The 139831-nt window shown below is 39.5% G+C and overlaps 7 protein-coding genes across 15 annotated transcripts; 4 read left to right on the forward strand and 3 right to left on the reverse strand.

Moving 5' to 3' along the window:
* The first annotated feature begins 7971 nt into the window (after positions 1-7971).
* Positions 7972-9171, forward strand: LOC128744634 (actin-42A-like). The gene is made up of 2 exons (XM_053841792.1): positions 7972-8425; positions 8492-9171. Exons 1-2 carry the CDS (start codon positions 7975-7977, stop codon positions 9169-9171), a joined length of 1131 nt encoding a protein of 376 aa, XP_053697767.1. The 5' UTR covers positions 7972-7974.
* A 421-nt stretch (positions 9172-9592) lies between these two features.
* On the forward strand, positions 9593-11886 carry LOC128733108 (actin-87E). The gene is made up of 2 exons (XM_053826724.1): positions 9593-9687; positions 10434-11886. The coding sequence occupies exon 2, from the start codon at positions 10453-10455 to the stop codon at positions 11581-11583; it is 1131 nt and encodes a 376-aa protein (XP_053682699.1). The 5' UTR covers positions 9593-9687; positions 10434-10452; the 3' UTR covers positions 11584-11886.
* A 3609-nt stretch (positions 11887-15495) lies between these two features.
* LOC128746166 (band 4.1-like protein 5) lies at positions 15496-58116 on the reverse strand. Of its 3 annotated transcripts, none has more exons than XM_053843376.1 (9): positions 57083-58116; positions 21170-21317; positions 20937-21113; positions 20658-20866; positions 19868-20592; positions 19428-19801; positions 19264-19361; positions 18054-18896; positions 15496-17065 (listed from the first exon to the last, which is right to left on the reverse strand). In XM_053843376.1, the coding sequence occupies exons 1-9, from the start codon at positions 57236-57238 to the stop codon at positions 16928-16930; spliced, it is 2868 nt and encodes a 955-aa protein (XP_053699351.1). In that variant the 5' UTR covers positions 57239-58116; the 3' UTR covers positions 15496-16927. The 3 variants fall into 3 exon arrangements, with proteins under 3 accessions (XP_053699351.1, XP_053699287.1, XP_053699217.1); XM_053843312.1 differs by having other exon boundaries at positions 19264-19364; XM_053843242.1 differs by having other exon boundaries at positions 19264-19376.
* Positions 58117-58730: 614 nt separating this feature from the next.
* On the forward strand, positions 58731-59908 carry LOC128741589 (tRNA-uridine aminocarboxypropyltransferase 1). The gene is made up of 2 exons (XM_053837526.1): positions 58731-58991; positions 59049-59908. Exons 1-2 carry the CDS (start codon positions 58812-58814, stop codon positions 59841-59843), a joined length of 975 nt encoding a protein of 324 aa, XP_053693501.1. The 5' UTR covers positions 58731-58811; the 3' UTR covers positions 59844-59908.
* Positions 59835-60420, reverse strand: LOC128741601 (signal peptidase complex subunit 1). Its single transcript, XM_053837539.1, has 3 exons — positions 60287-60420; positions 60090-60236; positions 59835-60033 (listed from the first exon to the last, which is right to left on the reverse strand). The coding sequence occupies exons 1-3, from the start codon at positions 60308-60310 to the stop codon at positions 59911-59913; spliced, it is 294 nt and encodes a 97-aa protein (XP_053693514.1). The 5' UTR covers positions 60311-60420; the 3' UTR covers positions 59835-59910.
* Positions 60421-70940: 10520 nt separating this feature from the next.
* LOC128732492 (ankyrin repeat and KH domain-containing protein mask) lies at positions 70941-120523 on the reverse strand. 7 transcript variants are annotated; one of them, XM_053825755.1, is made up of 19 exons: positions 119820-120523; positions 96687-96725; positions 91165-91300; positions 90895-91080; positions 89272-89338; positions 88926-89082; positions 88560-88859; positions 87860-88274; positions 86358-87805; positions 86169-86271; positions 82969-83360; positions 82041-82905; positions 81850-81986; positions 81504-81791; positions 81142-81438; positions 75951-81080; positions 73997-75277; positions 73756-73932; positions 70941-73356 (listed from the first exon to the last, which is right to left on the reverse strand). In XM_053825755.1, exons 1-19 carry the CDS (start codon positions 120381-120383, stop codon positions 73327-73329), a joined length of 12012 nt encoding a protein of 4003 aa, XP_053681730.1. In that variant the 5' UTR covers positions 120384-120523; the 3' UTR covers positions 70941-73326. The 7 variants fall into 7 exon arrangements, with proteins under 7 accessions (XP_053681730.1, XP_053681725.1, XP_053681727.1 ...); XM_053825750.1 differs by having other exon boundaries at positions 73756-73935; positions 88926-89103; XM_053825752.1 differs by having other exon boundaries at positions 73756-73935; positions 91159-91300.
* Positions 120524-128390: 7867 nt separating this feature from the next.
* On the forward strand, positions 128391-134442 carry LOC128745617 (nuclear receptor binding SET domain protein). The gene is made up of 5 exons (XM_053842693.1): positions 128391-128550; positions 128607-130868; positions 131697-132709; positions 132767-133240; positions 134068-134442. The coding sequence occupies exons 1-5, from the start codon at positions 128391-128393 to the stop codon at positions 134440-134442; spliced, it is 4284 nt and encodes a 1427-aa protein (XP_053698668.1).
* Positions 134443-139831: the final 5389 nt, after the last annotated feature.

Here is a 139831-nt window from a genome sequence, read left to right on the forward strand (position 1 = left end):
AAGTGCAAATAAAAGTAAGTTGTAAGAGGAAATCTTATCCTTTAGCGTACGAATTGTCTAGTAAAGGTCTAATTTATAGGTTTTTGAACTATGCATAGTTTCCTGTAATGCCATTCTATTTGAATCACATCAATAGAGTTTTCTTGAATAATTTTCATCAATTTTGATTAACTTTCGGTTACTCACGCTGTTGTATTTTATACAACACGTGTAGGTTTTTCAACGCCATATTGTTATAAAGTTACAAATCGTTGTTTAACTAACGTATATTCTTCAACAAACTTATTGTGAGCAAAATATCATAATTATTCAATGCATTAATAATTTAAATTGTTGGGAAAATGTATGCAGCAAAACTATCAACAAATGTAAAATGTTTAAAATGTATCTGTCTGCTGGTAGTCAAGTAATTCGGAGTCAAAATTAGGGTATTCTTTATAATCAAAGTTCTACAGTTCCTAAACAAGCAAACATACAGGTATTTCAGCAAAGTTGTGTATTTTTACTACTTGTACATTGTACATGTACTACAACATGAAAAATTACAAAAAGAGCAAAAATAGAAAAACTGATTTTACAAATTCATATACAATAAATAAGATATTTTTATCTTCGCTGCAGAGATAGAAGGTTCCTGTCTTTAGCAAAATTTCTTGTAATAATAGGCTCTATAACTTTGCAAAACACATCACAATGACAACGAAGAAAAATATTTTTTTATTTTACTTTTAGGGGGATTAATCAAAATTTAAATTCCACCAGACGATAGAGCTTTCAATTTCAAGAAACTCTTCCAAAGGTTTGATAAACCTAAAACCAAGTTTTCCCAGTCAAAACCCCAGTGCACACGTTTTCTTTGGTTTGGGGCTATTTTGCGCGCGAGTAACCGTGTTATAAAAGTTGGCGCGAGTGTTCGAGGATTAATATCTTTTGACCGGTAAAACCAATTCTTATGAAATTTTGCATATATATTCGTAGCGTCAAAACCTCTCGTATGATATTAAAATAATTGAGATTAGGTAATTTATCTTGGTTAAAATCATTATATATTATTGTTAATTTTGGTGTGGTGTATACGGTTGCTCATAACTTTCAAATTAAACGTCCAATCAAAAAATCATTCAATAGTGATCTATTAGGATATATTATCTTTCAAATGAGACTAATAGCGCATAAATCGGTTTGGCCATTTCTAAGAAACAGGCGATAATTATTACCTTGTCAAAGCAGGTTTTTTAAGCATAACTTTTAAACTACTTGTTTGTTTTCAATTAAAAATTCCTGAACAATTTAACTTTAATAAGGGCTTTCATTTGATACTAAGATCGTTGAAATCGGTCATGTAGTTTCGGAGAAACCCGTGTCACGTATTTTTCACATTTTTGCTTATAACTTTTAAACGAAACATCGTGTCACGAAACAACTCAATAGTGATCTACTAGACTATAACACCTTTCAAACAAAAGTAATAGCGAACGATTCGGCTCAGCCATCTCTGAGAAACAGGCGATAGAAAAAATCATTACATACACACACACACACACACACACACACACACACACACACACACACACACACACACACACACACACACACACACACACACACACACACACACACACACACCCACACACACACCCACACACACACACACACACACACACACACACACACACACACACACACACACACACACACACACACACCACACACACACACACACACACACACCACACACACACACACACACACACACACACACACACACACACACACACACACACACACACACACACACACACACACACACACACACACACACACACACACACACACACACACACACACACACACACACACACACACACACACACACACACACACACACACACACACACACACACACACACACACACACACACACACACACACACACACACACACACACACACACACACACACACACACACACACACACACACACACACACACACACACACACACACACACACACACACACACACACACACACACACACACACACACACACACACACACACACACACACACACACACACACACACACACACACACACACACACACACACACACACACACACACACACACACACACACACACACACACACACACACACACACACACACACACACACACACACACACACACACACACACACACACACACACACACACACACACACACACACACACACACACACACACACACACACACACACACACACACACACACACACACACACACACACACACACACACACACACACACACACACACACACACACACACACACACACACACACACACACACACACACACACACACACACACACACACACACACACACACACACACACACACACACACACACACACACACACACACACACACACACACACAGACATTGCTCAAATCGTCGAACCCTATCGATTGGTATATGTGACTTGGCCCTCCGGGCCTCGGATCAATTTCGTGTTTTTCGACCAATTTTTAAACCTTTGTTATAGTATAACAAAGGTAAAACATCATTTTTAAGCTGCTGAGGAAAACCCCCTAAGCTTAAGGTAGTTATAATTTGGGAGTTAATAAAGTTTGCAATGCATCAGTAAAATTCAGGACTGCTTAAAAGAGCACTTTGGTGATTAAAATACGCTCCGACTGATTGAAATTAGTTCCAGAGCCTCAATGTTTAATGGAAAAAATCAGAAGTTTAACTTAAAATTAGTGGGTAATGTATATTATCCATGATAAAAGGACAACCCAAAACAGCTTGAAGAACTAAAGTTAACAAGAAGATTGGTATGCTGATATTCCCCACTTAGTCAATCCATCGCTTATAATAAGGTAAAACAATCAATGATCTACTTAGATTGCTTAAAATAGGTTCCCTACCCTCGAGTCGCAAATTATATAAATCCAAAACATGAAATCCAGTTACGAGAAACGCATGTATAGGTCAGTCCATCTCAAATGAGTGAGAAATACTTTTTGTTTCTTTGGTCAGTTATAGAATAATGTCTAAGTTTGTCAATAATTGAATTTGAATTTAAAATAAGAATCCAAAATGTGTAGCTCGTTAGTGTAAAAACTGCAAAACATTGTATTAGGTGTGCAACGCAAAACTTCAAAGGGATGGTTCCCGAGACTCTCCGGTCAGCTAGCTTTCATAGTAATGATACACATATGTACAATTAAAATTAAAATTCTGTTAACTATAATCAATAGTTTACCGAGACTTTACAATAATTTCTTTTTTTCTGTTGCGCTGTTGGTCTCGAAAATGGACAATATTACATGCAAAAAAACTTGGTCCATTGATAGGTACAAGACGTACAAGCCATAACATTGAGAAATGGATAATCTAATCAGTCGGTGATAGACATTGATACACAACAAAAAAATGCTATCATTGACCACTCATTATCTTCAGAAACAAAACATCATCCTGTATAATTCTTCCACATTTAAAACCGAGCAGTGTCCACTCCATATTTGGTCAACAGCCAAAAGTTTGTTGTGAATCACACGAAATAAATTGTGCTACTACTAATCGATGGGAGTAGAGCTTGCTTTCATGCAGCAAGCATTTCGCGTCAGTTATACGGCGCTCCGGCAACATAGGGTCACGCACCACGTGAAGCGCGACTTCGCCACGAGGCAAAATTTCCCTATTTTTAACCTCCCATTGGAAGGAACGCTGATTTATAGTGAATTCTCATGTCCCGAGCAATTTCAAAGCAAAGAGAAATGCGGCGAAATTCCACCCACAAGAGCAACTTTATGATCTGAACGAGTCGGATCCCATGGCGAGCAAAGAAAGGGGCGAACATATGCTGTGATTTTCGATTGGCACATGTTTACGTCACCATTACTCTTGTTTCGTGCGATGCTTCCGACGATCATATTTGGCGATTGATCCGTTTCAGCTGCACCTGTTTCATAGCAAGCAATCATTGCGTACGCAAGCAACCACGAGGGGATTTGACGCCACTCATGCTATACTCATCTATGGCGGCATAAAACAGAAAAAGTCTTGTGAAGGGTTGACTCCGCACAATCCATATTTTTACTCAATACAGTGCACTACTACGTAAAAATGTTTGTACTATATGTTAATTCTAATGCAATGCATTTCATAAAATACCGCGTCCGTCTACTAAATTTGAATGCCGAGAGCAAACAAAAATCAAATTCAAATTATACCAAGAATCAACTAAAGTCTCCCGCTTCAAATGGGAAATTGAATTACAATAAACAACCGCTGCATGGAACCGATATGTCCAACAATTTTGTAGCTTTGCGTTTACATATAACATTTATTTCGTCGTTTTCTCAAAATAATATAGCAAAGGAAAACCAATATTGATGTTTAACCACCGATAAAGTTAAAGTACACTACACAGTTTTGAGCTCTAACTAGCGGAAACATACTGCAAACTGGTATGAGCATATTTTGTTGTGACAAAAATATTTAACTGTGAATCTATTGCGCGGTAAAAGGCGCAATAGCAAAGCCCTAATTGAGCTTGCTGACATTTACCGTACGCACACATCGACGCGCGATTTGTTGTTGCTGTTATTAGATTTTACATTGATTTTACCCGTTTGTTTTTGTTTTCCCCCAGTTATACCCCGGTAAAAAAACATACGTTTGAGTGAAAAACGATAAGTTTTTGTAGCCTTTTGCACTGGGCTTAGCAAGCTGTATTCGGTACATTCTGTTAAGTTAAGGCCAGACAAATAGATATAACACTGACTGTCCCTGTAAGCCATTTCAAGTTTAGTTTTGGTCGGAAATGTCCCCGTATTTCTCAAAGTGGCGCTTTTTAACGAAAGGTGTGCGTGGCGTGTTTTGAGGATTTTCTTCAAAGATGTCTGTTTGTCTGCGATTTGAGCGTTTCAGTGTTCATGGCATTTGAAAGTTTGGAAACGTACCTATCTTTTGCTGAAGACAGCATTTTTTTATTTCAAACAAAATAGTTATAGCAAAAAAAAGTATTCTCGGTTTCGAAACACTTCGAAAAATCTATAAATATGAAAAGAAAATAACGAATTACCTGATACGAAAATAAAATATCATTTATTTCGATCATTTATTAACGGAAAACACCTTAAATATAAAGCGATAAATATCAGCTACATAATTTAATCATCCATACCTGAATGCACATAAAAACAGGAAGTTCGAGATATTCTGCTACTGAAAACCTTCACAATATTCATCCAACAAATAATTACAAAATATCACTGTACCCTAACTATAACATAGCTATTCAAATTATTCACTAACACAAATACTCCGCAGATACGTATTCCAACTGGTACTTATAGCCTTCTTCAGTACTTTGGTGATTTGAGTGAAGCAGCATCGGTGTCTTATATAACTAACTTTTGATTAGTTGTTTAAAATATGTTTATGATTGTTGAAGTATTAAATAATTGATTTTCTGGGAGGTTCAGATCCGGAGAACTTTGCTGTTGACGCCATTTTTAAAAAAATTAATACAATATTTTTTGAGTCAATTATTTTACTTTTTTGGGTAATTTTTTTTTAAACATTTTTTTAAAACTATTCTATAAGCTATATTTTGATCGTTGTTCAATAAAAAGCTATAATAAAATGAGACGAAATGTTGGCAGTAACTTGGCAGTAAATGTTAAAAATGGCGGGTGTTTCACAACCATGGACAATCCCGTGTAGTTCCTTCCACCTGGTCAGCCACCTTGCTTGCTGTGCCCATCTTGGTCGTATTCCATCCGGATTCGATGCGAAAACCATTTTTGCAGGATAGATAGCCACTTTCTTAATACTGGATTCAACGTAGAGACGCGCGAGTTCGTGGTTCATTCTTCGCTTCCATACATCGTTAGCGTGCACGCTGCCAAAGATGATTCTAAGCACCTGCCGTTCGAAAACTCCGAGTGCTCGCAGTGTCCACGTTTCATGCCCGTAGAGGATAATCGGTCTAACTGGCGTTTTATATAATGTGCACTTTATAGGGAGGCTCAGATTGTTATACAAGGTATACAAACTGGTCGACTACCTTAAACTCATCTCCGCCGATTACCACGGTACTGCCTAAGTGTACCCTGCCGCGCGTGGTCCCGCCCGCCAGCAAATACTTCGTTTTACACGTATTTATCTTCAGCCTAACTTTCTCTGTTTCACGTTGTAGTCTGGTATACTGATCTTTCACCGCCTCAAATGTTCTACCGACAGCATCCACGTAGTCGGCAAATTGACTGGATTTATTGAAAATCGTGTCCCGCATTTCGATCGCCGTTCGTCTTATAACACCTTCAAGCACAATGTTGAATATCAGGCAGGAAGAACATCGTCTTGTTGAAGTCTCCTACGAGATTCGACTGGGTCCGACAATCCAGCTAAGATTTCCTCACAGTTCACAGCTCACAGGGTTCTATCCATCGTAGCTATGATAAGTCTAGTAAGCTTACCCGGAAAGCCGTTTCAGTCCAGAACTTTCCATAGCACTTGTTGGTTTACACTATCATATGCGGCTTTGAAATCAATGAACAGGTGATGCGTGGGGACTCGGAATTTGCGGCGCTTCTGAAGGATCTGCCGCAGGGTGAAGATTTGGTCCGGTATAACCTCCATGAAGCCGGTCATGAACGAATGTATTCCTCTATATCCTACAACTGTTCCCAAAATATTTCTAATTCGACATTTCTTCACAATTCCGACGTCAATATTCCTCACTGTACAACAAATAACGATCATCATTGCACAGTGAAGTGATTCCTTTAAAGTCGATGGGCCAACCAACGCATAACTTAAAAATAGAGCACCGTTCCATTGCGTGTTTGCAGATACATCAAATTGTACCTCTTACTAAAAATTACGATGCAAAATTTTCACGAGATCAGATAGTGTGCAATTTGTTTCTTTTTTTTTGGCACTGAAGCTGATCGAAAAGTTGCGATTAATTTCTGCCTCTCAAGCTGCGCTTTTTCATTCTTCCTGGCATGCCTCAATCGGAAGTTAGTAATTGATTTGTTGACAGATGATGATTAATATTTCGAAAGAATATTTTTTACTCATCTGGAATAAATCCAAAAACCGTATTAAAATGTCCATTATTGCGTTCGCCTGAAAACCAATACGAACGAACAATGCAGCTATAATTTCCACCCACAAACGTATAACGTACATGTCGTCGGTTTTCCAAGCCTTATATGGAAACATGAGCGGTTTTGACCCGCGGCTTTGGAGACGCTCTCTGGTTGAACCGTTACGCTCACAAAATACCGATTTCTCTGTTTACAAATTTCCTTTCACGTAGCCTTTCTTTCACAGAGGGTGTTGAAGTGAGGGGAATTTATAGTTAAGTAACAAATTTCAACCGACATCAGCCGTCTGCAAAACAGTATGTTTGTGTTTATACAAACAAAAAAATAAACATGTATATATCTCTACCGGCCTTGAATGGAGATTTTGAATGAGCTGCCCAAAACTAGAAAATTGAAAAATTAGCTATCCTTTAAATATCTCTTCACGAAGCGCTGAGAGAATCGCACCAATTTGCAATTTCAAATGACGAATCTCCTCTAAGCGCGCGGGGTAAAGATGCGTAACCTCCCACCCTGTGAAATTCCGATATACGTGTCACACATGCACCGACTGTTTTCTTCACCACAGCGAAACGCCAACAAGTTGCATCAATTGAATCTGTGAAAGATTTTCCTACTAAAATTTCTACATGCAGTATTGTAATTCCTAGGTAATCAGGTGACGTATGTGACTCGTCCACCATTATATCCCATATCAGATGTTATATCTTTGTATAGCTTATTTCACACAATAACTGGAGACCCTGATAAGGTTCTTATCAATGAGCTATAAATGCGCAATCGACAATTGAAGTTCGTTTTAGTCGCCGTTGTACAGAGAACCTCAGTTGGAAAACAGACAAAATGTGTGACGAAGAGATCGCCGCGTTGGTTATCGATAATGGTTCAGGGATGTGCAAGGCCGGTTTCGCAGGTGATGACGCACCACGTGCTGTATTCCCGTCGATCGTTGGACGTGCCCGCCATCAGGGAGTGATGGTTGGTATGGGCCAAAAGGACTCGTACGTCGGCGACGAAGCCCAGAGCAAGCGAGGTATTCTTACGCTAAAGTACCCAATAGAGCATGGAATCGTATCTAATTGGGATGATATGGAGAAAATTTGGCACCATACCTTCTACAATGAGCTCAGAGTGGCTCCCGAAGAGCACCCAGTTCTGCTGACCGAAGCTCCACTAAACCCGAAAGCCAATAGAGAGAAGATGACGCAAATTATGTTCGAAACTTTTAACTGCCCAGCTATGTACGTCGCGATTCAGGCTGTGCTCAGTCTGTACGCGTCAGGACGCACCACAGGTAATAAGTGAAAAAACCCCATACTCAAGCACTCTAACTAAATGGAAAAAATCTCTTTTTTCGCAGGAATTGTGCTTGACTCGGGAGATGGCGTTTCCCACACCGTTCCGATCTATGAGGGATATGCTCTGCCACATGCTATACTGCGACTTGACCTTGCAGGACGTGATCTGACCGATTACCTAATGACTATTTTGACCGAAAGAGGATACACTTTCACTACTACCGCTGAACGAGAAATCGTACGTGATATCAAGGAAAAGCTGTGCTATGTTGCTTTAGATTTTGAACAGGAAATGGCTACAGCATCCACTTCGTCGGCACTGGAAAAATCTTACGAACTTCCTGATGGACAAGTTATTACCATCGGAAACGAACGGTTCCGCTGTCCAGAAACACTATTTCAGCCATCTTTCATCGGAATGGAAACCGTTGGAGTCCACGAAACTGTGTTCAACTCAATTAAGAAATGTGACGTTGATATTCGTAAGGATCTGTTTGCTAATACTGTACTGTCGGGAGGTTCTACAATGTTTGCTGGAATCGCCGACCGAATGCAGCGCGAGCTAACATCTCTAGCTCCATCCTCCATCAAAGTCAAAATCATTGCCCCACCGGAACGCAAGTACTCTGTCTGGATCGGTGGTTCCATTCTGGCCTCCCTAAGTACGTTTCAACAGATGTGGATTTCCAAACAGGAATACGACGAAGCTGGCCCTGGAATCGTTCATCGCAAGTGCTTTTAAGCTGGTTTTATCTCTATGTAGTTGCGCAATAATGGCCAGTCTATTGGCTCTGATTAGTTCCTTCATGTGATGACAATTGATAAGCAATAAAAGATAATGGTTTTTTATTTATAAGACTGTTGAATTATGCAACATCTATCAGTCATGTTATATTATCACTGAATTCAGATGGCTTCGTTTAAGTCACGTTAGCTCTCGATCGTCATCGACTTTGATTTCGAATGTTCTGCTGTTCGTAGGGAAATGGATAAATTTTCCACACCCACTCATGCACGTAGAAGCACATGCGCCCCGGGAAAAATGAGACGCCTGCTCATCCAGCCATGTGGAAGTAGTAGCAGTTGGTCCGATAGAATATTGCCACCGACCGCGCGAGGGTATAAATATTGGATTATTCTAAATCCAATTAGCCAGTTGTGTACCGGAGAGCCGTGAGCTGCGTCCTCTAGATTCCAAGGAGTCCCGCCGTGTTCGTGGAAAGTGTCGAAATTTAGTAGTGTAACAGAAGTTAACCAGGTGAGCAACGGAGTGTTATGGAAGAAAAACACGTGATACGCAAGAATAGTAGAATTGCTAGTGTATTTAAACTGTACTAAGATATTTGTTCTGTGACAAAGCAACAATGACGAACGGTTTACGTTTCGTAGTGAAACTAGAAGAGTGCTTTGCTATGTCTATGTTATGAAATTAATTTAAATTATACTTAATGGAATTAATTCTATGGATCCTTAGAAAGATAGTTCACTTTGTTTTTCAGATCTAAGCTGTTGTTGAATTTGATGTTTTAAACTATATAGGACTAAATTTAAAGAAAATCAATAAACACTAATTCAATGGACTTTTATAGAACGGGTTATAAAATATGTATAATGCATTGAAGTTTATCGCAAATAAAAATATACGGGAAAATTAGCAATTTTGATGGAATATGCCAAAATTTATAAATATTGAGAGTATTTATTTGAGAATGATAGCTATAAAGTCGAGAACGAGAGTGTAACATCATAATTATTTTAGGCTGGTTAACGACAGTCATGTAAAGATAGATCAATATAACGAGTAATTTATGAAATAAGCATGCGAATAGCTTTCTACAATTTTAATTGATATTTTTGGTAATAGTAAAGTTTTCATGTCGGTCAAACTCTCGCCGGTTTTAAATCAAGTTGGCTTACTCGTGACGTACGACTCTTTAATAACATTGATATAAGTAAATTTAAGAACCTTAAGTACATTGAAAAAACATTTTGTACTCTTTCCAGATAGCCTCAATACGCCAAAATGTGTGACGACGATGTTGCTGCCCTGGTCGTTGACAATGGTTCCGGTATGTGCAAAGCCGGTTTCGCTGGAGACGATGCACCACGTGCTGTGTTCCCATCGATCGTTGGTCGGCCACGCCATCAGGGTGTGATGGTCGGCATGGGCCAGAAAGATTCGTATGTTGGTGATGAGGCTCAAAGCAAGCGAGGTATTCTAACGCTAAAGTACCCGATCGAGCACGGAATCATTACCAATTGGGATGATATGGAGAAGATTTGGCATCATACCTTCTACAATGAACTGCGCGTGGCTCCCGAAGAACACCCAGTTCTACTGACCGAAGCTCCCCTGAACCCGAAAGCTAACCGCGAAAAGATGACTCAGATTATGTTTGAAACGTTCAACTCCCCAGCTATGTACGTGGCTATCCAGGCCGTGCTATCGTTGTACGCTTCTGGTCGTACCACCGGTATCGTACTGGATTCCGGTGATGGCGTTTCTCACACTGTCCCAATTTACGAAGGTTATGCTTTACCACATGCTATCCTCCGTCTAGATCTGGCCGGTCGTGATTTAACTGATTATTTGATGAAGATCCTGACTGAACGTGGCTACTCGTTCACTACCACGGCTGAGCGTGAAATCGTTCGCGATATTAAGGAAAAACTTTGCTATGTTGCCTTGGATTTTGAACAAGAAATGGCGACTGCTGCCGCATCCACTGCTCTTGAGAAGTCCTACGAACTTCCTGATGGTCAGGTTATTACTATTGGTAACGAACGTTTCCGCTGCCCAGAGTCGCTCTTCCAGCCATCATTCCTCGGAATGGAATCATGCGGTATTCATGAAACTGTCTACAACTCGATTATGAAATGTGACGTCGACATCCGTAAGGATCTGTACGCCAACATTGTAATGTCCGGTGGTACCACTATGTATCCAGGTATTGCCGATCGCATGCAAAAGGAAATTACTGCTCTTGCTCCGTCCACCATCAAAATCAAAATCATTGCACCACCAGAACGCAAATATTCAGTATGGATCGGTGGTTCTATCTTGGCTTCACTGTCGACCTTCCAGCAGATGTGGATTTCCAAACAAGAATATGACGAATCTGGTCCCGGAATCGTTCACCGCAAGTGTTTCTAAATAGCACGGAATATGGACACCGAGACTCAGACACATCAATACTACTAGCTTTAAAAGTGCAAATTATTTGCGAAAAAAAATCAATCAATCTTCTGTTCGAATTTATCGAATCGTCTCAAGACTGTCATGCTCATTGCGCTTTAGTACTTACGTTCTACCCTTACTTTAAGGATTTAGATTTTTTCAGTCGTTTAATTTGCGCGCCACTTCCTTTGAATGGACTCGAATCGAATTTTGTTCCAGTGATTGTTTTACAATTATTCTATTTATTGACATAACAAAAAATAATTATACGAAAAAATACAAAACGAAAAGAATAAAATTGTTGAATTTATAATTTTTTAAACTCGCTTTTTTTGGCACCTGTCTTAAACAGTGAAAACACAGCCCAAAGTACAAGAATGTACGTGTCAACTAAAATCTTTTATCTGTAATTTCAATTTTTGGTACAGGTTGAGGGTTAAGTTGAGGTTAAAGGAAGGCTAGTCAATTTTTTAACTAAAAACCTGATGTTTATGTTAACGTCCACCATTTTGTTTTACTTCTGAATTTTTAAAATAAGGATCTGTCAAACTCATGTTGAGTAACACGTCTCGACTTAGTCGAATATCAAAATAGACAATTAATGTAAATGTCTTTAAAGACTACAATAATATATGGTAATAAAATACTGTAAGCAGTAGTCAATGACCATTTAGCAGTTAAAGTTCTACTTAGAGTGACTATATACAGAGTGGCGACAATGTCAAAATTGGAATGATAATTATCTGTCAGTGTCATTCCAATCGAGCAGACAACCTATCCAGCGCGTATGCAGGAAAGAGAAAGAAAAACCTAGGATAAACCGCATTGCATACATTTGGGATGACTTGGCGCCACTCTGTATATAGTCACTCTAGTTCTACTAAAGAAAAGTTGACGATTAGTAGGGCGCCTTCGTTTCGTCTTGGGATGGCTTCATCTACGGCGGGTCTTCGTCTACTTTCCCGATATCGTAACGGAAAAACAACATTAGAACGAAGACTACAGAACTCAAGATTGGGCATAGTAGAAGGTTCGCATATATAATGCAAAGGAGATACTACTAACGCCACCTTTTATCTCAAGGGAGTTACTATTGCTTATAAGTATTAGTAGTCGCAACCATCATACCATGATGTCATGCAATGATGTCAGTGTGGTTGTAATGCTAGAATGATGGCACATATACAACCCAAAGTTATCATCGTCATAAGTAAGTAAGGGAAACCCGAGGATACATCAGGTAGATGTTGCGGGTTCGAATTGGTTTTCATTAATTTTTTTGATATTTTCTGAATACTAATAGAATTAAAGTTTAAAACATAGATTGTTTAATAATTTTGATCTAAAGATTTGAACACTTTTATTAAAGATTTATTTATAATGCACTTATAATTCAATTAAAGTATTAAAGGTTGAAAGTATTGTTTATTTGGGATTTAATAACCAATTCAAATTATGATTTATCATTTTGTTTGTACAGTAATACCTTGATATAAAGTAACTTTATTTTTATTTTCGTTACGCTATATCGAAGCAAAAATGAAATTTATTCTTATTCGAATGAAATTGATTGCAAGTGAAGGGGAAACCTTTCAAACCGTTAACTTTCAAATTTTACGATGATTGGTCTTGTGGTTTGAAAGATTCATTAAGAAATGCGAAGAAGCAAAGATTGTGTTAATTGAAATTTGAAAAACTAAATAACGAAATTGTAAAATAACTTAAAACATTTAAGAAATAGCAATAATTTTCGCACAGTGGCAGTACGAGATCATACTACAATGACAGTTAATACAACATTAATGTTGAAAAATTACGTTATGTCGAGGTAAAAGTTATCTTATATCGAGGTATTACTGTAGTAGCAAATAGACCCCAGGCGTCCGACGAGCGGAGTGTTGTTACTTGGACTATAATATAACCTTTTAGGATTAAGTAAATGAGACGACAAGCATCCGTGCCAAACAGCGTCAAAAAAATTTTAACTGTAAATTTCTTGTTGAATGACACATATATTTGTTGACTTCGTAAAATCGCCGTTTCATTCTTATAGTAAAGTGACTAGATTTTTTTTGGGTGAATGCGGGACATTTTGAATGGCTTATTTGCTAAATCGGTTCGGTAGTAAACATGGGATCATTTTTTTCGCAGTTTAAAGGTAACGTGGTTTCGAGATATTCAGCATGCAGGAGGAGAAATGAAAGTAATTGTGTGCGATCACCTGCAGAATCCATCAGCGTCGGCTCGGGAGCTGGCGGGACTCAAGAGGGAGGGACGGATTATCCTAAAGGAGCTGTAGTATGAGTAATTGAGGGGTGCAAGAAAACTCACAGGGCTGTCCGCAAGGCGGTTGAGGGTCATACGGAAAGTCAAGGCTGATCTCAGCATCACGTGTTGTGCTTTGGTGAAAAAACTGAATACTGACCGCTGTACTGTATGGTGAATCCGTCTCACAATGGCTACAAGTGTTACCGAGCAAGTGGGGAGCCCAACAGAAGCCTCAAACAATAAACAAATGCTAGAATCCGGCCTCGTGGGCTGTGCGGCCGGGTGGTAACGAAACACGATGCATGTGTCTGACTCGATGATGAATAAGCTTCAGAGATGGTTGATTTCAGCCAAACCAAGGGGTTAAATTCGGGGTCATGCTCTGGCTCGCGGTAAAGTTTATAGCAGATTCGAGATTGGTTTTGGGGATAGGTTCGTGATAAAAGGTCATGAGTTGGCAAGGGATCTGTTTCATTGCCGTTCGTGTGAAAACCAGTGTTTTGTGATGGATAAGAATTCGGAGATACACAGGGTTAGGTGCCTCACCAGGCATTTGCCAGGATTTTGCCCTTCATTAAGTCCCATGATAGCCTATCTCAGTTTCAGCATGCATGCTACAATGGACAATGGACTTCAGTTCAACTCAAAAGAGCTGAGTGCACCAAATGGTCTCCGGGTTAAAATACTGGGGGATAATGAAGCGAAAGTTGAAGATGAAGAGAACAATCATAATCAAAATCAACAGCGACATTGGTCAGATGAGGAGTATGAGGTACCAGCTGGCCGGGATCGTGACTGGGGAGCGTGTGCACTAGCTGACGAGCGAGTAAGTAAGCAGTAAGTTTTTTCATGCAATGTGACATAATTTTCTATGTTTCATCCTCTAAAGATGTTTCGTTTTTAATCGATTTAATCGATCTTAATCAATGCGGGACACTTTCCGGGACGCTTAGTAATCCGGGACAAGCCATCCAAATCCGGGACAGTCCCGCATAATCCGAGGCGTCTAGTCAGTATATCTTATAGCTATCTAGAGGAAGGGAGCCCTCGTCAAGGCCAATCCACCAAGCCCACGAGGAACATTACTAGAATGAAATATTTATAATATAGCATAAAAATTAACATGAATTTTACCATCCCCAAACATTTGTATTTATTGACTTAATTGTAAGATTTTATTTCGATATCCAACCAGATTTGGTGATTTTGCTCATTTTTCTTGATAATGTCAAATTCTTAGCCGCCCCAATCCATACAAACTTTTTAAGGAGTTTAATGTACGAATTGAGGAGGTTCAATTACAATTACATATTAGTTATTAGAGATCCCCGTACCACGAAACAATCACATTTGGTAATTTTTAACCCGAATCCCACTTGGATTCACAAAAGTACTTTAATATATATATTTAATATATTTAGAATTTAAACGTGACCGCTGTTTATTCACTGATTAATTAAAAAAACCTATACCACGTCATGATTTAGTTTTATCGTAGGGAAATTTAAGTTTGTATACAGTTTAAAACAATTATAACAAGATTAGTTTAAAAATCAGGGATTTATAAGGATTATAAATTATGTTGCCTTTCGGATAAACGAAACATTAATCTCTATTGCATACATCGTTTTATTACACAATCAATCACTGAGCTGCACTATTTGCATAAAATGTCGTTTAAAGAAACGTTTCCTCCCAACAGTCAACAGGGGTTTATTGTTTCGTTAAGTACAATTTGTTCTCTCTCATTCTTTGAACCAAAAAACAAATCACTACGTTCTTCTAGGAGACGTATTCGCATTCATCTTTTGCTATATAAGTTGTAGATACATAAAAATACTTTTCTATTATATGTTTTTAAAATTCTCTGGTATATGAAATAGATAAAAATTTTGATTTGAATTCTAACTTTGTTTCACTTAACTGTTTCACTTATTTTTTATCAGTTTTATTGTTCACACGGTTGTTGAATACATCGTCAGTTATATAATTCTTAGTTTATTTCGATGTTTTTCGAATTCATAAACATTTCTTTTGTTTTTATTACAGCTCATTAAAATAAAAAGTCACGTTCCCTTCTAATCCTGTCTGGATAGAACGGACGGAGATTAACAAAGTTCTAAATAAATACTTAGCATACTGAAGTTATTCTCGTTCATTTCTCGCGTTCTCGCGAACATTGGCCGTTTTCTTTTCATTCTGCAATAACTGCGGAAAAAATGATTTACCATATCTTCACACCAAAATGTCACACGAACTATTCTGATTCTAACAAAATGGCACCAGATTCCTATGAGTGCTCTCTCGGTTGTGTATTTTATCGGTTACAAATGTGGATATTTAAGGCACAGCAGGAAGGTGCGTAAAGCGCAAATTCTCGGTAGTTTAGCATATTCGATGTATGCGCTATATCACTTTAGAGCATGCGTATGTTCTAAGTATCTATGCTTGTGGATAAGTAAAAAGGAAAGTACGTTGATTGTTGATCGAAAGCACCAATTATGCGGTGATCCGATTAGACACGCTAACACATTATTCGTCGACTTAAACTTGTGACAGCTGGTTGTGGAATGTGTTGAGATCATTTAATACTATATCGGCTACAATAATCATGCGGAAGCTGCATTTTTATCAAAATGTACGGATATCTTAGTCAATACTATGATAAATAACTATGGGGTGGTCACCGAATGTTGAAATAAGTAACCATATAAGTTTTGATTCTGTTAGCACTCTATTACAAACATAAAACGTTTCTGTAAATTTGATTTATGAGATAGGCTACGTTGTACGCAAATTTAAAATGGAGCATATTCCAATAAAAAGACATATTTATATCTCGTTAAGTATTCACCAGTGTTACCAGTGTTCACCAGTTAAGTATTCATTCAGTGCAAAACGAGAATTCGTCAAATCGATATACAATAAAAACAAGCACGGTATGCTAAGAGCTACTAGTTACTAGTATCATTGATAGCAACTCTAATTTACACTGTACAACTAAATCACTCATGAAAAGAAGCAAAAGCTGATCAGTACTATATATATCCCTTTATAGTTGCGTAGTGATGACAGACTTGCGAATTATAGTAGCTTCCTTAGTCTTGGTAGAACCGGTTACCACATCAGACGATACCAACCAGGGTGAAATGTCCATCGAATGAGGTTTGATGTTCTCCTTGAGGGCTTCCTAGAGGATTCATGTTAAAGCATAAAAAATAGTTTGGATCCAGTTATTACTGCGATAATAAGCGCCTGATAATAAGTTATACGAATCATTTTATGCAAAACACGCAATCAAGTTTTTTGACAAAAATTTTGGTAGAATAAAAGTAAGCAACTCACATTTTTTTATTTCTTTACACTATTTCGCATAAAATGACCCATATGTTATGAATAATATACCATAACCAAAACGATACTCTTGTGTCTAGAAGCATAGGCTGGTTTATAGCAGACGCAGTGCATTCTAACAAATAGTTGCAACATTACATAATTCATGTTAATAAAAGTCGAATACTTACTTTCATTTTAAGAAGTGATGATTAGTTTTTCCAACAGACCTTACCACCTTGACTATCATATGTATCCTACTCTGAAGGTTTTTAAAATGTATGACGTACGCTGGATCTTGCAATATAATTCGATCAACATGATACGGTTCTTTACGAAAACAAACGTTTTATAGGAATCACATAGAGTACAAAAGGTACATTTTAAGAGGTAATTGTAGAAACCTAGCAAAAATTTTGAAATCAGGTCAGATAAAATTTATTTGAAGAAAAGTTTTATTTATGAGTGAACAAATTCGTATTTCAAACGTTTCGGTGCGAAGGGTGTTGATAAAATATTCAAGTCCCTGATATTTTAGTTATCTGTATTAACTCAAAGGGTGCTGTGGTGCTTTCCAGCAACAAAAGGACTATACATTTCTGTTCACATTTAAACTTGAAAAATATTAGTGTTATGCGTAATTATTAGTGAAATTATATCCATCGTTTCAATGTACCCTATGACCGTTACATCAATCACTACCAGCAGACGATGCAACCTCTTGTCTGTTACGCAAATCATTTCCCAATATATGTACAGCCAAACCAGGAAAGTCCGAATATCCAAAATTACTACCTTATCCTAACGATATCATGCATGCATCTCGATTGCCGTATTTCACATACCTTGAGCAGATTTTTCTCCTCCACAACCGCAGCACTGCCATCGTGATTATTTCCGGTTGTCAAAGTTTCCGTGACATCTTTAACGGCAACCACCATTGGTATCTCTACTTTTCGTGCCTTGTTGAAACTTGGAGCCCTCTTGAGTTCTTTCAAATCAACCATAATAGGCGTATTTGAGGCGCGCTTTTCGCTCGGCGACGTACCCCTGCTCTCGCCAGAAGGCTTCGTCAAAACGGGTGATTTGCTACGAGCCCTAGTGCTACTGTCTTTGAACGGATTACTGCTTTTGAACTCAGTTGGTTGTGGCAACTGGGGTGAGCTTGGACTGCTGATGGTATCGATCGTGTTCAAAGCGGTCTCGGAATTTCCCAAACTACTAGAGGAGGAGGTGGAAATATTGTGGAAAGGATTGGTTGATGTCTTGCTGGTTGCTACTGGGACTGTCGGAGATGATGGGTTAGATATGCTGAGGAATGGATTGTTGTTCGATAGTTTTTCCGAAGGTACAGATGTATCCAGTAAATTAGGAGTAGCAGATGGGACGCTAATTCTCTCAACGACGCCGCCCTTTTGTTCCGAGAAGTGGGTTACAGTTACATTATCATTCGCGCCTGAGCTGCTCGGGAGGGAACTTTGATCGGGCAGATTATTTTGTGCTGTTACAGTGTTCGTAGTCGATACCAGTGACGGTGGCGGGGTGATTGGCAGGAAGGTTTTCATTGGCTGAACTGGAGACGTCGGTGTTATGGACGTCGGACTTGCTATCATGGTGGTGATCGTGGTATAGCCGCTGACAGTTGGAGTGGTGGTCCCCGTTAGATTCAAGGTTAGTTTATCACCGCCCTGTGTTTTAAATTCGACGGTTCGATCGGTTTGTAGGTTTTATGATACAGTTTGTTTTAAACGATCAAATCAAACATAATACACACAAGATACATTTTGTTCATGTATGGGAAATACGATATGTAATTAGAAAAAAAAAACAAAATACATAAAGCTTGCATGAGTTTTGAGATGATTTCGTCTAGCTTAAGTAACTAGCAAAGTTGCCATATGTTGGTTGAACACACTATGGACAGGAGATGTTAAGTCCCTTAATATGGTTGACAGAATACTTAAAACCGTGATTTTAAAATGAATGCGATCATTGTGCAGACAACCAAAAAACAGTGAAACGGTGCCAATGCAAGATAATATTTTCAGAACTTACCACCGATACGAATGTCGCTGCATTCAATGAATCCGGACCGTCACTTAATAGTTGACTCGGTACGTACAGTTGATGGTTTGTTAGTTTGGGATGAAGCTCTTCTTCAACGCGTGCTGAAATATTGCATTTATGAACCAGATAGGACATTGCACAAAATAATTTACCTTTAAGAATATTGCACTTAATCTGGCCCGGTGGTAGGGGAGTCACTACTGCGTTCGAAAGCTTTATCTGATTGTTAGGCTTTTCAGTTGGACTGACTGCCAGCTTTTTTAACGTATCGTTGTTTGTTTCTAATTCGGAAGTTTTATTGATGGTAATTTTGAAACTACTAGCATCATTCAGCAAGGACGAAGCAGGATCTTTTGCAATCGACTTCATCAGAGTGTCCAACTGGCTATCTCTATCAGATGAGTTCGTTTTGATACTGAACCCAGAGCAAATGGATGCTTTCCCAAAAGATCCTCCGTGATGATGACCGGGTGGTCGAATGCAAGGAACGTCATGATCGATAAGCTTTCCAACAGATTCTTCAGGTCTAAGAATTAAAAATTACAATAATGGCGATTATTTTTAAATACATTATTATTAGGGGTTGACTTACTTATAGGAAATTCCAGCTTTGCCAAACGAGCCCAACTTGGCGTAAGTAACATCTTCACTAGAAGAAATAGATTTATTCGAGCAAAGTGACGGAAGATTTCCATTAACCACATGCACTCCAATGTCGGAAGTACTGCTTGCTGATGCTGAAATATGATTGTGTATCACCGTGCTCGCTGAAGGAGTAGATGTTCCCGATGTGGAGTTCTGAGTGTCGTCAACGGAAGGGGATTGCTGTCTCCCGGGTTGTGAAGACAGCTGCTCAGGACAAACCTGTTTTTGCCTTTCTCGAAGAACGTGCGATTGCCGGCGAGCAAAACGCTGTGATGGTCTTCGCTCGAATTGTACCGTCCGCCGAGCCCTGTTCTGCTGCGTTGTCTGGAACTCTGTTTTTCCAGAGTATCGGAAGCGAGAGCCCATCCGAAAAAAGTTCTGTCTCGCTGAAGGTCCTTTTACCGGAGCGCGCAATCGAAAGAAGGCATGATGCTCGACTGCACATTTCCACAGATGCTTGCAGGCCTTCTCATTATGCAGTCGGAAAACAAATGTGTGCTCTTGCTCCCGGCCATGATCGTCATCCTCCACAACCACTAAAGTTAATTTTTTCTTCTTGAAATCAAGCTTCCCAATCTTCGGCCAGAAGAAAAGACCAATCTTTTGGATGCCCTCGAATACGAGTATTCCGGTTGGTGTGAGACCCAGATGATACTCACAACCATCTTTGCCCTAAAACAGAGTACAAGCATTCTTTCACTATACAAATAAAAATATATTTTGCAATTTAAACTTACCAAAACGGTATGCATATCCACTCCATACATGTCCAACCATTTAACTTTATTCAAAAAGCTGGTTTCGGCTTGAGCCGGTGTTAGACCAACACATTTCTTGAATTCATCCAAAATCATGATTTCTAACTCCTCAGTCTGATTGGGTACAAACCGGAACTCAGAGACAGTTGCTGCGCTGTGTATCGTTTCATCATAGTCACCCAGTTCAGCTGTGAAAACAGCGGCATCAAGAGTAGAACAATAAATATATGAACAGATGTTATTTCAGGCTATACTAACATTGTAAGGCTAAAGCGGCCAGTTCTGCTGCTTGTTGGTCCGGACATTCCAGTCTACCTTCTAGCAGGTCTTGTTTAAGCTGGAGAAAGAACTGATACCTTGTGAGCTCCTCTCGTAGAATGTTTGGCTCTGACGAGTAAAACTTGACCTTCAACCGAAGGGTATATGGTGGGCCGACTGCAAAAAACAAGTATTGAACTAGCTGATCGCCAGCTGCAAACAATCGTACTTACTTTTAACCTGCTTTTTGATGGCTTTCGTTGGATCTAACCAATGTTTGACATTATTTGCATCGGTAAACTGGAGACCGAAGTAGTCCTTTTCGATTAGGTCCAGCGAATAGAAGACTTGCTCGTACAAATCATTCGCTAACGCTTTTTTCTGTAAAAAAAATACACAAGAAATACTCCAAAGTCAGTCGACTGTAGTTTTACGCTAGTAGGATCAACGAATCATCAGTTATTCGACTAAGCTATTATAGATAGAGATGAGTAGAGGCACAATAATGAACACAATTAATACATAAAAAGAATGCATTTAATCTGTTTGAATATTTTATTAATATGTTTAAACTATATGCTTGTATAAAGTATTCACGTAACATCCACGATTAATATATTTTTTCAAACATTGTTATGCATTAACCACATATGTAATTTCATCAAAAATTAATTGGCCGATTAATAGGCGGTAAAACCAATTGTTATAGTAAGGTTATTTTTTAAATTGCATTATCATTTTAAACATCATTAGAATGAAATATATATAATATAGGACAAAAATTAACGTGAATTTCACCATTCCCTAACATTTGCATTGTATGCATTGATTCAATTAATTGTAAGATTTTCCTTCGGTGTCCAACCGGGTGCAATTAGTTCATTTTCAGCCCAATCCTGTTGGGCTCCGCTTTCAGGCTTGGATAGATGCGGAGGCCGTCTCAAAGTTGCTGGCTATGATGTCAAAGTCATCTGCGAAGCCTAAGAGTTGGTTACTAATGATGAAAATGGTGCCCCTCCTTTCGATGCCCGTTCGTCAGATCACCCCTTCCAGAGCGATGTTGAACAGCATACACGATAAGTCGTCGCCTTAACTGAAACCTCGCCACATCTTGAAACATAATCACTTGATCCAATAATAGCTTTGAGCAGTTACATCAGTTTTCCGGAAAACCATGATCGTGCATTATCTGCCATAGTTTGTTTGGATCTTTACTGTATCGTATGCTACTTTGCGGTAAATAAAAATATGATGCGTGGGCACGTTGTACTCTCAACATTTTTGCAACAGTCGAGTCCTTTTTGTAGATGGAACAACCACCCCTTCCATCCGTTTTTTTTTTTTTCTTTGGGTACATCCTTCCATCCGTTACTCCGGCAGCTTTTCCTTCTCCCAAATCTTAAAAATAACACAGTGTAGAGCTGTTGCCAGTGTCTCCCGGTCATGTTTGTAAAGCTCTGCTGGTAGGCGGTCCTTACCGACGGTTTTGTTGGTCTTCAGTCATCTGCACCCCGTAAGGAAGTATGTTCATAATGTTTGAGGAGAACCAGCCATCTATGAGAACGTGGTCAATCTGATTCATTGTACGTTGGTCAGATAATCTCCAGGTGGATTTGTGAATATCTTTGCAAGGGATAGAGGGGCTTCGCATCACCAGACCAGGAAGCTGCGAAGTTAATACATCGTTGGCCGTTATCATTCGTGTCGGTATGCAGGCTATAGAGTACTATCACCGGTCTATAAATTTCTACCTTCACGACGTTCATATCACCGATGACGATCTTGATGCCCCGTAGCGAGCAAATGTCGTACGCTGTCTTCAACCGCGCTTAGAACGCTTTCTTCTCATCGCCAAATCTGCCTTCGTGCACGCACGTTGATGATGCTGTTGTAATTGAAAAAACGACCCTCCCAAACAAACACTTCCTCGTGTTGTTTACGTTTGAGTTTACACGCGATCCTGCATTCTTCCCAACACTATAAAATCTGCCCACGGTTCATTAGTAGTGCCATCGCATTGGTAAAACTGGGCTTTACCGCCACGGATCTTCCAAACCTTTTCTCCTTTGCAACAGAACAACGATACTGAGTTTGTGGGAATCAAGCTGTTCAAAGCAGCACCCGGCCAGCTACAAAATTCAGCAATCTGTAGTTCCAAGTACCTTAGGTCGATGACGAATATTCCGTTCCATATTTACTTGAATTTCCGTAGTAATGCTGGTACCAAGACCGATACACTCCCTGAAGTAATACCGATAAGGTGGTGCCAGGGGGGATTGAGGCTGGAGACTCGAGTAGAGTTTTAGTGGGTCGGGATCCTCACGCCCCATTAGGGGGGTCGGGATACCTAAACCCCACTCCCTGAGGTATCTTCTCAGGTGTCTGATAGTACCGTATCTTCTAAGGCGCTCAGCAGATTTCCCAACTCGTTAAAAAAAAAAAAAGACCGATACAAACATACAGATACAGAACAGGAAGACATTACCTTCCACTACGAGACGTGGTGCGTATCGGCGGATACAACGCCGAAACTGCAAGTGTTCGACAACCGTAGCCTGCGATTCATCATTCGGAATTGGTAACAACTGGTTCCCAAGTAATTTGGCACGTCGGTGTAACCTGTGCCTGATAAAAACAAAGATTTGAGAACATGATTGTAAAGGTGGATCGGACATATCTTGAAGGGAGAAGCGAACGAAATCTGCAGAGAGGCACTCGACTCGATTTGAAACTGCAGGGGCACCCGATCAGACAACCACAAATAAGTTATAACAAATCATGATATTATAGTCTGCAGAAGAGCCAGACTCAGAGGCTCATGATGATGTAGCATAGAGCTTTGCAAGACACCTAACCTCACTTCTGGTTTGAATTTTTTGTGTGGTTTGTTTGGTTCACCATCTTCTTTATTACTCCCTTTATAACCTAAATTTATTGCTAATGAATTTATGACTATAGTAATTCATACCATTTGTTTGTGGAAACCAGAAATGTCCAACTTTTCCGAAACAAAAAAAAGTGATAGTAGTTTTTCACATTACATATTTTTGTCATTTCGCAGTTTGTATGTTCCTAATTCTTGCTAATAGGTGATCAAAACAAACCACACAAGACTGTCAAATCTGGGACGTAAAGAACACACTGACGTCAGCGTGCCAACTGATGATACTGAGGATACAGTCAAAAAATTTTCCTGGGGGTGTTCCACAAACAAAAACTGACATAACCTAGTCTTAAATAGTTTCTTCGGAAACGGGAAATTATTTTCAGAGAAAAGACATTTCGGTTTGAATCGAGAGTTCCTCATTCTATATATATAAGTGAGTGTGAGTGTGTTTGTATGTTCCATCATAACTTCATTGACCGTTCTCCACCAAACTTGACACGCATGTTTCTTAACATAAGGGAATCAGCATTGAGTGGTTGACAAAAAAGGGGGTGGCCCTTATCAAGGTTCGAAAAAGTAAAAGGTGTTGCGTTTCTCTTGCATTTAGACAGATTGCAGTGGCAAAAGCAGGTGGGGTTATGGGGGGTCCACAGAGGAGGGATATCTGAAAAAAGCTGTGTTTCGTTTTCGTGATAGGGATTTTCAGAGAGCAAACAGATGCATTGGTGGCTACGTGACAGAACAGGGAGCTGACACAGAAGAAGACAACAGAAAAGGGGGGGAAGGGGGCGTGAGTAAGAATTTGAGAAGCGAGTGGCCGTAGGTTCGAATCTTAGTAGAATCAGGTCATTCGATGTTAAAGTGACTTTAGCATGGGTTTATTCTCAGGCCCCTCCACATCATTTCTACTGAATTCTATATTTACTAACATTGAAGCCTCTTGCCAGGGCAAGTTATAAGAGTAGTACTTGCTTGAGCCTCTCTTGTTCAAGGGTAAATTATAACTTGTTCCACTACCTGGTTTTAGGAATGAGGTTCGTAATGCAAAAGTAGTAAGGAACACTTATCACACATACACACCCTCACTTTGTGCTGAACTCCGCTTTACCGACCATGGTGCCTCTAGCCATGGCTGGTTATAAGAATGATACTTGCTCGAGGTGCGAATGAAGTCTCTTGTCCAAGGGCAAATTATAACTCGTCTCCGCACTCGTTATAGATTGGTTGAAGAGTAGTAAGAAGCGTAGAAGGAAAAAAAGGGTGAAAACGCCAACACTTAAGCACGGATAACAAAGTGCGCGACAATACCTGGATGATATCACAATAGATCAAAATGCTGGTCGCAGTGATAATATCCATACAAAAAAATGACTTTAAGTTCTGCCATAACTCCGGAGCACCTGAATGGTACTTCATCAAACTTGGCACACATTTTTGGCATAAAAGAGCGTAATAATCATCGGTATAATCAGCGTTGGGCGGTGATAGAAGGGTGAGCCGGCCTCTTACAAGGAGATAAGAAGGTTCAAATGGACAAATGGGTGCGTTTCTCCTGCATTTGGAACGATAGCAGTTGTACAAATGGCTTCACGACAAGAGAGGATTTCTTAAAGGAGAGAATAGGTTGACCATTGACAAGAGGGAAGTTCAAAAACGTAAAAAAAGCTTTGTCTTGCTTTATACCTTATACGGGTTACCGAAAACAGATTTACAAATGTCTGGGGGGGAGCTGACAAAGGGCAGACACATTAAAATGAACAAAAGTGTTTTATTTCCTGCATTATGAAAATTTTCGTTACAATAACAGATGTACAACTGGCTGAAAAACATAGCTGCCGAGTAAGATCGGGTACTCAGCTAGTTAACAAATAAATTTTGAATTGAAATAAAAGAAGGCAGATGTTACAGTTTTGCCTCCCAGTTTTGTTCGAGGTACGTTGTATATTCCAATCTCAGCTGCGAGAGATTGTTAAAATCAATATGATCGAGTCTCTTAGAGACGTGGCGAAGATCGAGACAAGCTGAGGGCTTATCCTGCTTACTTTTTAGCATTGCTCTTGAAGCGATTTGGGTCAAACGAGTGGCTATCGAAACGAAAGGCTCGATTTTTAGCACTTCTTGGCTAGTAGGCCCTATCTACCAGCCTCTCCTAACTGAGATTCGAACATACGACGACTGGCTTGTTAGACCAGTGTCGTACCTCGAAGTCACCTGGTAGACTATGAGATGGTATTTTAATATTTTCAATAACTTTAGAATATTCAATGGTGACTAATTATTTCACTGTGCTTTTAATCACACACATAGATACGAAATTGCACTAAACGTTAAATTACGTTGATTAACATATGCATAATAACATAACTTCACGTTTTTAATTAATGGTTATATTCAAGTTGTTGTACAGCATAGCTAGAAGTGGTATAGAGTAGACAACATGTCAATAAAACTGTCCACGTCAATTGCAAAAGGTTGAGATAACCCGTCGAATTTGAAATAAAAAATCATGGTTGTGTTATGATTAAATGTAAAGCTATTTAAAACACAATCACAATATACCTGGAAGCTTGGTAAAACATTTAATTTAGCTTGGATTTAGTTTGGGTTAGATCGAGGTCATGACATAGTTTTCTTTCACCAGAAATTCTAGTAGTAATTTGCATCAATAGTATTTTTTACAAAACTAAATTTGCAAAATATGTGTTTCAACCGTACCGGTGACTTAGGAAAGCTTAAGCAAGTGATTATCATTCGCACACTGCATAACAAATTGTTTGATATCCTTCGAAATTTATCTCAGTTTCCACAAGCCATGGCCAACGAGGTAAACCTTTCAAGTCATCTAAACGGAGGGCTGTTTACCTATTGTACCCCTCCTACATCTTCTCGTTTAACATGCCCCGCTTGATCTTATACATTACCTCACCTCAGTTACTGTATATTGCTCGAGTTTGCTCGAGTTTTTTCTTATGCAATTTGTGGTTGCACTCGCTACCACAGCACCATTGCAATGCCAGTAAGACGCTGGACAAAGTGCGCTGTTTTTGTTGCCAAAATATCACAGTTGTAATCACGGAATCACGGTTCGAAACAGTTTCTCAGGACCGGTTTGTTTGCCTGTTTAAGACACAAGGCTGAGGAGATTTGTAAACGCGCCAGCTGTATCAATCATGCGAGATCATGTGCGTTGCTCTGTGTAATTTGAAATACATACAAACCGTGAAAAAAAGAGTAAAACGATCAAAACGCTATTAAAATTAGACAAATATTTCTTTCCTGTTCTGATCTGGATACAATTAACCGTATCGATATTCTGTAATTCAACCAAGATATAGGTCCGGATAGTTATGCTATGTTTTAGAAGATAGCGCAAGAGAGGTGCGAATGGTGTGAAATAATAATAATATTGGTGCCCAATATATTCGAAAAAAAAAAAAAAATTTCAGGCGTTTTTTCAATATTATTATGTTCTTTCCGGAAGCGAGCACTGTTAAGTAGCTCAGATCGGTTTGTTGCATTCTTTTTTATTTGTTTGTTATTTCTGTTTTTACGTTTAGATGAATTCAGTTCATTGGCCAGTTTTTAATTTCACCAAAAAATCTGACCGGCTTGCAAAGCCTGCTTGCTTGGAAAGCTCTACAGTCATGAGAATATTATTTTTCTTATTTAATTTATAGTGACGAAAAACTCTATTTATTTATGCTTGTTAATTTAAATTAAACTGGATTGACTCGCAGATAGAATCCATATTCAACAACGAATTTACACAGTTTCTCTGCTAACGGCTAAAAACAAAACGAATGAGTAAATCAACAGTCACACTCAGGAGATTTAAAGTTCAGACAGCATGATTTTCTGCAGCCGGTACAATTTTTGTGGGAAAATCTATACCGCTGTTCATAAAGATGTTGGTTTCATATTTTCCCACAAGTGTTTATAGATCAGAAAAAATCATTTGGTGCGGATTTACAATCCACATCCTTTATGGTAGGAGAAACGTCATTTCCAAATTCACCACAGAATTGAAATCTGTCTACATTGAAGAATTTCCAAAGCAGCGAGTCTTAAAGACAATTAAGTTTATTCGTTACTTGTTTCCTTGACCACAAAAGCACAAGATTGCGATAACTGTCAGAGTGACGAAATATGACTATCCGTCCGACCAGGTGAAACTGCTTCCGTTTTCATTCATAACTTCAATCTGTTGTCTAGCGCACCAGCGGAGCGTCAAATGTAGGAACCCCGAAAGTAATTTTTTATCAGCTCGACAGCATCTGACAGTTGCTGAAGCACGAGTGCGATTTCTTGGTCTTACCGTCAGGTCGGGCTTATGACCATTCGATACGATCGTCATGTGATAAATAAGAGACGGCATAGCAAAAAAAAAAACAACCGCACATTTAATTTGATACGCTTCTGCTGCTGCGAGAGTGAATTTAATTTAAAGTTTTTGGAATGAAAAGTAAAGTGAAAATCGCGCGTTTCCCGCTTTGAAGTTAGTGTTCCACAAAACATCAATTTTTGCTTACAACCAGTGAGAGTATGATTACGATGCGATGATGGTGATGATGGTGATGAGATCCGAATTAAGAAAGCCTGTAGTAGCAATGTTGCATGAGAAAAGAAAATGCTTTCCTCGGCGGACACGTGAATTAATTATATTTTACCAGAGGTCAATCGCCATGTCGCCCGTTAGCTTGCCTGTTCAAAACCCAGCCACGGCTATTGAATTTGTTTATCTGAAAGTGCAGTTATGTCAAAAGTGAGCTATTGAATATGTTCTAAATGCGTACTCAATTTCGAACATATTTGTACACTAGAGTCTACTATAAGAAATACAGTTTCATTTCATATATTTATAAATTTTATCGTTGTTATATTAAAAAGTACAAACCAGCACCAGTACTAATGCACAAAATCGAATTATACTATGGTGTTGTTATCTTAGAGAGAATTGCATAAAAAATCATCAACGCTTGTTATATTTTTCGGCTATAAAAATGTCCTTGAAACAAAGTAACTACCCGGGTAGAAATGCATAACGAATATTAATGTAAAAACATTACGGTTACTATGAATTTTACTGTTTACAACACATTATGCTGTAACTTCACTGTACCGTTCTTAGAAAATTTTTCATATTAATGTAAAAACTTTACGATTACAATGAATTTTACTGTTTACAACACTTTATGCTGTAACTTCACTGTACCGTTCTTGGAAATTTTTTCATATAATTCGGCAACAATGCAAATTGTTTCGAAGCAGGAAATAATCTATCTAAGGTCCAATCCTTGGCAGGTTGAGTTATTTGTAGACACAAATTGTGTCTCTTCCTCCGTCTACTGTAGAAACCGACGAGCCAGAAGTTTAATCTAATTCGTTTTACTGACGGGACGACGACACTATGCAGGCGCTTGCGACTTACTTGTTCGTCTGTCAACATATTAGCCGCGATTCTTAACGCGGGTGTTCGGGGAAAGAATCCGTTCCTATGGAATAGACCAACCTCGTTGTGTACGTCTTGACATCGAATGAGGTGTCAGGCTTATAATTAAGTTTTTATAACGGTAGATGTTCACCTTTATTCTTGTTTACAGCCGGATCCTGCATTCGTACGAATAGTTTGCTTCGAACGAATCGGGAAGCACTATTCTCATATTCGTATGAGCAAAAGGAAGGGGGCGTTCGAACGTTCGAATTGATTCGAACGAAAACAAGAATACGAATCGGTTTAACTTTCGAATGAATGTTTGAACGAAAAAAAGAATAAGGGTGTTTACAATTGACAGAGGGAACGATAGAAGACAGTAATGAAATAAAGAGTCGATAGGATCTAACAGATAGAGATAAGGCGTAAATGGGAAAAAGCGGAATTTGTTTATGTAGGTGTACTGACCTCTAATACTTTCCTAATATGAGCGATGAATGCGGCTCGAAAATCATAATAGTTCGAAGCCTATCAAATTCATTGTCATCATACCTTTTCAAAAACATGAAATACCGTAATTAATCAGCCGGTTTTATTTTGTCCTAATAATCCGAAAGCCTACATTTTTTTTTGCAGAACTTATCTTAAATTTCATTGTAACTTCGTTGTAAAATAGTGTAAAACTTATAGTGAATGTACCGCAAATTTTACTGTTTTTGGTTTTTATTTGTATGGGAAAAAGCCGAAAAATTTAGTGTTACATCACTTAATCACCCCCTTATTCGCTGTAAAATTGGCGGTTTCCATTAAAATTTACTGTGAAAACAGTGATATTCATGGTAACTTCAGTGTAATTTTTACAAAGATTTTCACTGTTTCAATGTGGTTTTTCGAAGTTTTTCAATGTTTGTAACAGTGAAATTTAATGTTTTTTTGCTATACATTTTTATTCGGGTATGCTCAGTGAGACAGATTTCTAACGGTTACCATTATTGTTATATAATCCGATGGTGTTTGGATGATCATGGTTCCGAACATAAATAATCTTTCAATTCACTCATAAACAGTGTTTATATAAAGACGGGCATACAACTCAATTGAAACTCAACTTTCTTATGGGCTCTTTAATGAATTTAAACAGAATGCAAATGAAGGAGAATGTGTTTCCAGCAATGTATCCAAACTAAACAAACGGCAGCGATCGTGATACCGTGGTAACGCCATGGTAAATTACGCAGGGACAGTCACGTAAACCATCTATGGATCCGCTCAATTCCAATACTTCAATACAGTTGGTGGAGAGTCCAAATTAGGCACATTTTTCGAGAAGAGAATGGACTAAAGGGTGTCCACGATAAAACTGCAACACACTCAAATTGTACTAACTTTTGTACCGTTGGGTAAAATAATTGAAATTTTGCATAGAGAAAGCTCAAAGTGCATTATTTATACTTCGTGAGTCTCTCAGGTGCGCAAAGATCTGAAAAATGGCATCGATAGAACAGCTCGTTCACGAAAAAAATCTGCACAAGTACATCGAAAATAAGAATCTATCACATTGTGCCATCGGTAAAAAGTTGGAAATCCCAAATTCTACGGTTTCTTGTGTCAACGGTTCGAAGGACATCTAATTGTCGATTATAAGTAAAGACGCGGAGAAAACAGGCGACCGTTTATATGGATTTGGGGGCGAAGTTGGGGAGAAGATGTCGAACTTTGCCAAGAAATTCTTGATTTGGCAAGCAATTTGTTCATGTGGACAGCGGAGTACACCTTTCGTGACCACAGATACCATGAATGGACCGGTGTATTTGAAAGAGTGTCTCCAAAAGCGACTTCTACCTCTTCTGAAGTCTCACAACTGTCCTACGATCTCCTGGTAGAATTTGGTTTCATGCCATTACGCAAAGGCCGTGCTGGAGTGGCATAAAGCAAGTAATGTCGATTTCGTGCCAAAAGATCATAACCCCTCAAATACACCGGTGCTGCGGCCAATCGAGACATATTATGAAGCAGATTCTTCTGAAACATCCTAAAGTAGTCAAAACAGTTGATGAAATGAAGAAAGCATGGCTTAATATGCAAAACATGTCGATTTTGAGGTTGTGCAAAATTTTATTGGTGGAGTTAAAGCCAAAGTGCGGGCCTTCGGATACGAATTTTGATAAAATAAAGCCGCTACAACTAAGCTTAATTCTTTCATGTGATTCCCTGAAAGTTTGATGGCAATCGGATAAAACTCGAATTGTGGGAATTAATTTTGTGTGATGCAATTTTTCCAGGACCCCCATCAGGGTATAGTAGAGCTTTTGGATAATGAGAACCTCCGAAATTTCATCTAATTTTCACAATAAAACCAAGTTGGCGAGTCGCTTTCGAAATAATCATTGGGCGTTGACAATCAAAACATCGAATTGAGAATATCATCAAGATCATTCAACACCAAATAACAACGACCATAACAACGACGCTGCTTGATTATACGTGGTGTTTGTTACTTTTCTCCGATTATAATCGTAGTAGCCTACAATAAATGGTAGGAAAAGTAAAATAACGGTTTTTTGCTTTTTTCCAACTTTTCGCGTGGATTTTCATAATTTTTTTACGTATAAACCTGACGCAGACAAAAGCACAACAACTGAAAAAAGAATCATGCAATTCCGTCCAGCCGTTTGCGAGTTTATCCAACGCACCAACTTGGTTTTATTATATAGAAGAAGATACTACTCCACAGTCCGTCAGACGCACATAGACAGACGTCAGACAGCAGACGCAAGGTAAATAAAATAAACAAACGCAGTCCCAAATTACTCCCTTGCGATACACTAGATTTATTTATGAACATGACGATACATTTCGGACTGACTTTACTTGCAAAACTCAATGGATCGCACAACTACGAGCATATCTACCGTGAACGTACCATATTCTGCGCAGTTAAGACATTTTTATGATTCCTCCGCTATTATAAGTATTCTAGAGTTAAATTGATAACGTTGATAGCAGCAACATGTAGTGCTACGGTCTATAATATATGGTAAAAAACATGGGAATTAAAAGTCTACCAACAATTGAGTATATCTTTCGTTTTGTAAACTTATCCACGGTGCCTAATTCTGCGCACTCTCTTGCCCATGTTCCTAATTCTGCGCACCTAAAAAGTAACAATAAACATTCATACCATGTAGTTTATGTCTTTATACGCTGAAAGCACATCAAAAATCCGACATTAGCCATTACCATGATTAAATCCATGATCTGGCCTTCTTGTGCTGTCCAGGTGCCACAGGAACATTATCATTTGGATTGGCTTATTTTAAATATTTTATTGTCGATAACGTCAAGGGCGAGTTCATTCGGGTTTTCTCTATACTGAACATTATACTTTAGACTAATATTAACAATTGTGTTTTCATATAGAAACCACTTCCCCACTCCCTGACAGCACAATGAAGTTCGACTGTCAAAAAAAATCAGAAGACATGGTTCCATGAATTGGCGTTCGTAGGTTCAGACCCCGAGCCGTAACACAGGATTCCAATCAATGCAAGTTAAAGGTTCTACTTGAATTTCTATGCCTCTATACCTCAGCCATTTGGGAGAAGTTGCGTATTTTTTCGCGATTTCTTCATAGGATACATTACTGCGCAGAATTTGGAACATGAATAAAAAATCTGTGCCTAAATCTGCGCACTACTGCATCGCATTTTTCCAACGAAAACAAGGCATGCAATCACTCTTTTTGCCTAAAACATGACTAAAACTAATTATTCTTTCTAATTATGCTGGGTAATTTGATCATTGCAAAGAATTTCGATCATTATTTTGTTAATTTTCTAGAAGGACAGTTTTAGCGTTGGCGCTAACGACGTTGTTTTCTGACATATAAAATACTTTCAGTTTCACTTTAATTTATTTCGCTGTCAAATATTATGGCCCTTTTGTGAATAATGGCGTAATATTCAACAGAGATTTATAAAAAAATAACACAATGGCCATAGTTAAAAGCACAATGTTGAAAAATACATATATAAAGAAAAATGCGCAGAATTAGGAGCTGCGCAGAATATGGTACGTTCACGGTATATGACAGTATGTTACGAAACACAGTTGTAAGATTTTGTCTAGCAGCTTAAGAGCTGTCTTCATTCTATGTACACTATTACTTAGGTACGGCTAACGCGGCTTGTTTGTGTTCGTAATATGCTAAAAAGTATAGGTGTGTTAGTGTCATCGTTGTACGGCACAATGTTTGTGCTTTTTTGATGCCCGTAGAATAGGGCGAGATTGACGTCACCCTTGCTGTTTACATTATTTGCGCTGCTAACACAAACAAACGGTACGTTATTCCACACCTCTACGAAAGATTTATTAAAATATCCACTCCGGTATCTACAACGCCGACGATTCTGAGCGACAAGAAGCTCCAAAGGAGCTCCGAGGTGAAGTTCGTTTCACACGCCAAGTTCCCCAAGAAGGTGCTGCTGTGGCTGACAATCAGCGAAAAAGGGATGTCATAGCCGCTCTTCTTTCACTCAGGAATGACCGTGAGCAGGGAAATTTATAATACGAAGTGCCTGCCGGAAGTTGTGTCGTTCATCAAGAAATACCATAAGGGCGAAGACGCGGTGTTCTCAGATTCGGTCGGATCTGACGGCGGCCCACTACTCGAAGCGATTGTTGGAGGAGATGGAGCGGCTGAATACGGAGACGGCGAACCCGCCCAGCGTCCCTCAGCTGCGTCCCATCGAGAATTTCTGGCAAAAGCTGAAGCGCAACGAAGAAAGAACTAAAAAACATGGCTACTCGCATATTTTCGTCCGCCATGGCGAATGCTCTAGTTAACTACCGGAAGATCGCTCGCAAGGGCGTAGAATTTTTTCGCAAGTAAGCTAATACAATTACCTTCCATGGGAACTCAAACTCAATTAGCTTGGTTTTTTGTTTATCACCAACCGAAAAAAGTCCATTTTTCAATGCATACGTCATCGGCAAAGCTTTTATTTGGGAAAGCGCAGCAAAATAAAAGGATTGTATGCTGAATGCTGCTGCTGAAAATACCCTCCGGTACCCTAGTTTGTGTTTTGAAAATGATGAATTTCTATCGGTCGATGTTGAAGTGAAATGGATTGACTGAAACACATCATCCTGGTTCAAGGAAGAACATCCGAAACGTACTAAAACGTGATGTCAAAATGTAGAACTTTTCAGTCAGTACTTCAACAACTCTGTTACGCATAATGCATTATTTTCTTCAAACACAATTTATTTACCTTATTATCATCTTATATGTCATATCTTACATGATAAAAAATAATAAAATGATAACCGTTGAGAATTTTTAAGAGGATTAATATTAAAATGCCAAGAAGTCTGTTCTGAGACATTTTTCATATTGCGAATTCAAAACAAATTTCGTATGTTATGTAGCTCTGAAATTAACTAGTTAGAAGGTAAATAATTCACCCAACAAGATCGTTTTCTCGAATAATCTAGTCACAACTCTCAACAATATCATTCAACTGCTCAAGTAGGTATTATTTATAAAATTTCATGTTACTTCTACTGCTTTCGCGTACTTGAACTACAGTAGAAGACAATGATCTATTACTTTTGCCGGCAAGTTGTGATGATATAATGAAAACAACCATCACTTCACACCAAGCAGTAATGATGATACGCCCAGGTTTGATTGCGCTACGCTGCCGGTAAAACGCTTGCTGTCCTCAAGAGGAGTGCGATGTGATGAAGTTTCACATACTGGGGCGCAAAGAACGCATCATACATATGAGTTGAATGGGGTAAGAGTGGCTAGATTGTGCTCGATTCCAACTACCCCCTTAGATGTTGATGTTTAATAAAGTGATAAATCGATAATTTCCACCAAAATCGAAGATGAAAACCGAATTAAGGATTGCATAGAGTAGGTTTGATCTTGCCCCACTTGTCCGTCTACGATACGCAGAGGGCGACGGTAGCCGAGAACAATGGCCATAATTGTCGTTATCTATATACTATTTTGTTTGTATCTGTTATTAAAACATCATTGGGTGTGGACTCAACACGTTTCACAGTTCCACCGAATAGACATGTAGCGATGATTCCGCTGATGATACGCTACTGATGATGCCATCAGACTAATAAGTGAGTCATGTTGTTAGATGTAAATAGTTATCATGCTTTCATGTACTCTCTACAGATAACTGGCAGTAAGGACAGAAAATTTTGGTTAAGCTCTCGGTAACCATCACCATCGCTGCCATGTAAATGGTGTTGTTCTAGAGAGACATAGAATTTTAAATTAAAAAAAGTACAGATAAATCGTGGTAATTGCCACGAATTTAGATTTATTCAAAAGGTAATTCTTTGCCATTGCTATTTAAATGTGATTTTCAGCATATGGCTACCTCGGCTACCTCGGAGGAAGTCTAATTTTTGATCACTTTTTACCTCCGTCAACCGTCTGTGGCTTATCGGCGTAGAATAGAGACATCACATAGCCCCACAAAATATATTTCAATGGTGCTAAACCGCATGATCTTGGAAGTCAATTTAGCTCATTACGTAAAATTATTCGTACGCCGAACATTTTATTCAACACATCATGTGTGACATGTGTCACCATCTTGTTGAAACCACAGCTCATCCAGCTCATCCGGCTCATCCGGCTCATCTGTATTAAGGTACAAAAAAGTCATGGTGATCATGATTCATGCAGCGGTCACCATTACCTGTTACGTTCGGGCCGGTATCATTTTTGAAGAAAAAAGGACCAATGATTCCACCGACACAAAGCAAAGCCTTGGGCTTAAACGTCTTTCTAAGACTTGACCCTTCTTTATCGATAGACTTCACAGCCGGATATTAGATTAGGTATACGACAGTTACGGGGCTAGTGCAACAATCCTACTGACTCTATCTAGCAGCACCGGCTACCCGAATCTCGAACATACGACGACTGGCTTGTTAGACCAGCATCGTACCTCGAAACCAATTAAGCGGTGATTCCACTGACACATAAACCGCATCAAACAATGACCTTCACAGGATACTACGGTATTTCGACAGCGGCACGAGGATTCCCTTTACTCCGAATGCGACAGGTTTATTTACTGACGTGTTCATTTAAACAAAACAAACTTCATCGTTGAACAACATTTTCCTGTGAAGATCAGCAGTTTTGTTTTTATAAAAAATCTGCACAAACTGCTGGTGTTGTTCAGGAGTCAGTCTATTGGTGATGACATGACAAATGCAATTCAACATCAAGTAAGAGACAGCTATCAAAATTGCACAGATATCAGAAAGTATTGCAGGCTTAAAACTGTTTAGCTAAAACACTCTTTATTATTGAAAGCATTTTTAACGGGTGAAGTTTTTAGAATCATGTTATTCCATGTTTCTGTATTTCTCTTATGTTTCAGCGTCCATCAAAATACATCAAGTAAACTTAATCAGAACTTAGTTGTACATTTTCCTCGCGCGGTTTTGGACAACCAGGTTATGATTCAGCGCACTGTTGGACTATTTGTTGGCATGATATGACCGAAATCCTTCCCGCATACCGATTCGCCGAACTGTACTGTGCGCCGCAACGAACCAATAATTTCGCTAGATCACATCCGGAGATCCCAGGATTATTTCGGACTGCCCTGGTGATCTTCACTCGTAGTTTTTCCGGTCATATGTTCCACTTGCACGTTTGGTTTGCTTTGCGCGATCCAACGTCAATAATTCCCGGCACCGTTTGAACACGGTATTTACAGCTGATTTAGGAAATTTAAGTAACCTTCCAGTTGGCCACGACACCCCATGCTTATCGAACCAGCCAGTCGTCGTATGTTCAAACTTAGTTGAGAGAGGCTGTTAGTCAATAGAAGAGCACAAGTCCCGCAATTGTCCTGTACTCTAACTGCTGGCTGCGAAGTCCGTCGTTGAAATCAATTGCTTTCTTGGAACGACACCTAGAAGCGCTGCAATAACTAGAAAGAAGCGGTAAAATGCTAACTGGAACAGATTTTAGGAGTGACTTCTGATTACAGATAAGTTGAGAGTTCTGGCAGCCAGGGATGCACTATGGTCGAAAAAGCCAAAATTCCAGACAAAAATCAATATCTCGAAAACCATTGGCTCTACATATTTCATGTATTCAGAAGATTTTGTTTAGAAAAAAAGACCTATCTTTTGGTATAATTAGTCATTAGGGTGGTCCACTTTTACTCGTTATAAAAATTTTAACTTTTTTGTCTTGCGATATAGAGCAATACTTTATACTACAAAGTTGTAAATAATTTATTTTGCAGAAACTTTGCTGAAGAAACCAAATTTGTATCTCATCTGTGTATCACTATACAACGAATTTTCTAGATAAAGTCAGGGTGGATCTTGAAAAAGGAGTTTTTTTGCTGTAACTTTTTTATTTGAAAACCAATTTGAAAACTTTGTTCGAATGACTTTTAGAACGTAAAATAATGCATTTTTTAAAACTTCTAGATAGTTGCTATCTATTGTCTGAAGGAAGATATTGAAGTTTTCGATTCAAAATATTGTAGTTTTCCATGGCGTCTCACACTTCCGTTGGCACATATTTTCGAAAACGGAATGAATGGTCTAAAAGTACGTATCTGGATCTACAAAATCCATGTAATGGCATTTTTCCAGACTTCTCCTATTCTGAGGAAAACGCATTTGAAAAGTTAGTATTTTTCCATATTCAGCCCCCTGTTGTCCAACGGTTCACCAATATCTACGATCCGCAGGGCCTGGGGAAAAGTTGGGTTCGAATACTGTTATAATTGACTCCCATTATAGCTTGTTTTGTTCCATGTACCCGTAAGCGTTGCTTCAAAGGCCATCCCTTACCTGTTTCTTTCGCTCTGCAGACACTATAAGCACGTTTGTTTCATTACTTTCTTCTACCGTCCCCTCCATCCATTGTAAAAAAAACTACCGTTATAAATATCGCAGGTAAGTTAGAAAACGACGCTTTAAAACCTTTTTATTAAAAAGTAATATTGGGGGCACTTTTAAAGAAATTGACAAACGCGAATTGTTTTCTTTGTGAAAAAATACGCAAGGAAACTCCGTCGAAAAAATCCGAAAAGTATGTGATGAAGTGTGAGGAATATTTCAACGCACCATTACTAATTCCTGGATGAAGTTTTGAAAATATTGCAATAATATCGAATGATTATGATGTCCCGACTACTTCATCGATTGATACCGCATTCTCATTAAACAAGTCTCATCGAGATACAAAAAATAATTTTATTTTATGCTGTGGACAAAATGCAGCCCGATTTTTTTTTGTATTGATAGGTCATCCTAAAAACATTTGGCCGACTTGAGTGCTGAGAGAATGCGTAAAATCTCTCGTTATCAAGCCGTAGAAGTAAGCAACTGTGAGCTTATTCTGCTAGAATCAGTCTGCAAGGCGGCAAGCAAAATGGAAATACTTGTCTATACAAAATATTAAAAAAAATTATAGCAAATTCCAAAAACCTTGAAAACATTTTAGAATACCTCGAATTTATGTTAGTTTTCTTTCTAAAAAGATCAGAAGGGTTTTAAATAAGAAAACATACGCGATAGATCTACACGCTTAACGGGAAACTAGCAGTCATTAACTTTTCGTCGGAAAGCCCAATTCCAGAAGCAGTTTTTGGGCCCAAAAGTGGGATTCTGTTTACAAAAATTTAAATCCTGCGTTCTTTTTGCCAATCTGCACACCGAATATATTGAACAGAACAGAACAAAACACATGAACAGATTTTTTGTTTCAATCAAAAATACTGCTTTTGAAATTGGCAGAATCGATGACGACTAATTCCGCCTTAAACAAAACTACGCAAGCGCAACACTTCAGTCCAGAGATAAAGAAATACTCTTTTTTTATAACTACTGTTTTTCATAACGATAGCTTTTTTTACAATAGATGGAGGGGACGGTAGAAGAAAGTAATGAAACAAACGTGTTTATAGTGTCTCTAGAACGAAAAACGGGTAAGGGATGGCCCTTGAGGCAACGTTTACGGGTCCATGGAACAAAACAAGCTATAATGGGAGTCAATTATAACAGAATTCGAACCCAACTTTTCCCCCAGGCCCTGCGGATCGTAGATATTGGTGAACCTTTGGACCATAGCGGGCTGAATATGGAAAAATACTAACTTTTCAAATGCGTTTTTCTCAGAATAGGAGAAGTCTGGAAAAATGCCATTACATGGATTTTGTAGATCCAGGTACGTACTTTTAGACCATTCATTCCGTTTTCGAAAATATGTGCCAACGAAAGTGTGAGACGCCGTGGAAAACTATAATATTTTGAATCGGAAACTTCTATATCTTCCTTCAGACAATAGATAGCAACTATCTAGAAGTTTTAAAAAATGCATCATTTTACGTTCTAAAAGTCATCCGAACAAAGTTTTCAAATTGGTTTTCAAATAAAAAAGTTAGAGCAAAAAAACTCCTTTTTCAAGATCCACCCTGACTTAATCTAGAAAATTCGTTGTATAGAGATACAAAGATGAGATACAAATTTGGTTTCTTCAGCAAAGTTTCTGCAAAATAAATTATTTACAACTTTGTAGTAGAAAGTATTGCTCTATATCGCAAGACAAAAAAGTTAAAATTTTTATAACGAGTAAAAGTGGACCACCCTAATGACTAATTATACCAAAAGATAGGTCTTTTTTTCTAAACAAAATCTTCTGAATACATGAAATATGTAGAGCCAATGGTTTTCGAGATATTGATTTTTGTCTGGAATTTTGGCTTTTTCGACCATAGTGGGATGGTTCGATCACTTTAACTCAATTTTGATTCATTTGACAGTACCGTCTCAGCAGAGCCTGATATGACAATGTTATGTATGGGACATTTGTAGAACTAGTTCTAATCTACAACTTTTCTGAACAAAGTTTTGTTGTATCATTTGTAATTACGGTGCTACAACGCTAGTAACTCATCAGTGACTAAATGAACGTTCATTTAGTCACTAATAAGATACTAGCATTGTAGCGCCGTAACTACAAAAGATACAGCAAAACTTTTTTCAGCCAAATTATAGATAATAACCTGTTCTACAAATGTCTCATATATAACTTTGTCATATTTGACCCCGTTTAGACGGTACTGTCAAATGAATCAAAATTGAGTCAAAGTGATCGAACCATCCCTACTGGCAGCACGGTTCAGAATTGTTGTTCTTATTTTATCGCTCCGCTGCTTTCGAAATTTTAGTGTTAAAACTCAGTATTTATTTCTGCAGTTTACACAAGTGTGTTGTTCAGTGCTGATGACTTCCTAATCCCACTGATTTTCAAAGGATAAGCACGGATAAGTATATTTACAAACTTAAAGTAGTTTCCGATGACATGTCATAGAAACCCCATAAAAAATAATTCAAGATGCCAATTGTTTTCGAAGTTTATTGACGAATATTCGTTTCGTTTGATATGTAGTAGGCGCTACGGTACAGATGATGCTGTTATGCATCAAAATTAAAATAGTTACGCAGAGTTTTGAAATGTGTAGCTGAGCAACTGAAATGTTCTCTTCGGCTGTATTTTGATTAAAATTATAAAAGCGGATAATTTGAATGAATGAAATTTCGTGTTTAATGCAATATCTCCTAAATAGAACTTAAACGGTATATATATATGGAAGAGAACTATTTCAAATCAGCTTCGCATGCTGTTTGTTTCAAATTATAACTATGATTTTGTCAAATTAAATACGCGCCAGAATAATGAAAATTATTCTGAAAGTGTGGATATGTAAAAGCATCCATACGGGGCTTATTGTTTATGAAGGCGATTTCGGAATGTGCGTGTATATCCAGGCATTCTAGAAATGAGTCGTTGGATGAACAATAGAGCTATCACATTCCATCTCCAGGACTAAAATTATTTGCATTTAGGTAGACAAACTTTCTAACTAAAAGATGCAAGTATTTTTTTTTTACATAAAAGCGCTGCCGGTCAGCGGGCGATGGATTGTATCACACACACACACACACACACACACACACACACACACACACACACACGCACACACACACGCACACACACACACACACACACACACACACACACACACACACACACACACACACACACACACACACACACACACACACACACACACACAGACACACACACACACACACACACACACACACACACACACACACACACACACACACACACACACACACACACACACACACACACACACACACACACACACACACACACACACACACACACACACACACACACACACACACACACACACACACACACACACACTTCTGATTACAGATAAGTTCAAAAAATACAACCTGCAGAATCATCATCTGTTTGTGGATTTCAATGCGGCGTTCGTTTTAATTAAATAAAATTAGTTATGGCAGATGGGTTTCCGACGAAACCAATTCAACTGGCCCAACCTCGAGGTTCTAGTCTTGACCTTGATATGCGGTCAAACATATTTATTAATATTTTTTGAAACGGTGATACTACAATTGATGAAGGGACAGTAGAAGAAGTAATGAAAATTTATTTGGAAAATGGAGAGGGAAGAGTAGCAAAATATGGGGGGAAGGAGGGATAATTGGTAGCTACGCTTAACAAGTTGTCGTTGCAACTCCTCCCTTTTGTCCAATGCTGGAAGGTGCATGGGTCGAACCAAGCTATAATCAGAGATTATAACCGGATTCGAACCCACAACACCCGCCAGGGCGTGTGGCTCGCTGGTAACCGTGTACCTTTGAACCATAGAGGCGCTGGACAAAAGGAGACTGCGCCATCCCCCTTATTAATGTAGCGACGTATCTAGTTTTTGGGTTATTTTTAGACAAACAAATTGTGCCTCTTCCTCCGTCAACTGTAGAAACCTCCGACCGAGAAGTTTTAATATAACTTGTTTTTACTTTCAGGACGACACTGTGCAGGCCCTTACGACTTGCAAGGTACTGATCACAAACCTCGAGGTTGGTCTATTTTCATAGGAACGGAGCCTTTCTCCGAAAACCCGCGCTGAGTATCGCGGCTAACACGCTTACAGACGAACAACGTCATGCGCAGTACCTAGCATTCTCAAACCTAATATCCAGCATTGCATGTACTCTACCTTCAGTACGAAAAGCAAGTGTACAAAGAATATGATTATCATGAAATCACACTTTAGTGGATGGCATCGAATCGAATAGGCTTTTAGGGCCTTTTAGAAGAAAAGGGGACCACCAGCAACTTCATTGATGGTCATTGAAAGCACAGTCCCAGTAGTATTGTACAGAAAATAATGCTCTAAATATTCTCTGCACCGTCCATAAAAAGGGTCCATGGAAGATTGGGATATGTAAGTATTGGTTTAGCTCCACCATTTGCCATGCACTATTCATTTATCACATGTCCTCTATCATTCGATTCTTTTATTCTTCTAAACCTGCAACCAGCATTCTACTTTACCCGTTTGCGATTCATCTAATCTGATCCAATTAAAACTCAACCATTAATTTCGAATTAATCAGCCAAGGGCAACCTCTCCTCGTTAAGATAATTTTGTTCGAAAGCGCGTTCTTATGTGCGCAAGTATGTACGAAAATTTGTTTACAGTTTGCTTATTCTGTACTGCACCGAACCGACCGGCAAACGGAGCTCGTCTGTTGGTTTCTGCAGGTGTACATAGTACCGACCGTTCCGGCACCTGATTGGAGTAGGTTAAGTATCGTTTCAATTTTGTTTTTCTTTTTTCGCCCGTTACCGACTGCTGCTGTATGAGTGCAATGTTAGGTTGGCTCTTATCGCGTTAGATTTGGTATTTACACGTTCCGACTGTAAGACATTAAAGTAAAATATTCGTCTATATGCAAAACATGCCGTTGCTGTTGGAAAAAAAACTGTAACAGTCACGCATTTAAATTCAAACAGACAGTGTTATGGACGTAACAATTCAGTTTATTATCGAAAATATTTGTTATCTACCTCGTTTATCGAATAAACCCACCGATAAAACGTAAATGATAGAAATAGAAATAGACAAGGGTATTTGGTTTGATCGACAATATTAAGTAAAGCTTTATGTGACGAAAACCGACAGTTACCCAGAGACGATACAATATTACATCCAAAGAGCGTTCAATTAGGAATATTTTGAAACTGTTTACCGACCAAAAATGATGCAATTCCCACTAAGAGAGAAACCAGAAAACCGCATTCTCTAGCAGTTACACACTTATAGTATAGTGATTTTTTTCTCACAAAACTTTATTTATCCAAAAGTAGCCAGCTATATACTTTACCCCGACATATGTATTGGCTCTAGTTACGGAGCTTTCAAATACATTCCAACCAGAACCACCGACGAAGACTAGGATTGGGCAAAATTACCGAAAGTATCGATAATTGAATATCAATATCAAATCCGCCGCTTTATCGATACCGTCGATATATCGCTCGTGAAGCATCGATATTAGATTTATCGATACTATTTAAGGCGGCATTCTGGGAATAAGAAATGCTACTCAAAAAAAGGGATTCATAAAAATTAATCAATAAAAAACATGTTGAGCAAAGAGAGTGCCCCCAAAACACGCACGCAACACATCACTCGCTCCAGTACATCTCTATTTCGGACACGTCGCTTTGTACGGAAAACCGCACCACAGCTGTTTACGCCCGACTGAATCGTATGCTGCCCCGGAATCCACAAAAATATGATGGGTTGTACTCCCGACACATCTAGATGACATGCCGAAGAGTAAAAATTTGATCCGAAGTAGCACGGGCCTTCAAAAGCCCACCTGGTACTACCCTACGAACTCTCCAGCCACCGGGGATAGACGACGTAACAAAATCTGTTGGTGGCTTTAACCAGCGCTATGTTGCGGTAATTGCAGCAATCTATCCGATCCCCCTTTCTGTAGATGGGACAAACCACACCCTCAATCCACTCATCCGGCAGCTCTCTCCCAAACCCCTGAAACCATCCAGTGATGTGTCGTTGCTGGCGGTTCTTGGCCATTCCTGCAGAGTTCCGCCGGGAGTTGCTCCTTTCCGGTTTTAGCTCTGCTCGATCTCTGTCCCACCTCTGCCACTTTCACCGCTATTATGGCGCGTAAAAAGTTGGAAAATCTTTATGCCTTCAATGCCTTATACTACTCTATGTGCTCTCTGGTCAGTTTTGAATTGCTGAAAATCGCATATCGTACGCACTTACTGTTCAATAAGCGTTAAACATGTAAGTGACATTGTTCAAGGTTTTGCATAAGAGTCAATTTCAAGGGGTCGGACACTCAGCACATTGTGCCGTGGCACTTCAAAGATATCAAGCGGCACACCTCCGGTTCAATTTTACATATGAAATGGGAGCACTGCCAGATGTCAAAATCATCTCGCACGGTTGCCAGATCGATAAAATTATAACGAATTTAACAAATCTTGCAGTTCGGCACTTGTACCGAAATCGGCACAGTTCGGCTCGTTTCAAGTCGTCTAACATAAAAACTACAAGGTATACAGCCCTAAGGGTTGTACGAAAGGGCGACGTAGGACTATATCAGATCATTAGATCAAAGAGTGTAAACTGCATTTCTGGCATATGTATGTTTATAAGAATTTGTGAGTGTCATTGTTTAACTAAATGATTAAAAAAACGAAATATTCAGATTCAATTCTTCATTTAATGCAATGGTGGCTTTGAAAATAAGTAGACGGGGGTTCATAAGTGCAATGCCTGCAACCATTGAGACAGAGATTTCTTTTACAATCATGTTTTTGCATCATAAAGGTTGAAATAGCAATAAATGACCAGCCCCCATATTATTGTACTAAATATGATTTTATTAGAGTTATGAGGAAATTTGTATTTCATTTGTATGGAAACCCCCCCCCCCCTCTTAGAAGAAGAAAGGGTCTCAGTACACCATAGAAAAAATTCTTACTTCCAAAAACCCCACATGCCAAATTTGGTTCCTTTTGCTTGATTAGTTCTCGAGTAATGGGGAAATTTGTATATTAATTGTATGGGAACCCCCCCCCCTCCTAAAAAAGCGAGGGGTCTCAATTTACCATAGAAAAAAAATCTTGCCTTATGAAACCCATACATGCCAATTTTGGTTCCATTTGCTTAATTAGTTCTCGAGTTTTGAGGAAATTTGTGTTTCATATGTATAGGAGCCCCCCTCTTACGCCCTCCATAAAATTACTCTCTAACCCCGTCCCTAAAATTGCTGGTCATTTTATCTATCCAACGACATATAAATTGTTCAGTTTCGTTCAGTGGTTTAGTAATTATTAGCATTTGAAATCTTTCATTCAAACGTTACACTTCTATTTTCGTTTTCACAAAGTGCTACCCAGTCCCATATAGTGAACAAAGACGTAGTCCAACGTCAAAACGGCTGTGTCGAGGTCATTTCTAATAAAGTAAATTTGAGAATTAAGCTTAGTAGCTACCTGAAAAGAAAACAGTGCGAGAAAAAATCCTAAAAATTTTGTTTTTTTGAGCATTTTCTGACCTAGTTTTAGTCTATATTTTTTCAGCTGCATATCCCGCTTTATCAGAACAGTATCGGGATGAAATTATCGATTTAGCATAATATCGACCTCGTAAGTATCGATGAAATATATCGAAATATCGGCCTTCGAGTATCGATATCGCGGGTATCGATACGGTATCGCCCAATCCTAACGAAGACAGTGCGGGTAATTAGGTAAATTTTTGCGCTTCACTATTTTGGTCGGAATAGTCCATATTGAAGCAGCGGCAATGATCTAATGCAAACTGCAGTTATGTATTACGTCAATTCAGCCCATCTTTCAACTGCATTCCGTGGAATATATGTACCTTAGCGGGCATATGTATGCGTATACCAAGGAAACAAAGACATCGACGGCCTGCGTTTACTTTATTTTTCAATATTTTGCTTTTATCGTTGAACTATTTTGAAGCCGCATGATATCCAGTAACACAGTGCCTATCAACGTTTTTATACAGGCACGTATGAATGATAGTTTAATTGAATGGTAATTGATTCTATTGCATAATCAAATAAACATGTTAATAGTTTTTTATTAAAAATCTTTAACTTTATACCTTCATTTACATAGAACGAAAATAAACGCGAGACAAAAGCACACTTGCGACGTACACATAATAAAAGTGGTGTCGTTTGTAAAAACCTGAATTAATCCACCGACGTAACCAAGGGTAAGTCGCTTAGAACACTCTATGCACCTTATTATTCGTGCCAATTTTGTTTATTCCGTGGCTTGTTCTGCCGGCAAGGTGCCGATCAGGTCAAAATTGTGTTCACTTGTTCAGTTTGACAATGGCAAAAATTGGCAGAGTTGCAAGATTCTAAAATTTTAGAGTTTAGATGTGTCACTTGGGTGCCATAGTGTGCAACAAATTGTGCAATGAATATACCGCAATTGTGATCAACGACTTGAACTGTATATAAGACATAGTTCTCTAGATGGTGCCTAGCACAATGTTCTAAGCGACTTACCCGTATCTGCTAAAATATTTTTTTTTTTTTCAATTGCTTACTACAGTCAAATTTGTTAATTGCACTAAGCTTATCGCCGATTTTGAGAAAAACTGATAATCGACCTTTCCGGATTTGAACTAAATTTTGTCAGATTGTTCGTATCAGGTCACCAAGAAAAACTCAAAGTTAAGCGCCGATTTAAGCTTCCCTCGACTAAAGGGAGCACTTCCTTTTTTAAAGAAAAGACCCCGTTTTGTCCTCTTTATTTTCTTTTGGTTACGTCTCTGGAAATATTACATTAAAAAAGAAAATATTAGTTACTAGTAGGACAGGAGTCCGTGCGCGTCGCCTCGCGTCTAATTACGAGGGAATCGGTGGTACTCAACTAAAATATCTATAACTTCGACGAAAAAACACGTGATAATCTAGATTCACTATAACAAGGATAACCGGAATGCATGACTAAAACACCTAAATGTACCTCTAACGACAGATGCAACTACGTTACATAATAATCTAACCATAATGTCGTGGTTTATTCTCTGAACTTTACCAATTTAACAGTAGAGCAAACAAAATCTGCTTGTACTTGTACTTACGATTATGAAACCGAAAATACAAAATCTAGCATCAAAATATTTATGAAGACGAGATAATGTCTTTAATTGAAGGGCTGATACTATTCTACGAGAATAGGTCTTTTAAAACATTTGAATATCAACTCTTTTAGTAAAGTAGGATTTCGTTTTAAAAATCAGGCTTATAACCCGCTGTAACCCAGGACACCAGGACAAATCACGCAAAAACATGACCTGTGCTAGTAAATCATGACGTGTCATGTCGCATATCAAAAAACATCAGCACTCCACAATATAGACTTCGGCGATCATTTTATGTCTCTTAGAGGCCACATAACCGATTCCAGGCCCCGGACAAATTGCTTTTCTGATTTAATCACACAACGGATTTCGTAGCAACTTGTCCAGGATTTGGAATCGGATATACGGCCTCTGAAAGGCATGAGATGATCGCTAATGGCTAGTTTATCGAGTGTTTATGTTTTTTTTGATATGCGATATGACATATGTCGCATCAATCGTGTCAATTTTGAGGCGCCATCACTCGTTGAAATTGATTGCATTTCAGCAGAGATGCTCAAAGCGGGCCCAGCTTTGTCAGCCCCAATGATGCATTAGCTATTCAGCAATATATGGGAAAACGCAACTCTTCCGGTGGACTAGATCTTGTCCGACCCTATAAGGGTTACTGCTGGTGTGAGACCAGACTGCAACGCTGCTGTTTCTCATCGTTATGGACGAGATATTTGTTGGAGCGATTGACGGTAGACCAAATCGAGGATTACCTTGGAATGCTTTAACGATGCCGCAGATAAATGAACCATCGTCCTAGCCGACAACATTGTTTTGCTCGCACCGAATTGATATGCAGAGCAAGTTGGATGACCTCTCTGAGGTCTCCCAGGCAGTAGGTCTCACAGTCAATATAGCGAAGACTAAGTCCATGGTAGTCTATGGTGCACACTGACAATCCTGCCAATTTCCGAGTAGCGGGACAACAGGTTGAGCAGGTGGAAGCCTTTCAATATCTAGGTATCCAGACAACACCCGATGGTGGTCCCAAGACTGATATCGTGGACCCCCGTTCGCTTGACCGTTTTTAATCTGAACACTTTTTAATTTGAACCCCGTTGGTTTGCACGACGCGCAAATTAAAAATGGTCAAATGTCATTCTCAACATGGCATCATTTGCTTTTACAGACAATGCACATGAACATGATTTGTTTGTACTGATCTAGCGTGTTTAATCAGTTTCACATTTCGTTTCCCAAGGACGACATTGGAAATCCGATCGAAGAATAAAATATTCGCTACTTGCAACTGCCAACTAAATCAAACCACCAAAACAATAACAAAGAGCAGTGTGGCCAGTTCATACTAGTTTCAGCATATTTAGGGTTGCTAGTTGTTCAAATTAAAAACTAACCCCGTTATTTTGCATGAAGAATCGTTCAAACGAACGGGGGTCCACTGTATAGCCACATGGATCAGGGAAGCCAAGGGTGGCTTTGCAGGTCTGCGAAACAGTTTGCACTCAAACCAGATCACTCTATAATACGAAAACCCGAATTTTCAAGTCAAACATTAAATCCAAGAAATTCCATCGTCGCTGTCATCAACGGCCGATAACTATAGAAATTCGAGAACGTAGATGGAAGTGGATCAGACACACCTTGAGGGAAGGAGCGTACGAGATCTGCTGAATTCCGCAAGGACAGCATACAAGAGGCAGACCCAGAGGCTCATGGCGAAGCAGCATAGCCAACGATATCCAGGCTGTAGACGAGAACCTTTTCTGGTGACAGGTGAAATCCGCCATGGCGGGTATCCGTCGGCAGTGAAGATATCCCTTTATTCAGCCGGACCGGCGGACATGGATCACAAGTAAGTAAATATAGACTGTTCCGATAAGTATAAATACACCAAAAATTACCCGTCATTTCAAATATCGTGCAATTTTCAGTTTTATACCTCACCGAAGGGAAGGATGTTCTTGAATTAGTTAAGGCCGTTTACACCGAAAAATTCGGTAAGAAGGTTATGGTGTGGCAAGCCATATGAGAATGCGGAAAAATATCTCGTCCATTCATTACGACAGACACTATGTCTATGAATGACAAAATCCACGTGAAAGAATGTCTGTAAAAAAGGTTGTTACCCATGATCAAACAACATAACAATCCTGCAATCTTTTGGCCAGATCTTGCTTCCTGCCACTACTCTAAGGATGCGCTAAAGTTGTATGAAGCCAACAATGTCGCACACAATCAAAGCACTGTGCAAAAGCTTATGAGTAGTGTTAAGAGAAAAGTTAGAGAACTCGCTTACCCTCGAAAAACTAATACAGCTTGAATTAAAAATTGAAAGAAAACACTATTGTGAAGCAGGTTTGGGAATAAAATAACTTAAAAAATATATATGGTTAACTTAATTAAAGAAAGAAAATGTATCTATACTTATCGGTACAGTCTATATGTGTTCCCTTATCCATCACTGAAGTAAGATACAAATATTTACACACGAAAGAAAATATCGTTGTACGATTAAATAACGGTTCTGAAAACTGATATTTAAAAATATAGTCAATTAATGTGTTGGACAACGAGGGCTCCCGTCAGATATGTTTAGCGATAACGCTACTAACTTCGCAAGTGCTGCTTCCGAGTTGCACGAGCTTTACGTTTTACTAAGACAGCAGTATACAATCGATGCAATTGAAGATTTTCGTATGCCAAAGGAAATACGCTGGAATTTTATACCGCTTCGTTCACCCCATGAAGGGGGCCTCTGGGAGGACGGAATTAATTCAACAAAATACTTTATCAGACGCACAGCGGGAGTCACGCAACTAACGGAAGAAGAATGGCACACGCTGTTGACGCAAATTGAGCGCATGTAAAACTCTCGCCCTTTGATTGCACAAACACCTGTTCCAAGCGACTTCAAGATCCATTTAAAACTGGACGTGCCATACACACCATTCCAGAACCGTCATACGATACGATCAAACCTGGCACACTCTCAAGATGGTAACATATCCAGAAAATGGGATTGGATTTCTGGAAGCGTTGGTCCGTGGGCTTCCTTTCACTACTGCAGCAACGACAGAATTGGAACTGCAAACGAAGAATTCAAGCTTTCCATAGTCAAACTAGCGGTTCTTCCTATTGATGACGGCGACTTGTATCAGAGAATGTGACTGAGATATATATTGCCGGCGGAAGGATGTTGAGTCATATAAACAAATCTGGCAACTCGCCGCAAATTTGAAAATTTCGTTATTCCGTATCTGCGGGCACTGTTATAACTTTCTTTTTCTTGTGTCATAATGACAGTCTTTGCGTTAGTTACTGCTCTACATATGACGAGAAAGTTCCCGCATAACATGCACTCCGAAATGCTTTTTATTTTTTAGACGTAATCGAAGTCAGCAGAAAAAGTAACAATCTCGTAGAGAATGTGGGCTGAACGTCAAAATAAATCTATAGGGGAATATCGTCGTGGTCGGGCCATCTTTTGGTCCACAAATCTCATTTCAAAAGAAACTTTGGAAATCTAACAAAGGTCTTATTAATAGTTCGTAGTTAGACCTTTGTATTTAGACCTTTGTTAAATTTCCAAGTTTCTTTTGAAATGAGATTTGTGGACCAAAAGATGGCCCAACCACGATGACATTCCCCTACCTATGAAAAAGGATTTCTGTCTGTCTGTCTGTCCCTATGTTCCTTTTAGAATCGAAAACTACTAAACCGATCGGCGTGAAAATTTGCATGTAGAGGTTTTTGGGGCTACGGAAGGTTCTCTCGATGGCAAAAGTCCCCTCCCCCCACTAAGAGGGGGGCTGCCATACAAATCTATGCCTAAAAAAATGGATTTCAGTCTGCTTTATGTTCCTTATAGAATCGAAAACTATTGAACCGATCGGAGTGAAAATTTGCAAGTAGGGGTTTTTGGTGCCAGGGAAGGTTCTTATGATGGTTAGAGATCCCTCCCGTCACCAAGAGGGGGGGCTACCAAATCTATACCTATAAAAATGGATTTCTGTCTGTCTGCCCGAATGTTCCTTATGGAATCGAAAACTGTTGAACCAATCGGCGTGAAAATTTGCATATAGGGGTTTTTGGGGCCAGAGGTTCTTATGATGGTTAGAGACCCCTCCTCCCATTAAGAGGGGGGCTCCCAATGAAACACAAATTTCTGCATAACTCGAGAATTAATCAAGCAAATGGAACAAAATTCTACATGTGGGTGTTTTTGGAGACAAGAATTTTTCTATGGTGAATTGAGACCCCTCCCCACTTTAGGAGGGGGGGCTCCTATACAAACGAAATACAAATTTCCTCATAACTCGAAAACTAATTAATCAAATGGAACCATATTTGGCATGTTGGTGTTTTTGGAGGCATGAATTTTTTCTATGATGAATTGAGACCCCTTACCTTTTTATGAGGGGGGCTCTCATACAAATAAAATTCAAATTTCCTTATAACTCAAGAACTAATCAAGCAAATGGAACCAAATTTAGCATGTGGGTGTTTTTGTGGGCAATGATTTTTTCTATGGTGAATTGAGACCCCTTCCCTCTTTAGGAGGGGAATAATGACCCCTCTCCCTTTCAAGAGGGGGGCTTCCATACAAATGAAATACAAATTTCCTCATAACTCGAGAAGTAATCAAGCAAATGGAACCAAATTTGGCATATGGGGGTTTTGGAGGCAGGAATTTTTTTAATAATGGTTTGAGACCCCTCACCCCTGTGGTAGGGAGATAAGGACTATCATACAAATAAAACAGAAATTTTTGCGTAACTCAAAAACTAATCTAACTCGAGAAATTTTAGACTCTTTCAGAAAACATTAATCAATAACGAGACCACCAAAAACTATCAATAGTAACATTAGATAATTCAGCGCGAGACAGCCACAGACCGCGAGTGTTGCCGGCGACCTGCCGTCGGAAGCGCTGGTCACTGCGGGGGGCAGCCCCCGTAGAGATCACCTCTATCTAGGTTTATTTATTTTCCTAGATCTACTGACCTCTATTACTTTCCTTCAGTTGGATCACCCCTGTGAAATGGTACTTTCTACGAAAAGATTTTCCGTGAAGTGGTACATCCCGCGTAAGGTTTTTCGCGAAATGGTATTTTGCGAAATTCTATATTCCGCGTTATGGTCAACCGAGAATTGGTGTACCGCAAAATGGTATTCGGCGAAATGGTTTGTAATGATGGCGAATATTTAAATGCTATCCGCTTTATTTGATCAGGCTAAGCAATGGGGGGAGTTGTTTTCTACTTCACTGTGAGGAAAATTTGTATATTAAAACACCCATGAACTCCTCAGAAATTTGCAAAACTCAAGATTGTGACAAAGGTCATCCGAGACTCACGATTTATGTACAACACAGTTTAATTTGTGGCAATACGAAGTTTGTCGGGTGAGCTAGTACCTAAATATAAAGCACTATCACTTGGGTAAAAGCTATAGTGGCCCATCGTTTTGTGAGTATCGATGTAAGGACGATGTAATGGTCTATTTTGGAATTTGGAATCTGGTCTTCTTATCAGCAAAATTGGATGACGAACATTGTTGCTTGTTAAACAAATAACTCAGTAACAGAACGGTGAATTAAACAATAACCACTGATTTACTTCGTAACAGGAATCTGCTATGAACCAAGGAGATCACTGATGGTCAGCGTTTTCATTTCAATTTAATTAAATTGGCAAAATTTAGATGAAATTTAATAAGTTCTAACAATTCATCGAAAAATGTTAGTTCCCGCTTTTTAACTGCAAAAAAAAAACAGAAATAGAGACGGTTAAACCGTACTCTATTCTTTTTTTTGCGAGTTGATAGGCTGCAGCGTATTGCTAATTGGTTCTCGGCCCGACTCGCGAGTTAACCATGCAAAATAAGCCGGCCGAACTAACCTGAGTGGGTCATTTGAACGCCGTTCCTCGGACCAAGAGGACTTAAGTTGCCTGAATTAAGCTCGAGATTTATGTCGGTGAATTGTCATGTCATAGTCATCGTATTCAGTCGTCTCCTTTTTTATCCGTGTCTGACTTCTGTGCCTCGCTTTCTTGATTTTTACTATTACTATTTTAACCTTTCTACCGCGCATCATTTATTTCCTATGTCGTGATGATTCTATTCACTCTTGTTCATTTATAAGACTATTTTTAAAATTTTAATGCCAAATTATCCAAAAAGTTTGTTAATTTATATAAAAAAATACGCTCATGCAAGATTTAACGTGGCCTGAAAGCCTCGTGACAAACTTGAATTTATTGTACCTGAAAATAAATTTTTTGGAATAATGAAGCGAAAACAATGAATTTTTTTTGGGAATGGAGGGGAAAGAGTGGAAAGGAAGGGGGGGGGGGTAATAGGTAGCTACGCTTAACAAGTTGTCGTTGTGACTCCTACCTTTTGTCCAATGCTGGAAGGTGCATGGGTCGAACCAAGCTATAATCAGATATTATAACCGGATTTGAACCCACAACACCCGCCAGGGCGTGTGGCTCGCTGGTACCCGTGTACCTTTGAACCACAGAGGCGCTGGACAAAAGGCGACTTCGCAACCCCCCTTATTAATGTAGCGACGTATCTGGTTAGGGTTATTTTTAGACACAAATTGTGCCTCTTCCTCATTCTTCATTGGATAAATTGTGCCTTTTCCTCCTTCTACTGTAGAAACCACCGACCGAGAAGTTTTAATCTAAGTCTAATCTAAGTATTATTTATTATTTTTTTATAATCTAAGTATTGGAAAAAGCTCAATTTTTCGCGACAATAAATTTACTCAGCGCAGTAACATTACTCTTTCATGCATCACAGTTTCTTTTGTGTTTAGCGCTAATCGCAATATAACGCAATATAACTAATAATGTCGGTGTCGCTGTACAGAATTCTGGAAAATTATTTCCAGAATCGTGTGCTGTGGTACAACATGGAGGAGGGACAGAAGCGCATTCCAATCACTGCAGGAGTTTCATACCACCGCAAGGTTCGATACTGGGCCCGGTGTTGTGGAACGTCATGTATGACGAGGTGTTGAAGCTTAACTTCCCGGTAGGGGTTGTGATTGTCGGCTTTGCGCACGGCATCACCTTGGAAGTCTACGGTGAATCTATCAGAGATGTTGAGTTGACGGCTGCCCACTCTGTAAGCATTGTTAAAGATTGGATGCGCTCCAGGAAACTGGAGCTAGCGCATCATAAAACGGAGGTTATCGTGGTGAACAACCGCAAGTCGGTGCAGCAAGCAAATATTAGCCTCGGGGACTGCACTATTTCGTCAACGCGGTCCTTAAAACAACTGGGAGTCATGGCCGACGACAAGCTCAAGTTCGACTATGCCTGCAAGAAGGCTTCCACACCTATTTCGGCATTGTCTCGTATGATGTGTAATAGCACTGCGGTATATGGCAGCAAGCGCAGGCTATTAGCCAACGTGGGCCAGTCCATACTCAGGAATGGCGGGCCGGTGTGGTCATCGTTAGGTACCAAAAACTATTTAGTTAAGCTGGAAAGCACCTATCGTCTCATGTACTTGAGAGTGGACAGTGCGTATCGTACAGTTTCACATGACGCAATCTGCGTCTTAGCGGGTATGATGCGAGGACGTAGAGTGCTTCAACCAACGTAGAACTAGAAGCATACGGAGTACCACAAGATTGGCCTCGATGACCACAGAGCAGCGGGCATGGTCTGATTCCGCAAAAGATCGGTGGACGCATCGACTTATTTCGAAACTATCCGGGTGCGTCAACAGGCGCCAAGGCGAAGTCAACTTCCATCTGACACAAATTCTGTCAGGGCATAATTGTTTTAGACAGTAGCTGCACAATTTCGGGCAAGCGGAGCCACTCGCGTGTCCCGAATGCGTGGAAGTAGAGGAAACTGCAGAACATGCTTTCTTCATATACCCTCGTTTCGCGAGCGCGAGAAGCAACATGATGGCAATGAGCGGACAGGACACTACTCCGGATAACTCATTCCAAAGGAGGTGTTCCGCTGGAGAGCCGATCAACGGCGAATAAACAGCCTAACTACCATAGTCCAGTAGTTATCTAAGAGAGTGCGTTAAGCACAATAGCCCCTCCCTGAAGTAATACCGATAAGGTGGTGCCAGGAAGGATTGATGCTGGGGACTCGAGTAGGGTTGTAGTGGGTCTGGTTCCTCACGCCCCATTAGGGGGGTCGGAATACCTAACCCCACACCCTGAGTTATCTTCTCAGGTGTCTGATAGTACCGTATCTTCTCAGGTGCTTAGCAGATTCCCCTACTCGTAAAAAAATCCTGAACCAATAAATAGTTGTTTGTATTCATTGCGTTCATGTTGCGAAATTTAATTTTTTCGAATTGAAATGTCGCAAACATTCAGCTCCCGGCTCTCGCACGATATCAATTCACTTCTCCGGGCTCACGGACGAATGATAGTAAGGTGCTATGGAGAGGTATAGGAAAGGTTTGTTTTTTATCAAAATTAGGTAGAAGTCATGATAATTAAGTATAACAGAGTAACTGTACCACAAATAAAATGTGATTAGTGATTGTTTTTCAGGTAGGTAAAAATAGATAAGTGAAAAATTTTGATTTTCCTACCACTAGAAAAGCACCATCTCTTGAAAAGCAACGGTTCATGTGGTGTCCTATTACTTCTTCAAGTCTAGTCAAGAATAACCTACAATCATTTAAAGCGTTGTTAAATTCGACTTTGGCATTGACATTCATAAATTACCTAGTGTAGGAAAATATGTTCCAGTCCTGTGATATATTTTATTTGAAAAAATCAAATTTAATTTTATTTCATTATTGACTATTCCACTGAAAGTCAATAAGTACAATTGCTCTGCCGCATAACGTATTGAATTATGCTGCGGTGGTTTTGCTCAACATTCATCCAATAATTACTGCAAACTGAGCAAAGTAACCCCACACAAACACATAATCAAGCCCACAACCATCAGCAAAATGAAAGGTGCAATTGCTTCTGCAATTCCCCATCACACACGGAGCGCGAATCTCCGTCTGCCCTAGGACGCATCGAGGTTGTAATGGTCTACGGCAAAACAGACTCCATAAATGCAAATAAAATCGGATAGATGGCAAGCATAGTGAACCTCAAAGCAAACAAAAATTGACCCATTTTCTCTCCTCCAATCAGAAATAATTTTCTCAAGCAATATTATAATTACGATCGTGTGCTTCAACACTGCTGCGTTTCGAGCTTTGTATGCATTCATTTCAGCGAGACATAACAACGGCCAACATTGTGTTGAAAATTGCCCTCCTTATACATAAAGTAAATAGGAAGACGTGCTTGGCACTATTTGAGACGAAAAGATGTATTTTTTTCTAGATCAGCAAATTGATTTTAAAATCATTATAAAAGTTTACATATGATGTACTACCTATTTATGAAAATCTGATCCAAAAAATTCAATACCCAATTATCAAAAACAGAACTTTTTCAAAAACTATTTCAGTGCAATCTGTTTAAGTATTAAAACGAATTCTATGCAAGTGATCAGTTATTATTATTTATATAAATACACAATTTTACAAGTAAGAGCCATAAGTAGGTTTTTTGGTCTTGTCCGTGATTATCTGTCATATCTACAATAATAAACATTTTATTATCATAATGCAATCTAATTGTTACTGTTATAACTATTTCGTGGAAAGAAACATGCAAGTGTGATGATTCGTTTAACATTACGGGCGGGGTATTTTATATTACCGTTAAATCCACTGACAGATCCGTATTATCCAGCAATATCACACGACATGGAACTAGATTTTTGTTCGACGGTATCCGCTGTGATTTTATTTGACTGTTAGTCGTATCCGAACCAGGGGGGCTGCGGGTCTTACGACGGCTTAGAAACCTCAGCATCGTCCTAAGGCTAAGTGGCTATTTGTTTCAGCGAAAAAACTGCCTTCGTCCACTGAAAACTAACGTGATTCCCATTCAATGCAAAAACTTAGTATATTCGTGCTATCCGAATGTTGCTGATTAGGTTGAGGGCTGGTGGTAGCTTCCACGACGGTCGCCAACAAAACTCGAAAATGACACAACCACAGATACGCACTCACTCGCTTTCGTGCAACTTTTTGATTTCTACCTATGTGCACCTTCTTGCAAGAAGCAACTCTCCCTGTTATCGTATTTCAATACGTTTTGATTTTCCCTTCTTTAGCACACTTTAAGCAGACGAATGCCTGTTGGACCCCATTCCATTAAGAGCCACGACACGACGGAATCGACAGACCGGTGGCTAACACCACGGCCCACTACTCTTCTTCTGCACTGTTCGATTTGTACACCTTTTTTGCTTCTTTCTTTGAACTCACACCAGCAAAATTGTTGGCTGGTCTGCTTGCACACCACGACTTCTTATTAGTTGAATAAATACACCTTCTTTTTATTCATCGACCAGAAAGGCCAGCAGCGAAAGAAAAAACGGAGCAGTAGGCTCCAACGCGATTTTTTTCTTAGATTCTAGTTGGAGAAACAGTAAACCCTACAACTATAACCAGAACCATAGCACCAAGTTTCTTCTTTCACCATGAACGAACTTTTCTCATGTATCATTAAACACACTTCGGTATATGCAATCGGTATTAATTAAATTAAAATTTACCACACAACACAGTGAAAATCAAGCGAGAATAAACTATTCTAGGCAACTTTTATTTTGCAAATAAAACCAATAGACACAACTCAAAAAGGGAACTTAAAGCAGGACGACGAACTTCGCTACGCAAACGTCTTTCCAATAGCAAACGCGATACTCAACTAAACATCGAAATACTGCACTACAAAGGAAAAGCGTTATTTGCAGTGTTGTCAATAGTTTTTAATAGATATTAGAAAACGTAAAAAAATTGTCAAAAAAAATTGTGAAACTCCTGAATCGGGGAAATTCGTACAATTTTGCTATTATAAAAGAATTTCATGGCACTAACAAAAATTTGAAATAATAGACAAAGTTAACAGTCGTAAATAATCTAAACATTCGAATAATTATTACAAAATTTTCAACTGGAAGTTTGGCTTTGCTGCTGCGATGTTTTTGCTCTGCGTTGTAAACGCGGCAATTGGAAACCCCTTGGTTGTAATCCTTCCAAAAGGAGATCGGCAACCCTATTGTTTTCTACTGCAACTGTCAGTATTTCGCCTCATCTTCCTCCCAGGTCGCCTACCCATAAGCGTTAAGCGCGTTAAGCCCCAGACACAATGCATACGGATTTTACTACGTTGCGGTAATTTGACAGTTTTCCATGGATTTGCTGTCAAATTTCCGCAACGTAGTAAAATTCGTATGCATTGTGTCTGGACCTTTAGAGTAAGTAGAACAGTAGCCTCAGCCTCACAAAAAGACCAAAAAGGAGAAACGAAAAAAGTTATCGCCCCATAGATTACATGTTGCTGAAGTTTTTATGATTCTTTTAAACAAAGTTGAATTATGGCAGAGCTTACTCTTCCTGTAAATCCTTTTGCCGGTATGAGGATTGATGACACGGCGTTCCTAAAAGACGTCGAGGGTCGAAGCCCTTGCACTGTATGTGGTAAATCCCGCAAGTTTTTCTGCTACCATTGTTATGTTCCAGTGGAAAAACTCGAAGGAAGATTGCCATCAGTAAAGGTATTTGAATTAATTCGCTTTTTCATAGCCATTCAACAACGAAAATGTACATTTTAGTTGCCACTTGCCATCGACATTATAAAGCATAAGAACGAAATTGAAGGTAAAAGCACTGCAATTCACGCAGCTATTTTAGCTCCAGATGATGTACGAATCTACACATATCCAAACATTCCTGACTATCGGCAGGAAGAACAAGTTGTTCTTATTTTTCCCACAGCAGATGCAGTACCTGTATCCAGTCTGTTTACCGATAAGTCACTAAAGATCAAAGAGAATTACGGTCTGCCCAAAGGCCATCATATGGGTACTCTTTTGCGGTGTAGGTTTAATGATATTCTAGAATCATCGCCAGAGGCTGCTAGCAGCGGTCTAGCATACCGGTTCCCTGTACGAAAAGCAGTATTTATCGACAGTACCTGGAGTCAATGTTGTGGAATTTACAAAGATGAGCGGGTAGCTTGCTTGAGAACGGTTGTCATACAGAATCGTATATCACAATTCTGGCGACACCAAAAGAATAGTCCACGCTGGTTTTTAGCAACAGTAGAAGCGATTCATCAGTTTTTGATTGAGCTTCATATTACCGCCTACGGATTGCACATAGACTACAAGGGACTGACGCACTTAGGGTATTTGAATATTCCACGTGATAAAATAGTAAATTGCAAACAAGCAACCGATGATGAAATGGAGCCATATAATGGACAGTACGATAATATCCTGTTTTTCTTTCTGCATATGTATAATTTAATTCATGAATACTACGAACATCATACACTCAGAGCCTATCGGAGACCGCTGTTTCTTGAAGACAAATATCAGGAGCAACAGTCGAAACATAATGCTTAATCTTATGTTTATGGTAGTTTATTGTTTTCGATACATTAAATTTGAATGTTAAATTAAATTAATTAAACTATTTTTTCTTTTTCTTGCTTGTTTCATTATCACCACCTGTTGCGGTAGACTGTGATTCCGGGCGAGCCTTTTGCCAGTTAAGTGGCTTACGGCGATACATCGGCCACGGAGGAATAGTCAGCTAAAAATTAAAAATATTCTGAGCTTCTTCAACAAAAGTATCTAAATGTTTCTTACAATTGAAGCCAGCAGGACACCGGCAATCAAAATGTAGACTGTTTGAGAGAACTGCTGGATCACATATCCCCAGATAAGTCCGACTGCCCCAAACAAAGTGATGATTACCCGAGAAAGTCTTTCAGCGCGGCCTTGTCCTTCATAATCCTACAATTAACTTATTTTATATATATGCATTATCTTTTAAAGATATTTACCATATGAGTGGCTACGTTCAACATCTTAAGGCAATTTTCTGACTTTTTAATAAAATTTAAGCCAATTTCAATTGACCAAAATACACGTCACAACAAGGAGGAAAGAAAAAGCGAAGCTAAAAGCGGCCGCTGCAGCCACGAATTCAAGCTTTTGACAGTTTAGCGAGGCAAACACCCAAAACGTCATCAAATTTATAGTGATGCCAGAATTTTTCCATAGGTTTTTTTTTCTTCAAAATCGTCGAAATCCGCAAAACTGGCCCGAAACTCCAAGGGGTTTTTAAACGGCTGTATGATTACAATGCACCTTTGAAAAAGTTTGCTAAAATCTAGATTGAATTAACAAAAGGGCGAATGTTGCAAATGTAAACAAAACGGGTGAGTGTTACTTTTTGCTGGACTGTGGTATTTACATGGATATTTTTTAATGCGTTTGGCAAATTATTTCTGTATGGCGCGACCGACAGATTTTACACACAAAAAATCGATTACTTCCTTCCAGCCTGTTAATCTATTCTCTGTGTCTGATGGACGACTTCACTATGGAACTTATAAATACTGGAGAAGCGACACTTATACACAGAGAACAGATTACCAGCTAATTGACAAAAAGTGTGTAAAAGGTTTTTATGTAATCTACGAGTAATCCTTCAATAGAGCACCCCTCGAGCAGAGAGCAGTTTTTGCAGTGACATATGACAGTGACAGTGACATATATATACAGTCAGTCCACAATCATGTGTCACACACAATTCTGGGCCATTTTAGTTTTATTTGCCGATTAATGCGTGAATGTTTTACTAATGAATTGCTAATATTGTTACTCATATGTACCACTAATAAATTGAATAGTCATTAGGTGATTTTGAAACGGAAATTAGCAGCTACAGCTAAATTGACCCACAATTGTGTGTGACCCATAATTGTAGACTGACTGTACATTAAATTGTCTACTAGCGCCAGAAGCAAGTAGTTATCACTCAAAAACAACCTATCTTCAATAATTTACACGGGAAACTGTCAACCGACTCCCACTTTCTCTCTATGCCGGTTACATGCTACCGGCGACTGTCTAACGCACAGTACACATTACAGACAAATCCTCTAATATGCTGCCACAACCCTCTCCCCCACCCCGCATTTTTTGATGTCAGGACCGACCGGTCCGTTTTTGTAATTTTCAGACTTGGCAACCTAAGTAAGCCTACCTAAGCCCTAAAAGCTAAAGGGTCGAGAAAATCTTACATCTTATCTTATGAAACATTCGGCATGGACAAAGGCGACGAAATAAGGACATGGAATGGAAATTTGGTACCTGGAACTAACAGATCGCTAAATTTCGTTGGTGGCGACAGGTCGATCAGTTAGAACCCCGAAAGTTTGGCATCGTGGCACTGCAGATTCGTCGCTAAGGCGAGAAGGTGTGGAGGATCCGTGGCGGCAAAGCCCAATTTTTGCAGAGCGGTGGAGCGACCAACGAGCTAGGAACGGGATTCGCAGGGCCAAATTCAGGATCGCGAAATAGAAAGCGATCAATGAAAGGATGTGCATGTTGAGGATAAGAGGCCGTTTCTGCAACTACTCCATCATAAACGTGCATTGTCCACAAGAAGGTAGACCCGATGTCGAGAACGAAACGTTTTCTGCGCAGCTGGAGGCAACGTACGACAGCTGCTCACGACGGGACATCAAGATCGTCATCGGGGATATGGACGCTCAGGTCGGCAGGGAAGATAGACCGGTGATCGGGACTAATAGCTTGCACACCGACACGAACGATAACGGACAGTGAAGCATCAACTTTGCAGCTTCCCGAGGCTTGGTGGTCAGAAGCACTTTCTTTCCCCACAAGATATCCACAAAGCCACCTGGAGATCACCTGACCAACGAACTTCGGATCAATTCGACCACATTCCTATCGAGGGCCGGTTTTTCTCCAACATCACCAACCCTACGGTACAGCCAAACAGACATAACACTCGTTTTCATTTTTCGTACCAATGAAACCATCATTTCAAATTTGGGCTTAGTTGGGAATGTCTCCGTTTTGGTCAAATTGGCGCTTTTTAACAAAAGAAGGGGAATTTTTTTTTTTCCTTGTTGGGGACCTTGGACCACTGCGACCAGTTCTTTGATCTATTGTGGTGTGTCCTCTTTTGCTGCATGTCTTTACTTATGAACAGCTACTATGTTGTTTAGTAATTGTTATTTTAATTGAAGGCATCATCCCAACACGGTAATATGTTGAGAATAAATTGTATTACTTTCTGAGGAGAACTAGCCCATATTTCCGAAGGCTCCAACAGTCCTTTATCAAGAAATTTGCGCCTTTTATTGAATAATGCCGTGCATTCGCACAGTATATGATGAGCACTTTCACACTCTAGATTGCAGAAACGACATCTATCATCATTAAGCTTTCCTATTACCTTCAGATGATATTTGCTTGGACAATGACCAGTAACCACTCCGTTAAAAGTACTCAAATCTTTTTTTGAAAGATTCAATAGCTTTTGCGTGATTGAGGCATTTGGCTTAATAAACCGTTTTGCATGACGAGCTGATAGAGTATTATTCCAGTTCAATTTGACCTGATTCTCTTCCCATTTTTTCAGTTCCATCTTGCACGTACTATTGGATACTCCACAGAAAGGTTCGGGACCTATAAATTCCATTGCAGATCCAGTTCTGGCTAACTCGTCTGCTCTTTCATTACCTTCTATACCACAGTGCCCGGGAACCCAAAAGAGGTTTACCCTGTTGTGTGTAGATAGCTGTTGAAGCAGTTTTACACAGTCCCAGACTAATTTGGAAGTGCAAGCAACAGATTTTAGAGCTCTCAGAGCTGCTTGACTGTCTGAGAAAATACAAATATTTGCATACCTATATTTTCTCTTCAAGCAGATCGAAGTACATTCTAGAATAGCATATATTTCGGCTTGAAAGACCGTTGGCCATTTGCCCATTGCCACTGACCTATTCAGTCCAGGACCAGTAATGCCAGCCCCCACTCGGTCTGCCAATTTCGAACCATCAGTGTAAAAAGTTATTGAACCATCTCTGACATAGGGGCCCCCTCGTTCCCATTCACTACGATCTGGTTCATGGATGCTAAATAAATGGTCAAAATCGAATTTTTTTTCCATTAGATCTTCAGCTTGAAAAATAAGAGGATTAATTTCAAATTCCTTTAGGATACTTAGGTGGCCTTTTAGATCACCACTGAAAAGATTTTTGGTTCGTCTGAGTCTTATCGCGTTTTTAACGGCATCTAGTTGAATGACCTGAGATAATGGCAGCAGATTTAATAGAGCATCTAGGGCTTTAGACGGAGTAGTACCCATTGCTCCTATAGCAATTATAGCGATAGTAGCGAGCCTTTGCAGCTTTTCAAGTTTAATTTGAATCGTTTTTTGTTTCGTTTTCGGCCACCAAACTAATGATGCGTATGTGATTCTAGGTTTCACTATAGCCGAGTAAATCCAATGTATCATTTTTGGCCTTAGACCCCATTTTTTACCGAACATTCTTTTACATGCCCAAAAAGCACTAGTAGCTTTGTTGATCACTTGTTCGATATGTGTATTCCAGTTAAGTTTTTTATCTAGAGTAATTCCAAGACACTTAGTTTCTGTAGAAAACGGTAGAGGAGTTTGGTCTAAGTGCAAAGTTATGAAATTAGTTTTATTTCTTTTTGTAAATGGTACAATTGTGGTCTTACTAGGATTTATATTCAGTCCTTCTTTTTTGCACCATGAAAGGGTGAAACTTAATGCTGTTTGCATTCGTTCTGAGATTGTTGTATCAAATTTGCCACGGACTATAATGACGACGTCGTCCGCAAAACCAATCACTTCGAAGCCTAGCAATTCCAGGTTTTTCAAAAGGTCATCTACCACCAACGACCAAAGCAGTGGAGATAGAACTCCCCCTTGTGGACAACCTTTAACAGCTATAACTTTTAATGAAGATTCTCCAAGATTGGAAAGTATCTCTCGATTTGACAGCATTTCAACAATCCACTCAACCAAGCAGTTTGCAAAACCATGTCTTTTCATTGCATTTTCCATTGAGATATAGTTAGCATTATCAAATGCTCCTTCTATATCCAGAAATGCTGCTAGTGAGACTTCTTTGGCTTCAAAAGTTTTTTCTATTTTATTTACGATAGAATGGAGAGCAGTAACTGTTGACATGCCACTTCGATACGCGAATTGATTTTTACTTAGAGGGTTTTTGCAGAGTATCACACCTTTAACATATTCATCAATTAGTTTTTCCATTACTTTCAGGAATATGGATGACAAGCTAATTGGTCTAAATGATTTTGGTGAAGATTTGTCTTTTTTGTTTGCTTTTGGTATAAACAGTACTTTGGCCTGTCGCCATACTGTAGGAATATATTTCAGCAAAAGACTTGCTTTATATAGCTTAGTTAAAGCAGGAACTAATACAGTCTTGCTTTTTTGAAGAAATATTGGCAAAATTTCATCAACTCCTGGAGATTTGAGTGGGGCAAATGAATCAATTGCCCATTCTACTCTTGGGTGTGTGAAAATTTTATTGGCCAGACTTTCATTCTCCCTATTAGATCTTTCTGATCTATCCGGCGAGTCGTTTGGTCTAGTCTCAGCACACTTGTCCATTATTTCAGAGTTTGAGTCTAAAATGTCTAAGATTTGATTGGGAACTGCTAGAGAATCTGGAAAATGAGTTTTCATCAGTACATCTAGCGTTTCCTTTGTATCTGAAGTGAAAGAGCCATCACTATTTTTGAGAAATCCTAAGCCATTAGAATGAGATTTTGAGAGAACCTTCTGAAGCCTACTAACAACCGGGACACTTTCAATGTTTTCACAATTGAACCTCCAATCCCTACGTTTAGATCTTCTGATCTCTTTATTGTATTCAGTCAGGGCCTTTTTATATTTGGACCAGTTTGATGTGGTTTTGGCATGATTAAATAATTTCCTGGCCCTTTTCCTTAATTTCTCTAGCCTATCGTTCCACCACGACCGGGGAATACCCCATAAAAATATTTGCTAATTCAAGGGATACTCCTGTTGCTATTTGATAGTTCAAGCAACATATGAGGTACGATAATTTTTGTTGATTTTTCTTCCAAGAATTATGTCTGTTTGTCTGTACCTACGGGGTGCGGATATCGACTCGGACCATTACCTAGCAGCAGTACACGTGCGCTCAAAACTATCGACGGTTTATACCTCGCGACCTCCTCGGTTAACCATTCGGCAGCTAAACAATCCGCCATTGCCGAAAACTACCCAGGTAACCAATAAGCATTAGTATAAGCAGTAAATCAATCGTTTATTAGCATCCCTGGCGTTTTATACAGCAGGTTGCTGTTTATCAGCCTTTTAACTGCATAACTGTTGTAAATTGGCATCCACAATTCTATTTAAATTCTTCTTGTCGGTAACTAGCTGCAAATAAGCATTGCCAGCACTATATGAGGGCTAGCAGTAAAGTAGCCGCATATTTTGCCAAAATAGCATTTAAGTAGCATTTAAGGCAAATTAAATGCTTATTGGCTTGCATTTAAATTGCATTAGAAATGCTTATTGGTTACCTGGGTACGCGCGCGTACTGGATAAAACTCTGCCTTCCTCTGTGAGGCTCGATCCTTCGACCCTCGAAAACGGATGGAGTATGATACGCTCGGCCACCAACGAGGCCGCAACCGCGGTACTAGGAGTGGAAACCTCGAGTGCACGAATTGTTTGGTTTGACGAGGAATGCCAACAAGCGATAGAGAGGAAAAACTATCTAAGCGTATCCACGAGCGCGGAATGAGTTGACCACGAACCTGAGGAGGAAAAAGCCCCAGAAGGAGGACAGAGATCGTGGAAAGCTGGACCAACTATCAAGAACCGCTAGCAATGGCACTCCATTGGATAATTTCTAGAATTTGGGAGAAGGAGAAACTACCAGAGGAGTGAATGGAAGGTGTACCCAACAAACATTTTTGTTTAAGAGCAGCTTATTCAACTATTGTATAACTAAAACCAATGGAACAAGCACTTGATAAGCTGCCATACAACAAAAATGTTACTTGGGTAGTCTGTCCCATATACAAAAAGGGCGACCGGCTAGATTGCTGTAATTTTCCTTGTTACATTTGTGTTTGAATTATGTCGTTGTTTGTTGTATCGTCTATATTTTTCATGGAGACCACTTAGAATCCAATGATTTCTTTTTGTAAAATAATTAAAATAAAACTTACCTTGTTGAGAAAAAAGAAATCAAACTTTTGTATTATAGTTTATAATGATTGTACAAATTGTCAATCTCTTTTTATTCAATTATTATGCCTATTATGATTTTAATTAAATGGCTATTGAGAACAACATGCAGTGACCGCAGTCGGCGGTAAAATGAAGAACAACACTCTGCAACTAACGATTATTAACGTTCTAATCTATTTATTTATTTATTTATTTCGTCAACCAATGTAGACTAGTATAATATATACAATTTTCTCATATAAAAGTCTTATAATTAAATAAAGATTAAAAAGTGTACGTGCTACGCGTTACGATTACGTGTTGACTGAAAGTGATGTTTAAGTCTATGCCGAGACATTGTAAAGTCAATGGTTTCGCAGTATTGATTATACGAGGCCATCATACGATTTAATGGACCGAATTTTGTATAATTTGTGCGATAATGGCTTATGGAAAATAAATTTCGATTACGAAGTTGCCGAGTAGGTGTATAAAAATTCAGTTTTGATGAAAGTGTTGCTGAGTCAATATGCTGCGAAACGATATCGTTTACAAATAAGACCTTTGCATATTTACGACGCTCTTTTAATGATTGTATATTTATAAGCATGCAGCGTGCTTCGTATGATGAAAGAGAAAACCTAACCTAATTTACGAAGGGCATATAAGAAAAATTGTTTTTGTACTGATTCTATTCTCTCTTCGTGCGTGATGGAAAACGGTGACCATACAATGCTGCAGTATTCCAGTATTGACCTCACATAGGCAATGTATAATGTTTTGATTACCACGGCATAAGGTTAGTCAACGCCGCCTACAAGGTGCTCTCCCAGATTTTGTTGTGTCGTCCCCGATAGCAAGACAAATCATAGGGCAGTATCAGGCGAGCTTTATGGGGGGCCGTGCTACTACGGATCAAATTTTTAGTCTCTGACAAATCCTCCAGAAATGTCGAGAGTACAACGTACCGGCGCATCATATTTTCGTGGATTTCAGGGCAGCATACGATACAGTTGTACGAGAACAGCTATGGCAGATAATTCACGAGTACGGTTTTCCGGACAAACTGACGCGGCTGATCAAAGCCACTCTGGATCGAGTAATGTGCTACGTGCGCGTTCCGGGGACACTCTCGAGGCCTTTCAAATCATGCAGATGGTTGCGGCAAGGGAATGGAGGCCTATGTTATTGAATATCGCTATTGAAAGTATGATCCGGCGAGCGGGCATCGAAACGAGAGAAACGATCTTCAATAAGAGTAGCCAACTCCTAGCCTTCGCAGACAACCTTTACATCATTACTAGAAACCTTGGGGCGGAGGCAATCTACGCCAAATTAAAAATGGAGGCTAGGAGAGTTGGGTTATAAATCAATGCGCTAAAAACCAAATATATTAAGAAAAATATTGGAGTTTAACACCGAAAATATTTTTTATGCGAAGCCATATTCTAGTATTTTTTTTGCAAGCAAACAAAAATTCTTCAAACCAAAATATGAATTCCAGAAATTTAATTTATTACTTTTATTTTCATCTGATCTGTAGCCATATTTACCATTGATTAAATTCACGGGTGGGTACCGTTAGTACTTGAATTAAGGAATGGCAGATGATCACTAGACTACAACTGGGATCATTGATTACCTTCCACTTGCAATTTAGCGCTAATGATGTCGAGCAGACAGATCCAATGCGCTTGCACAGGCGTGCGTGTTGTCTCGACACTATAAGATGGCAGCCCCATCACGAGACTCAGTAGTCTAAGCCCTAATACGACTACCTATCTAAAGTCATTAAACTAAAACTAGAGTCAAGAAAATTCTACTCGGAACATTCGGCATGGACAAAGGCGACAAAATAAGGACATGGAATGGAAACTTGGTACCTGGAACTTCTTCTTCTTCTCCAGCAGCATAGAGCCGGGGTGGCTCGTGCTGTTTCAAGCACTCGTCTCCATTCAACTCGGTCTTGGGCCACTCGCCGCCAATTTCCTAGTCGTCTCAGAAGTCACAAATCGCTTTCGACCTGGTCGAGCCATCGTGCACGTTGGGCCCCCCTGTTCCTGGTGCCGGTGGGGTTGTTGAAGAGGACTGTTTTCGGCGCACTGTCGTCCGGCATCCTTACGACGTGTCCGGCCCACCGTAGCCTGCTTCCTTTCGCTAGATGCACGATGGGAGTCTCCCCAAGCAGTGCCTGTAGCTCGTGATTCATACGCCTTCGCCACTCTCCGCTTTTAGTTTGTACTCCGCCAAATATCGTCCGCAGCACTTTCCGCTCAAACACGGCAAGGGCGCGTATGTCCTCCGTGAGCATCGTCACGGCTTCAAGTCCATAAAGAACTACCAGTTTAATAAGGGGTTTGTACATTGTTATCTTCGTGCGGCGTCGTATGCTTCCTGATCGTATCGTTTTACAAAAGGCAAAGTAGGCCCGATTTCCCGCTTGGATGCCCCGCTGGATCTCCTTACTAGTGTTGTTGTCCGCGGTTACCAGCGATTCCAAATACACGAACTCCTCTACCACTTCTAGTTCGTCGCTGTCAATGGTTACCGTCCGTGGGAGGGGCGCGTTTGTTTGCTTTGAGCCTCTTCCTTTCACGTATTTGGTCTTCGACGCATTTATTTTTAGCCCAATTCTCGTAGACTCCGCTTTCCGTCTGGCGTAGATTTCCTCCACCGTCGCAAAGTTTCTGGCTATGATAGTCATCTGCAAAGCCTAGAAGTTGGCTACCCTTGGTAAAAATCGTGCCTCTCGTTTCGATGCCCGCTCGTCGGATCACCCCCTCAAGAGCGATGTTGAACAGCATGCAGGATAAACCGTCACCTTGTCTCAACCCTCGCCGCGTCTCGAAGTGACTCGAGAGTGTCCCAGAGATGCGTACGAAACACATCACTCGAGTGTAGCTCTGATCAGTTTGTTCGGAAAACCGTGTTCGTGCATTATCTGTCATAGCCTGTCTCGATTGACTGTATCGTATGCTGCTTTGAAATCAATAAAGATGTGATGCGTGGGCAGGTTGTACTCTCGTCATTTCTGCAAGATCTGTCGGATAGTAAAAATTTGGTCCGTAGTTGCGCGAGCCCCCATGAAACCCGCCTTATAATTCCCTACGAAAGCTTGTGCTATCGGTGACAACCGGCGTAACAGGACCTGGGAGAGTACCTTGTAGGCGGCGTTTACCAGCGTAATACAACGTTAGTTGCAGCGGTCTAGCCGATCACCCTTTTTGTAGATGGGACAAGCCACTCCTTCCATCCATTTCTCCGGTAGCTTTTCCTCCTCCCAAATCCTCGAAATAACCCAGTGTAGAGCCTTTGCTAGCATTTCTCCGCCATGTTTATAAAGCTCTGCAGGTAGGCGGTCCTTCCCAGCGGCTTTATTGTGGTATTTGGAACTGCAAATACGAAAATTTCGTTGGTTGCGACAGGGTGCTGCTCAATCATCGTGGCACTGCAGAAGATCTGTCGCAAGGGCGATTAGTGGATTGACATGTCTACTCGCGAACCTCAACATATACGCTCAAAGGCGTGTTCTACGTAACGGTCCATTTCTGCGTGAACCGCATCGGCGAACCAACTACAGCACCTTTAGCACAATCACCGATTTGCAACGCCTTTTCAATCGCTTTATACATAGCTTCGACTTAAACGTCAGCCGCGAGGTACTAAAAACTCGTTTCCTGGCACTAGCATGTAGATTCTAGTAGGGACAAAAGGCCTGTTGATATTTTTATACAAATAAACAAAAAAAAACAAAGCCTAGGAGTTGGCTACGTTCACAGCTTCAACAGCAATATTAAACATATAGGACAGGCACGTTGCATATCACTCGCTCTAGGGATTTTGATTCATTCAACAGTACCGTCTTAGTCAAGCAAAATTTGGAACAGTTATATATATGATATTTATAGAACTAGTTATCCTCAATAATACTGAATAATTGGGGATAGCCGACGCAACAGAATCTGGGAGAGCATCTTAAGGCAGCGTTGACCATCGTAATGCCGTGGTAATTACTACAATCGAGCCGACTGTACTCGTTGTAAATGGGACAAGCCACACCTTCCATCCATTTTTCCGTTAGTATTTCCTCCTCGCAAATGCCGTTTCTAATGGCTCCTTACTATTTTTTGTAAAGCTCTGCCGGGAGTCGGTCCTTACAGCCCTTGAAATTAGCCATAATCCAATGGAGTTTAAGTAACTGATTATCACTGAAAGGTACCTGTGAATATCACTAACGACAATGAACTCTGAAACGCATTTTTTTTTGCTTTTTATCGGCATATTTTTTCTTTTCATTATTTATATTTCCTTTCACTTTATATGGTTATTTTCCAAATATAATATATAATTTATAGAATAATAATAATAATATATAATAATTATTAATTAGTTAATCAATAATTCATCAATAATCATTAATCAGTAAATGTTGTTTTCCGTTTTTGCATCATTTTTAATGTTTTTTTTTGCAATTACCGTCATCATGTTCTTGTATTTTCTTCATATATATATTTTATAATCATACGCTGCTAATGCAATTGTTATCATACTTCCATTACTTGTTTTTATTGTATCTATAAAGGTTTTACTTTCTCATTTCCTTAATCATCATCAGTGTTGCAGTGTGAATTGTGTAGAGCATATATGTCGTATTTACTTTGCCTACCATTTTCCATTAACATAAACATCGATAACGGTCATCGAATCAAAATTCATGTTTATTCGTAGTACTATAATCGTTTGAGTTGCTCTGCATTCTTTCTGAAAAGGCGAAAGCGTATATATATCTGCATCCTAACTCAACAATTTTACTGCGTGATAGGGATCCGTAGGTCGCAAGCCACATGTACTTTAGAAACAGCAGAACAATTCAGGCCCAATTGAATTATCTACTAGTCTTCCTTCGAGAACCGCTAACTATGGACTCTTGAGAATCCTGACCACGCGCATCAACCCAAAGCAATCAAGAGTAATATGCGATAACTCTAGTTCGTCAGCATCCTTATGCTTAGGATATTAATCAAACAACTACATACAAACATAGGAAAAGCAATAAATTCTCGTCGTTGAAACCCCCGCCACTACTTTTATCGATATTGGTTTAAAGAGAGTAAATACGTTTACCTAAGCAAGGAAAGAAGCAAAACAAAAATAATGACGGTAAAATGTTCGGTCGCCGGTTTCTTCCCAATGTTAAACGATTAATTAACACGTTCCTCAGCTTCTCGTTATGTCCTCGAGGCGCAGTGTGACAATCATTACGTGCAATGTCGGTTGTACCTCCTTCTGTACGCGTTTCCCCTAAGCCATTTAAAAAGCCATCGAACATGCTTGCGTTTTATTTTTACTTGCTGCTTTTATTTGCGCTACATTAAAATCATCTGCGGCCCCACAATTTAGTTTGGTTTTCAGAGTAGTATATAAGTAATAATCGATCATTTTGTTTTCACTTCAATATTATTCGTTTATCTGTTTTTTTATTGCTAACCTAGCGGAAGCTAGCATTCATAAACGGGAGCCAACGTTTCCGGTAATCACCAAAATGTGTCTTGTGTGGTTATTGAGTAGCAAAAGTTCTGAACGAAAAATACACGCATGAACACCAAATGTAGATGATTTATTGTGTTAGTTAGTTAGTTAGTTATTTTGTTGGTATTCTTCTCTTTGTTTTGCGATCTAATATTGTGGTAGCTTATTTATTAGTTAGTTAGGTATGCAATCAGCTAATGCTTCAATTTCTTGTTCAATTTTCAATTTGCCCAAGTTGTGAGCGCATCATAAATGAAAGAAATATTGACCAAATTGAATGAAAAACAAACAAAACAAAATTTAACGTAAGTGTTATATCAATGTCCATTGGTTTTCGGTCGTCAATGAGGATTAATGTTCATGCAAGGTAGATTTTTCCGTATATCATATAGTAATAGTTTTTGCAGCATTTTATTTTTCATTATTATTGGTAATGAGTTTAACGTGCTATATCAGACTACTATTTCTGTCTTAGTAGTTCATAGATTTGGTGAAGAGTTTCGCAATTTTTGTTTTAATCAAAAAAGAAGTTTTTAATGGAGCACAGACGTTTACAGATTTTTTAAGTAAGCAAATATCGAACGTTTAAGTAGTTTAAAAAACTAGAAATAACAAAGTAGCCAAGACAGCCTTGCTTCACTTTTTATTGCTTCTAATTTCCATACATAAGGAAATATAGTAAATGAAAACAGGTTTTATCCCGCAGAAAATAAACATTTGAATATGACGAACAAATAAAATAATTCATATTTAAAACAATAGTTAGGAAGTTCACATTCACTCATTATGTTTTCGATTGTTCTAGTCCATAAGGAAACTCTTTCGTAGGAGGCAATCGAGAACACCTTATGAATCAAAACAGATAATAATCGAAAATCAAACTAAATGTTTGTATATCTTTCCTTCGTATTATTCCTCACACAACATTCTATTCTCTACATAAAGCGTGTGTATAAAGCAACGTACTCTACTACTCTTTCTATTTTTCGGAAAAAAAACTAGCCTTCTGAAAAAAAAACTGTTGGTGATGCAAGAGTTCTCCCTCTTGCTCTATCTCTTTCAGAGCCACTAGAAATGGTTGGACCGTTTGTCGTTTTATCTCATCTTGAGTTAGTTCAGATGTAAATTCAGCAAAGAAACAAAAAAATAGAAATTCACAGTATGTTGTTGTGTGCTGCAAAATTTTACTCTTTCATAACTTCCGCTCCAACAGAATTGCGTTATACTGCAGTCTTCTTTTGGCTGCTATTTTAAATGTACGCACCTCTAGTGGCCGCTCCATTTAGCCGGCCATACCTATAAATAAAAACCAAAACGATCTCGTTAATTGTAACTAATCAATACTGCATATACTTTAGACGCTGCACATCACATTTTTATTTAAAACAAACGATAAATGAGTTAGTCAAAAACCGCGCCAGCAACATACCCAAAAAAAAAAAAAAATTTTTTTTAATATTTGTGAATTTCAAAATCAGTTTTTTGGTTTGAATTAAAAATTCGGTTCATGAAAATATATTTACTGTGTTCAGATTGGCAAGAAGAATGCAGTGAACACATTTCAAAAAGCAGAGCTTTCGTTTTGGGCCTAAAAACTGCTTCCGAAATTCGAAAAGTTAATGACTGCTCCTTTCATATAAAATTCTCATTTAATATAAAATCATCAGATGGGTTTTTAAACTAATATTCACTTACATGTTTGTCATGATCCCAAGGTTGCTGCAATGATCCATCGTTAGCGCCCATGTCATTTGGTCCGCCAGGCATAAATTGATACTGCAACGTTTGCATGAAATTTATACCAGGCTGCTGGTTAGGGCCAACCGCACCCCCGCTACCGCCTAGCGTATTGTGGTATTCCATTTGCAGCTGCTGCTGTAATATGAAAATTGAAATGAGCTACCCAGTAACGCGTTAGTAGCAGAAGGCAATTTACCTGGAATTGTTCTGACAGATGCAGGTCCTCTAGAAATTGTTGTCTCGGTGGATGACCCATCCATTGTTGCGGACCACCGCCATTGCCACCGACGGTTAGCAGCTTATCTACCATCCAGTGAGGATTTCCGGCAGCGGCAATGGTTAGGGCAGTAGAATCGTTATCCATCCCACCAATTCCTCCATTGGATCCATAATTATATTTCCAGCTAGCTCGCTCGGAACCGATGGCTCGAGCCATCTTACGGCCGTCATCTTGCTGTGGTGGAAGCACTCCTCCTGGGGGTCCACCGACAAGACCACCGTTAGCAGTGGGTCCGTTGTTATTATTTGGTGAAATAGTTGGAGATCCTCCCAAGGCCATTCCGATGCCATTTTCAAAATTGATAAGGTTATCTCTTGATTGTAAATGTGCGAGGTCAGAGAACCAGTTCGCTCCGCTTGCTCCTCCGGCATTACGATTACTGCCGGGAGGACCCGGTGGTCCAGGTGCCGGTCCATGTTGAGAATTACCTCTGGGACCATATGGCGTGCCGCCATTCGGTGGAAGATTTTGATACTTACCGATTGGACCAGGTGGGTGGAACATGTTGCTGTACTGGTTTGATGGAAGCTTGCTTCCTGGTGCCGACGGCTGGTGATTTTGTGATTGTGGAATAGCCGAAAAAGCGGAAGCCTTTGGATTTAGGCGGGAGATAGGTGGTAGTCCAGCACCTCCTCCACTGGCTCCTAGACCCATGTGACTCTGGTATGATGACTGTAAGGTATCCGGACCGAAATTCAACATATGTTGACTTTGTGTATGAAGGGCATCGAACATAGAAGGTGGTGGTCGAGAGTTTCCCACAATCGGAGGTGGGTGGTCTCTAGAATTCACCAATCCACTGTAATCCGAGGCAACCTGTCCTGTAATAGGACGAATTTGAGAGGATGGGTTCATTAACGGGCGCTGGACTGCCAGGCCGCTGGGAGGAGGCTGTGGTTGTTGTGGTGGTTTGATGACATTGTGTTCATTGGACGACGAAAAAGGTGCCACTTGAGATGACTGGTGCTGATGCTGTCCCCCTAATCCTTGCGATGGCTGAGACAAAGATCCAACTGGTGTGCCACTGGCGTTGGTACTAGTTGGTGGACCAGCGGATAGCAAATGCGATTGTTGTTGCTGGGAGAGGGTTGTACCAGATGATCCGGATGGAGGTGTGCCGGAGTTGCTAGATGTTTTGGAGCTAACTGGAGAGGACACGTTGGTTCCACGGTATCCTGGAGCTTTAGATGCGTCGACCTTATTGAGAAAAAGACAAATCCAGTTTTTATAATGCAATATGATATCTAGTTGAAACTGAACTAATTAACGTATCAACGTATTCAATAACGAATGAGCAATTTTGTACCTAATGCAAATTCTATCTATAAAAGATCAATTTTAAATTTTTCATTACGTAAGCAATGTGCTATTTCTCAATCGAGTACAAGTCAAGAAGGTCTCAAGCCATGCTTTCTGTACGGCATTGAAATTTCCTCACTGCAGACAGCAAACAACCGGCTTGTATTACTTAAATTCCCCTATTATCTTTTTGGTACTCTTGCATAGGCATTAAACTGAGTCTTATGGTTATCGATATTTTGGTTGAAAAATGATTTTTCAAAAATTGACACTTTCTGAATTTTTCTCCAAAAACACGTTTTGGCAAAATAGCAAATTCCGTACAACAGTATATCTATTGCTAATTAAATTTCCACTATCCAGTGAGATGTTATACAATAATTCTTTAAAGGTTCATATAAAGAAACCTTAGCAAATAAAGGATTTCGTTCGTACAATTAAGCCATTCATGCGTGACTATATGCGTCTTCACATTATCAACGGAAGCAAAGCTAATACGACTTAACTAGAGGACAATACGCATTTGAAAAGTGAGGCTATATATCTGTCGATTGTTCAGTATTAAGCTTACCTGCAATGGAGATTCGTTCTCGATGAAGGAAGACGCAGCACTGTGCGGGTGACTATAGATGACTTTGCTTACTCCACCCGGGGCAGTATCCAGAACACCAATTGTTCCTCCTACTACGGAAGAGCTAAGCACTCCTGCCCCGTGATGACCACCGTGCTGAAGATGGTGACCATGATGGTGCTGCTGGTGTTGATGCTGCTGTTGCTGCTGCTGGTTATGGTGATGCAAATGTTGATGATGGTGACTTACCGTTGCGACGCTACCTCCGCCAGGATTCGATCCCCACTGACTGCTGCCATAGGAGTCGTTGAACAGGGAATACTCATGCGCCTGCGCATTGGCATGCAGATTATTGTTAATTTTTGATTGAAGCTGAGCGATCGCAGAGCTGGTGGTAGATGATAAAGATGAAGACGCTACGGAACCAGAGGAAGAAACCATCGCCGAAAGTCCACTCCCAATTGGACCAGCCGTTGGTATACCAGTACCGATGGCCGATACGACCGGTGCGATGACCGAAGATGTCGCCGAGTCCAAATGTGTAGATGGCGATGTAGACGTTTGCAATAAGGGCGAAGGCGTGATGCTTGTACGGGTTGCAGCTGGTGGTTGTCCAATAGGGGTGATTGACCGCCCCGAGCCGGATCCCACCGGAGCAATCGATGCATTGTTGATAGATGGAGGAAGTGTACTTCCGTCAATAATGTTAGGACCAGGACCGCTAGAAGCCACTGGTGGAATAAAAGTAGACATTTTAACCGGCGCCTGTACTGGAGCTGGATGCGTCGACGCTACTGTTGGGTTCGATGATGAACTGGCGATCGTCATTGCACCAGTGTTAGATTGAGAAAGGAAGGTAGACGTGGAAATTGAAGCACTGGCAATACTGTTGATCGCATTAACCTGGCTGTTAGAGCTAGCAGCTGCTAGTGAGGAATTTCCAAACGGAGCCGGTAATCCCTTCGCTGGTGATTGTAATATTTGCGTTGGCTGACGCACCGTGACTGGTGCACTAGCTGTGATTACCGAAGATGACGTGGTGTTTGATGCACTACCACTGGAAAGTGGCATGATTGAAGCACTGGCTTGGCTGTTATTAGCTGGTCTTTTTGTGTTCTGAATCGCGGTGGACCCTGTGGCTGTAGCAGCACTATCTGCGACGAGTTTTGCAAAGGTTCCACTGCTGCTAGTTGCAACGCTGCTGTTATTAGGAGTATTTTTCATTGAATGTTTCAGTGACTGCACCATACTGTTGTAGGCATTTTTTAGTACGAAATTGTTGTTCGCCGAAGCAGTACCTAGACGCTTCCCGCCATCTTTGCCAAGTCCTTGCAATGCGGCGTTATTGTTAGAGGAAATAACTCGAGAGGCTTGTGAAACATTACTATTACCTGAGCCTGAGAAGAGATTTTTCGCTACTGTTGGCCGAGCAGACATGCTCGATGTGGAGATATTTTTACTAGTAGCAGCAGCAAGCGCTGCGGACGCCGTAACGGGTTTGCTCTGGTTAGAGGCAATAAACACATTCTTACCTTTGGACAATCCAGCAGAAGTGCTACTCATTAGAGAAGTGGTGTTTCCAGCAGCAACCATGGCCGACAACGTTGGAGCTGTGGTTGATGTGCTTAAACTCGTAGGAAGTGTAGCTTGTTGTGTAGGTGCAGGAGAACCACATGAGCCACTTTTGGCAGTGTTATGCTTAGGAAGCATTTGAAGGATGTCTACATCCGGATCTTTAATCAAAGTGGCTATCAGAGAGTGTGCCTGCTTGGTAGCTTCTAACGAACCTTTGATAGTAATCGATCGGTCACCTTGAACCTTTCCTTGTTTTTCCACTTCTATGTGGGCACCCGTCGCTGCCCGAATTGCATTGATATTACTGCCAGCTCGACCAATCACACGGGAAATTGCATGTACTGGTACCTGAACTTTCTTGCATTCCATTGGAGTGGATTGACTTTGTTGTACAGAGCTCTTTCGAACAACTTCTTTCCAACCTTCTTCACGCTTGACGACGGTGGCACTATTTTGTACCAATGTCGCCGTACTACCCTGACCAGCTGTTGATGTCTGCTTCGTTGGACTAGTAGACTTCTGCGGTTGATGCTCCTCGCTATGATAGTACATGGTTTTACTGTTAACATGATTCTTCTTTTGTTGACTGGCAGCGATGCTGCTACTGTTGTAGAATGTCGTTGATTCGCTTCCATCATGATCGTTACTGTCTTTGTCCGTTGCGTGTCGGTTTGATCCGAACACAATGATAGATTTACGATTTCCCTGCTGCTGATGATGACTGCTGTTGCCATGGTGACTCGGCTGTGCCTGCGGTAGATGATGTTCTCGTTTTGCATCTATCTTATGCGTGCTTTCCTTAGGGGCAACATTTTCCTTTTCAACGGTTTTCTCTCGCTGTTTATTATCGAAGTGGTCACGCTTAGTATCAGTCGGGTGCTGCGACACCTGGCGACGCTGTTGGCCCGTAACAGGTTTATCCTTTTGCTGTTGGTGTTTATCCTGAACCACAGAACTGTTACTGGCTGTCGTTGTCGTGCTATCCGGACTGTTACTCTGTCGGGTTTGAGCTACAAACTGGGACTGTTGCTGTTGCTGCTGCTGCTGCTGCTGCTGTTGTTGCTGTTGCTTGGCATGGGCAGCTTTGGTTGTGATAGCAGAACTGGCACGAGATTGTTGATGTTGTTGCTGCTGTTGTTGCTTACGTTTTTTGTTGTTCTTTCTTTGCTGTTCTAGCAAACTTGTTGATTTGACATCGGAACTTGAACATGAACCTTGACTGTTTGCATCGATACCAGAATCTCCCTCCTCCTTTTCTCCGACGCTTGCAGAGCTAATATTATTAGCTGTGCTATTCGAGGACGACGACGTATTAGGATGTTCACGAGGTTGTTGCATTCTGTTGTTAGCTGCAGGCCGGTTTCCGGCAATACTGTGCACTGGTACACTGACGATTTCTTCGTCATCATGATCTGTGTCATTATCTTCGTCTTTATCGTCTTCCCCATCATCCTCATCATCGCTGTTCCCGCCCTTGGAATCACCTTCCACTAGTTTACGCTGCTGCTCTCTTTTTTCTGCCTTCCTACGTTTCTTTCGTTCGCGACGTTTGGCGGCTGCCGCTTTACGACTTTCTTCTCTGCTGCGCTCCAAGTCCAGTTCTTTTAACAATATAGACGCATTAATGTTCGCCTTAGTCGCTTGCTGATCCTTAGCCGCACGAATAACTTTGACGCAATCATGACACTTTTCCAGTAGCTCTTTGTCACTGATGGTGTTGATATAACGCGTCATTTCCTGATCTGATGGAAACTGAGTCACATGATTTACCATCCATTTGACCGCTTTGGTATGACCTTTGCGGAAAGCTGCCATCAAGCAGGATACCTTGCGATTATCCTGCGAATCGATATCAGCTCCTGCGTTACAAAGAACATCAACAACAGCCAGGTGACCACCGTTTGCAGCCAACCAAAGTGGGGAATTGCCCTTTTTATTCTTTACTTCAACAGCCGCTCCCCGAGATAGAAGCAACTCGACAAACTTTAGATGGCCTTTATCGGCGGCAATGGTCAGAGCCGTATCTCGCGAAGAAGGAACTGGAGCGGCATTCACATCGGCGCCTTTATCTAGTAATACACGACCAACTTCGATATATCCACCGGAAGCAGCTTCCATAAGAGGAGTGAGTCCGGTTTTAGCCCTATGTTCAACATTGGCTTTACGATCCAGCAGAAGACTAACCACTTCATGGCGTCCCTGGAAACAGGCAAGCGTTAGCGCAGTGTTCCGGTTAGTCTCAATCTGTGCATTGATGTCGGAACCCATATCCAATAATAGCTTAACAGCGGCTGTATGACCGTTCATCGCTGCTAACATAAGAGGACTGATCCCAAGTTTGCTGCCAGTTCGCGAATTGATTTCTGCTCCGTGGCTAAGCAGCAGCTTGATGATATTTACATAACCACCACTGGCAGCCAAACTGAGTGGAGTGTAGTCCGACACGTTTCGATGTTCTCGATTGGCATTCATATTAAGCAGCAGTTCCACAACCTCGTATCGCCCACCAGAACATGCTAATGAAAGAGGTGTATCTTTGGTACGCTCAGATTGCGCTTCCATTTCCGCACCGTGACGAAGCAGGGTTTCTACGACTTTCTCGTGTCCAGCCGTTGCAGCCAATATCAACGGAGTGAAACCCTTTTTGTCTTTGTGCTCGATGTTTGCTCCACGGCTGATAAGTAATTCTACCAGCTCTTCATGGCCTCCAGCACAAGCTAGCGTTAGGGCAGTATCATGATTCGAGTCAGTTTCAGAATCGACGTCAATTTGACGTTCTTGGACAACATTGGCTGGAACTGCAGGCGGGTACTGCATTGGGGCCGGGGCCGGACTCGCTTCAAACTGATAGCCTCCTGCAGCGGCACTTTGTTGTCCCGCTGGAGCCTGGCGTATACCAGCTAATCGATTTTTCTCCTTGCGAGATTTTTCAGTTTTTTTGGAGCTTGTTTTACCTCCCGCAGTTGAAGTAGCCGAATCTACTGTATGTGGACTTTGTTGTCGTGGAATCAACAATCCTCCCGTCTGTGGTTGTTGAGTCTGGGTGGCAACTTGCACTTGCGCATGCTGTGTGCAATGTGCTGCCTGGGCCTGGGCATGCAATTGCTGAAGCTGTTGGGCTGATTGCGCTTGTTGCTGTTGAGCCAAAATCACAGAGTTGGGATGCACAATATTTGGTGACTGAAATTGTTGTTGTTGTTGCTGCTGCTGCTGTTGGTGTTGTTGTTGAGCAACGGCAGCTGCTGCGGCAGCAGCTGCCGCTTGATGTTGTAGTTGTGCCTGCTGTAGAGCAGCTGCTTGCTGAAGAGTAACATTACACTGCCCTCCGATCGTGTGCTGGTCAAGTTGTTCTTGAGTGATTTGTAATTGTTGCTGTTGCTGCTGTTGCTGTTGAGCTGTCGGTAGTTGGAATAACAAGTGTACCTGGGAGGCTTTGTCAGCATCGACGTTAAACACGAACTTGGGTTGCTGACCATCAGTGCTAGTGGTTCCACCTGCTGCTCCAGTGGCTGTAGGATGATGGAGTACGGTTGCTCCTGAAGCGGTGGTAGTTGCCTGTATGAAAAAAAAAAATCCGATTTAAGATCTAAGTTCAGCGAATTCTACTCATGCATACCTGTAGCTGACTAAGCAACTGCAGTTGATCAAGCGATATTTGTTGGTTTGGATCAAATGCCATTAATTGGCCAGCAGCAGCCGCTTGACCAGCGGTTCCAGCTTGACGGAAACCACATTGTTCTTCGCTAGCCTCGGCTAGGTTGATATTATTGCTGTCTTCTTCGATCGGGGACGATGTGCCAGACGTGGTCAACTGAGTTTGATTGCCAGCCCAACGCGTCTTACAGAAAGAATTCATTCCGATTAAATTTGCATAAGCATCAATATCTTGGCAGCTAAGATTCGCAGCCATTTCCTAGTTTCGAAGTAAGAAAAGTAATAATTGGTCTATTTTCTTGTATAATTTGCTGGACGGGTTACCTGCAGGGCCACCGGAATGTCGGTGCAACCATTCAATGCGTGAATAACTTCATCGATGCATTCAACCCATTCATAATTGTAGATGGTTTCTCGTGAATCATCGGCGGCAACCACCGAACCATCCTCCGGATTGAAAGTCTCCAGTGACTCATCCAACGATGGATAAATTCCACCTACGCACTCGGACATAGTTTCGTTTTCTGAATCATCGATATTGAACATTTGAAGATGTTCGTCCCCATCTTCCACGTATTGATGATGTCCATCGTTATCACTGAGTTTGATTTGCTTTAGGAGAAATGAAACCAATTATCATCTCTTTCATTATAAATTCACAATAACTTACATTACTACCAGCCTTGTGCTGGATTATATTGGACACATGCTGATGCACTTGGACGAACTCCGGTGTTGGCAAAAGGTCCGAGCGGAAGTCGTGCATTACCTCACAGAAAATACGGGACAAATCTGCCAGTTCAGCATCTGAAAAGTGGAATTTGCAGTGATGTACTGGAGCTGGTAGCTCATATCGCTTACTGTTGGCTAATCCTTTACCACTGGGTGGCGGTGATGATGGTCCATCCGCATTGGAACAGCTTAGAGGAGGCGTGTCTGGAGGAGATTTTGGCGGATCAACCATAAAACGTTGAGCTATCTTCTGTAGCATTTTCTGGTTACACAACGTGTTGAGTGCTAGCTGATTCAGTTGGTTTTCGTGTTCGGAACTGTGAGCACTGCTACTGCCAGCGCAACCTAATCCAGCAGCACTCATGCCAAGTACACCGCTTGCCGTGCCAGTGTTACTGTTGCTGCTAGTCGTTGTTGTAGTGATGTTGTTACCGCTGGAGTTCGAGCTACTGCTGCTACTACAACTCGCACCACTAACGTTGATGCTACTACCAATGCCGGTGGTAGCACTGCTTCCGCTACACTGACTGCCTGCTGTGTTAATAGCCCCGGTACTAGGTACAATCGGGGCTGTAGTTACCACCGTTGAAGAGGAATTAGATAATTCTAGTGTCTGTTGATCTAGCTGACTGATTAGATTAGTCGTGGTTTGAATTACATTCGCTGGCACAGAGGTGATCGTTCCGCTCGTAGTAGAAGCTACGGCTGAACTGGTAATCACCGACAGATTGGACGTAGGAACCATGTTATTGCTCGAAGGAATCGCTGCTGACGCCGACGTGGTTGGAGCTTTGGAAGCCATTGCAAAGGTGGCTCCTCGATTACCTAGACCTGCTGTTTGCTGCTGCTGTTGGCTTCCAGATTGGGAAATCGTAATTTGGGCACTTCCACTTCCGGAGCCACTGGCAGCTGCACCAGCTGGCGACTGGAGACTCAAGTTCGACAGCGATTGCTGCAGTACCTGCACATTTTGTTCAGAGGTTGGAATCACAGACTGTAAAATATAATAACGATGATTAGTTTGGAGTTTTAGATTGCGGAATTAAGCTTTGCTCACCAAGTTGTTATAAATTGACACCATTGGATTCTGTTGTAAAACGTTGGTGGTTGTGCTAGGCCAAATGGGCTGCTGTGGTTGCTGACCGGCAACCTGCTGCTGTTGGGCGGCTGCTGCTGCCGCAGCCGCAGCTGCGGCTGATTTACGATTGTTTTTGGCATCCTTCTTAGAGACAGGCTTTACCTTCGGTCGATCACTAATGGCTGTACTTTGAGATACTTCTGAGGGACCGGTTAGATGTGTTACGTTACCCGACGATGTGTTGGCAAGACCAGCAGTGATCGTGCTAGTATTTGCTGCGAAATGTAATGCTGTCTGCTGCTGTTGCTGTTGCTGCAGCGTGGTTGGCAATGATGTAGCTATATCTAGACCACTATCGGACGTTTTTCCTCCTACGGAGATCAGCATTTAATACATATTAGACGTAGTGAATACAGAATAGACAAGGAGATTATAGAATTTGACATGAGCGATTACAGCGATAACATTTGAAATGAATTTAATATTTTTAATTAAAAGGAAATTAAAGCTATATATGTATAAGCATTGTAGTGAAGGCAATATAAAATTGTCGTGGTGCATACACAACTAATGTACGTCGCTATCAGCTTTGCCGGTGAGGCACGTAATAACCCTCTCTTTCGGAGGAATGTATCAGCATTTGTGGCTCGAGCGGCACATTCCTCACAATTATATGGAGAATTTGTGTATGTAATCTAGGAATATGTATGTCAGATATTTTTCATATTCCTATTATCCGTTATGGCTACTCTATGAAAGTAACAAGTTCTCTCATAGCACTGAGACTTTTTAACCGCTTATTCTGAACTTTAAGGTCTTGTTTCTAAAAATTTTTTAAAAAAATTCTTAAAATCTACAACATATACATATATATGCGTACATATCGCAATAACCAGCTTTATTATCCCATTGACTCTACTAATAGCTGCTCTAAGACAATGTTTGGCCATTGCTTTGTTAGACCAGTGTCGTACTTTGAGGCTAACTGCCAACTCGAAAAGCAGCTACTAAATATAATAATTTGTATCTGGGGTTTCGATTTATTGTATCCCACAAGCACTCGCATCCCAGTTAGCCTCGAAGTACGACACTGACTGACAGAGTATCTCGACTAGGAGCAGCTGTTATAGTCTAGGACAGGACGTGCCATCTGGCTTCTTACTCTTCTTCTTATCATTACCGTCATCCCGATTGAATATTCTTTGCTACACTCTGCACCACTGTTGCCTGCACATATTATTTTAAGAATAACTTCGTTTGCCGAACAACTACTCCCGAATACGCCACATTTTATGCGACCAAAATCATGTTTTGCATTTCATTTTGAAATTAAAATTCGTGTACAAACAAAACTAATGGTGACCCAAGCATAGAACTACAGAATACAAAAGAAATCAAAATTCGGAAATAATAACTTATTGTCGTATTCCCACTAATGAGTTTCAGCAACACTGAAAGCGACACCGCGTTATATTTTCCAGTCAACGGTTACTCGTCGTTTTCAGCCAATCAGAAATTGAGTCACTTTTGGGTCAACGCCGCGGTTGACACTTGGCACGTCCTGTCCTAGGTTATGGTCATTTATATCATACAGTGGATTTTCGAAAAAGTTAATCGAAATGGGATTAGGCCTTTAAAAAAATCATAAAAAAAATTAAAAACCATAAACTAAACACAGAACCGAAACATAAATTTGAAAACTGTTGAGAACCGATATTGGTTTAACTTTTCTGAGATTCTACTATATCTCAATATTTTTTAAATAACAGCTTCATATCATACGAATGAAAAACTGGTAAATACTGGTAAGTTGTTCGATAAAATATTATTGAAAATCAAATAAGTCCATCAATAGTTGTATCACGTTGATCTTAACTTAACCCATTAAGCCCCACACTTTTCCCAGCAGGGATAGAAAGTTGAAACTTTCAGGAAAATTCTCTTTTAGGTCAACTAAGAAAAAGCCGTTGACACGTATTTTTAATTTTGACCCTGTATCCCGCAACGCTACGTTGCGAAAACGCAACGCTGGGCGTTAAGGGTATACCGTTTTTGCATACCTTCATTAATATTATGCACATAAATGCTTCATACTTTTTAACCGTTAAATCAAATTTGTTTTTTTTTGTGATTTTGAGTATTAATAAAGATTAAATGAATGACTTAGAGTATTACATGATGGATATCGAAACATTTGGGTTGGAGACCATCCTTGCACTAGACGCATAGTATGCAGTTTGAATGCTAAATGCATGTCATCGCAGATGATTAAATGCCTACCAACACTGTCCGGAAAGGTTGTAACATTAAATTTGGGTCCATGAAACTGTCGTTGCCATCACTCAATTCCTCCAGATATTCCGGAGGCAAAGGTACTTTAACAATTTGATTACGCTCTTATCACAACGGCTTCTCCATCTGCCATCAGTGTTTGAAGCTGCGAATTCTATGTTATGTAAACTTTTATGTTTCCGGGATATTTTAAATAAGCGAAAGATAAGATTTACATTCATCTGTTCACTAAAAAGCAACGACAACAAATGAAACACCGCAGCGAACGAACAAAACAAACGTTCCCGTAGCAAATTTTGAATATCGTTACTTTCTAGCGTTGCGTTTTCGCAACGCAAAGCTTCAAACAAATTACAAAAATAATCAAAATTATGAAACAAAATTTTTTTTGGCAAGCAATCGATTCTTACTAACACTGATTGATAGGTCAGTCGTTAATAGAGGTAAAATCGAGTTTAATGAGCATTTTCCCTTAACTGCCTGAAAAATAGCAGAACCTGTTGTTTTGTCATAGCTGTAATTATGTTACATGTAACATCTGACCTTTGAGCAAAAACAGGTCGATTAGATTTTTTTCCAATCTTTCTTTGTTTCTCAGGGTCCAAGTTGATATCTTAAACCGGGCCTTCTCTAGAATCGATTGAAAGTGCGTTGCGTTTTCGCAACGCTGGGAGGAAATGGGTTAAATAGGATTAGGAGGTTTTAAATGTCAATATTTTGTGAACGATTTTTCATGTTGATGTCCCATGGTATGATGTTGATTATACCCGATATATGTTCATAAAATTTAGTTAAAACTTATATAGAGGTTTGCTTCGCTTATTGTCATTAAATAATCTCTGCAGCAAATATATTAACACACGAGATACTATTGTTTTATCACTCACCTTGAGCCGGGGTAGTAATATCGATGTAGGTTCCGGTAGGTGGCAGCAGTGTCGGTGGCGGGCCATTCGAGTCGCAAATAAACTGAATGTTGGCCTTTTGTGACTGTTGTCAAATAACAAAAAACAAATAAATTCCAGCTCATTGATAAGCCTGTCACTAGGCATAACTCAAGTGATTGTGAATCTTACCTTCTGATACATTTCTCGCATTTGTTTCGTGTATTGCATCTCGTAATCTGAGCGCATAACTACTCCCGCTCGCTGTTGCAAGGTGGTTCCACTGCTACTTCCGCCGCCACCATTGTCTTCGCCAATGGGCTCGCTACGAACCTGCTGCGCTTCAGAGCTCGTAAGGTTGGTATCAAATGCTAGATGCTGGGATTGAGAGGTCGGTATTCCAGTGCTTGTTGCTTGAGTAGGTGTTATTTTCTGTCGCAATAAGCTACGCTGTTTGTTGGCACCTGCACCAGCAGCAGTCTGTTGCTGTTGCTGCTGAACTACGGTGGCATTATTGGTACCCTGCAGGATAAGCTGTTGCTGCTGGGCAGCCGCGAGATGAGATGGTATCTGCTGGGAAAGTATAGCCTGTTGCTGTTGTTGTTGCGGTTGTTGACCAGGAGCACGCGATAGCCCATGTGCGAGACCGTCCTTGAAACCTTGCATCTGAATTAATCGCATTTGCGCAAGGATTGAAGGATCAGCAGAGGCAATATGACCATCGAGAAACACATTATGGTTTGCCAGCATCTTATTGGTGGTTAGAAGATGTTGCTGTTGTTGTTGCTGTTGCTGCTGGTCAAGGTTATCCATCGGGGTGTGTTGTTGGAACATTTGCTTATTAGAAACTCGAATTGACTCCGGCACAGAAACTAGTCCAGGAGGCGCAGCAAGTAGTTGCTGCTGTTGATTTTGCGTGATTATCAACTGCTGCTGTTGCGCTGCTTGCTGTTGTTGCTGAAGTTGTTGCTGTGCCTGCTGCAACTGAATTTGACCGTTGTTTAATAAGTTTTGCTGGGCTGCAGTGTTGGCGCTGATCAATGAATGGGGAAAATCCAGTAATAGCTGAACTACTCCGATGTGGCCACCTTTAGCAGCTTCGATTAGCATAGTACTGTTATCTTTCAATTTGTGGAATGGATCTGCGCCATTTTTCAGAAGTAATTCCACAATGTTCGAATGACCTCCAGCACACGCTAGTGAGAGTGGAGTATGATCGTTATTGGTGGTATGTCGATTTACGTCCGCTCCCTTTTCAATGAGAAACTTGACAATACACCAGTGACCAGCTCTACAAGCTTTCATTGAGGGCGTGCGACCACCTTCGGATTCATGCTCCAGTTCAGCCCTATAATACAAGAGAATGTCCGCTACTTCTGTGTGACCATTCTCGCAAGCATACGTCAGAGCCGTGTCACCGGTTTGTGTTTGCGCATGCACGTCCGCTCCGTGCTCCAGTAGAAATCGCACTAGATCTATGTGACCCTCCTGCGCAGCTTCCATTAGTGGAGTTGAAGCTCCGAGCTCGATATCAGCTCCAGCTTTAATCAAATAGTCTGCAACTTCCACAAATCCACCGCAGCATGCAAGCGTCAACGCAGTTTCTTGAGTTTCCTCCGTTTGAGCATTAATATTCGCACCTGCACAAGAACGAGATAAAACTTTCAGTTCACTAAAAAAATCAGCCACCTTACCTTGTTGTAATAGTAATGCTACCATTTCCTCATGCCCTTCCCTAGCCGCTTCCATCAAGGGGGTGTATCCTTCATCGTTAACCTCTTCGATGTTGGCACCACGTTCAATCAAAAGCATTGCAAGATCCACATGGCCACCACAGGCTGCCAGCGTCAAAGGAGATTCGAACGAATCAGTTGGCATGTTAACTTGAGCACCGGAGTCTAGCAACAACCGAGCAACTTCCACATGACCGTCCATTGACGCCTCCATCAGAGCTGTATGCATTTCATCAGTTTTATGCTCCTGATCAGCACCAGCCTCCAGCAAGTACCGGACCATGTCCAGATGTCCCTTGTAGCAGGCGAGTGTTAACGCGCTCTCTTTAAACTCATTCGAGTGCGTATTGATGCCAGCCCCACGTTCCAATAGGATCTGCACAAGGAAATTATTACAAAATATTATTACAAATTATACATAACTGTTTTGAAGTGAAATCAGGAAGTGTTACATCAGATAAGATCAAACTAGGTTCATTGCCCAAATTGATTGTTTCCATACTGGGTTTTGGAATATTTCCAGAAGCTCAACAGAAGGAGCATCAATAGAAAACACGGAGGCCCCGGCAATGTAAGCAAAATCAACTCAAAGGCTCTGGTCTCGGGTTTAATCATTTGTCATATAGCCCTTCAAATATCGCAAAATTGACTTTTTCGTTACCTTCGCAACGCCCACGTGCCCCGCCGAAGCCGCCTCCATTAGCGGTGTATGTCCGTTTTCATTGTGATCTTCTACATTGGCGCCATGGTCGAGCAGTACTTTGACCGCTTCTTCATGACCGCCTGCACAGGCGTACATCAGTGGTGTGTTGCCGGTTGATGACTGCGCATTTACGTCTGCACCGTGCTTCAGTAAAAGGCCGATAATTTCTACATGCCCTGCCGAAGCCGCCTCCATCAGTGGCGTGCAGTCGTTCTTTTGACCACGATCTTCAACCTGCGCTGACATAGCCAGTAGGACCTGACGGAATATAAGAGAATTACGTTTGGGTCAAAGCAAACTAGCTAACAAAAATGGTTTAATTACCTGTGCCAATTCATAGTATCCGGCCGAACAGGCCAAGGACAGTAACGAATCGCCATCATCAGTGGCCTCGTTCAGTGAGTTGCCCTCGCCCAGAAGCCGCCGTACAGTATTGACGTCGTTATCGGTGCAGGCGGCGAGCAGCGAGCGCGAGAGCAAGCTGAAATTACGAAGAGCATTTCTGCGTGTTACAAAACAAAGAACAAAATGGTGGTTGTGTCAATGAAAACGGATATTTTTTGTGGAAACTAAATGTCGGTAGAAAACTAACCGATAAAAAACGAATTTTGAATTCGAAAGAAAATAATAGGGTTGGAAAATTTTATTTATTGGCAAATTGTTTACTCACTTTTTATCTCGTGGGCTTCCGCCTCCTTCGCTAGATCGCATGCGGGTGAGAGCTTGGGCTGCCTCGTCTGTGAAGAAGATGAATGGAAGACGAATTAATCAAATTTGATGTATCCAATGCTAGAGTTCCAGGCTGCATTAAAACTGTTTATAACTGTTCGAGATGATCGAAATGTGAAAAAAAAACTAATCGCAGTTTTGCGAATGTGTTGTTTAAAAATACGCGTTGATTAAAAAGATGTTTGAATTTGCTAAGCCGTAGCAATTAACTGAAAGTACAACTTTAAAAAAGTAGAGAAGAGCTGCAGTCACGGCATCTCAAAACTCATAAAAAAGCTCAGTTTATCCTTGAACTGAAAACTGCTTATTAAGTTATTTTAACTCACTATGTAGTGATAGAATGAGGTGGGGAAAGAGGGGTCACTTAAGGATCAAACCCAATATCTTTGTTCTTTGTCTATGAAACTAGTCTTAGGTCACTAATAATGAACTGTGACACATTATGTTGCTTTCAAATCAACCAATGGTAAAATTATCTATTGATACAATTGAACAAATTTGAATAATTTTAAAATTCATTTCTATTCCAACATGCGGGGCAAGACGAGTCATTTTCCGGGGCAAAAATAGTTATAAAAATATGAGATATTTATAATAAAATTTTTGAAAAAGTTTGATTGTGAATTAGCAAAAATAAACATGTAATAATTGGCAAGACCTCAGTGAACGACAAATTTTTGAATTTTTTCCCGTAACTTAGCTTCTCGTAAGCTTTTGCAAGGAGCGTAAAAATGTTAGCCTACTTTACCAATTGTCCTTTAGTGCTTTGTCGAATTTTTAGTTCAATTCACATTCATTTAACAGTACCGTCACAGCCAAGCAAAATTTAACAAAGATTGTGTCATCCCTGTTTTCAACTAACGTTTTTTTTATAATAATCCATCTACCAGCTTAGGTCATTCGTGACTTCATTTCACCAACTTCATGAAATAAGCATAATGGAGTTCAGCCCTGAGACGTTCAGCCCATTGAACCTTTCAGTAGGCTGTGCGTTAGTGACGGAGACAGTACATAATGTGGCGAACAACAAATCAACAAGAGTATCAAAATCCAAAAAAGAACAACTATTTCTGTGTGTGCCAGAATGCATCCTCTCTGGAGCCAACGCAATATTATAAAAGCATTTCGCACAAGCCAGGGTTTTTTGAACAAATGATGATTGACCACTACTTTCGTACAACACAACAAGTTGATCTATTTGGCATGAAAACATTAGCTATGCAACACCCCTATGAAGAATCGATTTGGGTAGGCTATTTAAAGAATCTAGCAATACGTGCTTGTATGTAAGTGTATTCTCTTAAATTTTACAGGAAAAAGAATATATTTTCCGGAATACTCCAATTTTCATGAAGACATTGAAGGCCGTCAGCCGATATGATAAACCTTTCAACCCGAAGTCTTTTAATCCCAACAATGATACCTACTTTCGTATTTTCCTTATACCTAGAAGAGATCTACCAGACTTATGTCCTTCTTCGACCTATCAGAAAACTATATGCTTGCCGGTCGCACGTGCTCTTTATCGCAAAATGAATTCTTCAAACTAATACTATACTCTTACCTGCGGCTTCCAGCAGAGCTTCGAGGCGAGCTTTTTTATCGTGAGGACCATTTCCACCGGTTCCTCCTCCTCCGCTTCCACTACCGCCTCCTTCGCCACTGTCCTGATCGATATCGTTATCGTTCTCCAGCAGAAACTTTCCTGTTACGACTGTACTGTGAATATCGTCGTCGTCTTCCTCATCGTCTAGAATGGTCAAGTGAATTAAAAAGAGAAAAACAAATAAGTTAATATATTTTTTTAAATATTATATTATCAACTAACATTTACCTTCCGAATCTTCATTGTCGTCGCCATCGTTGTCGCAACTATCGGATTCATCCATATCTACGTCGTTTTCGCAGCTGTCCGAGCACTCCGTTTCTGGAATTTCGATCGACTGTTGATCTAGGGGGAAAGAATCAACCTGAAAAGAGAATAATATAAAGCAAAACTTAGTATTGTTTTTTGTTTATTTTTAAATGGGTTGCAACAACACAATTCAAAGTTCCTTTGATTGGTGTTAAGTTAGACCGGAAATTCGTTTCGAATGATCAACAAACAAAAACGGATAATCGTATGCAATCAAAGTGAACCAAGTCCTACGTCCATAGCGACTAGAAATGAGACACGCTTTTGTGAACAATAGAAAATGAAAGAAATTCCAAGTGATTTGTACGATTTTCCCGAATCAGGGGACTCTTCCTTTTATCTTTCCACTAGCTGACCCGACAAACTTAATATTGCCACAAATTAAACTGTGTTGTATATAAATCGTTAATCTCGAATGACCTTTGTCACAATCTCGAAGTTTCTGGGAGTTCAACCTTAGAAGATTGATTTTGGCAGTTACGTAACTATGAAAGCATGGGTAGTTTAATATTAAAAAATTTCCTTATAGAAAAGTAGAAAACAATTCCCCCTATAGATTACCCAAATAAAATAAAGCGAATAGCATTTAAATATTCGCTGTGATTGTATAACGTTTCGCCAAATACCATTTTGCGGAGAAGCACCATAACGCGGACTGCACCTGTCCATTTTAACCCAGGTGTCCAAATCACCCCTATCTACCCTATTCGTTAACATATATCATAAGACGGGATGATTCAGAGGTATTAATATGGTTGCTTAAGGTTTAACTTATATTACATGTGTGAAAGTGTCGTCAAAGTGTAATGAAAACATAGAATTTAATGTGACTGCTTCTAGGATGGTCTTTCCCTTTTCATGCCATGCACAAACAATAAGAAAATACAAAAATTTACAACTTTCAGTACTGCCGGTGGAGGCATAACTGTGTTACATTTTCTCATTTTCAACAATTTGTTGTCTTTAATTAAATAAAAAAAGAACCCTTTCCAATTGAATTCTACTAGGTATGTATGTTTATTCTTGAGACTTGACAGATACGTATTTCGCCTACGACTTACAGGCTTCCTCAGTGTCTGTTTGATAAAGCCTGCAAGTCGAAGGAGAAATACATATCTGTCAAGAATAAATATACATAGTAGAATTTAATTGGAAAGTTTTTTTTTAATTTCAGGTTTCGTATTCTACGAAGACGCTCCAAAAACTTCAGTCAATTGGTTGTCTAACGTTATAATTCGGTTTGTATTTTTAAAATATGTGTTCTGTTTATATTAGAAAAACTAGAAAAAAATTGAAGACAATTTGTTCCACTGAAAAGATGAACGCATATTTGTCTTACTACATGTATCATGTCATATAAAATGGTTTCAAGTTGTATACAAAATTAATTGAAGCTTTTTAACATTTTCTCAAAGAGGGACAAATATTAACCCCAACTAAATAATTTAAAAAAATCCGTTTTTCATCTTTGAGTGCGATTGTCACATGTTCGTGTTTTGTAACATGAGATACATATGCTTCCAGCAGCAACGTAGAATGCAATGGCCGATATTTCAAGTTCAAGTTTGTTGATGATTAGCATAGTGATCAATCGTAGGTTCGAAGGACACGCGTAGGCGTAGCAGAACTAGGAGCCTTCCCGTTCGATACAGTATGTACTGGATGGCCTTGTTTGCTTCCTCCTTTGTTTCGTGTGTTCGTTTAGTAATACAAAATCAAAACGATCATCGTAGAACATGTAAATGTAAATGTTATCATACGAATTAATTTCATGTGATCTGAATTTATTGTTTTCTTAACCCATTAAGCCCCACAGTTTTTCCAGCTGAGATAAAAAGCTGAAACTTTCAAGAAAGTTTTGTTTTAGATCAACTAAGAAAAAACCGCAGAGATGTATTTTTAATTTTGTCCCTATGTCCTGCAATGCTATGCTGAAAAAATTTAAAAACATGGACTTACAGGGGGTGGGCGTGGTAAGCAGTTTTTATGGATGTCATTGCGGAGAGGTTAGAACAATAGATTTGAATCCAGAAATTCTGTCATTGACCTCCCGCTTTCACCTTTTCCATCCGAGGACAAAGCTACTAGTTTCAGCTGACTGAAAATTAGCAAGACCTGTTATGATCACTGTAATTTTGTTATATGTAACAAGTAAGCTTTGAGCAAAAACAGGTCGATTAGATTTTTTCATAACCTTTTTTTGCTTCTTCGAGTCCAAGTCGATATCTCAAACCTAGCGTTCTCTAGAATAAAGAGAAGGGTGCGTTGCATTTTTGCAACGCTGGGAGAAAATGGGTTAAGTACCTAAAGCAAAGCCGTGGAATTAAACGTCCTTTCTAAGACTTGACCCTTCTTCATCGACAGACTTCGCAGTCGGCTATTAGAGTACAGGACAGTTACGGGGCTAGTGCAAAAATCCTACCTATTTGAGATTCGAACATACGACGACTGGCTTGAAACCAACTAAGTGTCTTTTTAAGAACCTAAGTGTGTTAAATAGTATTTCTGCATGTGTAGAAGGTAGAATTATTTTCATTATTTTCACGCAAATTCACATTTCATTCAGTGAATCATTCCAGACCAAGGGCTATTATCTTTTTTGAGAGAGTTCAAGGACTACACCGTACCACCAATTGGGTCTCGTTCCAGCTCGCAATCATACTGAGTGGGTATATTGGGTAAATTTTGTTTTTTTTCGCCCCCCCCCCTTCAGTGGCCCAACACCGGAAGGACAAAAGCTTTATAAAATATTTGTAATGGCCTAACGATTAACGATTTGTAAATGCCTTCGGGTTTTGTGAAGACGCACAAAACTTTTGAGTCTGATTTTTCAAGTGAGATAATCCAGTTAATAACAGACTTTGACAGTAAAACACAATACTGTATTCACATCACTAATCATCTAGGGGAGTTAGTCCCAACAGGATGTACCCCCCTCTTCCACAGAGCCGTACTGCATGTTTGAACGGATTACATTCCTCGTGTCTTTGGGCGCTTGAGCATAACAGAGGGTTGAAATTAATAGCTTTCACCCCAATTAGTGGCGAATAACAGCAAACAGTTCGGCGCCGGCCAACACTGACATTTTCAAAATGGGAGTGCAATCTTACGGTGGAGTTTAAAGCAGTAAATATATGACCAGACAGTACTGTGTACTGTGTGTTCGATAATTATGATATGCAAAGACTGTAGGAAAAAATGGATCAAATGCGTTTGGTTCGCATTTTACCAAATACTTAAAGTTATTGGTATATTCTACCATAAAGAACAGTATGATCAATGAGTATGTGATACTGTACTACAGTCAAATTTCGCTGGTTGGGCCTTTAATACTTGGGCTTCGTTTTAGTTGGGCCTTCGCTAGTTGGACTATGGCCCAACTAAAAAAAACTGTATGTCAAAATTGGTTGTCAAATAAGAACTGACAATGAGACGTCAATTCTTTCTAGGTGTGAGCAAAAGCGTATCAACTTGTAATTCGCCTTTAACAATTTTCAATAAATTGTTGAAATTTTCACAGTTTATTTAAAATCGGAAAAAATCGCATATTAACCGTTTCGTTTCACCAAACTTCGATTAGCTTTGTTCAAAGGATTTAAGTCGCGTAGCTTCCGATACATATTTCTGAGCGTTATGAATGATCAAACTGGGCTAAGTCTAAGGCTATGCAAATGCATTTTAATACATTAGCTTATCCAAGTCATTTTGAAAAAGTAACTTTTTTCTATGGCAGACTTCGTAGCTACGGTACAAGACAATTGCGGCGCTTCTTAGTGCAATCTTTATTTCCATATAATGTAGCAATATATTCAACCAGGACTGTCCTGCACTCAGTGCACCTATTCTGCTTTTTTAGAGGTAACACCTAGGCCAAACAAAATTCGAAAATGTTATGTATAGGGCGTTTATAGAGGCGATTATTATCCATAAGACTGCTGAACTAAGTATTGCTCTATCTTAAGTATTTACGGCGCACTCTCACTTCACACTGGTTGGTGCGCAGAGAGCGCTCTGGGTGCAGGAGAGCCCTGTATTCAACTTATATTTATGCGCATTTCACTCCTGTTCTCAAAACAAACATCTCATTTTATGCTTCAAACAAACAAAAAATCCGATATTAGCTCAGTAGCGATTCAACGTTTCACAAAATTGTAGCACAAACAAAAAACCATGCATGCACCCCTCATTAAATCTTGCCTTTCTGTCAGTTGGCCCAACTAACGAATCATTTTTACTAGTTGGGCCGAGGTGGTGGCCCAACCAGCGAAATGCGATTGCACTACATATTATACGTGTTCATCGAAAACTTGAAAACGTAAAAAAAATTACAGCTAGTACAAACTTTGTAAATATTTTGGATCTGTCAAGTATTTTCAATAGTCTACCATTTTATCGAACACTAACAGATGCTCCGTAACATTGACTATTTAAACCATTTTCGCGTATAACTTGAACTTTTAAATAGAATAGAATAAAATTTGTACCTATAAAGCGTTGTACCACACCACAATAGATCAAAGAACTGGTCGCAGTGGTCCAAGGTCCCCAACAAGGAAAAAAAACGTTGTACGTTAGAGTTCGATTGAAAAATTGAATCATTCAAAGCGTGATGGTGGGCATGGATCAAATTCAACGTACAACTGTTTTTATTTACTAATGAAGTGATAATGAATGTTAGTGAAAATGTTTAACTCATACATCGTTTTTGATTTTTCGGAAGCAAACACAAACATTTTATGCGCTACTAAAGCTTTTATGAGCGTCTTAGTAGAATACGAGAATTCTCTGGTACTTTTTCATTTTGACGTGTCTGACAATGAGAGATTCTCTTCGTGTCCCCTCTCTTCCACTTTTTACGGCGATACTAATGCATTTAAGCACATCAGCTTTGCATGAATCGGCTGCCGGAGTCACTAGCTAGCTAAATGTTTTGAAAATTTTCTTTTCAATGCTTTGGTTTCGCCGTAAAAAGCGGAAGAGAGAAGACACGAGGAGAATCTCTCATTCTCAGATACGTCGAAATGAAAAAGTACCCGAGAATTAGGTAATTGTATGCACGGATTAACAAACATATCGTATTGCTGCAAAGATCAAACATGTAAAAAGAATACCGCAGGCTTGCTCTTTTCCAACTCCGTTTCTAAGACCAGAAATGCATAGTCACGTTGATGCTCGACAAAGTTATTTGATCCTTAAAACGATAAGCGGGTTAGAAATCAAACAAACAAAATTAATCTCAATGTATCAATAAATAAAGGATAAACATCAAAATAGGATGGAATCAGGGTCAGTATTAGCAAACAAAGGAAAATCAAAACGAAAAAAAAAAACAAACTTAATTAATAAAGCAAAACGCAACAGCCACGAATGTCGATAGATAGAATGACATACTCCAATGCGGCGTAAGGTCAATCGTAAGTGTCTTGAGATGACACACTTACCAGCAAATCTGGCCTTAGACAGAGACAAGCGAGCAGAATCTAGAAGAGAGAAAGAGGAAGAAACAAATCGGAAGAATGTACGTACATGTATAAAAAAGAATCAAATTTAACAAATAGAATAACAAAGTGAAGGGGAAGAGGCGTTCATGAGCTGATGTATAGAATGATGCTTACAAACAATTAGAGCTTCACTGAGATGAGCCGTTAGAACACAAAAAGATATCGAAGTTAATCATGACGCAGAGCCCATCAAGGGTTTGGCAATATGAACGGATCAAGAACATTCGCTACCACACAGGAGCAAGCGTGTCGAAGTGATGCAGAGTTATCGATTGTAAGACGCTATTGCTTGTAGTAAAAGCTGTAGAATAAAGTCTGACCTTCTCAAATAATCAAGCATCAGATTTTTTTAACGTTTCTTTACGACACTTATTTTATAGCGATACTTTCTCAACAGGCAATAAAACAACTTTTGTGATAGGCCAAGCCCGGAAAAAATACTAAAGGGAATCCCAAGAAAACTGAAAAAATTTCAAGTAAACCATATATGCAACAAAAATGTGTTATGTAAAATCTCACTAAAAGTTCTTGTTTCAGCATGTATATTTTTATATTACTATAAAATGATTTCACTTTACGGGATCTAGAATTTGTTTCAGTATTGTTTAAGTGGATATTTAGCTTGAATTAATAGCAATACTGGTAAATGATAATTTTCGATTGAAATAAAATTGCTTATGTGAATTAGCATAAGCATAGCATAAGCATAGGATACCGCCCGTGTGCTGCTACTCCGTTATTGACCAGGACCGATGAAAATTGCAAAATGATGGTTGGAAAGAGCATACTTGGGACAGCACGCTATTCCTCATTGTGCAACCTTATCAGGTCCCTGCATGCTGATCAATACCGACGCCGGCCACGTCCGAATGCGGGTCCTGGTGGGATGGGAAGGAATGTTAGTCCAATACTTGTTGCTACTAAAGACCAGGGAATCCTCTGCATCTTCACAAGTATTTCGGGAAAGGAATTGTTGTTAGTAGATGGGGGGAGTTATATGAGACTAACCTGACTATTCAAAAATTTTCTGGTAAAGCCAGTAATTACGAAAATTAAGATACCTTTAAAAATACCTTTTAATAAATTTAATATAATGCCATTGGTGCTCATATACAACCATAATATGATAATTTATATCTAAAAATATTATGCACATGCGAGATTTAAAGTGACTCGAAAACCTCGTGACAAATTTGAATTTATTATACCTGAAAACAAAAATCAGGCATAATGAAACAAGCCATTTTGTTCCTAAGTTGATAAGCATTTCCTCCTATCAACGCTAATATGCAGAGATATAGCGCCCTACACGCTTAAATAAAATTGCTTATGTGAATTCTGCATAAACAAACAAAAAAACGTAGGATCTGAAGCATCTGACATTGCAGGAAAAATGTGACTTTTGAATGACCAGTACTCGTTATCACCCATGTGCAGAAGATTATACTTAACCTTTCTAAGGTGTGGAAGGTGAACGACCTTCAAACTGTTTGAACAAAGCCGTATCATATTGGTTCAGTTTAAAGCATAAATTAACCTTTTCACTTGCATCATGTACCTATATATTGTTCGGTAAAAAAAATTACAACCAGTTTCAGTGTAAATACTGAATGAAAACTATTAAAAGCTGGCAATCATCACCTTCCGCGTGAAACTAGTAGCAAGTCAAGTGTGTCTCCTCTCACTTGGTTTTATACAAATATAATAGGTACAGTCAACACAATGGGACAAAAAGCAATTTGTATGTTAGGTGAAAATGATTTTAAAAGCTGAAAAAGTCGAACTCGAAAAAGTAGAAGTCAACTGAAACTTTGAGTCGAAGTTAGATTTGAGTTAAGTTCGCTATGATGAAGACAATTTTCTGTTGGTTAACTTAGCGACTACTTACGGTAGATACTCAATTCGAACATTGCAACCACTAACAGTTGCCTAACGAAACAGTTGAGTTACTTGGTCGGATTTGTCGTTCAAAGCAGCGGCGAGCAAGACAAAAAGGAAAGGCATTAAATATAGGAAATTGCCTCTTCGGCTCGAGTGACCAAGACGTTGAAAAAGCATTAGGTTTTGTTCGGTCGTTCATTTTCTGTTGCTTGGCACGATTGGCGATCGACCAGGCACCAAACGTCGATGCCGAGGGCATAGGAAAAATATAAATTCACAAAACTACACACCCATTGAAAATCGGTACTTTCGCAAATTTTTGCCATACACCTTCTTTTCTCCTCGAAACTTTTGTTGGTCGACACAAATGGAAGAGAGAAAGAGAGAGTAAGCGAGCGAGGCATGTCGAATATCAGCGGATTGCGTTGTTACTTTTTCCATTTACTCTGTCTCACTCTGCACCTATACACCATCATTTAGATCACGATATAATTTGACCTGCAGAATGTACATAGATACGTATAGACCGCAAATAGTGAATACTCCTGCCCACGAATGTGCTCACCTAGGCAGGTATTTTGTTGCAAATCTAGTTTGTGTCGTCTTCTATCTCGAAGTTTGCCTAAAGCAGGTGTGCCAAATATTGCAAAACTTCTCTCAATTATGTGTGCTTTGAAGCTTGTCTTAGTCTAGCTGGTTGTACATTTTGGATAACTAAAATTGAAGCTAATACTGGGAAACCGAAAACGTTAGTCGGTGAATAGAACAGCATGAATTTGCTGAACAACATATTTTGTTCTCAATATGTATTCATGTTTTTACTAACATTAGAAACTGATTAGTTTTTTTTTTGTTTTGTAAACATTTTTACAAAATGTCCCCCGCATCGCTGGATGAATATCAAAAACGATAGACGTGGACATGGACAAACGGAAAAATGGTTTGGTATATGGCAATCGACAAACAATGGCGAAAACCTCTAAACAATTAAACTACAAAACGCTGAAATCGCCCAGCTAGCTAGCTCACAGCTAAACTCAACTGCATGTGGACCCTGCGAATGATTGTCTATTACGTTACATATTGCCCACTCATCCGCTTTTCTGTGAGGGTCGTATATTCATGAAATAGACTGCAAACGATGACCGGGGGACGATTTTGTGTGCGCTGACCAAATCTATTCACCATTTCGTGTGCAGATGATTAATATTGCTATGGTGATGGCGAATGATGTGAGAAATGTCAAAAGTACGGTGAACCCCATATGGTTTATCTCCGTTCGTGTGTGGACATCACAGACATAGACGACTGAAGTGTTGTTTTTTTCGTCTTTGTACTGTGAATTTTACAGAATATCGCAAATTGGTCCACAGTGTTACAGCACTGTCAAAGCTCAAACATGTATACGTACAATGTATATACTTAAAAGGACAACTTTGCACGCTTACACTATCATGGCTGACCTCAACAGATCGAATCACAGCGGGATACAAGACACGCTGCATGTTTGCATTACCTTATTTTGGAAGAATATAAATTTCACACGTAAATTGAGTATAACTCGGCATTAAAATACATTATTTTTAACTGAAAATAATATTATTCTGATTAAACAAACAAAGTTCGCTCCTTAAAGCTACCGCATACGAGCCAACATGACATGATAAAAAAAACAAAAAAACAAACAATTTCTAGTTGTCATATCGCATTAGAATTCAGCTGACTAGTGAACCAGTAGCGAATTCACTTATACAAAGTGATTTGAAATTGGATAAACGATTACGGTTAATTTGCCTGTAATTCTCTTCAGTTCTGTTCATTCTGGTTCAGGTTGGTTAATCGGCCTATTTTCATAAAAAAATTGCTGGTCAACTTTGTATTTTTAAAGCGAAGCAAAGCCATGGGTATAAACGTCCTTAAGAACTTGACCCTTCGTTATCGACAAGCTAAGCAGCCGGTTATTAGAGTACAGGAAAATTGCACAGATCCTATTAGCTTTGTAGCGGCACCTCCCAGTCGATTCGAATATACGGCGACTGGCTTATAAATTTGTACGTACTGCGCGAACACGAGAATCGCACAAATAGGAATCTCTAGTTTTTATCGCAGTCTTAAATTCTATGGGATTTTGAACGGGACATTATTTGGCGGCAAAAGTTTTAAAATAGCGTGCCTCTGCATCATTAACGTGAAAAAGGGAAAGTTCAAAGACCATCTGTTGCAGCATCAATATCACAGTTGATAGAATACGCTTTACATTCGATATTCAATGTAGAAATGCAATATTGACGAATTCGTTCACGTTGCACTTCGCAAGCTCTGGTATGAGCTGTGTTGTCAGCAGATATTATCTACGCTGATCAAAAACTGTTTTTTCATTTCAAAAATCATAGTGAATAGTTTTGTCGATAACAAGATTGATAGTCACAGTAAGGAGTAAAAATGAGTTTCAGTGATTTATTAACAGAGTTTCCGCGTAATCCAACTACACTCACTGGTAAGGATAGCCATATACCATCATTATAGTAAAAAGGAGGGAGTATCAGAGTATCGAATGGATCGAAGACTGGATGAGGGATGTGGTAACCATCCCAAGTCTCATATAAGGTCGGAGAGGATTTTAGCGCACCCTTCCAGCACACAAATTATCACCCAAGATAAGCTTGTACGACGCTGGTCTAGAAACCGGAGGTCTATGCTGGAAGGAGTGTCTTATATTCCCGTGGAATTATGTAAGCAACATTATGTATAGATCCACCCAACACCTTTTGGTCCATCACGAACAACATTGACATGAAAGCTGCTGGGTAGATAAATTCGATTGTGCAGTAATTCTACTTGCATACAATTGGAAACCCTTGAGGTGATGGTGGCTACCCCATACATATATACATACATACAATCTTACTACAGTCATTGTTAAGGATCGGTACCTGTAAAAATTTGTTATGAGTAATATCGATCAATTGTTTATACTTATTTCCTTCTATACGTTACACTAAAAAGTAACCTTCATTTTAAATATCGTACAGTATTATTCAACTATATTTAAGCTTGGTCCAATTCAATTGCAAAGCAAAGTCTTGGATTATACTGTTTTTTATAAATTACCCTTCTTTATCGACAGACTTCGCAGTCGGCTGTTAGAGTACAGGAAAATTACGGGGCCAATTCAATTGATTACTCGTAAATGAAACACAGCTGTCGTCATTTTTTCGGTATTTCGCACGGAAATCTAAAATGCGTTTCCCGAACAATGAAAATGAATTGCACAAAAATGGGGAAACCGTCAGTGGTCTTTCGACCAGACCAACTAAGTAAGAACGAAGGTGGAAGCATCAGAGTAGTTCAAACCGCGTTGAGCAAGCATGGAGAACAGTGCACTTTCGAAGATTGCTCGAGACGTGGCTGAAAACCAGGCCCGGCTAACCCTCGATGCACAGAATAATGAGGGATTAGTACAAGCGGTATCCTTTGCGTGACATGCGTGCGTTATGCATGCCATAGAGAATACACAGCCGTCTGAAGCAGAGGCAGCCAAAAAGAAGCACCAAACAGTCTGAATCCGTGAAACCGAGGGTCCGGGAACAGTACGACAAATTGCTGACCAAGAAATCACGTTGTATCATCATGAATGACTAAACCTACATGTAATACTGAGATCGCACCTCACTGAAAGGAAAGGATGGTTCTGGATGGTTCAGTAAAGGTCGCTTACACCGAAAAATCCGACAAGAAGGTAATGATTCGTCCATTCATTACAGCAGACACAAATTTAAGTCTGCAGAAAAGGTTGTTGCTCTTGATCAAGCAGCATAATCCTGCAATCTTTGGGTCTTTTTTCCTTTATTGAGAGCTAGGAGCACTGGATTATTGTGACCAGTTCTTTGATCTATTGTGATGTTTTCTTTTGTTGTATGCCGTTTCTTATGAACAACTACTCTGTAATTTTGAATTTGTTTTCTTGATTGAAGGCATTGTATCAACATGGTAGTATGTTACGAATAAATTGTGTTAAGTTTTTTGAGAACTGGTCCATATTTCCGAAGGCTCTAAGTGTCTTTTATCACGAAATTTGCGTCTGTTATTGAATATTACCATGAATTGCACAGCGTATGATGACCACAATAGATATCAGAAACGACTTCTATTATCATTAAACTTTCCTATTACCTTTAGATGATATTAACTTGCATAGTGAGTCAGTGATCAGTAACTATTCCACGCTAAAAGATCTCCTTTTCCTTTTTTTTCCTTTTTTTCGGGTTATCCAACTGGTCGCTTAATAGCGTATAAAACTCTGCGCTGGGCCCTTTTGTGTTGTCAACAAAGTGTCAGGGAGACCTCAAACATCAATTCTACCTGACGAGACAGGCACTGGCGCCCACTAAAACACAGGTAGAGCCCCAAGCATAGCCGTCACGCCTATACCCGCAGGCGGAGGCGTTTCGGCCCTGCGCGGACTCCACGTACTGACTCTAAGATCTCTCTGCCAAAGGCCGGAATGTCATATTTTAAATATAATGATGATGATGACGATGATGATGATGATGATGATGACGATGATGATGATAATGATGATGATGAGAAGAAAAATAATAGATCGAATTTGTAAATGTGCTTTGGACTTTTTGTACCACTCGAGTTGCAATATGTGGTATAGTGAAGAAGTGGAGAATTCGTCAGCCCCGCCTGACACTGGTCTTCAACCGCGCGCCCGCTTTTAGTTTTCCAACACAAACAACCACAAATGAACCAATAGATAAGACAAATTTCGGATCAACTTATCAGGGCAAATTTAATCTTTCATCCCCTTAGCATTCACAATGCATTCCCACGATACAAAGTAAATTGAGCGCAGCACAAGCTGGACTCGACCCCTTCCCATAGACAGAGCCCGCGGGCAGCCATCAGAGCTCAGGACAGCCACGGGGCCAGTGCAAAAATCCTACTCTATCTAGCAGCACCGCCTAGCCGAAACTTGAACACGCGACACGAATTGACCTAATTTTCCCATCTGCTACCTAAGAAGTGCTATTACCCGTAATCATTACAGAGTGGTCCTTTGGCATCCAATCGGATCTGGTATCCCGCTTACATCCCCTTACTAACCCTAAGCCCCCGACCAACTCAATCAATCCGACATTTTTCGGAGATATTTGTGACAGTTGTTATAAACAGGGATGAATCCCAGAAAACTTCATCTATTGTCAGAGATTCCCATACTGGCCTTATTCTTGAACGGAATAAAAGCACTTTCTGAACAACGCAACAATCACATTTGGTAAATTTTTACCCCGAGTCCCACTTGAAATCACAAAAGTATTTTGATATATACCCACATTCAGAAGTAAACGTGACCGCTGTTCATTTACTGATTAGTTAAAAAGCCCTACACCACGACAAGGTTCAGTTTTATCGTAGGGAGTGACTTCTATTATCATTAAACTTTCCTATTACCTTTAGATGATATTAACTTGCATAGTGAGTCAGTGATCAGTAACTATTCCACGCTAAAAGATCTCAAACCTTTTTTGAGCAGTTCCAAATCTGGCTAACTCGTCTGCTCTTTCATTTCCTTCCATACCACAGTACCCGGCAACCTAAACAAACAACACAGCATAATCCTAGAATAAGGTAGAATTGCAAGCAACAAATTTTAAAGCTTTCAGAGCTGCTTGATTATTTGAGAAAATACATATTTTTGCATACCTATATTTATTTTCAAGAATATTGCAGTACATACTTTCTAGGATGATACATTTTTCGGCCTGAAAGGCCGCTGACCATTTACCCATTGTCACTGAACGATATATATAGAATGCAAAAAATCCAAATCAATTTGTGTTTCCCATTATCCAAAATAAACATAGGAATAAAACTCCTATGCCCCCTTAAGCTAGACTTCAGAGCCATTGTATTACATTGTGTGAACTCAGAATCGTGAGATCAACCGTTTTTGGAAAACATAACAAACTTCGTTTTATGCGTTCTCAGACTCAGACATTAGACACCGTGAAACAATGTGCGCTTGATAGTATTTAGTTCAAAATTTTCCTAAAGTTCACTTAGATGTCTGTTCAAAATACAACTTACTATTCCTGCTGGTTGTAGTGGTAAACATGACTGAATTCGAGTTCGGGTTTCAAAGCAACAGAAGTGCCTATCATCAACTCAAGCAAACCAGCTGCAGCCCCTTCTCCTCTTAATAGAAGAATATGAACGACGGATAGGTGAAGGGCATCAGCGAATGGTTCCCGACTGTATGTATTGGTAGTGTTTCATTAGTTTTCTTTTTTTGTACGTGACGCAATGATGGTAGTTAACGCGATCATCGTATCGTCGTTTGCATGTACTGCCTCGATACTACCACCTACTATAAACGACCCATGAAAAGTATACAGGTGTGCATAAATGAAAAACAATTATTTTAAGAAGCACATTTTATCACTAACTGATGAAATGTTCAATGCGGTGTTGGTAAAATGTGAGTAAGAATGTCCAACAAACAGATTAAATTTTCTCTAACTCCACTGGCAGTTAAATTAGAGCTGTTTACTCTAGAACAAAGTAAATTATTCTATATGCAGTGACGCTAGCCATTGCGAACGAAAAAAAAACAATCCGCTTCGCAAACTACACCATGACCAAAGTTCGAAACGCTGCTATAATTAATGGAAACAGGTCCGATAGAACCGAGCAATTATTAATTGCAATTCTCGGTTACAGCGCTAAGCTATCGAATGCAAAAGATGACGAACAAATTTGCCTCCATGACATCTGATCTGTAAACTTTACTGGAGTTATGCCAATGGTTTTCTACAAGAAGTTCTCCTTGTTACGAAATAATTACAAATCTAAGCCCCGATTTAGTCCTTTATCTGGCATCACTGAACTGCGGATGATTGCGACTGAACTAAATCAGCTGACAGTTTGCTAGCAACACGTTCGCTCTCCGCGAGCCAGCCGTATGAACCTATAATATGTGAAGTGATCATCGACACGAAGTGGACGGAGACAGCACGATCGATGTATCTGTATTGCCACTCCATACCGATGGGTTGGCCTGAGGCATGCTGTGAGTAGAAAAAGCTTCAATCGGCCGAATGAAACTGTGCAGCGCATATCTTCCCCGATGTGGCGGAACACTATGTATAGCTAGAACGATACATACAAACAGTGTGGTCAACTGTGGATGACGGTCAACCGGCATGTCGTGGCAGCCGAACTGAATGAAAATAATCTATTGAATTATGAATTATGTACACTGGCCAGCGGTCAGTCGAATGTTGTAAAAATATACGTGTAGTGTTCTGGTTAACGAAAGCTGAACGCTTTGCGAAAACTGAAAACTGAATAAACAGTATCAAAAGTTCGAAATTCAATAAAAGAAATTCATAAAAAAATATCCAGTATGAAGAATGAAGTGTTAAATGAGAAACGAGATCTTCATTTTAATTCGACGCGGTAGCAATCCGCCCGAATGAGTTTATGTTGAAAGGTTGCTAAAAAGCGAAAAAAAGGAAACGGCGCAGCGACGGATGCTTGGTAAAACGAGCAAAATACTAGGCAGCATCGCAACGCAATAGTTGCGGGCCTCGTGCTTTTCCAAGCGAGCGAGGTACCTACAGTATACTCCAGTTGGCGAATAATTGCCGACTGGAACAGTACTGCCATGTACTCAACATAGAAACAACGTGAATAGCTGTTGCAACCACCAGCGGTTTTCTATGGACCGGCCCGCTAAGCGTGGTTTTCCTTTTTTCCCTAGATAATTATTCAATGGGAAATCGATACTAGGAAGGAAACATGATTTTCGAAGAAAGTGCGCGAAGAAAATGACACAATTTAGTCAATACATTTTTTTTGAACAACCGATTTTTACTTCCGCAATCGAAGCTCATTTCATTGATTACAAAAGGATGTCACTCTGATTCTAAACCAGAGGCTGTTCAGTCACGTTATTTGATTGATTGTTTTGACCCTTTTGGATACCTATCCTGTAGCTATGTTTTCTCGTAAGAAATTGCGTCTCGTACGAGTAAGAAATTGATATTGGCTCCGGGCCGGGTAGGGTTTGTTTTCTGATTCAAACACGGAACGGATTTCGAAGAAACTAGTCCGGGACTTGGAATCGGCATATGGCCTCCGAGAGACATGAGATGACCACTAATCGTTATTTTGTCTAATGCTGATGTTTTTTGATATGCGACACGACATACTTTACTGATGCGGAAATGTCCCTTTATGGGAATTGGTTACGGGACCATAGTGTCCCCACAGATCCGGATGGTGCGCACCATGGCTCGTAACTGCGATAAAGTAATTGATATGTCCACAGTCGATGATATGTTTACAAAAATCAACAGATTTCGAACAGATTTTATATATTTGGCAACTTTATCTAAAAAAGCCATGTCACGGTTCCCCAAGCAACTCCGGAATAAGTCCGGGGTCATATGACATATGGTCATTATCTGTAAATATTATGAAAATAGAAAATATTTTCGGGAAAATTCCCAAATTTGGTGAAAAAATATTGAAAGCTAAAAATGTTACGGCCATTTTAGTGAATTTTCCGGTGCTAAAAATGATGTAGACCTTAGAGGGGTTAAATAAAAATTAAAAATTGTTCTTTAAACCACTCTATAATAAACCAAACAACAACAAAAATTGTTCTTGTTTTGTTGTTTTTTTACGCGTTACGATTATCTATTGACATATTCCGGCGTTACGGGACACATTTTAGCAACCATTTTTATTGTGAAAATAGGTTCTTGTTTCACAAGATTTTTAGCAAATATAGCTTGTAAAATTCCAGTTGTATGTCAGGAGCTTGGAATGCTGGAATATGTACTCAATGACAAAGTGATAATTACGTCTTTGCCGAGTCATTATAAAGCCAATGGTATGTACGAGTATCATGCAATTTAGTGGAACGAATTTCACATTATTTTTGCGCTTACGAAATTCCCAAACGTAAGTGGGTGATCGTAAAAAATGACGATACAGTGTTGTAATATTGCAGTATTTAATATTTTTTGAAACGATGGTTCTACAATTGATGAAGGAACGGTAAAGGGTAAGGGAAAGTAATGAAGAAGGATTTTTTGGGAATGGGGGGGAAAGAGTGGAAAGGAGGGGGGAGGGGTAATAGGTAGCTACGCTTAACAAGTTGTCTTTGTGACTCCTACCAGGGACCTGGCGGGTGTTGTGGGTTCAAATCCGGTTATAATCTCAGATTATAGCTTGGTTCGACCCATGCACCTTCCAGCATTGGACAAAAGGTAGGAGTCGCAAAGACAACTTGTTAAGCGTAGCTACCTATTACCCCTTATCCTTTCCACTCTTTCCCCTCCATTCCCAAAAAATCCTTCTTCATTACTTTCCCTTGCCGTCCCTTCATCAATTGTAGAACCATCATTTCAAAAAATATTAATATATGCCTGACCGCATTTCAAGGTCATGACTAAAATCACGAGGTTTGGTCAATTGCAGTAATTACCTTACAGCGAAATATAATAGTGTTTTGATAGTACATGGATCCAAAAAATTATAGTTAAAGGTTAAAGCATTTGATAAAACCTAGCATGTTATTTGCCTTTTAGATTATTGTTTCATAATGGTCGAAGAAAGCTAGTTTGGAGTCACAATCCGGCCAAAGGACTGAATAAATGTTACTCTATGTCTATGATATTATTGAACATCCAATTAAACAACCCTGCTACATTTGCGCTGATTGCTTTTTGAGAAAAAAAAAGTATCTATCATGGATCAACTTTTTTGGAATGCACTATTATTGTATTGATTAGAGAGTTGAATAAACTCAGGTTTTAAAAAAGCCTTTCCGAAACGATATACCAACCACGCCGATGTTAGTCGTTAGTTCCGTGCATTTGAATTTTCGCAGCGTACCGTTGGGGGATAGGGACTAAATTAAAAATAATTGTCTGCTATGTCTTGCGATTGATCTGAAAAAAAAAAACGTTCTTAAAGGTCTGTTTTTTATCTCTGCGGGAAAAAGTGTGGTGTTTAATGGTTCAAAACATTCTTGTTAAATAGACATAATTACCCGAGAGAGGATTTTGGCTGTCTTCGCGCTACTATGGTCATGAAGATTATCATGAACCAACATCGAAGATTTTATCATAATGGGGACACTCAAAATTTGTGTGTAATACAGGAATACCGCGTGGTCGACGTTATATGTGACATTATAAACTGCATTGCAGCCTTGTAACGAGTGTCGTACAAGTATTTATGATTTTCGTTGTCATCTAATTGAAAATGTAAAGTATTGTTTTTTATTACAATTAGTCTAGTACGCAATTGTTTTTGTTACGCAATTTTCCATGAAAGAGACAGTGAGACACCGTATTTATACGGTTATGCAAAGCCTATATCACTGACGAACTGACATGACACATAGAAAAAAATCCTTTAAAAGCCATGGTCCTACACTTTTCGCTTGCACACTAGCACCCTATGTTATGCATGTTGCGGAGTAGCATGCATTTGCAGGGTTTTATGCTGTAGGGTTTTTACATTTGTGTGGTTTTTTACTGAAATTCAAAGAAACACTCGCGCGCCACGGTGTGGTCATGTTGCGAAACATGCTTTTTTGAAAAAATGAGTGGTTTTTGATTGGACGATAAAATTAACGCAAGCGTCTCTTCTGTTTGTCTGTGCCTATTTTTCAACTATTATTTTATTTTACTGGTGCCGGTGTATCTTTTCCTTCACTCTGACGATGTGAGAGAATTTTGCCAAAGTGGCCTAATGTACATATTAAATAGGAAAGATTTAAGATTGTATTGCAAAGAAATGCAATGTATTAGATTTATCTGTCCCACTTTATTTGTTCCAAAATAAAATCCAAATGTCACTCAGCGTTTCGAATACGACTTAAAATCGAACTTCTAATACCATTGGCTATATCATTTACTTTGACTGCAATATATTCAATTTACTTTCAGGACATCAATTCTATCCCAAATATGGTTTGAAAGGCAAGCAAACGTACTTCTTGAAACTAGATAACTTTGCCACTTTCTGAAATTAATAGTTGGTTAGAAAGGCTATTCCATTTAAAATTTGATTTGTTTATAGAAATAAATGTAGTTTTTGGAAGTGTAGATTTTTTAGGTTGGTAAAGTATTTGCTAATATCTTTCTTAGGTTCTTCTATAGTTTACAATGTTTAATGCAAATAACATGCCAACAAAGAATAATCGATAAAATTCGCCTCACGCATTTAATATTTTATTTCTATAGTTAAGCTTATAATGTTCGAATTTTCTCTGCATGTTTAGTCAAAAAATGGAGAGAATTTGAACAATGTTGGACTAGTACAAAGAACGCATCGCTAAACAGGGGTGAATTCAAACTAAGTTGTCGAACAGTTTCAAATGGGAGCGTTGAAAGGTGTAGTAAAACCTGTAATAAGTCGTAACCACAAGCATATTAAAAAGCCACTTCTGAACATAAACCATTGATCAAAATTCCACGCCTAGTGTAAATGCTTTTACACTTCACTTTCGGTGTTCTTTTCTCAGACACTGCAATCCGATCATAATGTTCACCTTGTCTAGCAGCAGCTCCACTTTTTCGCAGCGATTAACCATTTCATTGGATCGCTCACCACTCCTCCTTTTCAACTGTGGCACCCGTACCCGTCTCGATCGATTCAGTTTTCACTTTGCAGCAACCACACTCAGTTTGTCCCGTGTTGCCACTATTTTATTGCACTGAATGCACATGAGTCCTTCACAGTCCTTGAATTTTTTTCCCTCTTCACAGAGCACGTAACACTTTTCGAATGTCCAGTACCATATAGATTTTTTTCTTTCGTTTGCTTCTTTGATTACTGCACGTTTGGCTTCGATCAATTTGTAAGAGAAAATCGACTTTTCGCACTGTTAATCCGTCTTTTAAGCGAAAAGCATGATGGTACACTAGGTGGAAGCCATTTTCTTGGAAGCTTTGCACACTCGTTTCAATATTACTGCTTTTATGAACTGGCCATCGCTTTTCAGCTTTCTCAGTTAGCAGTTTACAGATTCAGATTTCTTTCAATTTCAAACACACAATTGATGGAATCTTCTGGTGCCGACTTACGAAATCAGGTGGTATTTTAAAATCACTGCACTGCACATTTTCATTTTTACGACGGTATAGACGAATACTTCTCTTGAACATGTAATGAGTCGTGCTGTTACTTCTGATAGAAAGAGGGTACGACGACAACATGAGTCATACGCCCTCGGTTTAGAAGTCTATGGAAACTGTCAAGCACTGCACTATGTAAAAATTTAATTGTAAATCCACTGTTATAACATCGTCAGCTAAACTTTGGCAGTATGTCGGTACGAGAAGATACCAACCATAGTTCAACGGGATCGATCTGCCCGTGGACTTGATGGGCGAAAACGACACAACGTCAAAATTTCCTCTCTTGCAGCAGACTTGCAGGTCAGACATCCGAACACACGCACACATCGGTGACGATACGTCATATCAAGTAGTGAGAGCTCCTCGTCGTCGCCGTTAGATTGGTGCCTGCTGCAATTACAAGTCTATCAACACACGCACACAGCGAGCATACTGCTGCAGACACGCAATTTCACATTCCGAACTGTGTTATACCTACTTGGCTAAAGTATACATATACTTGCAAAGTAAAAGATGGTTTCATGTGTTTCTGGACTTTTTCGACAAACAAAAATATCTTAAATATCGACAGCAAACTGGCAACAACACCGAAAGTTTACTCATGTATTGAAAGGAGTGTCCTTTGACTCTAGCACGTAGTACATGAGGACAGATTGAATCGCTTCATCGAGAAAGTTTTCAATGATGTTACGTACTTTTACTGGTATTTGCAGTACAGCGGTTGGCACACATACACTTAGCTGCTATGAAGAGAATGAATGAAATAAAACGGTGCTGTGGAACAGTCGAAGACCAAAAAGTGACAACAGCAAGAGAAATCAGCGGACAAGAAAAATATTTCTGCTGGCGCTGTGGATTTCGCTTAGTGCAAACATAAGAGCGCTGCTGTTTTTTTTTGTAGGTGCGATAGTTTAGTTCAATTCGAACTGTGTTCGTAATGAAGGATGTCTCACTACCATTCCTAGCCTGGCCGTATGAACGAACGGAATTTAATTTTTATCTTCAACTATAGGTAATACACCATCGGTAGTGGACAGTGCTGTCAGTCAAATGGTGGACTGGCAATTTTCTGAATCGATTTTATATGGAACCAGAGGACATCTTTCATTCGAGAAATTAAAACAATTAAAAGGCGCAAGCTGATTTGACCAAAAATAAAGATTTTTGTTCATTTTGTGTTAATATACTAGATATTTTAAATATGATGAATGAATGATGAATAAATGTTTCAATTAATTTTAAACCGCTTTGTGACTCATTTTACTTTCCATACCATTGGATTTTTAAATATTAAAGGGGTTAAACAAAACGGTCGGGACAGGCAAAATTTGGACAAAATTCAAACGGCAACAACTTTTATAAAATAAGACATTTCTGGCTAAGGCCAATATCATTCGCAGAGGAAATTTCAATTTTTTTTAAATATCTTACACGCGTTTTTGTTTTTGCTTGGGTCCAACTTAGGTTTGCTCTAGTTCCAATCGAATGGCTGTCAAAACGTTTGTTTTTTACTCAGGTTGAACTTAGTTTCGCTCTGGGTTGAACTTTTTAGACGACGGGTTCGCTCTGGGTATTTTTACAGTTTCAACCCCGCCATGAGTAATACACTGACAACCTGAAAACGTTTGTTTATTCTCCCGAAAATGTTTGTTTATTCAGTGGTCGACAAAAACGCCAAAAGATATTCCGGGTTATCCGGGGGAATTACAAAAAAAATTTTTTGGCTTGTCTTTTTTTCGAGTATGAAAATTCTTTCGACATTTATATTTCTCAAAAATTCAATTTGCTGCCGGCTAATGAAAAAAGAACGAAAGTTCGTCGAGAAATAACCACTTCATCCAACCATGTAAAACCAGTTCTAAAAATGCTTTTAGTAACGTTACAAAGCTGGAAAATTCTGAAGTTTGATATTCTTATTGACATAGTTTCGGTTGTCCTAAACGACCACTTCTGTCGGGGGTATCCGGGTTGGAAAGTGGCGTAGGCGCAGGGTTACCAGGTGAATTTTTGAAGTCTTCACGAATCAAGAAAAAATGTCTTCATTTGTCTTCCTCCGGCTTTCCAGAATTTCCCGCCTATTTAAATTCCATGGTGAAGACATGTCTTCAAGTGTCTTCCAGTGAAGACATTTCAAAATAAATCCTCAAAAATGTCTTCAAAATGAAGACGTCTTCACTTCTGGCATCTCTGCGTAGGCGTATGAATCACAAGTTGTAGGCACTACTTGGAGAGATTCCCCTTGTACACCTGACATATGTTGAAGTTGGGCCGGCCACGTCGCAAGGATGCCGGGCGACTGTGCAGTGAAATCCGTTCTCTTCAAGAACCCCGCCGACACCAGACATAGAGGGGCCTAATGTCTTAGATGGCTCGTCCAGGTTGAAGCCTACTTGCATGTTTGAGACGCTTTACGAATTGGCGACCAGTAGCCCAGGACCGAGTACAGTGGAGAGAAATTCTTGATACGGCAAGAGCCACCCCGGCGCTCGACTGCTAGAAGCAAGAAGTATTGATATAGTTGGCGTCATGACATAAAAAGGTCAGAGCGATAGCTGTTACTGGCACTGATTTCATAGAAATGGCCATAACTCCTAATTGTTTCTCAACGGATTTCCGTTTTTTTTCACTGGACGACTGGAAATGAAGTCCAGTTTTGGGACAAAACATGAATGCTATTTAATTTCGGTTATGAAACAAAATAGAAGCGATGAAATGTAATCAGTTTTTGTCATACCCCCGGCTAACCCGGAAGATATCTCCGATACCCACTAACCAAATCTCAAAATATTTCTGTAAAGATTGAAAAACTTTCCTGTTGAATGCAATTGATTTCATCTAAAAATGTGTCTTATTTTGCAGAAGTCGTTTTAATTTTGTCAAAATTTTGCCTATCCCAATTACCTTGTCTAATCCCTGTAGGGTTACGGACCCTGTTCGTCATACGTAAACACGATTCATACTTTTTTGCGACTTTTTATAAGAATTAATCCATAAGTACTCAAGTTTTTTACACCAGATAATCTGACACATCTTGCCTGTACATGTATACCCATTTAACCCTAAAAATATTTCGAAACTTACATTTCTCAGCGGAACAATTTTTTGTGCTCCAGCGGGTTCGTCATACGAAAATTCACTTCGTCCTAAGCAAGATTTCTTTCGTGTATCATGGACAGACAGCAATTATTTACAAAAATCTATGCATGCAAGAGCTACCCAACTACTATAAAAAGTGGAAATAGTTTGAATCACAGCTCAAAATTTCAAGTAGTGACTCCGATGATCAGCAGATTCTCTTCGTCGTACTCAAAACTGGTAGAAAAACCAAGAGGACTTCTATTTTTTGAACAAATAGTAAAATATAGTAATTTTCTAACATAATTCTGCTCCTCGATAGCGAAGAGAAAATCCATAATTATCAATACCAGGTTAGTTTGAATGTAATTCGCATCAAAATTGGTTATGAAGCTGGTTTCTTGTCTATATGTCTGGAAAGTAGACGAAGACCCACCGTAGACCTACCCATCCAGCATCCTATATTGTAAATGTTAATGTCAAAATTATACGGGTAACATAATTATAATAGCATATATTACTTAATGTTATGCAACAATGCAACAGTGCACAAACGATGCAAAATGTTGTGCTTCATAGAGGATGAGAGGACTCGCCATCGAAAGCACCGGTCATTGCCATCGTATCTCTAGTGTCGATGCTGGTTCGTCGGATTGAACTCAAGAACGATGTTAAAATAAAAACAGGATAGTCCACTCTATTGTATCTTTTATTATAGCTTATGATGTTATTCAAACCGTTTGAAGTGTTCCCGAAATGCGCATATAGCACATAACACGTTATAACAGTTAACAGTAGCTTCGATCAGCCGAGTAAGGTTATCTGAAAATCCATACTCGTGGTTACTATATCTGCAATAGTCGTTCCCATTCGGTGTATTATATGAAAGTACTACGGAATCGATGAAAGTATTACGATTACGAAAACTACATTCTGAATAATCTGAATAATCTGAAGGATGTGTGTAAATCTGATCCGTAGGGGGGCTCCGTAGCCACAAGGTTATGGAGTCTTCTTTGATGTCAAGTGACTTTAGCATGGCTTTATTCCCAGGCCCCTCCATTTACAGTTGCTTCACGCTGAATTCTATATTTACACTCTGACGCCTCTTGACAGTGCAAATGTCCCTCCGTTAAGTGTACTGGTCAGAAGAGGTACGAATGAGTCCTCGCCAGGGACGGCTATAATATGGGATAGTACTGGCAGCGAGGAATAAGTGGGTAAAGTAGATCAAGCTTTGAAGGATAAACCCCAATACCCACAACAAGCACGCATGAAATTTAATAGGCATTATAGCAAACAGCCGGGCGATATCACAATCATATCACGATAGATCAACTATACTGGTCGCAGTGATAAGTCCACACCATGACAAAAACAAAAAAAATGTGATCCGTAGTTGGCCCCTGGTACTGTCCTACCAACTGCTTGCTATTAGGAATATAGGACTTAACAATATTTTATTCGATTGTGTGCCAACCCGACAAAATAATCTAATCAAACTCAAGACATTTTCGTGTTTATAACCGATACAAAGACGTCTAGTCTTTCGATCTCTGTTTTTCTCTGAATGATATAAATAGCTAACATTTAAGTATACTTTAATACCACTGAAGCATAATTTTCAACACACCACCTTATATAGTCTCTGTTATAACAGGACTATTCCATTCTGTATACCCTGCCAGTTACCTTCGAGGTACAACAAAGCACTATGGATTTTGGCAACAAAAGTATTCGCTTTTGGCAATACTGAATCTTTCACATCCAGAAATATGCTTAAATATCAATCAATTTCCGCACACATGTTTTAAATGACGAAAACATGACGCCGTCAGTAGGTCCACGAAAAATTTTTATAGTTTTAGAATGTTTTGAAAGATACTTTCAATTTCGAAGGACCACGTCTTACCGCAGGGAGAAAAAAGCTTGCTTGCACCGACCGGAAAGCTTTTGCCGGGCTTTTGGAACATCAAATGTTTGCAATTGTGAAAAAATCGTGATAATTAATCAATTTCTAACGCATTACATTTTTTCATATCAAAAAAGGGTTTTGATTTTGGCAACACAGGCGACACGCAGTTATTGCCAAATTCGAAATACTACTATGAAGTAATTTGCAGTTTCGTCACTAACGAGAATGACATTAGCTGCGGATCGTTTATGTAGGAGTGAGAAGGGAGCAAAGAGTGGAGGAGGAGATCCGGGAGTTTGAAATTTGATGTTGTTGATATTATTCCTACTGCAAACAGCCTCAGCGAGGGCCCCAGCTAATGTCAAAAAATCTTTATATGTGTGCGTGGTGGAATATTTCATATTCCATTTTGCTCATTTTCCCCTATTTTTTAACAGTATTTTAAAATTATTGGACTACACCCAGCAAGACTTTGAGAAAACAAAACTTAAAACACTAAGGCTGTGAACCATTTCGCGAAATTTTTAACTTTTTAGTTAAAATTTAACAGTTCGATGGCTATTTCTCCTCGACTGGTTAAAATCCGTTCAGAATGCGAACCATTTCATATTTGACAGATTGATAGTTGTTTTACTCAATGAGAGCATATATAAGGTGAGGATGAAGGTATTTTTTATAACAGCGAATTTATTTATTCAGTCCAGGTTGGAATTGGATGAATTTTTGGTGTTCATTTGCTCCTATTTCATAGATAAAATTTATCTCATTTAATTTCGGGTTGAATAAACAAATTTGTTATAAGTTAAACATCCATACATTGGTGAAAAAAATTCAAGGAAAAATCAGTGAAACACATCGAAGTTCTTTCCTCACCTGTGGCATATCTCATTGGGTCTCAGAACTTGGATAAAACTAACTATGCTCCCGAGCAGGGTTATTTTCAAAAAACCATCGTACTGTCAAATTTTAACCAAAAAGTTAAAAATTTCGCGAAATGGTTCACATCCTAATTGGCTATTTCGTATAGAGAAGTTCGTACAATCAAATAGGGTTCATCTAATTTAGTTTACATCACATTAATTTTTTTGGCTGAGTTCCTGTTTGGTATGGTTGGTTTAATATTTTTTGAAACGATGATTCTACAATTGATGAAGGGACGGTAAGGGAAAGTAATGAAGAAGGATTTTTTCGGGAATGAAGGGGAAGGGTGGAAAGGAAGGGGGGGGGGTTAATAGGTAGCTATGCTTAACAAGTTGTCGTTGTGACTCCTATCTTTTGTCAACAAAACAACAACAAAAGATAGGAGTCACAACGACAACTTGTTAAGCATAGCTACCTATTAACCCTCCCCCCCCTTCCTTTCCACCCTTCCCCTTCATTCCCGAAAAAATCCTTCTTCATTACTTCCCCTTACCGTCCCTTCATCAATTGTAGAATCATCGTTTCAAAAAAATATTAATATATGCCTGACCGCATTTCAAGGTCATGATTAAAGTCACGAGTTTGGTCAATGGTTGGTTTGTTAACGGCAATTCCAGAGGAAACAACGTTCGTCCATGGACAGTATCACTACTATTGACAGCGGTCAAGAAGTTTATATATTTGGGATCTCTCGATACCGCCGAAAATACCAGTAAGAAAATTCACGACGCACTCAAGCTGGAAGTCTGGCTAATTTTTTCCTCCGCACGACGTTTTAATTAAGCCCTGTATAGAGTTCCGAGCGAAGTGAAAATCCCATACAAAACGTTCAACTTTTTCACTAGCGCAAAAACTGCATTTCGCTTCACTCGGAACTGTAAACAAACGTGATCCACCGAAATTAAAGATTGTGGATGACATCTTTTTCACTTGGGTACTTTTCTTTCGCGCGCGTCTACGTTCGTGAACAAGGCTGCAGCTAGCGAAAACTTGACGTTTCAAGCCAATGAGTGTGTAGAGGTGTGGAATAGGAAAATATTTATTAATATTGGCAAAAAAAAACTTCATGACTCCAAAAACATACCGCAAAGAGCAATGCGGATTTTTTGTAGAATTAGACGTCACGCCAAACCGTTATTACTGGTGTTTCGGTTTAAAAAACGTATTGAAAATGTTTTGCGCTACACTTAATTACTGCAGCACCATTGCACCACTTGTAAATACCGCATTGGCTTTAAATTTATTTTAACTTCGCTCGAACTGTAAACCCTTCAATTCACTTCGCATGAACTGTAAACCGAAAGCTCATGAAATTATGAAGAGATCCACAGTCTTTATTTCCCGCGAGCGAAAAGACACGCTTTTTCACTTGCTTCGATTTTCACTTCGCTTGGAACTGTATACTATGCTTTAAGGATCATACGGCGCCGCATAAAATGGACGATGTACAAAACGCTAAACAGATTCGGTACTCGTAATAGCGAAAGCTGAGAGGCCACATCGAGCCGGTCATGTCACGGGGATGCTGGAAGACAGTGCGGCGAAATCTATGCTCTTCACGGACCCCACCGGAGCCAGGAATACAGACGTCGACGTGCTAGATGTCTCGGCCAGATCGATGCTGACTTGCGAAACGAGTTCTTGATCGCGCTGTATCAAGTTCTAAGTAATTCAAATAAATAATTATGAACTGTAGTATTCATATTGATTTAAATGGGCGTTTAAAGTTTTCGTAGTTTCACTGCATTTTAACCATTTCGTCTTACTCCAGATATTTGTGTTGCAGTCAATATATTTTTAAGAAACCATAGTGTAATAATGTAAACCAGTGGATTTTTCGAAAGAAGAAAACGAAAATGGTGATAAGTAAATAAAAAAAATAACAAATAAACTAACAAAATTAATTTAGGCAAAAAGAACAGAAATTACTTTACTAACATTTCCTTCGTCTCTTGGAAAGACTTTCGTTATCAAAAATATTCATTAATAAGTCATATCTTGCCATTTTTTTTTGCTGAAACAGAGTCTTCACATTTTTTATATGAGTAATATGACTTTGTTGATAGTCTGTCACTACTACCTGTTTTTCGTTTTTTTAGTCTCTTCTTAATAGTTCTGAGCCACTGATGAATTATAATATTCATTAACCATAATTCCAACGTACCATGTATTAGTTTAATATATTAAGTGAACTTAATATACTAGTAGAATTAAATGAGACAGTTCTTCCTGTTTTGTAAGCTTTATTTGTTCTACCGATGTACCTACACCTATTCTAAATTATTCAATGCGCTAAAAAACTACAAACGTTTAAAATTTTTGCAATTTGCACACGATTTCACAACTTAATATGACTACTTAAGAATGTTTATCTGGGATTAAAGTGCTTATTGCACTTGAGAAAATTTTGCTAGGAATTAGCCAATAGAAATGAAACAGTTTGCTTTGCTTTTCCTGTGGAGTTCCATAAGGAGGAACAGAAGTAAACTGTTTTATACATAGTGTCTGTGTTTTAAAGACATGTTTAAAAATGTTACACATGTTGTTGGGTGAAGTACGGACTATAATACTGTTGTTTAAGAAATACCTAGAGTTCTATTAATTATGAATGGTCAACTTATTGGGAAAATTTGAAGATGGAAAAAATCTATTCTCCCGGATTATCGATCTAAGCTTATCAATCTTCCAGCGCATCTTTTAGACGGGTTTGGACGCACTGACCGCAGGCGTATCAGATTGAACATTCGTGGAAACACGGTGCGCACGTACGCATACATATTCAGCGCTAACCGTGACTGTTCCGCCGCCGTAATGCGGATGACGGTTTGACACTATACTACTTCGGCATACTGCATAAGAGAGTAGCAACCGTCTATTAGGCACATCGTAGAGGAAACCCCGAGGAATCACCCATTGAAATAAAATCGAAAAAAGAGTAGAGTAGAGCTACTACATACACATCCTAACCCGGCTGACCGACAGGGAGTTGGAACGTGAGAGGGAGAACCGCACTGAACGGGATCTTTTGCCTAGGTTAATTTTTTACTCTTTCATATCGCCACCTTATACAGTAGAAGAAAAAAAAAACGGGATAATAATCGCAAATTTTACCTCCGATACTGATTCCTCGTCCGATTCCGACGAGTCCGAAACACGGGGTTGAAACTCCGAAAAAGTTGTCTCGGTATCGGATTTGGCTGGAGACGAATGCTGACTGTTGGACTGTCGGCCTGCTCCACCCGTTGCCGTTCCGGAGGTGCTGTTATTTCCTACTGCTGTCGTTGATGTAGACATCGCCTTAGCATTATTTACTTCTCGATTAGTGTTGAAACTCAAGCCACCAGATAGATTACTTCCGGAAGGTACTGCTCCAACTTCCGGTTGGACACGACATAAATTATTTTGTTGCTGCTTCGGATTATTCCCTTTAGCAGCAGCTCCACTGCTTAAAAGTGAGACTCCGTTGCCACTACTACTGCGATTGCTTCCGCCACTTGCACTAACACTAGCACAGCTATTACCACTACCACCACTAATATTACTGTTGGATGACGAAGACGGCTGCAGCTGCTGCTTATGCAGGGCCTTCGAATTCGATTGATTCACCAGCGACGATTTCTTCACATTTCTCGATTTGTCCCGGTTCTTCAATCCGGATTGTTCTGCATTCTGCATTTTGTCCGGCACCGGATTTCAACGCCGGACACATTCAACTTGCGTTTAACGCACTTTTTAACGCTACTAGAGCTACTTTTCAACCGGAAATTTCTCGCACAAAAACGCACTTCTTCTGGAGACCGTCGTCGTTGCGTTGTTCGTCGTTCGTTTGCCAGTACCCATTTGTCGCCATGTTCGATTTTCTGCCTTACTTGAGCCAGCAGTGAGAGCGAAACAGCCTGTACGAAATTGTAGCTTTCTCTCTTTTACTAATATGGATCGGGCAGGGCTATTTCGTCATTTCCGGAGAGCGAATGAGAGAAAGAACGATTTTCAAGCTAGCGATACTGTCCCGATAAAAAATAAATACACCAAGGGGCTCTTCCAAGGGGGGAGATCAATAGCAGTGATTACCAGGTGATTACTATGCACCAAGGGGTTTCCAACAGCATTGATTACTACGCACCTTTGAAAAAAGTTAAGGCCCGCGCAGAATTAGTACCACAGAGAACAGATTAACAGGCTCGAAGGAAGTAATCGATTTTTTGTGTGTAAAATCTGTCGGTAGCGCCCTCCAGAAATAGTTTGCCAAACGCATCAAAAAATATCCATGTACCTTTATCAATATTTCTTTGTGCTGGAGTTACATAGCAGCGACGGCAACGACATCAAGATTTAATTTGCCACTTACTGCTCGAGGGGTGCTCTAATGAAGGATTACCCGTAGATTACATAAAAACCTTTTACACACTTTTTGGCGATTACCTGGTAGTCTGTTCTCTGTGTTAGTATTGTCAATTGCAAGGAAAATTGTACCATCCAAAGTGCGATATCGCCCATAAAAGTGCTATTCTGCATTAAATCGTTTCGGTTTCTTCGGCGCACTTATTGCTTGGAATATAACAAAAAAGTGCGCCGAAGATACCGAAACGATTTAATGCAAAATAGCACTTTTAGGAGCGATATCGCACTTTGGATGGTACAATTTTCATTGCAATCAGCAATACCACAGAGAACAGATTAACAGGCTCGAAGGAAGTAATCGAATTTTTGTGTGTAAAAGCTGTCGGTGGCGCCCTCCAGAAATAGTTTGCCAAACGCATCAAAAAATATCCATGTACACACTTAAAAAAAAGCAACGAATTCGGTAAAATTTTACCGAAATCTAAACAGCTGAACGTTCGGTAAAATTTTTTATGCTACCAAACGATACTAAAGATCCGTAAACGTCGATATGCACGACCGAAATTTTTACCGAACGTTCAGCTGTTTAGATTTCGGTAAAATTTACCGAACTGTTTAAGTGTGTACCTTTATCAATATTACTTTGTGCTGGAGTTACATAGCAGCGATGGCAGCGACATCAAGATTTAGTTTGCCACCACCCCACTGTCACAAATGTCATTCCCATACATTTTTCGTGTAGCCAACATCTCATCTAGCCCACAACAAACTTTGCCTCGGACAAAATGTATTTGTGAGTAGCCCGCTCTAACTTCAGCCTCGGATGAATCTGTATTGGTAAGCTCCCGAACAAAGTTACTTTTTTGCTTTTTTTCTTTTTGTGTCGGACGTGTAGGAAGCGTAAAAAGATGTTAGCTACTTCTTTACCCTTCAGTTTCATACGCCTGTTTGCCACTTACTGCTCGAGGGGTGCTCTATTGAAGGATTACCCGTAGATTACATAAAAATCTTTTACACACTTTTTGTCAATTACCTGGTAGTCTGTTCTCTGTGTTAGTACTTTATGCCCGCTTACTAAAAAGTCGGGTGCCTGGGGAATTTGACATTCAGAACCGGTTCGTTTTCTTCATTTTTCGCCCTATATCCTCTTTATGTCACGAGTGACGTTTTCAAGCAAAAGCCTTGTCGAGGTGCGCGTCGCAATTTGGGAAAAAGGTAGGAAAATAATATTAAACATATGGAGACAAGTTTAATTTAACGTTAAACTAGTTTTTTCCACACTCAACATGTTAAACATGTCGTTTTTATTTATTTTATTCGACAGACTACGTAGCCAGCTGTTGGTGTACCGAACATCTACAGGACCAGCTGCGGGGCCAGTTTCCAAAAAGCAAACAGAATTAAATTAAATATATACATATTTATTTTGGACAATAAAATAAGTGTAAGTTTGCAAAAAAATATTTGTGTTTTTGCATTTTCAACCACAAAATTACGCAAAATATAAAAATCAATTGAGCTGGTTCCTATGCCGGTTCTGTTCGACATGGCTGACAGAAATCGAACAGAAATCCGGCAGAAAAATCAAAGCAAAACCGTTAGGCGAAATTTCTGCCGGAATCGGTTGTTGCATTTCTGCCAGTTTTCACGGGTGACGGCGGCCAGAAATCCGGGAGAATGCCTGGCAGAAAAAGTTTTTCGCTGCCAGATATTTGTTCGATTTCTGCCGGACGCGCCTAAGCGGGTGGTAGCGTTTGCGTAGATTTGACAGATAATCTGTCAGATTGTATGGGAGAACTGTCAGATTGACGCAAACGCAACCGTAAAGTACCAATTCTGGGCGGGCGGCCTTACTTTTGATCAAAGGGTTTCCAACAGCAACGATTACTACGCACCTTTGAAAAAAAATACTTTTAATTTTACCAAGGGGTTTCCAACAGCAATGATTACTACGCACCTTTGAAAAAAGTTACTTTTGATTACTTTACTGATTGCCAATGATTACCAGTAATCAATCTCTTGTGATTACTATAAATTAATTATGATTACCAATGATTACTTAAGATTATCATTGATTATATTTCTGATTACCATTGATTACCTAATTAGTTCGTAAATGATTACAAAACTAATCTCTGATTACTACGCACTTTTACGCCTTACTGGAAACCCTTTGGATTTTACTTTAGTGATTACCTCTGATTACCTGTAATCAATCTCTTGTGATTACTATAAATTAATCATGATTACCAATGATTACCTAAGATTATCATTGGTTACTCTACTGATTACCATTGATTACCTAATTGGCCTTGCCAGCGTTGAAACAGATTTCGTAGGCTGCTCACACTTAAGATTGTGTTTATATGTGGCACACAATAATCATAAGGATTTTCATATGGAAATTTTCCATTAGTTATGTGCGGATTATTTTGAGTGTACTGTGATAATCATTTAATGCAACGTACCGCATTTCGCACTGTTAATCTGACACTATGGTGGCTTTTAGTTTGATCTACTAATGAGTTTGACTTCTTTTTCCTTCTTCTCCTACTTTTTCACTTCATTTTCTTTGAGCGAAATCGTGTGCGAGATTCGACTGTGATAATCGTGTAAATTGGGGTAGTCTAAATAGGGGCAAATGTCGCAATACTTTACTGATTACCCCTGATTACTAGTAATCAATTTCTTGTGATTACTATAAATTAATCATGATTACCAATGATTACTTCCCAAGCAGCACCATTTGTTGCATGAAGGGTTGCGCAACCATAATTGAAACATTCAAGTATGGTAAAAGTTCGCATCAGTTACCTTTATCGAACTGTTATGCGATCGAAAAAGCGCAAGAGGTGGAGCCTATATGCAACCAACTGTTACACAGATGTTTTATGAAACATCAATGGGCGTTATCTATCCATTCGCGACTACGATACTAAAAGAGATTTTAAGCCTGTTCGCATATATAGTAACTATATTACTATATATAGTTCGGCGGATACAAAAATCGGGAGCCAAATAAACGTCAAAAGCGGAGCCAAATGTTTTTCAAAATTCGAATTGTGGGACTACAAATAAAACAAACAAAAACAAAAATATTCTTCTCTTTTTTTCTCAAACAAAAACTGTGTGACCACTAATTACGCTATGGACTAAGACCACCCAATTGATACCGGTAGTAGCGTACAACTTACCTCGTCAGCAGTCCAATGATGAAAGAGGACGATTCTCCTCATATCTTGCACACCACGCGTAGAATCAATAAACGTGGTTGCTGTGACTACAATATATTCGTTGTGTTACTTAGTAACATGTAAACAAGTCAGTCCATATCACCCAAATATATTTATACCACACAAAAACCAAACAATCTTTTTGACAACTCTGCATCCATCCAAACTGGGCACTCCAGTAAGGCAGTGTTGCTCTTTCTCGTACTTATGGGAGCGGGAGTTGTGTAACAACGCATTCCACGTCGTATATCCTTTAAACAAAATCAAATAAAGCGTTCAGGGGGGTTAATATAATTGATATCTTGGTTACGTAATATATGAATGTTCATTACGTTACGAGTGATCGTAACTAGATAGTTTCTTTCGATTTCTTTCAGTGAGATTATTTTCTTTTTGGCCTCTTCTATGAACATTGGGATATATCGGCTTTGCAGCTGTACCTGGATTAATCCAGATCATTTTCTCTAATGCCAATGTATATAACAAGACAAAACAGCAACATTGCAGTTGTCACTCTTTCTCTTTTTCACTCACAGCATTCGCATTGTCGCGTTTTTTGTGCCAGACGCACTTTTAGACTGCGGTATCCAGTAAGGTGCAAAATGCGGGATACTGAATACCAAAAAAACTGGCATATTTCCGACTTATCGAAAGCACCTTACAGTTTTCAGCTGTGCTTTTAGCGTGGCTTTTAGTATTGCTTGATGCAAAATTAAATGATAACTTGCTTCGTGAAGTTAATGAAACACAGTTTTGTACATCTACCAGCTGTTGCAAGTTACCCCGTTTAAGTACTTGTTTTACGAATAATGTGGTAACAAGCAGGATAAACAAAACTAGTCACCATAAATCAAATATTTTGTTTCCTTATTATTCACTTTAATATAAAAAATGCATGTTAGGCTTCTTCTATTTGAAGTGCTTGTGGGCGAAGCAAACGTTTTACAGACGAAAAATGGCAATAAATTTGACACCATGTTGTAAGATTTTTTAAAAATCATCGGAACAGCAGAAAATCTACATATCAGCACAGAGAACAGACTACCAGGTAATTGACAAAAAGTGTGTAAAAGGTTTTTATGTAATCTACGAGTAATCCTTCAATAGAGCACCCCTCGAGCAGTAAGTGGCAAACTAAATCTTGATGTCGCTGCCATCGCTGCTATGTAACTCCAGCACAAAGAAATATTAATAAAGGTACATGGATATTTTTTGATGCGTTTTGCAAACTATTTCTGGAGGGCGCTGCCGACAGATTTTACACACAAAAAATCGATTACTTCCTTCGAGCCTGTTAATCTGTTCTCTGTGATATCACTTTCTAAGGCTTCTTTGACCTGTTCTCAACAAGATTCCGTGACTGATAGAGATCAAAAATTGTAGTAAGAGACTAAAAATACAATAAATTTGATCGATATTGCGTTGTTGCAAGTTACCCCGCTGTTGCAAGTTACCCCGTTTGACGGTAATCATTGGTAATCATGATTAATTCTAGATAGAATTAACATAAGGGCGAATGTCGCAAATGTAAACAAAACGAGTGAGAGTTAGAGCCACCCCATTGACATCTCTATATCGAACTGCAGTAAATGTCAGCGACAGCATGTCCGGGGCTCAAAATTTGACAGCGGGCCCAAATCAGACTGCTGGCAGTTGAGTGAAACGCAGTGCTGATATGCTATCTCATTTTCGCACACACGAGATGTTGGCGGCGAAAACATCGTTGTCTGCCGATGGGGTGGTTAGAGCAAAGTAATCAAAAGTAACTTTTGACGTAGAACTACGTCTTACGGCAAGTTTAGAGATAGGGTGTCATTCCAAAAAATCAAAAAATGCGAGCGTCACGAAAAATGAAAGGTTTTGAGCGCTAATAGCTCAGCGGTTTTCTGATCGATTTTCAATATTCTTACACCAATCGGTCGGAAAATCTTCTAAGAATTGACCCAAATGAAGAAAAGTATGGATTCTTGATGCTGAACTATTAAAAATTGAAAATAATGAACCTTTGTTTTACCAGAATTCTCGCTTCGTGATTGGTTGGAAGATTCTTTACGATGATCTAAACCTATACCAATTTGATATCTGTGCTTGGGAAGTAAGCCAAAATAAGTGACAAAGTCTCCTCATTTCAACAAGATTTCTTAACACCGCGGTTCAACCTAGACCATTTTGATGTCCTTGCTTGAGAAGTACACTAGAGAGAGTAACAAAGCCCCCTCGTGCCAACAGATTTCTTACGAACGCGATTAAACCTAGTCGAATCTGATGTCTGTGTTAGGGAAGTGTGCCAGAAAAAATGACACAAGTTCGTTGTCCCAACAGATCGCAAATTCTTTACTGCGTGACGATTAAACCTCGGCGAATTTGATATCCGTGTTGGAAAAATGTGCTACAGCTGTAGCACAGAGAACAGATTAACAGGCTCGAAGGAAGTAATCGATTTTTTGTGTGTAAAATCTGTCGGCAGCGCCCTCCAGAAATAGTTTGCCAAACGCTTAAAAATATATCCATGTACCTTTATTAATATTTCTTTGTGCTGGAGGTACATAGCAGCGATGGCAGCGACATCAAGATTTAGTTTGCCACTTACTGCTCGAGGGGTGCTCTATTGAAGGATTACTCGTAGATTACATAAAAACCTTTTACACACTTTTTGTCAATTACCTGGTAGTATGTTCTCTGTGGCTGTAGTGTTCGGTTATAATACGGCTCTGTATGAATACGCATGCTTGCCGTTTCATTAGAAGTGTAGTGAAAAGATGTGCTGTTGATAAAATAGAATTGAATTGGTAAAATCCTTTCAACGTGAGAAACCATGGATAATAAAAACAATCTTTAATTTCAGTAAGATAGCAGGAAAGTAATAGTTTGGGTTCTTGATTTTGTTAAATTGTTTTCAAATGCACAATCTTTTGAGAATTGAACGTATGCAATGTTACTACTTTGATAAATGTTACATACAACGCATGTAGCATGTATATATGTTGCATATAGCATGTATACATGAAGAATCGAATGATTACAAGCATGAATACATGCTACTATCACTCCAAAGAGACTTAAGCCCCAAACACAATGCATACGGATTTTACTACGTTGCGGCAATTTGGCAGTTTTTCCATGGGTTTTCTGTCAAATTTCCGCAACGTAGTAAAATCCGTATGCATTGTGTCTGGGCCTTTACGTAGTCCTGATGCGTCACTTATATATGCGGTCGTGTCTTGTACACAACCCCTCTGATTTTTTTCAAAGGTGCGTAGTAATCATTTCTGTTGGAAACCCCTTGCAAAAAACAAACTCTCCTCCGTTTTCTTTACATTTGCGACATTCGCCCTTTTGTTAATTCTATCTAGAAATGTCAGCAAAATTAAGCCGTCATTTTTAAATAGCTCTATATGTTCTTTTTATATATGTTCGGTTCAACTGTGGTTATTGATGCATATGTGTGTGTGTGTTAGTCCTCGTCACTCGGCCCTGTCGCAATTGCAAATGATGCAAAGTGAAGCCACTAGCCACGGTTTGCGTTAGGTAAATTTTGTTCTGAATTTGTTTTGATTTTACTCTATTTAAAGATAATTTTTTCCTAATTTACGTCTAAGAGAGTAAAAAGTGATAACGTAGAAGTTCGTAACATCGCAAGAACCGTCCATATACGAGCAGAATAACATCATTTTCCAAAGCCGAAAAAATTGGTGAATCTATCAGGAAGTAAAACGGTTTCTGGTTGTAATTATGGGTCGCAAAACGAAAATACGCAAGCAAGTAATTTTATTGAGTCCGTTATACGATAAACTTAGTGTTTAGGTTTTACTCTGGCAACAAATTTCTGTTTCCGATCGGTTTATGCGACTGCTCTTATCAAAATTTTGTTCTTCGGTAGGGTGCCCAGTTTTGGCGGCATTCTACCTAAGTACAAGTGTGAGAAATGTTTATTGTACTGGTTTAGTGATTTGATTACCTGCAGCGCATCGAAGGATTTCAGTTTGTTGTAATTTCAATCAAAGTAATCAGCTTCGATTGAGATTTTGCTGATATTTAGCTTACAAACATTGTTACTTTACTCAACAGTAAACCTCGTCCCAATCACAGTAAGAGGAACGCGCCGAAAATGAACGTTGACGTTGAGGAGTTGCTTGAGTCCAGTATTATATCCGCCAACGATGGTAGCAGTAGAAAACGCAAAGGATATACAATAGAAGACCCCCTTGAAAAATCACCTGTTGCAGAAAAATTGGTATTTAAGCAAAAGAAATGTTCAGTTCATACAGGTTGTTACTTTAGCTAAATATAAATGATTTAATGATTTTCAACTTCACTATTCTAGTTGCAGGAAGTGCTATGAAAGATAGTAAAGGTCATTTTTCTGACAATTCAACTGTAGCTGGAGATAAACTTTCGGTTCTGGTTATGAAACTTGACCCGGAAAACAAAATTGTTCCTTTGAAGGTAAATGGTGAAATCGCATCAAAGGAGATCAAGCGGAATTCAAGTCCATTTAATTCTCATAACGATTCAACATCTAACGAAACAGAAAAAAGTGCAGAATTACTGGTAGACAAATCACCCCCTTATTACACGCCACGAAGGAAAGGTAGGAAGAATAAAGCGCCCTTCAGTCCGTTGCCTTGCACAGCACTACCGTGCGATTCCGATTTAGTAAAGTTGCCAGAAACAGATACAGATAAAAATATTCCAAATGTTCACTCAGATAGCAATAGATTAGAACCGGTTGAATTACAGCCGCCTACGGTCTTACTTTCGCAGAGGTCAATCGAAGAGAAGTTGAAATCGCCGGATCGTACGAAATTTTTGTTAAAGCAACTGGAGAGTACACTCAGTCCAAAATTTACAGAGCCGAGTAAAGAAAACAGTCGTCTGGTAAGTCGCTATGGGCGTATCCAAAAACAAAAAGAAAATGCCGATTACATTCCGTTGGATGTGGCAAGGTTTATAACTAAATCATCACCTAAGGCTATTAAACCAACAAAAATATTGAGTCCTGCTTCTTTTGAAGAGCAAATTGCTGTCATCGACTCCATTGCCGAGACTGAGCAGTTTCCTGCTCCAATCAAAACGCTATTTGGCGATGTTTCCGTTGAAGAACCTGTGATGTGCTCAGATCTTATTGAAGAGCATTCTTCAGCATCTCCGTCAACTGAAACACAACAACCAGCTTTGCTAAGCGTTGCCGATGAACCAACTTCAACGGAAGATATTGGAGCTTCTGTTGACATACTTCAAAGTATAGCTGAAAAAAATCCTAATACATCCACCAGTTCCGAAATTTTGGGAATAGATCAAATCAAAATTATTGGCTTAGAAGCCAGTTTTGATACAAACAGCGTCGGTATAGCCGAACCGCCTACGTTAGAATCTACGTTAACGCACGATCTACCACCTATACCTTTAGAGAAGTCACCGGATGCAGATAGTGCAAAAGGATCATCCATTGACCAGTCGTTGAATGAAGAGTATAAATTGGGACAACTCTATTGGGGCGCCTTGAGTGGTAAATCCATGCATTGGCCATGCATGATATGGAATGATCCAAAAACGAACAAAATTGTCCAGCTGAAGAATAAAAAATACTTGATTCACGTTGCATTTTTCGCAGACAACGGACGTCATAGTTGGATAGCAAAACCGATGCTCATGCCATTTGAAGGTTTGGACCAGCTAAAAACTACAGCTGAAAATGAGCCACATTTGAAAAAAAAGTTGAAAGATGCTATTCGAAATCGCCCGATATGGACGGAAGCGGTAAGACAAGCGGAAGACATGTTGCAATATCCACTAGAATTTAGGGAACCGCGTTTTCGTGCGCTAATAGAACTGGAAAAATCCCAACCCATCCGCAAACGATCCAAAAGTCTCTCCGCTGGGTACCACAGCAATAGTTTGGGTGATTCATTTGGTTCTAGTAGAAAACGACGACGTCGATCGCCCACTCCGGAAAGTCCCGCTTTCGAACCAATAGTTACCAAACGTATAAAACTAGAGCAGGATGATTCGGATTTGTTACGAAATACTATATCTCGCTATTTCCAGTCAATGACTGACGGGAGCGATATACTAGAAACGGCAAGTGGTACCAGCAGCGAGTGTGATGATATATCTGAAATGGCAGGATTTGATCGAACAGCCTATAATCATTTACTGAACATGAGTAGAATGTACGTTTTTGAGGGTCAAACCGAGACCGATATCGACAAAAAGCTTCAGAAATATGTGCAAAAAATATGCTCTTTGAGGATGCAACACACTGCCTCAGCCTTGGGTAAAGGTACAAACAATGGAAGAACCTCCAACCGGCTACGTTCGCAGGCGCTGCGGAACTCTTTTTTGAAGTTTGAGGAAGAACTTGGTATGGGACCGATTAAAAAGGAACCCAGTTTGCCCGGAGTATCGTCTGGTCCTAGCACTGCTAAGCTCAAGAAAGAACCGCTGACGCTGGAGCAAGCCTTCATTTTTAAGTTGGAGAAAAATTATCTGCTCAAAGGTATTTCGAAAGGGTTCGTTTGTGCCATTTGTTGCAAACCAAATGATGTTAGCAAATGCTCGAAGTGTCACAATCACTACCATCCGGGTAAGTCTTTATCGGAATAATATATCTGCTAAATATATATAGTTTGATGTTGTTTAATCGGTAAAATTAAATTACGCAATCTAGTACGCGTCCTGATTGGGTGAGGAACTTATTTTCATATTAGTAGTAGAGGAAATATTGGTATGGTTGGTCACCTGAGTTTTATTTTTTTGCATTATGAAATTGATCGAAAACTCGAAATAATTAAGGAGCTGGAATAAGACTTTTTTTTAATGTACGTTGGCGAAAAATTAAATGAAAACTGATAACATGATTCGATTGCTTGGCCAAAACCCGTTGAAAAAGTATACTGGCAACTGGCATGTCTCTACATCAAGCTGTCTCAGAGATATTTAAATCCGAAAAAAGCCTTTTTCTCGAAAATTTGAAAAAAGGAAGCAGCACTACCGCTAGGGAGATTAATCGATCACCATAAAACTTTAGGAAATTAGTTGTATAAAGTCGGAACGAAAAATTTTGTCAATTTTGGTAAAAATCGCTGATAAGCGATTGTAATTTTTTTCAATATTTTCGGTAACTTAAGATGGAATAATTGATATCTAATTTTCAATTAGTTTTTCCAAAATTTTAATTATCTTCACCATATTGATATTACCATAATCGCCTTCTGCGAGGTACAAAGAAAAAACTTTAATGAAAAAATAGGAACAACCCTGATTTAATTCATATTAAGTTTGCTTTATTTTTTCATATTACTTGTAACTTAGGTTGTATAGCGAATATTGCTCTGCGTTCAAAAATATTGTGATCCTGCCATGACTAATAAGTGACCCGACCCTAACAACAATACCCTACTGTTTTTTACAGGCTGTCTCACCGATCAAGCGCAGGCGATCGTCGAGTTCGCCCAAGCCATCGAAAGTAAAACTTTTGTGTGTTCGGATTGCCGAGAGCGGAAACCTCATGTCTGCTTCGTTTGCCACGATAAGGATGAATCCCTTAGCGATGAGCGGAAACACCGCTGTACGCTGTCCGGCTGTGGCAAGTATTATCACATACCGTGCCTGCGTCTGTTTCCTCAACATAAATTAACCATAACTGGAAACTCTAGCACGTTGTTCTGTTCGTATCACACCTGTCACACATGTGTCTCGGATGACCCACGGTCGAATGTAACTACCTCCAAAGCGCAATTGATTCGATGCATCAAGTGCCCTTCGTCGTATCATACGGACGCAAAATGTATTCCAGCAGGCTCGCAAATTTTGTCTACCGCTGCCCTAATATGTCCTAAGCACAGTCTTGAGCAGTGTTCATTAAATGTCAACTGGTGCTTCCTATGTTGTAAGGGCGGTAGTTTGATCTGCTGTGAAACGTGTCCAACAGCTTTCCACTTGGACTGCCTAAAATTTATTCCGCCTGAGGGAAAGTACATTTGTGAAGAGTGCGAGTCGGGTCGAATGCCGTTGTACAATGAAGTAGTGTGGGCAAAATATTCCAATTTTCGCTTTTGGCCAGCTTTAACTGTACCTCCGCCAGCAGTACCAGATTCAGTGCTCCGGTGGCAACACGAAGAGTCCGATATATGCATATTGTTTTTTGGATCTCGCGATTATGGTTGGATCAATCGGCGAAGGATTTACCTCTACCAGGAAGGAGATTCGGACAGTGTATCAGTGGGGAAAATTGCTGGTATTAAAGCCCGGTATAATGAAGCTCTTCGGGAAGCCAGATTAGTACACGAAATGTTACAGGCAAAGAAAGCAAGTGAAAATTCCGACTTGGTTCAGGACTCGTTTAGACCACCAATGTACGTGAAAATAAAAAGCAACAAATATATTCCACCATTGAAGCAACCAACTTACAGCAGAGATGCAGCGGTTTGTAAACGTTAAAAATACACATGATCAGTTGCTACAATTTAATTTTCTTTTCAGGAAGACAATGTGTGTGAATGTTTACCATCGGATGCATGTGGATCAGAAACAAATTGTATCAATCGTGCGTTGATGATTGAGTGCAATCCGAAGTCTTGTCCCACCGGGGAACTTTGCCAAAACCAGTGTTTCGAGAAAAAGAAATATCCTTCGTTGGCAGTGAAACGAATACCCTGCAAAGGCTGGGGTTTGTTCGCGATGGAAGATATCCCGGCCGGCAAGTTCGTTATTGAATATGTCGGTGAGGTCATCAACAACGATGAATTAGCGCGGCGGGTGCAACAGAAAAAGGAACAGAAGGACGAGAACTGGTATTTTTTAACAGTCGATTCGGAACTGACCATCGATGCAGGTCCAAAGGGTAACTTAGCCAGGTTCATCAACCATTCATGCGAACCTAACTGCGAGACGATGCTGTGGAACGTCAACGGCGCACAATCAGTGGGCCTATTCGCATTAACCGATCTAAAGACGGTGAGTAAGGCGTGGTACACAAATTACGTAACGCAAAAATTTCGGTTTTTTGACCCCCTCCCTCCCCTATGTAACATTAAGTAACGCTTGGCATACCCCCCCATTAAATTACGTAACGTTAACCAAACCTCCCCCCCGTACCTCAACATTCAATAAAAATGGCTTGAACCGCATATTTTTTTTAATTTTTAAGAAATTCAACCAAATTAGCAAGATTAGCAAATTAGCAAGCTTCATATTAAAAACAACAATCAGGCATCGGCCCATGTTAAGCTGAAATGGTAAAAACCAAAGCCATGGGTATAAACGTTCTGTTGAGAACTTGGCCCTTCTTTATCGACTGACTTCGCAGCTGGCTATTAGAGTACAGGACAATTACGGGGATAGTGCAACGATCCTACTGGCTCTATAGCAGCACTTCCTAGCCGATATTCGAACGACGGCTTGTTAAGCCAGCATCGTATCCCGAAGCAAACTGGGCAGCCTGGAATGGTCTTCAACCGTAATAACTGGAAATTTATTAGGATTATCTTCATCAGCTACAAACCATAATTTTGTATCATAATGTTCATTAGTATAAACCGATTCACTGTTTTCCACCTCCAACACGTCCTTTCCTCATTTGGCAACTGCATTTTTGGTATTCATATATTTGTTACGTAACTATTCTCATGACCCCCTCTCCCCCCTATGTAACAATAAGTAACGCTAACTCGACCCCCCTCCCTCCCCTCTAAGCGTTACGTAATTTGTGTACGAAGCCTAAATAGAAATAATGCTGCTTTGAAGAAGCGATAAAACTAATTATTTTTGCATATTTTTGGCAGGGCGAAGAGCTTACTTTTAACTACAATTTCGAAAGCACCGGTGATGAGAAAAAGATTTGTCACTGTGGTGCTTCAAAATGTTCCGGTTTTATCGGTAAAAAGTACCGACCTCCGGCCGTGGAGGAGGAAATCGGCGGAAATGAAAAACGTCGAGGCAAGCAGACAAATACCAAAAAGCTTAAAACTAGACGCCGCAAGAGTGCTGCTCGTGGTGTAGGGCTGGCTAAAAGAAAAATAACCGCACTCCAAGAAGAGCCATTGGAACTAATAAATGACAAAGAGGAGCAACCAATCGAATCAGTACACATCAAGCAGGAACTGCTGAATGGAGAAGAGAAAACCGATGAGGACATAGTACAGGCGATTCAATCGTAGCACAATTTTACCAATATTAGAGGGACCACAAGTTGTTCAAGCAGCTATCTTGTTTAAAGACAGCTGTTCAAATGGCACTCAGACCCAGGTTTCGTCCTTATGACGGTTCTGAAGTTTTTTTTCTGTTATAGCTGTAAATTTCTAGTTACACTACGATCCGTTATCAATTGGGTGGAAAGTATTTGGTAGTCGTGTTAAATATATTAAATTATGCGTACTATGCGGCGTGTTAAAACCACTGAGAATTTTAGCGCCATTCGTTAAACGACACAGTTAAAGTTAATTGCGGATTGTATGAGCGGCTTATAATTCTCGGCGAATAATTTCTTGGTATGCGATTATGTGAAAAAAAAAATCAGAAAAGCAGTTCATCTCATAATCACGACGATAATTAATATTTTGCTGCATATGATGAATTCAGTAAAGTTGTGAAAGTTTAGAGATTGAAATTAACTGTTTAGGGATCTATATTTTTAGTGTTTTATTATTACTTTGCTACAAACTATGCCAGTAGCCTTATTCCGTGATAACGTGGGATACGTTGGGCGAATTCAAAATCGAATGCAAATGCATATCTGTAAGGCCAAACAGTGTAGAAAGAGTTTTTTTTTTATTAGAAGTACATTTGTTTGGTAAATTCGTATGAGAAGTTTGATTTCTTAGTGTCCGAACATTTTTATTGAAGCGTTAATCATGAAAGTAAACAATTTGAAGTCGAATAAACGAAAATATGTGAATGTGTTGAAAAGTTGTGGTCTCACAGCCTCAGTGTATAAGAAATCAGAAGCGCGCAATTAGAAACTTGACCTTCTGTTTTTGTCGCTTTAAGCCCGAGCCCACACAATAGTGTAGGTGAGACATGACTACTTTTAAAAATTTTACCTTTCCTTTCTAAACGTCGTACTTTTACATATATGGCACCAATCTCTTGTGTAAACATCGTAACTCGTAGAAAAAATTGAAAATAGCCGAAAATGAGTTTTCTTTTGTGCTTGGATTAAGTATTAAATCTTGTAAAAACAGCAAAAAGTTTTATCTGTCGTATTTTCTTATTGGATCCGTATTTCGAAATTGCTTAGATAAAAAATTATTGGTAATAAGTATTTCTAATTTAAGTAATTAAAAATTTACGGGAAATACCTTTTCAAACTTACTTATGCACAGTGTTTTTCATACTAACACAATTGTGTAGGTTCGGCCTAATTGTATACCTACTTTTACCTTTACGTTCCCGCCGGGACTTCAAAAATTAGTGTACTTGCCGTTACACTTTTGGCTCTATCTTTACTATTTTTTGTTCGATTTTTATACAACTTGTCTTCAAAGAACCACCTTAGATTGACCTTCAATGAAAAAATATATTAGCAAATTTTGGATCCATTTTCGCGGAGATATTCAGGACCGCCGTAGGAATATTTTTTCACGTCATAAGTAACAGATGAAATAAAACGAAAAAATGCTGCTGCCATCTCATTTTGAGTCAGTAAGAATGAATACATTATACTGTAGAGCATTCGTTCATACTACGGAACTTCCGTTTAGAGTTCTACCGAAACCTAAAACTGGTCATTTATAAAATGTAAAATAATGAAGAAGTGTGGCAAATGATGTATTCAACTACGGGATTTTCTAAGACAAATTCTTGGATCAACATTTGAATGTTTTTAAGCCAATCTGGACGTTCCGGTATATCTGTTGTATTAAGGTTAGTAAAAACTTAACTTGCAAAAAGTTGCGTGTATTTCGGTAGCTACGTAACAACCGTTCCGCTGCTTCAGAAGTTGAAGTCTATGAGCCTCGAAGCGACGATCTCGCTCTAAACTAAACGGGGTCAACCCTTTTCAATTCTGTGGACTTCTGTGGACTGTTTTGTTTTGTTTTTTGTTTGTTGTTCGTCATGTTTTGTTTTTTTTTTCAAAGCCTGGCTTGGTATAGTCCAAAAAGGGTAAAAAAATGTTAAAAAAAATGGGGAAAATGATCAAAATGGGGCACTTCCCGATGACAAACAGGAAAGCGGTGGGCACCATGCGATTTTCCGGAAAATTTTACATAAGATCACCTACATTTTATCAGCCTGCAGGCCATATCTTAATTGCGTCCGTTTTTTCGACTCGTTTTTGCACATAGTGCGATGGTATAAGATAAGGCCGAACCCACACAATTGTGTAGGTTGCTAAATTTAGCAAACATTAGTTACAATGTGTAGAATATACTGGTTTTGGTATCTCGAGAGATAAAAAAAAATTTATATTGATCCAAAAACCAAAAATATCGTAACTAAAACCCTCCGTGCTTAAAGGGTTATACAGTAGACTCTCGGAAAAGTTAACTCTCTGAAAAGTTAATTGTTCAGAAAAGTTAAGCGAATATTAGCTCTCATGCAACGCTCTAAAAAGTTACTTTTTGGCTTAACTTTTCTGAGAGTTTAAATTTATTGGTTGTCCAAAGCGTTCATTCACACACGTGTGTTTTCCTTCTATCTTTATTTCTCATTTTTCGGTTTATTATCGCCTTTCCACAGCTTCATACAGATTATCATCATATCTGGGATTAAATTAAACTTTTGTACCGGACAGTTGTAGTAATAGTTCAATACGGGCACATAGCTGCTTTAGTATTTTGGATAACAAATTGGAAAAGCACAAACTCAGATTGAATTTTAAATGCAAAAGAAGGAACAGTAGGGAACAAAAAATAAGCGCGAACATTGTCAAAACGTTGTCGTAGACTACGAAAAATCAAAAGTAAACTAGAATAACCGACTATTTTAAATTTACTGAAAGGAACTAAGTATCATTTCATAAGGATCTTGCTATATATTTCTTTACAATACAACTTCCAGATTCCTAAAAATATGTATCCTGTATCCGGGAATATATTTTTGCTTTTTTATTTATCATTTTCGATGACTTTTAGGACTACTCAGAAAAGTTAATATTTCGGAAATGTTAATCGACCCATTCCCCAATCGATTAACTTTTCCGAGAGTACACTGTACGACAGACTTCGCAGTCAGCTGTTATAGTACAGGACAATTGCGTTGCTAGTGCTACGATCCTATTGACTCTAACAGCCTGTCCCAGCCGAGATTCCAACATACGACAATTGACTTGTTAGACCAGCGTCGTACTTCGAGGTCAAGATTAGTAAAAATACACTCCCCATATTGTACGCTAAGGCCTGCCTCAAGTTCTAGTTAACGGATTAATTTTATAGGAGCGCATCTAGTGTTCGGGTCTGGATTATTGACAGTGGTAAGATGCTGGCCTATTAAAACAGTCGTCGTATGTTCGAATCTCGACTGGAAGAGGCTGTTATAGTCAATAGAATCGTAGCAACTGGCCCTACAATTGTCCTGTACTATAACAACTGGCTGCGAAGTCTGTCGTATAAAACAGAAGGTCAAGTTTCGAAGGTCAAGTGCTACAGAATGTAGCACCTAGGCTTTGCTTTTTCTGCTTTGCTATGTTGCATTCAGTGCTTAAATTTGTATTGAGATCATTGGCGGAACTAGCTCTCATTTCTAGGGGAGGCTATAGCCCCGGAATTTTTTTCGACCGTTTTATTGGTTGGCCAAGTCAATTTTTCTAGGGGGGGCTAAATCAATCCGAAGGGGGGCTTAGCCCCCCCTAGCCCCCCTCTAGTTCCGCCAATGATTGAGATACGTGCAGTTTCAAAAAAGTGGTATTTAGAGAGATACCGAAAGAAGGCAATTGATTTTGCAAATCCTTGTCGAGAAACCGACGTGGTATAGATACTCTAATAATCGTGAAAACATGACAATCTCCCGTGGTCGACGACTCAAACGTCGCTGCAAACGGAAAAGGGTTACCCGAATGGATCAGAGTAAATGGAATAGTAAGCATGATTGTCAGCTAAACTGACATGAATTAATAACAATGCCATTTTAACCATTTTTAAGGGTATGAAATGGGGAAGACAATGAAGATGCGTCCAACATAGCTCTAGTCATCCTAAGTTTCTACCTAGAGCCTGCACGTGGTCGTACCCGGTAATGAGCCTTGATTAAGTAGCTAAGCTAGGAGGTGCGATGCTACGTCCTACGTGATTCCCGGCTGCCTGATCTTAAAATTTTGGTTTTGGGTAGACGACTGATCCACTCGGTCCTTTTGATAGGTAAGCGCACCGTACCTTAAAGCTTGTTTCATTTAGAATTGGAACAAACTTTTTCTCATATTGTGGCGCTCTTGGTGGACGGGTTTGGAAGTTCTTGGCGACCACGTGTCGGACATCACCTATGTATTTTTGACATTCCGCAAAACGACTGTATTTTGTAAACAAACAACATGGAAGCCGAAAGAAGGGAAAAAATTGTGCACAGTTATTAGAAAATCCATTGTGGTCTGCATCTAGACTAGCTAAGCAGCTCAAATTGCCCAGAAATACCGTATGGCGCGTTATTAAACGGTATAAGGAAACATTGACAACGATTCGGAAGCCTCAAGCTAATCATCGGAGTGGAACTGTCGACCGACCACTGTGTGGTAAGATTTTGAAGACCATCAAGAGGAATCCAAATCTACCGGACCGTGATTTGGCTATAAAATTCGGTACTGCCTATAGTACCGTGAGGAGAATTCGATTCCGGGAAGGAATCTTGTCATATCGAGTTAGCAAACAGCCAATCCGAACCATAAAACAGAATAGTGTGGCCAAAATCCGTGCTCGAAAGCTACCATGCTGCATCAAAATCCGGACGGTACCAATATCCGGACACCTTCACTAATTTATCCTTATTAAGTAATAATATGTACAAATTATGAGGTGTAGCGGCGTGGATTACTCTGCAAATATATCGTAAGATCGTTTAAACGTAGTCAGTGGTTAAGTAGGCTGCGCGAAATAACTTAAATAAATCCAAACGTAACGTTGGTGTCGAACAGTGTCTTTTTTCTGCGAGTTTTTTTAGATTACTAAACAGCAGTGTTTTCGCGATTAAAGGTTTTGGGAGCTTATTATTACAAAGAAACCAACTTTTTAGGCTTAGTATCAACAAAGAAGTTTAGTTTTCAATAATTGAGACGGTGTCATTCATTAATGTGTCGAAATAAAGTGTATTTTTATAAATAATTACGCTGTCCGGAATTAAAACCATGTTTTTAAATCCGGACATGTTTGATTATTGATGGTAACTACCTACTGTTTTTCTTAGAAAATGCGAAAGGACACACTGAACCAGGCAGAAGGTGTGGTAAGAGAAGGAGTCTCGATCCATGGAACCGTCAAAATATTTGGAAATGCAAAATACTTCAAGGCAATTAATGTAGAAGTATTTAATCACTTTCGTTCTCTGGTTAGGTACGTGGGTCAGTGTAGTACTTGACTAAAATCGTACTGTTAATGGCATTAAAAGTAAAAAAAATGTATA

Source organism: Sabethes cyaneus, chromosome 1, assembly GCF_943734655.1.
Source record: "Sabethes cyaneus chromosome 1, idSabCyanKW18_F2, whole genome shotgun sequence".
In the NCBI taxonomy this organism is placed as follows: Eukaryota; Metazoa; Arthropoda; class Insecta; order Diptera; family Culicidae; genus Sabethes; species Sabethes cyaneus.

Coding starts and splice junctions, on each gene's coding strand:
- LOC128741589 (XM_053837526.1), top strand. CDS start 58,812: ATGGCAGAGCTTACTCTTCCTGTAAATCCTTTTGCCGGTATGAGGATT. Junction 58,992..59,048: donor GAAGATTGCCATCAGTAAAG/GTATTTGAATTA, acceptor TGTACATTTTAG/TTGCCACTTGCCATCGACAT.
- LOC128732492 (XM_053825748.1), bottom strand. CDS start 120,383: ATGCAGAATGCAGAACAATCCGGATTGAAGAACCGGGACAAATCGAGA. Junction 81,439..81,503: donor ACATTCCGGTGGCCCTGCAG/GTAACCCGTCCA, acceptor CTTCGAAACTAG/GAAATGGCTGCGAATCTTAG. Junction 73,357..73,755: donor CTTGGGATCATGACAAACAT/GTAAGTGAATAT, acceptor TTTTATTTATAG/GTATGGCCGGCTAAATGGAG.
- LOC128745617 (XM_053842693.1), top strand. CDS start 128,391: ATGAACGTTGACGTTGAGGAGTTGCTTGAGTCCAGTATTATATCCGCC. Junction 128,551..128,606: donor GAAATGTTCAGTTCATACAG/GTTGTTACTTTA, acceptor TCACTATTCTAG/TTGCAGGAAGTGCTATGAAA. Junction 133,241..134,067: donor CATTAACCGATCTAAAGACG/GTGAGTAAGGCG, acceptor TATTTTTGGCAG/GGCGAAGAGCTTACTTTTAA.
- LOC128744634 (XM_053841792.1), top strand. CDS start 7,975: ATGTGTGACGAAGAGATCGCCGCGTTGGTTATCGATAATGGTTCAGGG. Junction 8,426..8,491: donor CGCGTCAGGACGCACCACAG/GTAATAAGTGAA, acceptor CTTTTTTCGCAG/GAATTGTGCTTGACTCGGGA.
- LOC128733108 (XM_053826724.1), top strand. CDS start 10,453: ATGTGTGACGACGATGTTGCTGCCCTGGTCGTTGACAATGGTTCCGGT.
- LOC128746166 (XM_053843242.1), bottom strand. CDS start 57,238: ATGCTGAGGTTTCTAAGCCGTCGTAAGACCCGCAGCCCCCCTGGTTCG. Junction 20,593..20,657: donor TGGATATGCATACCGTTTTG/GTAAGTTTAAAT, acceptor ACTCTGTTTTAG/GGCAAAGATGGTTGTGAGTA. Junction 19,377..19,427: donor TAAGTGCAATATTCTTAAAG/GTAAATTATTTT, acceptor GCAATATTTCAG/CACGCGTTGAAGAAGAGCTT.
- LOC128741601 (XM_053837539.1), bottom strand. CDS start 60,310: ATGTTGAACGTAGCCACTCATATG. Junction 60,237..60,286: donor TGAACGTAGCCACTCATATG/GTAAATATCTTT, acceptor AGTTAATTGTAG/GATTATGAAGGACAAGGCCG. Junction 60,034..60,089: donor GTGTCCTGCTGGCTTCAATT/GTAAGAAACATT, acceptor TTTAATTTTTAG/CTGACTATTCCTCCGTGGCC.